The 144,179-nt window shown below is 38.5% G+C and overlaps 2 protein-coding genes and 1 pseudogene across 10 annotated transcripts; 2 read left to right on the top strand and 1 right to left on the bottom strand.

Annotated features, from left to right (window-relative positions):
* Nucleotides 1-16,101: 16,101 nt before the first annotated feature.
* Nucleotides 16,102-16,760, top strand: LOC122726503 (annotated as a pseudogene).
* A 63,453-nt stretch (nucleotides 16,761-80,213) lies between these two features.
* Nucleotides 80,214-121,886, bottom strand: ERMARD (ER membrane associated RNA degradation). Of its 9 annotated transcripts, XM_044002688.1 has the most exons (20): nucleotides 121,480-121,886; nucleotides 118,448-118,616; nucleotides 116,567-116,709; nucleotides 115,575-115,676; nucleotides 115,111-115,200; nucleotides 112,621-112,718; nucleotides 111,692-111,828; nucleotides 109,680-109,794; nucleotides 107,622-107,724; nucleotides 104,855-104,884; nucleotides 100,921-100,989; nucleotides 96,557-96,730; nucleotides 94,839-94,922; nucleotides 93,877-93,956; nucleotides 91,824-91,952; nucleotides 90,605-90,823; nucleotides 85,508-85,621; nucleotides 83,546-83,577; nucleotides 82,317-82,361; nucleotides 81,728-81,870 (listed from the first exon to the last, which is right to left on the bottom strand). In XM_044002688.1, exons 1-20 carry the CDS (start codon nucleotides 121,507-121,509, stop codon nucleotides 81,863-81,865), a joined length of 1,971 nt encoding a protein of 656 aa, XP_043858623.1. In that variant the 5' UTR covers nucleotides 121,510-121,886; the 3' UTR covers nucleotides 81,728-81,862. The 9 variants fall into 9 exon arrangements, 8 of the variants coding, with proteins under 8 accessions (XP_043858619.1, XP_043858626.1, XP_043858618.1 ...); XM_044002689.1 differs by lacking the exon at nucleotides 82,317-82,361; XM_044002684.1 differs by lacking the exons at nucleotides 82,317-82,361; nucleotides 83,546-83,577 and having other exon boundaries at nucleotides 80,214-81,870; nucleotides 121,048-121,886.
* A 52-nt stretch (nucleotides 121,887-121,938) lies between these two features.
* DYNLT2 (dynein light chain Tctex-type 2) lies at nucleotides 121,939-143,572 on the top strand. Its single transcript, XM_043962566.1, has 4 exons — nucleotides 121,939-122,269; nucleotides 129,688-129,894; nucleotides 139,067-139,225; nucleotides 143,462-143,572. The coding sequence occupies exons 1-4, from the start codon at nucleotides 122,123-122,125 to the stop codon at nucleotides 143,570-143,572; spliced, it is 624 nt and encodes a 207-aa protein (XP_043818501.1). The 5' UTR covers nucleotides 121,939-122,122.
* The last annotated feature ends 607 nt before the right edge of the window (nucleotides 143,573-144,179 follow it).

Raw genomic sequence — 144,179 nt, 5'->3', positions numbered from 1 at the left:
GTTTCCTTATTTCTAAAAGAAGAGGACCAAATTAGATAATTTCTTAGATTGTATCCAGGTCTCACAGTCTATGACCATAGCATTTTCCTATTTATTTCTTTCTCTCTGTGCTTTATTCTTCTTTGTTGGTCATATTTCAGCCTATTTCTCTGTCTCTCTGTTTCTCCTCCTGCCCACCACCACCTTTCCACGAATGTGTTCATGGGAGTGTGTCTGCATACCTACTTACCTATGCCCACATGCACGTGTCTCTTATCATTCACTGACAACCTTCAAGTAATTTACTCATTTGGTTAGCTTCACAGATACCAAACTCATCCAAGCACTTCTCCCAGCTCTCCCAATGACCTTTACAGGAAAAAAAGTGGTCCATTAAGTGTGAGGTGTTAACTGCTTTCCTGACCACATATTCCAAGATGTTTCCTGCTCATATTTCAGGAGCAGCCTGCAATGCTGCAACCCCACCGGGGCCATTCTGTCAGCCCAGACATTTAATTAGCTAATTACAACCTGCTGACATGAATACACAGAATATGGTGTTCAGAGAGCAATTTTTTTCCAATTCATTTATTATTAGCCCCCAGTAAACATCTGATAGGCTCTTCCCTGAGGGGACATAGTGGTAATTGGTCCCTTGAACATCAAGTTCTTTGGCTAATCTGTCAGAGCTGAAACCAAGTGTCACCATCTGTCAGTATTTGCACCATACACCCCATCCTGCATTTTACATTTGGAGTCACAAAAGGGGAAGAGCAGGAGTTGGGGGAGAGGGGATGGGCAAGGGTCAAAATCTGGGGGAAATAGGATGAACTTAATCAGTACCCATCTCCCCAAGTTGGTGAGTTATCAGCACTCAGCCGAGGATGTGCTCCTCAGAAGCCAGTGGGGAAAGTTCATCTTTTACCTTCAGTGATAGTTTTTGGTTTTGTTTCCTCCTTCCACACTCCATCAAAGCTTCACATTCATTCAAGTGTGCCAATTGAAAAGTCATGATAACAGTGGTCAAGTGATTTGATCCCAGTCAAAACCCTTCTTCATCACAGTTTCAGGAAATGGAAACCACCTCATAAAGGGACTTGGCTTTGCCTAGCAGCCAAGGAGGTCCCCCTAGAATTCCCCTAGCAGCTACCAGTAAATGCCATCTCCCTAGAATGGAGAAAACCAACATCCATTGGTCTAAAGAGCCAGCAAGACAGTCCAGAGGACTCCTAAAAAAGGTAAAAGTTTTTTTGAATTTTAAAATATACACATGCACATATATATATATATACATACATACATATATATATATATATATATATACATACATATATCTCCCCCAGTGGAGAGAAAGAATTAATGATGAACTAATCTAAAGAGAAAAAACAATCAATACATAATACAGTGATTACATTTTACAATAAATTCAGATGTATCCTCTTAGGTAGAGTGAAGCAGATACTCCTAATTTGTTTCTTTTCCAGTTGTACACTTGGGGAGGAGTATTCAGTAAATGACACCAGTAATTTATCCATTATTCGGTAATGACTTCTTAGTGAGTAATAATCTACCAAAGAGAATGCTGGTGACATAAAGGAGTTAATGCTCCTCCCCCCCCCCAAAAAAAAAGACTTACTAGTAGACAGCATGGTATAGTGACAAGCTGCTCAAATTAGATTCAGAAGAGACTAGGGTCCCAGTTCAGTCTGTCACTTACCAGCTGTTTGAAGCAGGACAAAGCAGTTTCTAAATCTGTTTCTCCATCTGCAAAATGGAGACAATGATCTTTGCACTACTAACTTGATAGGGTGGTTGTGAAGAAGATAGATTGTAAAGTTTTCCAATTACCCACACCTGTGATTTCATCTAACTCACCTGGAATGAATGAATGAATGAATGAATGAATGAATGAATGAATGAATGAATGAATAAAAACACACAGAGGAGAGTGGTGGCCAGGGTTAGTGAGTGAGAACTAGAATCATAGGATCGTCTAGTGGCACACCCCATCCAGGAACAATGGCAGAGTTGATTTTTATCAGACTTCAAGATTACAAAACTGGAAGTAGAGGGTTGGGGGAAGGGAAAAGGGTATACTTTGAAGCAAGGGGGTTAGCAAGGAGAAGGTAACCAGAAAGTAGGGAATGAAGTGAAGCTTGATGGCTGGGGCTTTCCTGAAATAGTGTTGTGAGAGAGGCAGTCACCACTTGGGGGAGGGGGGAGGAACCTGAGTCACACTACTAGTAGATGGCCTAAGTGAGAGTAAGGAATAGCTTTAGAATGTTGTCTAAGCACATTGAGAGGTTAGGCAACTTCTTCACAGTCAACTGTAGAATACATCTTTTCCTAGTGGATAGTGTTGGGCTTCTAATAACAATAATCCTGGGCTCAAATCTCATCTCTATTACCTTCTAACTGTGTGACCCTAGGCTACCTTGATTTCCATCTGTAATATGGGGACAACAGTAACTCCTAACCCATAGGTTTGTTGTGAAGGCTAAATGAAATATGTAAAATGCTTTGCTCATCCTAAAGGAGTGAGGTGTTGATATTGTTTATGCAAGACTCAAACACAGATTTTTCTGACTTTAAGGCTGTGCTTTTATTCTCTACATCACAATGCCTCTCTTGTTGTGGGGTATTATAGTTAGGAAGTCATTCACAATCCCTAAATATATGTAGGTGCATGTAGAATTGAACAGAAAGAAGGAATTATAATGTTTCAGGTAGAGAAATCACAATTTGGGTTTCATTTCTGGTTCATTTTGTGAAATTGATCTCCCATGTGCCTCAGTTTTGCCATCTGTAATATAGGAATAACAGCCTAGCAAAAGTCTCTGTATGTATATTAAATATACTTAAGAGGGGTAGCTAGGTGGAGCAGTAGATAAAGCACTGCCCCTGCATTCAGGAGGACCTAAGTTCAAATCTGGTCTCAGACACTTGACATGTACTAGCTGTATGACCCAGGGCAAGTCACTTAACCCTCATTGCCCCAGAAATATATATATATATACACATACATATTTAACATACAGATGTTTCCTTTTTGGCTCAATATTAAAAGATATATTAAAAAATATTGCAGGCAATGATTTTACAATACCCCCCAATAATTTCCACAATTCTATAGAACACTATGAGGCATATCTAATTAGGCTCCACCAAAAATTCTCTCCCTTTTCCACCCCCACGCAACCAAAGAGTCTTCACTCACATAATTTCAAGATAACCACTTGGGTGCATATTTTCAAGGACAGCCCTGCTTGAATTTCACACCTATTCTATTTTTTTCAGGTAGGTAATGATAAACATTTATTATTGTGATGGTTATGAAATTAGTAAAAATCATATCTGAAACTTACATTGTATTTTAAAGTTACTTAAAGTGCTTTAAAAATTATCTCATTTGATCTTCATAACATCCCTATGAGATTAGTGTATGTATATATGTGTGTATGTCTGTGTATATAGATATATATGTCTGTGTGTGTGTGTGTGTGTGTGTATATATATATATATATATAAATAATCCCCATTTTACAGATGAGACTCAGAAAAGTTTGATGATTTGCCCAAGGTTATGGAGGTGGCAAATGACCAGAAATTGAAGGCAACTTTCCACTATAAAGCACTGCATCTTATTCATTCTAAGGATCAAGAACTATGAAAAGGGAAGTGAGACAAGTTAAGAAGATAACTTACTCCCATACTTTAGCACAATTTCATGTCAATAAATCATAGAAAAATAGAGAACTCCTGGGCAGCTAGGTGGTGCAGTGGATAGAGCACCGGCCTTGGATTCGGGAGGACCTGAGTTCAAATCTGGCCTCAGACACTTAACACTTACTAGCTGTGTGACCCTGGGCAAGTCACTTAACCCCAATTGCCTCACTAAAAAATAAAAAAAATTTAAAAAAAATAGAGAACTCCTTTTAAATTTTTTTTTATTATTTTTCTGCAAATGGACCCATTAGGGGAAGACAAGGAGTTTAAATATAATCATCTTCACTGTGATAATGGCTCTGAAAATAGAATTTTATTTTATTTTATTTTATTTTTAGTGAGGCAGTTGGGGTTAAGTTACTTGCCCAGGGTCACACAGCTAGTAAGTGTTATGTGTCTGAGGCCGGATTTGAACTCAGGTACTCCTGACTCCAAGGCCGGTGCTCTATCCACTGAGCCACCTAGCTGCCCTGAAAATAGAATATTTTTAATTCATAAAATCCTTAAGTGGCAAAGACAGAGATGCACCATGGTTCAATGGATAGAATGCTGAAGATTTAGAGCCTAGGGACCTGACTCTGAAATCTGCCTCTGTTATTTAATACCTGCATCACCTTGGGCAAGTCATTTACTTCTCTGGGCCTCAGTTTCCTTAGAGCACTGAGTTCAAATCTGGCCTCAGACACTTACTAGCTGTGTGACCTTGGGCAAGTCACTTAACCCTGTTTACCTCAGTTCCTCGTATGTAAAATGAGCTGGAGAAGAAAATGGCAAACCACTCCAGTATCTTTGCCAAGAAAACCCCAAATGGAGTCACAGAGAGTTAGACAGACACAACTGAAAATGATTCAACAACAACAAAATGAATTAGATTATAAGATCCCTTATATTTGTAAATCTTATCATTTAATTAGAAATAAGGAGTGAGGAAACAAGATTGGAATGAAGGGCTACTAAAATAAGATCGTGGGAAAGTCATTGAAGCTCTCTTGCTCTCAATATCTTCATCTTTAAAATGAGCAAGCTCCAGATCCAAAAGTCAATGAGTCTGTGATCCTATCAATCAATCAACAAGCATTTATTAATCAGCTACTCTGTGCTAGGCAGTGGGATAGACACTGGGGCATAGGAAGACAAAAGTGAAAAAGTCCCTAAATTCAAAGACCTTACATTCTATTGGGAGAAATCACACACATGTATGTATGTATGTATATATGTATATATATATATGTGTGTATGTAAAAGTATTTATATACATGTGTGTATATAAATATATTTATATGTGTATATAAATTTATATTTGTTTGTGTTTATAAATATACATATGTGTATGTATGTATATGGTTATTGAGCAATATACTAGAAACAGCTCCCACTGGCTTGAGAAAGCCAATTGTTAAATTTTCAATGTGAGCATTTATACCTCAGAAATTGGCAAAGATTACAAATCAGGGCTTGTTTTATTGTTTTGTTAATTTTCTAGATTCAAAAAAGTGATGGAAAAATTGTAATAATGCAAATTAAACTTAAAAGTGTTACATACGTACATTTCTGGATAGCTGTTATACATTTACTAGCATAGCCCATAAATATGCATAAATAAACCATTAATATTAAATAAATATATGTTTATGATATATACTGATGCAGGACTGATGTGAGAAATATTGTGGAGGTAGAAAATAGGATTATGTATACATATATTTTGTGTGATTATACATATCTGTGTATAGATACATATAAAAATATCCATATATCATACCCGGGTTTGAATCCCGTCTCTTTTTCTTATTGCCAGTGTGAAACTGGGCAAACCACATAAGTTCTGTGGGCCTCTGTTGCATCATCCATAAAACCACTTCATGAGGTGGTTGTACTGGATGACTGCTGACATTTCTTCTACCTCCAAATCAATGATCCTTGAATCTTTGGTTTGGGAAATGAAGCACTGAACTAGGGGTTTCCAGATCCAAGTTCTTGCCCAAGGTTTACTCCTTTACATGCAGTTTTACAAAGGCATTTTCAGCCTTTCTGAACCCCAAATTTCTCATTGCCCTGCTGGATGTACATGACTACTGTGAGGCTCAAATAAGATAATGTATAGGAAAGTATTTTGAAAACTAAAAAGTACTATACAAATGTAAGGTCCTTTTATTGTTAGACAACTAAGTGGCAGGCATAGTAGATAGAGCTCAGGAGCTTGACTCAGGAAGAGCTGAGTTCAAATCTAGCCTCAGACACTTAATAAATGTGTGACCCTAGGCAAGTCATTTAACCTCAGTTTGCTCATCTGTATGAGGGGAATAGGGCAGTTAGGTGGCACAATGGATAGAGGGCTAGGCCTGGAATCCAGAAGACTCATCTTGCTGAGTTCAAATCTGGCCTCAGACACTTCCTAACTGTATGACCCTGGACAAGTCACTTAACCTTGTTTGTCTCAGTTTCCTCATCTGTAAAATGTGCTGGAGAAGGAAGTGGCAAACGACTCCAGTATCTATGCCAAGAAAACCCCAAATGGGGTCACATAGATTTGGACACAACTGAAACATGACTGAACAACAACTGAAAATAATAGGGATGACAATAGCACCTATCTGTCTCCTAGAGTTGTGGTCAGGCTAAAACAAGCCTCACATAAGGTTTTGCAAGTACTTTATCAGTGCTAGTTATTATTATTACTGAGTGTCTCATTACAAGTAATGAAGTCAAAAGGATTTGGCAATGAGGATTAAATGACTTGCCTAGGGTCACACAGCTAGTAAGTGTCAAGTGTCTGAGGCCGGATTTGAACTCAGGTCCTCCTGAATCTAGGGCCTGTGCTTTATCCACTGTACTACCTAGCTGCCTCTGTCAAAAGGATTTTTTAATGTCAAACCAGCCTAAAAGGCCTATAGTCAAAATGACAGTAGATACATGATATCAATAAATGTTTTGGCATGATAAAAAGAGCTAACACCAAATATCACTTACTATCTGCCAGGTACTTTACAATTATTATCTCATTTTAATACTTATAATAACCCCAAGGAGATAGGTGCTCCTATTATCCCCATTATACAAATGAGGAAACCGAGGCAAACAGAAGTTAAGTGACTTGCCCAGAGTGATAGCTAGTAAGTATCTGAGGCCAGATTTAAACCAGGTCTCTTCTGATTTCAGGGTTAGGGTTCTATCCCCAGCACTACATAGCTGCCCCATAAATTAGGAAATACTTGAATCAATCTAGGGATAAAAGCAGGATTTGATTAAACAGTGCTAGGTAACAATTAAGGATTAGTGGAAAAGAATTACCAAGGCCAATGTGGGGGGGGGGTGTTTTTATCTTTTTCTAAAATGTTCTCATCTTTTGAATATAGTGCTCTTTAGTGATGCTGTGCTTAATTCTTTCAATAAAGATTTTTCCATTTGATGAGGTATTAGGGTTTGTTTGTTTTTTTCCTTGGGGCAAAGGGGGTTAAGTGACTTGCCCAGGGTCACACAGCTAGTAAGTCTCAAGTGTCTGAGGCCAGATTTGAACTCAGGTACTCCTGAATCCAGGGCCGGTGCTTTATCCACTGGCCACCTAGCCACCCCCTTTTTTTTGTTATTTGTTTTGGTTTGGGTTTTTTTTTAATAGAAGTCATTCCTTTTCATATACATAAACACAGATATGTATGTAAGCTAGACATATCAATGTTTGAATCCTGACTTTGCCTCTATACGATTATTAGCAAATTATTTAACTTCTCTAGGCCTCAGTATCTTTAAATAGGTTAATATTATTAAAATTATCATTAAAATTAGGTTAATATTATCTACAGTAGGTATTTCACAGGGATGACGTGAGGCCCAAATAAAATAACATATTGTGATAAAAGCAATGTCTCAGGGCCTTACCACTCAGCTGGGTTAGCTTTTCCTAGGGGGCTGCCCCACACGGGCAAGGCTATTTTTTCCCTTAAAAGATATTGAAATAATCTAGAAACTTAATTGGTCCCGGGGGACTAAGCCTCAAAGCATTAGTCGTTTCTTGTGTCCTACATACAAAGTCAGTACACTTCTCCCTCAGGCTTCTGACCAGTGTAAGAGCAAGGCTAAGACAAAGGCAGAGAAACTGTTTCCAAATGAATCAATACTGTCCCTCCACTAAGTATTTGGCTGTTCTTCAGTTGTGTTCAACTCTTCGTGACCCCACTTGGGGTTTTCTTGGTGAAGATACTAGAGTGATTTGCCATTTCCTTCTCAAGCTCATTTTACAGATGAGGAAACTGAGGCAAGCAGAGCTAATTGACTTGCCCAGGATTACACAGCTAGGAAGTATCTGAGGCCAGATTTAAACTCAGGCCTTCCTGATTCTAGAACTGGTGCTCTATCCACGGTGTAAGCTTCCTTTTGCTAACTGTTAGATGAGCTCCAATTTTCTCATTTCTTTCTGATTCTCAACCTGAAAGCACCAAATTAGCCTGTCAGGTCCAGCCCACAACAGTATATAAAGCTTTTTACAAAGTGTAAAAGGCTATATAAATACCAGTTATAGGTCTTATTATTTTAAAGCTTTATGTTCATATGGTGAGGCTCTAAGGCACCATTGCTTACCTTATGTCAGCTTACAATAATAACTTCAGGAAAAGTATCTAAGAGGAAATAACCACTCCCTTGAATGATGAACTTGCAAATGAAAAAAAAAAGGCAATGAAAAACCTCACACTATCATAACATCGGCAAAGCTTTTTTTTTTTTGCCGCTCTAACCCTCCTTTTCTTGTTGTTTTTTTTCCCACCTCACTGATGACTCTCCCTTTGTCCAATTTCCCCACTTATTGACCATCCTCCCCAATTCAATACTGCTTAGAGGAAAAGGTTTGAAATTTATTCACACAAAAGCATAAATCACAGAATCCAAATTATACAATCTCCGAGATGAAAGGGAGTTCATCTATTCCAATGAACCAGACCAAAAATTCCCCCTATAAAGTCATTCTCCTCCCCCCAAACCCTACTAAATAATTATCAAGCTTTTGCTCAAAGATGCCCAATGAGGGAGACCCTACTACCTCCAAAGGCAGCTTAGTCCACCTTGGAATTCCTCTCATTGTTAACATTTTTTTTACATAGCCTAAATCTGTCTCTACAATTTCCATCCATAGATCCCAGTTTTTCTCTCTGGGACAAAGTATATCAAGTCTTCTTCCTCTTTGACACAACAGCACTTCAAATACTTAATGACAGTTATCATGTTCCCTTTGAGTCTTTTCTTCCCTCTACTAAAATTCCAGTCCTTCCAACCAATCATCACATGGCATGGTCTTTAGGCCCCTCACCATTCTGTTCCCTCTTCCCTGGATGCCCTCCAGCTCCTCAAAATCCTTCCTAAAATGTGGCATTCAGAACTGAACTAATGATGACTGATAAGGCTTAATGTGTTGCCTATATCAAGTGTATTTATTTTTTAACAGGGAGCAAAGTGTTAAGCCAAAGAAATGAAGCACTAATTGTGTTATATCAAGCTTCAGACAGTAAGTGGAAGAGTTATTTTTGGAGTCACTGAGTCTTTTCCAGGACCCCAGAAGTCTCATCAAATAGATAGATGTGGTATCCCAGCTTTTAAAAAATTAAGACAGGCTTGTCTGCATGTATATCTATATCGCTAAGCTCATCTATTTGTATCCAAGATTTGCTTTCCTGGACTCTGTAATTCTGGCTTCCCTTGCCTTCATTCATTTATAATATGTCAACTGTAATTTTCAAACATAAGTGATCTTTTTTTTTAATAGTGTCCCAGCTTTTCTTTTCCACTGGGTTGCTGGGGGGGGGTTCTCCCCACACCCATCCTTCAAACACATTGAAACCCAAGACAAGGGTGGTGAGAATAGATTTTTGAAAAAGTCATGAATTAGTTATTTTCCACCTTGGCTGACTGTATCACTTGTCAGGACTTCAATAGGAGAGTAACCCCAGCTCCCTCCAAGAGTACTCACTAATGGTTCATTGCTCCATTGTCCCCTTTGATCAGGCACAGGTGGATGACAAGCCGCCTGCTTGTGTGTTGAAAACAGGTGAACGTTATTGTCAGAGTGATTATATCTAATTACATCCTGGTTAATTATCAAACACATGAATTATAATGGGGCAGCTCTTCAGAAGAGGTGGGTACGTCCTCCAGATGTCACGCACTGTGACTAGCCTCAGTGCTATCTCCGGGGACCATTCTCCCTGCACACCTACTGGGGAAAGTTATCTCAGAGGCACACTCAGTGTACAGGGTGAAGTCAGGGATTCTTTTCTTCTCCTTTCTTTCCCTTCCACAGCTGTCAGGGGAAGAGATCAGCCGATGGTCAGGTTACACCAGCTCTCTGTAATTTACACTGGAAACACATGTTCTACTCTCCTCCATCCTCTCCTGCTCCTCCTGTCTGTTTCTTGTTTCTATTAGGGGTATTTCCCCCTTTCTCTCCCTTTCCTTCTCTCTCTTCCTTTTGCCCTCTTTAGCCATTGTCCCTTGCCGTCTGTTGACAGATGCTGTTGAAATCCCCAGAGACTCTCTTCAGTGGCAATTCACCTTCACTTTTCAAATAACAAACAAGGAGAGTTCATTCAGCAAGGGGGAGAGGGGGATACTTAGTGAACTGACCATGTGGCATGCAGCCTTCTCTGAGAGGTCACCTGTTTTAATCCAGCCCAGATCAGGAAAGAAAGAATTCCCCTTGTCTAAATCTTGGTGGATTTTTGAACCATCTTGAGAGCACGTGGTCCACTTTTCACTCAACAACTTGTTTTACTTGGGTTGACCTTGTGGACTTTGTGCTGTTAACCAAAGAGAAAGATGGTCTAGTTCCTAGTATGCTGAAGAGACTATTGTCCCCAGTAAATTTTAGTTTTGGCTCCCCATGCCCCATTATTTGCATTGTGGTATCAGAGAAATGAATGAATGAAAATACCTGCCCTGTTTGGTATTGAAAGTGTTAACACTGGGCTACTTGAAAATATATCAACAGAGGTATTACGGCACCCCTCCCCAAAATTCCAACTCTCTCCCCTGATTCCCCTAGAATCAGCCAACTAACCATGGTATGTCCTTCCCTTATTTTTCTTCTCACATGCAAAGCAATGAAAATGCATTAAAAGCTAGACAGTAGGTTAGCAATTTCATTTATTATACTTTTTTTTTCTAAAGACACTAACTCCTCAAAATCAAAAGCCAAATCACAAAGTTTAGTAGAGACTTCCCCTTTCCCATTGGGGACATACAGAAAAGAAGTGGTAGAAGTGGAAGGAAGAATGGGAGATCTTAACAACACAAACTTTCTATGATTCTTCAATCTCTCTGTCTCTTACTCTCCCCCTTCTCTCTCTCTCTCTTTCTCCTTCCTCTCTCTCTCTCTTTCTCTGACCTCTTCTTTCTCTTTTCCTTTCTATTCATCCTTCCTCACACACTCCTATCTCTCTTTATCTTTTGCCCATGTTGAGAAAAACAGCACACAGCTTGGGCTGCCTGACTGGATCACGCTCCAGCACGGTGACATGGCCAATCCTGGGAGGGAAGCCAACATGTGTTAATCTTGTGCACTAACAGCTAGGCTTGTCTAGGAACACCAGGAGTCTGCATAAACTGATTCCACAGAATTAATTCCCCCAAATCAAAAATGGCAATGGCAAGAAACAAACAAGGCAGATTACCAGTCCTAATCACACTTTCTCCTTGTATGGTAATTAGGATAATTAACAAGCTAACAAGCTTCTAGTAAAAATAGTTTCAGAAATTCTATATATAATTAATATTTACATCTAGAGCAACTTGTCAATTAAACTACATTTAAACCAAAAATCCTATCAAAACCTTGTACCCCAAAGAGGACAAGTCTATAAATAGTGTGCCTTCAAAACGTAGATTCCAAAGGATCCTTCTACTCGAGGCTGCATGTCCCTACTGGTCACACCATAGACATCAAAAGAAGTAGTCAGCACAGAAATAGAATGAACTAGGGAAGAGAAATTCTCACCCAAATGGAATTTAGTCAATCATTATGGTGTGAAAAATGAATTCATTTATAGGAGGAGTACCAGTCACCTTTGTGAAAGAGCTTGAAGTAGGAAGGAATTCCTCAGCTGCTAGAAGAATTGTAAAATTACTCCTGAGTATCACAAACTGATATTATATCGATCAGTTGCATAATAAAATAATGATAGCTTCATCAGTTCAGTGTCCTAGCTTCAAACAAGGAAACATCTAACCATTCAAGGCAAATAGGTATCTATTATTTCTTTAAATAACTACAGGAGCTGAAGATTCTACAAACTTCATTAACAGTACATTTTACTCTTCATGCTCCAAATGGAATTCATTATATTTCTCCCCAAAAACTATCCCTTCACCAAATGTCCTTTTCTATGTTGAGGAAATCACCATGCATCTTGTCACCCAGATTCAAACCCGGAGTCATCCTTGATTCTTTTCTCTCCATTGCCCTCCATATCCAATCAGTGGTAGTTGATAGCCATTACACCTCCACAGCCCAAAAATCACATGTCTCCTTTTCATTCATACAAAACTGATCCTAATTCAGCCCCTCATTCCTTCTTGCCTGTATTATTCTGATACACACTTATTTGGTCTCCCTGCTTCCTTTCTCATCCATGTATACAGAACTACTGATTTAATATTCTTAAAATTCAGGTATGGTCATTTCACTCCCCTACTGAAAAATATTCAGTGATCTCTCCCCCTTGTTTCTAGGACAAAATGCATATACCTAAGTCTTCATTTAAAACCCTCTACAATTTGGATCCCAAATTTGAAGTCCCAGACAAATGTCATTATTCTTCTTTATCCATTCTACATTCTAGTCTAATTTGCCTAACTTGCCTGCTTCATATACCCCAGACATGACATGCCATCTTCTGTCTTCATATCTGAGATACACTACCTCATCTCTCTCATTGACTCCCTAAGCTTCTTTCCTACTTCAGTTCAGGTGCCAAGACATACATGAACCCTTTCCTGATTGCCCCAATTATGAAAGCTTTCCTGAAATCACTTTGAACTTACTTATCTATGTACATGTTGCGTCTCCCCAGTAGAATATAAGCTCCTTCAGGCAGGGACTGCTACATTTTTGCCTCTGTATAGTGCCTTGACCCCAGTAAATACTTAATATTTCTTTAATTGTTGCTCTTAATTTATAAAGGCATCACCAATGTATCATGACTTGGTCAAGGTCTTGTATACCACTTATTATTAATGAAAGCAAAAGACCATCATTCCCTCAGGAACTGTGTTTTCCTTTCTTTGCCACTAAACTCAAAGCCATTCTTAAATCTAGGAGAGAACCACAACCCTTTAGGTACCTTGCACATGACAGAAATACCAAACAAACAAACAAACAAAAAAAGGCTAGCTCATAAGACAATCAATCAGAAGTGGATTCTGACTTTCTCGAAATCTAACATGTCAGATAACAGACATAATTTCTTTAAAAATTCATTGTTAGCATAGGAATCTTCCACAAAGAATTGAGCTTTAGAAATCCCATTCTACTATTGATTATATTTTATATTTTTCAAAACATCTTTCAGACTTAACTACTCTAATCAAGACAGTGATTCAAGACAATTACAAAGGACCCAGTATGAAAAACGCTATTCACTTTCAGAGAGAGAGAACTGGTGAACTCTGAGTGCAAATTGAAGCATACTTGTTTTTACTTTATTTTTTGTTGTATTATGTGTTTTCTTTTGAAACATGACTAATATGGAAATATGTTTTTCATGACTTCACATGTATAATCAATACCATATTGCTTGCCTTCTCAAAGAATGGGAGAGAGGAGAGAGGGAGAAAATTTGGAACTCAAAGTTTTAAAAATTGAATGTTGAGGGCATTTAGGTGGTGCAGTGGATAAAGCACTGGCCCTGGATTCGGGAGGACCTGAGTTCAAATCCAGACTCAGACACTTGACACTTAGTAGTTGTGTGACCCTGGGCAAGTCACTTGACCCTCATTGCCCACAAAAAAAAAAAGAAAAGAAAAGAAAGAAAAAACGAATGTTAAAATTTTTCTTACATGTACTTGAGATATATTTAACAAAATAAATAAAAATACATTTAAAAAATAAAAACATCTTTCATTCATTATATAAGCAATAAGCTTAAAGAACCGTATACATATTAACCCTAAACACACACAGGAGAGGTAACATGTTTTTCTCTACTTAAGACCCCAAGGGGAAAAGCAAACTGAATTGAAGGACATGACTCAAAACATGCAGTTCATCACTGATTGATAAGGTTGACTTGGCTGATATTAGATATCCCTCTATAGTCAGGTTTAGGCACCATGAAAATAAACTGTGACTAAGCATTAAACATAGTGCTTATAATTTGGACCCCCACTTGTCAGGGAAGGTGAAAACCTGGCAAGTGGGGGGTCTGAATTGTAAGCACTTATGTTTAATGCTTAGTCACCATTTTTTTCATGGTGCCTAAACCTGACCATAGAGGGGTATCTAATATTGTCCAAGTCAGGGGAAGATTCTGAAAGAAAATTAGAAATTGTGCCAGATTTGGAATCAAAAGATCTAGGACTTCATTTTTGCCCCGATAGTTACTACCTTTGTGACTCTGAGAAAGTCACAACCTCTGTGGTCCTCAGTTCCCTCATCATGTGGGCCAAATCCAGCCCATTACCTGCTTTTGTGGGGTCCATGATCTAAGAATGGTTAGTACCTGTGTCACTAGGTCATACATACAAAAATAGAGGGACAGATTTGGCCCACGAGTCAGTTTGCCAATCCCTGGACTGATGATCTGGAAAGGTTCCTTCTAGCTCTAAGTTTTATGGGCCTGTGATTGAATGGAGGTTGCTTAATTGTCAATTTCTCCTAGTACTCTTTCATCTCTAGCCTCTTCCAGAATTCCATTTTAAAATTTCAACTCATGACAAGGCCCCTAAGGACATGTAGTGAACTCTAGCAATGTATATTCAGTGGGAAAACCACTGAACTTGTTTAGGGGACACCCTTGTCTATCATTTACAAGTCTTAAACTTGAACAGTGACTACATGTTAAAGATTACAGGCCCCAGAGTTCATTGGAGCATAATTAATGGAGCCAACCAAGATGAAGCATTCAGTTCCCATCTGGGTCAATTAACTCTGCTCATTGTTACATAGTGTACCCCTGTATGCTGACCAGCCCCCTTGTAAATGTATCTTGTTGACTACAAATGAAGATAGGAGAAAGAATGTAGACAGATCAATAGAAATTCATCAACACTTAGAAAAATAATACCAAACTCATGGCCTGCTAATCACTAATGTCATCTTCATTTTTGAAAGACAGCATATTTTATTATTATATCTGAATAAAGACAAGGGGTGGGGGAGAAAAATTGCCATCAAAGAGCAACCCTGTTACAATGGGAAAGTGTCAGATTGTTCAGATTATCTGTAGGGATCAGCAACCTGAAGCTGGTCATGGTATCTAGGACAGGTGGGAGGCCACAGTGGTGAGGCCTCAGGGGAGCACAGGAACTGCTTACAACAGCTTTGTGAGAATTAGCTTGCTCCTGAGCTAAAGGTTGGGGACCTTGGTTCTACATAGTAGACAACACTGTCAACCAGCCACCAATGCTAGGTTATTATTTCCAGACATAACAGGAGCTGTGTGTACTGTTGAGTGAGGATGGCAGCAGCTGTTGGCCCCTTTGACCTCTTGCATTTCTAGGATCCCCTCTTTTAATTGATTTCTTGTGATATTGCTGCTTTTTCCCTTCGCCCAGCACCTCTAACTATACAGAGACTGTCATCTTATTTTAATGAAAATATTCTCACTTTGTGCTTTTTTTTCCCCAACCATCAGAAATTTTTAATTTTGTCTTTAAGTGTTCCTTGCCACTATTCCCTCAAGGCCACCGTACCTTTAGCTTTTAGGAACAAAATGAATTTTCCTGAGTGAGAAAGTACTCAGAAGGCCCTGTCCCTCTTATTAAGCATAGTGGTTGGTTTGAAACCTAGAAATAATTCTTCAAAGGAGATATTCAAAGTCTTAAGTGCTTAGAAAGTAATTCTGCCATTTCTTTTAGAATCTTGTGCTATAGCTCACCTAGGTCAGGTAGGTGACTCTAACAGCTTCAGGGGCAGTAAGTGCTTTCTTATAATCTTGGCATTGCTATTAGACTATTATCTCTATGAGCCATTTGTATTCTACTTTTTCCAGATCAAAAATCATTCTTCTTGGCAACGGAAATACTCAAATATTCAAGTGGATATATGATTCTGGGCATTGTTATTCTCATATGCCATGGTCTCTGGCCCTTTCATATACTAATTGTTTGCCTCCAGATTTGCTCCAGGTTGTCAACATCCTTTCTAAAATATTATGCCCGAGCTGCTCTCTGCCCAGAGCTGTACACTGCCAGGGTCAGTGAAGTACCAAAATGGCTGAACAAAAGCTTGCTATGAAAGCTATTGATTGGGTAGCATTTGGTGAGGTCATACCCACAAACCAGAAAGCCATTGCTAATGCCTTGAAATCCCATAATGAATATCTTAATACCTGATTGGTTACCCTGGCTAAGAAGCCACAAGTGATCAACTGGGCTTACTACAAGGAACACGTGGCCAAACCTGGCCTTGTGGATGAGTTTGAGAAGTTCAATGAGCTGAAGATTCCTGTGCCAGAAGATAAATTCACTTTCCCTAGTAGACGCCAACGAACAGGAAGATGCAAAAATTGGTGCTGATGTCGTGAAAGCTTCAAATGCCAGGATTACAGATCTTCAGAAAGAGATGGAGGGGCAGCTAGGTGGCTCAGTGGATAGAGCACCAGCCCTGTAGTCAGGAGTACCTGAGTTCAAATCCAGCCTCAGACACTTAACACTTACTAGCTGTGTGACCCTGGGCAAGTCACTTAACCCCAATTGCCTCACTTAAAAAAAAGAGAGAGATGGAAAAAATCAAGAATATATTTCAAATTCCATTTGAACAGATGACCATTGAGGATTTGAACAAAGTCTTCCCTCAAACCACATTGGACAAGAAATGTCCTTATTGGCCCTACCAGCCAACTGAGAACCTCTAAAATTGGGCCTCAGAGGAAGCTGTGGCCCTCCTATGACATGCTCCTGAAATCTTCAACAAAGCAATTGTACAGTCAAATATATATACATAATTCCAATAAAGAACTGGAAATCAAGTGAATGCCCATTAGTTGGGGAATGGCTGAAAAAGTTGTTGTATATGAATGTAATGGAATACTTTTGTGCTGTAAGAAATGATGAGCAGGCAGAATTCTGAAAAACCTGGAAAGACTTAAGTGGACTGATGCTGAGTGAAATGAGCAGAACCAGGAGAACATTGTACACAGTAACAGCAACATTGTGTGATGATCAGCTGTGATAGACTTGGCTCTTCTCAGCAGTGCAATGATTCTAGACAATTCCAAAGAACTCATGATGGAAAATGTTCTCCACATCCAGAAAAAAGAACTGTAGATTTTGAATGCAGATTGAACTATATTGTTTCTACTTTTGTTTTTTGGGTTTTTGAGATTTTTCCCTTTTGTTCTGATTCTTCTTTCACAATGTCACTAATGCAGAAATATGTTTAATGTGATTATACATATATAACTATCAGATTGTTTCCTGTCTTGGGGAGGGACAGGAAGAAAGGATAAAAATTTGGAACTAAAAATCTTATAAAAACAAATGTTGAAAACTATCTTTATGTGTAACTGGAAAATAATAAAATACTTTTATGATTTAAAAAATAAAATATAATATAATGCCAAAAATTGAATACGATACTCCAGATACCATCTGACCAAAACAACTTTGGTAGGAGACTATTACTCCTTTGCTTTGGGAATTTCAGTTCTATTAACGTAGGCAAAAGTTCATTAGTATTTTGGGTTGCTATGTTATACTGTTCAATCCACTAAAACTAGAAGATATTTTTTTCACACAAAATACCCCCTCTAGGCACACACACATACACAAATACACACACACACAATTGATTTTTTGAACCCAACTGTAGAAGTTCACATTTATCCCTATTAAATTTCATTTTATAAAGTTCAGTCCACCATACCAGATCTTTTGGATCCTGCCTCAGTCATTCCCACATTTTAGCTATCCCTTCCAATTGTGTATCACTGAAAGATTTTAAATTGTGACTTTTATGGCTTCAGCCAAGCTTCAAAAATGTTAAAGAGCAAAGACTCAAGGACTGCTTCCTGGGATATTACAGTAGAGACTTCCCAGTCAGGTTCACATTAATTAATTAATCAACAATCTTTGGGTCCAACTATTCCATGGATCCAAATCCACCTAATTGTTCTAATATCCCACCTCAAGTCTTTTAATGTTGCCCACAATGATATCATGAGAAACTCTGCTAAATGACTTGCTGAAATCCATCCATATTAAGTCTATGGTTTTCCTGTAGTCTAGTAACCCTGTCAAAAAAGGAAATGAGGTTAGTCTAGCATGACCTGCCCTAATGAAGCCCTGCTAGTTCTCAGTAAGGGAATACTACATATCTATCTGAATGATCATAAATATTTCTTTTAATAACATGGGGCAGCTAGGTAGTACAGCGGATAGAGCACCAGTCCTGGATTCAGGAGGACCTGAGTTCAAATCCAGCCTCAGACACTGATCAATTACTAGCTGTGTGATCCTGGGCAAGTCACTTAACCCCAATTGCCTCGCACACACACAAAAAAACATGCTCCACAATTTGGAGCTATGCCCAAAGGGCTACAGAACTGTGCATACCCTTTTATCCAGCAATACGACTGCTAGGTTTACATCCCAAAGACAGCTCCAAAAAGAGAAAAAGACCCATTTATACAAAAATATTTATAGCAGCTCTTTTTGTGGTGGCTAAGAATCAGAAAGCAAAGGAATACCCATCAATTTGGGAATGGCTAAACAAGCTGTGGTATATGATGGTGACAGAATATTATTGTGCTATAAAAAATGACAAGCAGAATGATTTCAGAAAGGTCTGGGAAGACTTGTATGAACTGATGTATAGTGAAGAGAGCAGAACCAAGAGAACATTGTGCATAGAGACAGAAATATTGTTTGATGAAGAACTGTGAAAGACAACTATTCTCAATTAAAGAAATAATAACAATAACAATAGTCAACAAAAAAGATAATAACCATGCTTCGGAATCTTACCAAACTTTCTGGTCTATAGTTTGAAGACTCCACTATCTCTATTTTTAATGGATTCAACATTTACTCTTCTTCAATCTTTTGGCACCTTTCTTATTCTTGAATATTTTTTCAAAGCTAACCACCAAGAGCTCAGCCATCATATGCACAAATCCTTACTCTGTACTTTGGTATACAATTTATCAGGGTCAGGTGACTTGAGTTCAAAGAAAAGAGAGATTTTCTTACCATTTCCTCACTTAGGTTTAGTTTCAACTGTTTTTTGAATAGTTTTGTTCCATCTATCATTGTTATTCGTAAGAGAAAACAGAAGCAAAATTAAAAGTGAATAGTTCTGCTGTTTCTCAGTTGTACATCAAATTCTATCAGCAATCCTTTTCATGTTCTTCATCTCTCCCCATGATGGCTTTTTTTTGTTGTTACCCTTAATATTTATCACTAGACTCAGCTCATTCTGAACTTCAGCACTCCTAACAGGATTATGCCATTCTTTTGAATTAATCTTCAGTTACCTGTCTTTCTTCCATAGTCTAAGCATGGCTTGAAATATAAATTGGTTGAGGCAGCTAGGTGGTGCAGTGAATAGAGCACCAGCCCTGGATTCAGGAGGACCCGAATTCAAATCTGGCCTCAGACACTGGACACTTACTAGCTGTGTGACCCTAGGCAAGTCATTTAACCCCAATTGCCTCACCAAAAAAAACCAAAAAACAAAAAAACCAGAAATATAAGTTGGTCAACGAGTTCCCCATGCATCAGCATAGTTGTTTTTAGATAGCTTCCCCTTTTATTTAAATATATTTATTTAATATATGTAAGTTAAATTAACTATTAAATTAAAATTTTTAAAAATTGAAATTGAAATTTTTAAAAGGGGCAGCTAGGTGGCACAGTGGATAGAGCACCAGCCCTGGAGTCAGGAGGACCTGAGTTCAAATCTGGCTTCAGATACTTCACACTTACTAGCTGTGTGACCCTGGACAAGTCACTTAACCCCAATTGCCTCACCCCCAAAAAAAATTAAAATTAAAATTATTTTTATATATCACCTACATTTCCCCATGTATCCCTTCTACCATCCCCTCCAGAAGAATCACTCTTTAGAACAAAAAATAAACAGTTCAGCAAAACTAATAAACATCCCAAAAGCAGTCTGACATTATATGCAGTACTTTACACCCTTAGTCTCCTTTGCAAAAAAAAAAAAAAAAAAATCAGGAATAGGTACTTTCCTGTCTCTCCCCTCCAAAGGTGGCCTTGGGTTCTTGGTGAGTTTTATACAGAATATAGACTAAGCTTAGACTTAAGACTATTTGTTTTGCATTTCTACTTTCCTGTCTCTCTAATCAACATCACCTTGTAATTTCCAAACAATAAAAGTTCTAACTAGAGATCAGAGGCTTCTTCCATTTACTAGTCTGGTAGATAAATAAGGGAAAGGTTAAAAGGGGAGGTTAATGCTCTAGTATCCAATTTTAAATCTCATAGTTTGGCGACCACGAAGGGACCTTAAGGATATCCGGCTGCTGGGTCTGTTTGCCTCAAGTCTCTCCTCTCTCAAATCCATCCTCCATTCAGCCACTACAGTGATTTTCCTGAAGTGTAGGTCTGATCACATTACTCCCTACTCAAATTCTACTGGCTCCCTATTGCCTCCAAGATCAAATATAAAATCATCTGGCATTCAAAGCCCTTTGTAACTAACCTCTCCACCCCTACCTTTCCAGTCTTCTTATATCCTGTCACAGACTTTCAGAACCAGTGACACTGGCCTCCTTGAAACTGTTATGAAAAGCAAACACTCATCTTTACACTCCAGATCTTTTCTCTGGCTATTCTCCATGCCTGAAATGTCCTCCCTCCTTATCTCTACCTACTGGTTTATCTGCCTTCCTTTAAGTACAGACTAAAATCTCAGTTTCTCTAAAAAGCCTTGCCCAAATCTTCTTAATTTTAGCAGCTTTCCTCTCTTAATTATTTATCCTGTCTATCATTTGTTCATACGTATTTGTTTTCTTGTCATTAGATTGTGAGTTCCTTGAGGGCAGAGCCTGTCATTTGCCTCTTTTTTGTATCCCCAAAATTTAGCACAGTGCCTGACAAATAGTGAGTGTTTAATAGACATTTATTGAGTAATTGATCTCCTTTCATCATAAGCTTAACAATGGAATCTCCTACTCAAAGTGTATGGTCATTTTTGTCACTTTTATTACATAATTTTAAAATGCTTTCTAGAATGTTTGGACTAATTCACAACTACCAAAAGGGCATTAGCATGCTCATCTTTCCACAACTCATCCACCTTTTGTCATCTTTTTCCAATTGTATAGGTGTTATGTTAAACCTCAGGATTGCTTTGATTTACATTTCTCTTATTAATAGTGATTTAGAATGATCTTTCATATGATTGTTAATAGTTTGCAATTCTTCTTTTGTGAACTTTTTGTTTATATCCTTCAATCATTATTTTACTGGGAAATGACTTATGGTCCAAAAATTTTCTTTTAGTAATCTACATATCTTTGGAAATCACACTCTTGTCAGAATTATTTCATATAAAGATTTTTCCCAAGCAACTACTTCCCTTCTTCTATTTGCTGTATTAACATTTTTTCTGCCAAGGTTTTTTAATCTTATGTAATTGAACCATGATAACAGAGGACTCATAATGAAATATATTACTTACCTCCTGAAAAAGAGGTGATGGACTTAGAATGCAAATTCAAAATTTTTTTACATGCCTAATGCAGGAAATTGTTTTGTTTAACTACAATGTTTATAATGAGACATTTGTTTCTTTCTTCTGTCCTTTCAACTCTTTAAGCATTCCTCTATATAGTATTTCATTACCATACTTTCTGACTAGCATTCTCCTATGTGTTGTCTCTTCCATTCAAATGTTAGCTCCTTGCTGTCCTCCAAAAATCAAAGGCTATGAATAGGCAATTTTGAGAGGAAGAAATTCAAAGTATCAATAATTATATAAAATGCTCTAAATCAATAATAATTAGAGAAATGAAAATTAAAACAGCTTTGAGGTTTTTACCTTGTGCCAATCAGATTGGCAAAGTTGACCAAAAAAGAAAATGCTAAATGCTGGAGGGGATATGGGAAAACAGGTTTTGTCAGTAGAGATATAAATTGGTCCAATTATTCTGTAAAGTAATTTGGAGCTATGCCCAAAATACCATTAAACTGTACATAGCCTCTTCTCAGCAATACAATGATCCAAAACAATTCCAAAAGACTCATGATGGAAAATGCTCTCCATACCTGGAAAACCTGAATGCAGATTGAACCATACTATTTTCACTTTTTTGGTATTTTTTTTCTTTCTTGAAGTTTTTCCCTTTTGTTCTTACTCTTCTTTCACTACATGACTAATGTGGAAGTATGTTTAACATGATCATATATATATATAACCATTTATCAGATTGGTTGCTATCTTGTGGAGGAGGGAGGGAAAAGAGGGTGGCAGAAAAATTTAGAATACAAAATCTTATAAAAACAAATGTTGAAAACTATCTTTACATGTAACTGGAAAAAATAAAAGAGTATTAAGATTGGAAAAAAAAGTACATAGCCTTTGACTCAGAGAAAAAGGACCTGTATGAGTGAAAACAATTATAACTTCTTTTTTATAGTAGCAAAACTTGGAAATTCAATGAGTGTCTATCAATTAGGGAATGACTAAACACATTATGGTATATGGTATATTAATATTATATAATACCATTATAATGTAAAATATTATGGGGATAGCTTCAAAGAAAACTGGGAAGACTTGTGTAAACTGGAGTAAAGTAAGAAGAACCGGGAGAATAAATTATACAATAATAACAATATTGTGAAGACAAACAACTTTGAAAACCTTTGGAACTCTGATCAGCTCAATAACCAACCACAATTTCAGAGGACTTGTGATGATGAAACATACTACTCACCTCTTGATAGAGAGGTGATAAGTTTATGGTGAAGACTCAGACATATTTTTCTAGATATGGCCAATGCAGGGATTTGTTTTGATTGACGATACATGTTTGTAATAAAGGATTTCTTTTCTTTCTCAATGAGGGCATGAGGAAGGAGAGAAAGCAGATTTTTATTTATTAAAAATTTTTAATTTAAAAAATAATGGAAATTTCTTGAAGATCAGGACTGTCTAACTTTTATAGCTATATCCCCAACACTTAGCACAATGCTTAGTGAATATATTTAATAAATGTTTGTTCATTTATTATTTATCTACTCATTCATTCTCTGAACCCTTCAGAAGCTGTTCTTCAAAAGTCCAGGGTGCATATGATATTATCCTTTCCCCTATCTGATAGGGGTCTGCAAACTGGACAAAATCTAGCTACCACCACTTTTTGTATGACCTATAAGCAAAGAATGGATTTTACATTTTACAAATAAAGTTTATTACATTTTAAAATATAAAAACCATTCTTAGCTCATGAGTGCACAAAAATAAGCTTCAGACTGGATTTGGCCCTCAGGCCATAGTTTGCTAACCCATACTCTATCATAAACTAAGATGATATGTATATATATACATATATATTTCCTCCCAATGTTTCCATCATTCCTCATTCAGAAACAGGTTCAATTCAATTCGATTTCACTGACATTTATTAAGTGTCACAATATGAAGGGACCTGACCTGGGTACTGAGAACACAAAATAGAAAGAGAAAAACAATACAAAATAATGTCCAACCTTCATTCTACTGGAAGCAAGATACAGTGTCTCTAGAAGAATAAGTTTGAGGTAGTTTGAGGAATAAATGAACACCAACAATTTAGGGTGATCATGAAAAGTTTCATAGAAGAGGTGATGACACCTGAACAAAATCTTGATGGAAGACAAAGATGCTAAGAAGTGGGGGTGTGGACGGCTTTCTCAGATTGACTAACAAAGAGATAAGAGGCATAGAATAATACATTGAAGAGATGGAAGATGAAGTAAAGGGTTTTATTTATTCTAAGGATGAAGACAAATTATTTTTGGAGATAATGGAGAAAGATTTGTTAGAAATGAAAGGGAATGATTGAGGGGGCAGCTCTCAGAAGTGATGGGAATGGAGGGCACACAGAGCAAAAGTAGGACGGTTGGTCTAGAAAAAAGAAAAGGGACACCTTTTCATTAGAGATTGGAGCAAAGAAGAAAAAATATGGGAGGTTGGTCAGGGCTCTTGAGGTGTGGAATAAGAGAGAAAGTGGTTCTCACAGGGGGTAACTTTGACTTTCTTTGCAAAATAAGAGGCAAGGCTAAGAGGGTAGAATGTGGTATTGGGGACTTAAGGAGAAAGGAGAAATTAAGGCTGCAATAGGACCTGTCAATATGAAAAGAATAAAAGCATCACTGTTGCAACCGTGAGGCTGAGATTGAGATCAAACAAATTGAATTTGTAGTAGACATACTTGCTACAATGTCCTGACTTTCTTTAATTGCAGTGTAACTGGAGCAGAGAAAGCTGATAGTGGGAGTGACCCAGAGTTGAAAAGCAATAGGGTAAGGGGGTGAGAGATTGAAGGATATAGAATAATGCATAGTTAAACTAGAAATTTTTAAGTTCAAGACTATGAAGGGAGATAAGTGATAGATAAAGAAAGATGTAAAGTGAGTAAAGTTCATTGAATTTCCCAAAAAGGAATTACTGGTAGTCTTTGAAAGAGTAAGTTCTATAGAGTGCTTGGTCCTGAAATCAAATTGCATTGGGTTAAATAACAAATGGGTAGAAGCAATGAGATAGAACCCCACATTTGAAAAATTCATCACAGAGAGGGAAAAACTGGTCATCAGAAGAAATGGCAAATTTAAGTAAGTTAATTTTGTTTTCAAATAAGCAGAGATCAAAGCATTTTCAAAGGTGGGACAGAAGAGAGGGATTAAAGATGGATCACTTTGAGAAACTATATGGTGTAATTTATTAATTCAAACCACATAACTGGCACTTCACCTAACATCTACAATCACAGAGAAAAGGACTGATTCACCCTGGTAGCATTAAAATAACAATTGATTGCATGTACATAGTTCTCAACTAATAGAGAGCAACTTCTATAGAAGCATCTTGGAATACAAGGGACCAGAAAGAGATCTGTTTATATATATATGATATACATGTATATACATACATGTGTGTGTATATAATAAGTGCTATAGTTCTCTTAAAGCCTACTCCCTTTTCATTTTTTCATGAAGGATACCCTGTGTACATAGTCTATTTTTATCCAGGTTTTATAGAAATGAGAAAGTAGGCATATGGGTCAGTACTTGTTAATGTCTTCTCAGTTGCCTTCTGGAGAGGGGGGAGGAATGGAGAGGGAAGCACCATCTGTGATCTTTTCCATTTTGTGGGAAAATGTAACAAACAGTTCATTTATGAATTCATGAGGTAAAGATGCAGCTCACACTCAGGGAATTTAACCTAAATATGATTTTTAAATAAAAAAAGAGAATACTTCAAAAAAGAATACAGATATACTTCTAGAAATTTAACCACTCATGGATCCTGGCTTATCCTCTTCCTGAGATATATTTGCTGAATGCATCCAACCAGGAGCTGGGCAGCTCCACTGAAATGGCAAATAGTCATTGTATACTTCCTAGGAGACACATTGTTGTATAAAGGACAGAGACAAAAACCTGTGATTTTATTGGTACAAGGGACTCCCAGGTGAGGAAACTTCTTCCACCAATGCAGATTGACACCTTCCCTGCAACTTATAGTCTCAGAGAGTTATCTAGGGCACCAAGAGACTAACTGCTGGCTTACCCAGGGTCACACAGCCACCACTGTCAGAGATAGGACTTGTGTTTTTCTTGTTTCAAGGTCAGCTTTCTATACGTAATATTATAATGCCTCTTTCTTATATTCAAGTAAAAAAGCTACTTGGGTATAAATCTCAGGAAAAAGTACCTCATCCTCAGGGATCTCTTTGGGATTTAATGGATATATCTCACAGAATAATTGGTAACTCTTAACTATTTCTATTGAGATGCCCACTCATTTCACACCCATTCTGGTAGGAAGGACAATTTCTAACCAGTCTTCATCAAGAATTTTCCCTTCTTTGGGATTTTTAAAAGCCAATCTTGGGGCAGCTCAGTGGTACAGTGGATAGAGCACCGGCCCTGGAGTCAGGAGAACCTGAGTTCAAATCCGGCCTTAAACACTTAACACTTACTAGCTGTGTGACCCTGGGCGAGTCACTTAACCCCAATTACCTCACTAAAAAAAAAAAAGCCAATCTGTGTGGACCATTATAACACCAACATCTTTACAATCTCTACTAAGAAGTATAGAAACTAAATAAATAAACATTTATTGTTTATTTATTATTAATTAATTAATAATATTATTATTTATTGTTTGTTGATTTTTTAAACATATTTAACCTGCTGGGACAAAACATAACATATAGTATAGATAAATATATACATACATCAAAATATCTACATACATATATATGTGTGTATATGTATTTCAAGATTATAAAGGCAGATACCACTAAAAAGATAACTATGCAGCAGACCACTTGAAAGTTAACATCAGACAAGATATAAAACAGGGAGATGTACTTACCTAATGTATTCACTATTCTCATGTAGTGCATCCTACAGAGATTTCAAATTGAAGGATTCCCTGGAAATGGAGAGGTTTTCCAAATGCATCTGTTTACAAGTGACAAAATGCTGATTGCATGGTACTTTAGCAAATCACTTCAGTAAAATTCAAAATTATTTCAGAGATAGTTGTAACCACTCACTCATAAAAAGTAAAGTGGATGAAAAATTCGTATCATCCTAATGATTATGTAAACTAAACAAATAAGATATTGTCTTAAAGAAGATAGGGACAAAAACCTGTGATTTAATTGATATAGGAATATATTCCATGATCCAATAAATATGTTGAATATCTTTAATTCCAGATATCTTGAATGGATTCTGTAGATGGACAATAAACTGGGCCCAGAGTTAAGAGGATCATAGATTCAGAGATCACCTAGTCCAACCCATCATTTTATAGATGAGGAAACTGAGGATCAAAGAGGTTAAGTAAATAGCCCAATAGAAGAGTTGGGTTTTGAACTGAAGTCCTCTGATGCTATATCTAGGCTCTTATCCAGTGTAATACAATGAGATCAGGCTAGATCACATTCAGAAAACTGTAATATACTGTTGGAAGAGCTGTGAATTGTCTCAGCCATTCTGGAAAGGAGTTTGAAACTATGCCCATAAAGTCACTGAACTATGTATACCCTTTGGCCCAATAATACCACTAGTAGGCTTATATCCCAAAGAGATCAGAGTTAGAGGAAAATGACCCATAGATACATATAAAAATGTTCATGGAAGCTCCTTTTTTGTAGTGTCAAAGAACCAGAAACTAAGGGAATGTTCATCAGTTGGGGAATAGCCAAACAAAACAGACTGTGGATATAATATTGGGCTGCAAGAAATGATGAAGAATACTTTTGGAGAAACCTAGGAAGACTTGTATAAACTAAGAAAAGTAAAGTGAGAAGAACTAAGAAAATGATTTATCCAATAACAACATCATTATTTTTTTTAAAGCCAAACCCTGCATTTATTGTTTGATGAAGAACTGTGAATGACTTGACTATTCACAACAATAAAATGATCCAAGACAATCCCAAAGGACTATTGATGAAACATGCTATCTACCAATGTAAAGAATTAATTATTATTTGAGGTTTTTATGCCTATGCACGCACTGGCCTGGGGCTCCGCAAACCGCACAGTGCTCCACCCACTGGTTGTAGACGTTGCCAGGGCTCTGGCACCTCACATCATCACCACTAACAACGCCTACATGGGCCTGGCAAAATTATAATGATTGGAAGCCTAGTGAGGGCAGTCATGTGACTGTCAGAGCAGACATCCCATTGGCTGGGACTGTGTGGGGTGTTTCTAGGTTTGGGGGAGGAGAATTGGGCATTCTAGGTGCAAGCTGGAAAGTGACAGGTGTTCTGCTGCGTATTTTCAGCTGATTCCTGGGCGGTGGTATTTTTTCAGGTATTATAATTTCCCTTTCCCCATTTCACTTCCTTTCCCTTGATCCTACTGATCCTGTTTGTGTTGTTGTTGTTGTTGTTGTTTTAAGTTCGTTCTCGTTAAAATAAATCTTGTTCTGTTTTGAGGGAGGCTGCTGGTCTCCTTCCTTGCCCCAATAATGCAGCGAGCCACTTAGCTAGCCCTCCCCAATTAAAAATTGGTCCCCACACCTCCAAATAAAGAACTGATATTGATGGAACAGACTGAAGCATGCTATTTTATATTTACTTTCATTTTTTCTTTTAATCAAGTTTTCTTGTACAAAATGACAAATATGGTAATGTTTTACATAATCATACATGTATAACCCATATCTGATTGCCACCTCTGGGAGGGAGGAGGGAAGGGAGGGAAAGAGGGATAAAAATTGGAACCCCAAACTATAAATTAAAATATTTGTTATGAAAAAATTAAAATAAATAAAATTAAATGAAAAACCTACATTTTTATCTTTTAAAGATATAAGAACTCTGATGATAACCCATTAATGATGAATCATGCTACCAATCTCCTGATAGAAAAGTGATGGACTCAAGATGCAAAATGAAACACACATTTTGGACATAGTCTGTGTGGGGATTTGTTTTGCTTGACTTTTTATATTTTTCATCTTTTTTCATTGGGGGTGGGGAGTGAATAAAGGGAGAGGGAGAGAAAAATGCTTGTTAACTGAACAAATATTTAAATTTTTAAAGAGAAAACTGTAGTACTTTTGATGATCCTAAAATGCTCACCACTGCAAATGAGGATCTTTTTAACACAATGTGCCTAATGAGAATCACGGAATGACATGCTCTCAGAGGAGGCAAAATTATAGATATACAAAAGGGCCATATAAAAATGCCTGTCAGATATAGCATGTGAAAGCTTAACACTAACAATGGCTTCTTTGTACAAAGTGTCATTAAAAAATATGATAAAGGACAAATATGACTAGAAAAGTTATTGACTCAGTCATATCTTGAGAATGTGACAACCAATGGGTAGCCAATGTGCTACATTGGGCAGAACCGCTACAGAGGGTATCTGGAAGGACATGGATAAACATCATGAGTTCATTTATGAGAGCTGGAAGAGAACTTAAAACCCATCTATCGGTTCTACAGATGAGAATACTGAGGCCCAGAGAGCTGAGGTGATTTAGTCAAGGTCACATGATTATAAAGTAGCTGAGGCTGGATTTGAACCCAAGTCCTTTGATTCCAAATCCATTCCTCTTTCCACACTGCCACAGATAACATGGGATGGCTGCAATCTATACTTACAGCAGAATATGAGATTACAGGTACTCCTAAGTATCTAAATAGTAAATATTGGACTGTTTCCTTCTTCTCTGTCTACCATTGCTACTAGTGCCCCCCCTGTAATTACCTTGTATTTATTTTGCATTTATTCTATATTTAATTTCATGTATATATGTTGCATGTTACTTCCCCCATAGCATGTATGCTCCTTGAGGGCAGGAAATTTGCATCCCCAGACCTAGCATACTGTTCAGAACATAACAGATGCTTAAGGATGGTTTCTTTTGTTTTGTTTTGTTTTGTTTTTGTTTTGTTTTGTTTTGCAAGGCAATGAGGGTTAAATGACTTGCCCAGGGTCACACAGCTAGTAAGTGTCAAGTGTCTGAGACTGTATTTGAACTCAGGTATTCCTGAATTCAAGGCCGGTGCTTTATCCACTGTGCCACCTAGCTGCCCCTAAGGATGGTTTTTGATTGATTGGAAGAAAAGCTTTGACCTGAGAGAACTGACAAAATACCCAGTCCCAGGTTAGGCAGAACTAACAATTAGACATAACTTAAATATAGCCACGCCAGTCCTTACAAGAACTAATGGGGGGCAGTCATTATGGTTTATGAAATCCTTAACAAATAGATAATATTCCTTTAGAATAATGGAGTATGCCCATCCCAGACTTCAGAACCACATAGGAGAATTGTAGGAGCTTAGATGGCATCATAATTGGTGGTTTGTGACAATGACTCTCATGAAACTGGAATAAGGGAGGAGGACTCGCTCCTGGCCATGTATTCAGAATCATGGCAAAAACAGGAGAATTACTGTAAGAGGAAGTCCCAGGTCTGATACTGCACTAGCAAAGCTGTAACAGGCTGCAGAGAGAACCGTCTCCCGCCAGACAAAAACTCTTGAGGAATTTCCCTGGGGGCCAAAGACTGTGCCAAGTGAGAGCACTGAATCAAAGTTGTTGGGTTGTTTTTTGTTTTTTTTTTGTCACATAGAAAGAGAATGAGTAGTACCTAGGGCCACCTGCAGGGAACATCAGGGAACTGCCGGAAGGATCCCATTGCTTTAACTATCAGAGAAACCAGGAGAAAGCAAGTATAGTGAATAAAATACTAGATTTATCATAAGACCTGGATCTGAATTCTCCCTCCTATGATTTTTACTATCTCAGTGATTGTGTACAAATTACTCGACCCCTCTGAGTCTCAGCTCCTCATCTACAAAATGGTGGATAATACTAGCACGTACCCTAGGGGTAACGGTGATGATCCAATGAGATAATGTTTGTAAAATGTGTCTTAAAACCTGAAGGGTTATTTAATGTGAACTATTTATCAGCATCAGAGAGCTTTAGGAGGACAACCGTAATCAGCAAAGGCACCTGCTGGGAATCCCAGGGAATTTGCAGAGGGAGTCACACCAACAAAGAGTGCCAAAAGCAGGCAACACCCCAAACCATCTGCTGGGAACTACTGGAATTACAGCAGGCAATGAATCCTTTTATGGTAGATTAAGAATTTACACAGATTTCTGTGAAAGGGTTGCTAATTGGAGCATTTCTGTTTTGTTTTCCAAGGGTTCTGTTTTGTTTCCCTTGTTCTCCCAATAAAACTTCCTGCTATAATATTATGACCAATGAGTTTGCAAGTGGAGAACTGATCTCAAAAAGCTGGAGAATACCATACACACATACATACATACATATATATGTATATGTATATATGTATGTATATATATATATTTCAAGATTGGCTATATTTTTATCTAAAATCAATTTATTTTACATACCTCTACAACCTATCTTTTCCACTATCCCCCAAGTGAAAAACAACACCCCCACCAAAGTAAAACAAATCTTCATCACAAACAAGTATAATCTATCAAAATAAATCCCCATATTGTCCATACCCAAAAATGTATGTCTCTCTCTGCATTTTAAGTTCATCATTTCTCTGGCATGAGAGCCAAAGCTATACTCATACCCATCTGCAGGTTTCCAATAAACAGTAGAGCCTGTGAATAGAGAGCCATTAATACATGTACATATATATATTATTTTAATATGAATATAGGTAGTATGTACATACTATATATAGTAATTAGAGAGGAGACAGTCTGGTGTAATGTGGCAAACAGGTCATAGAACCTAACACTTAAATCTTCTTTCTCATTTCTCTGAGCTGGCTCACTCATGCCAAATTGCACTTATACTGGCAGAAGGAGTTCAGTTGCACTGAAAACAGACAGTTGTACTGTTTGTTCTCTGGGACCTAGGAGTAAATGTAGTATAGGAAAGCAATATGTGTACTACTCACAGCTATAGCTCCTGAGCTATGACCAGTGTCCTTCCAATTTAAACAAATCAGCCAATGTGACACCATCAACTTTTTATAGTGAAACACTCATTAGACAAAATGAAAAGCTAGAAATAATCATGAGTCCACCAATAAACCTGGATCATACTCTCCCACTAATGCACATAGTGTCCTTGGGAGAAAATGGCATAAACTTACAGCAACTTATCAGGGAGGCACATAAGCAAAGAAACCCAAGTTCTGGGGTCAGTGCATAGCTATAGACTGCATACCTTGATGTCCTTGGTGTCCTTAAAGAATATTCTGGGGGGGCAACTAGGTGGTGCAGTGGAAAAAGCGCTGGCCCTGGATTCAGGAGGACCTGAGTTCAAATCCAGCCTCAGACACTTGACACTTACTAGTTGTGTGACCTTGGGCAAGTCACAACCCTCATTGCCCTGCAAAAAAAAAAAATTATATTCTGCACCCAAAGTCACCTGATCAGTAGGTCTTTTAGGCTATATGCTTTACTAGAAGTGTTCCTTAGCTGAACATTAAGACAGTTTTACACTCTTTTAGCAAAAGCAGTTCCCCTAAGCCTGGTATCTTCAGAGGTATTTGGGTCTCCTTTCTTTGCTTAGAGAAAGCTAGCTAGCACAGTAAAAAGATTGTCAGTCTTGAAGTCAGGTAGACCTGAGTTTGAATTTACTTGCTTCAGACACTTATTAGATGTGTGACCCCAGGTAAGCCATTTAACTACTCTCAGCCTCTGTCCTGCATCTTTAAAATGAGAATAATAGACTCTACTTCACAGGGGTTTTGTGCAGATCCAGTGAGATAATGTATGTGAGGTGCTTTGCAAACTTTAATATTAGAACTACATAAATTTTAATTATTACTAATTATTTCTTGGACCATGAAGGGGTTTCCTCTCTCAAGCCCTAAGGAGTAATAAAGGGTAGGCAGACAAGCCTCTCATTTCCCCAAACAGCTCACAAAGGATTCTTCTTCCTCCAATCAGCTCCCAGTAGCAAAGTTTTTCATCCAGTCACCTCATCTCTCAGCAGCATATTCAAAGCCTGTCTTTCTCCATTCAGCTCAGTGGGGTGACAACAAAAGCTTTAAGTTCTTCTCTCAGCTCTTAGTTCAGCTGTTTTTATATGAGCCATCTTCTCAGCTGGACTTAGCTGCATTGCTCTGTTACTTTGGTCACTGGCTCTCCTTTCCTGGGTTCTTTATTCTCTCCATCTACTGTTCTATACTGTTTGGGCAGCTGGGTGGTGAAGTGTATAGAGTGTCAGGGCTGGAGTCAGTAAGACTTGAGTTCAGATCCAGATTCAGACATTTACTGGCTGTGGGAAAGTTAGTTAACTATTCCTGGACAAGTAACAACCCTGTTCATCTCAGTTTCCTCATCTGTAAAATGAGCTGGAGAAGGAAACGGCAAACCACTCCAGTATCTTTGCCAAGAAAACCCCAAAAAGGGGAGTCACAAAGAGTTGGACATGACTGAAAATGACTAAACAATTGTTTTTGCTCTTCTTTCTTGATCTCTGATTCACTCATACCTCAAAATAGTGGTTCTTTGTATGAAGTAACTCTCCACTCTCAGGATAAGAAACCAAAAATCACATTTCTGACAGACATTATTAATAAGAAAAAAATCAAAAAAATTCTCATTACACTGTACACAGTATCAACAACATTGTGTGATGATCAACTGTGATAGACTTAGCTACTCTCAGCAAAACAATGATCCAAGACAATGGCAAAAGACTCATGATGGAAAATGCTCTACACATCCAGAAAAAGAACTATGGAGTCTGAATGTAGACCAAAGCACACTATTTTCACTTTTGTTATTGGTGGGTGGTTTGTTTTTTTTTTTGGTCATTGTTGTTTATTCTTTCTTGTGGGTTTTTTCCCTTTTGTTCTGATTCTTCTCTTACAACATAACTAATGTGGAAATATATTTAAGATGATTATAATATATAAACTATATCATATTGGCTCCTGGAGGGAAGGGAGGGTGGGAGAAAAGTTTGGAACTCAAAAAATATATATCTTTACATGCAATTGGAAAGAAATTTTTAAAATAAAATTTTAAAAATCCAAAAGACAAAAAAAAAAAGTTTCTCATTGTCAGGGTTTCTTAACTATCGACCTCAAAGTCCTCATATCAACTCCAGTGGCCCCCTACTGCATCCAATATCAAATACAAAATCCTTTGTTTGGCTTTTAAAACACACCATAACCTGGTCTCTTCCTACTTTTCCAGTCTTTTTAGAATTTGCACCCCTGAAATCTAGTGACTCTGGTCTTTTTGTTGTTCTTTGCCCAAGATACTCCATCTCCCAATTGAGGCATTTTCATTGCCTATCTCCCATTTGTGGGATGTTCTCCCTTTTGCTCTCTGTCTCCTGGATTCCTTCAGTCTCAACTAAAGTCTCATCTTCCATAAGAAGCCTTTCCTACTCCTCCTTAACCTTAGTGCCTTCCCACTGATATTATCTCCAATTATCTCCCTGTATATATCCTGTTTATACATAGTCGTTTCTATCTTGTCTCTTCCACTAGAAAGTGAGCTCCTTAAAATCAGTGTCTATGTTTTGCCTTTCTTTGTATCCCTAGCACTTATCACAGTAGTACGCATAGAGTAGGCAGGTAAGTACTTTTTCTTTGAAGGTTGCTTTATCAGAGGTTCTCTGTGCTCTGCCCCTTTGCAACAATAAATAAATTAAATTGTCCAAATCCAAAATATATCCCCTCACACCTAGTAGAAATAAGCGGGGTCAGCTAGGTGGCGCAGTGGATAGGGCACCGGCCCTGGAGTCAGGAGTACCTGAGTTCAGATCCGGCCTCAGACACTTAACACTTACCAGCTGTGTGACCCTGGGCAAGTCACTTAACCCCAATTGCCTCACTAAAAAAAAAAAAAAAGAGAGAGAAATAAGTGAAGCAGAACTGACCTCCTCCAGGGCATTCATACTCCACATAGGGGCAGCTAGGTGGCACAGTGGATAGAGCACTGGCCCTGAAGTTGTTAGGACCCGAGTTCAAATCTCACTTCAGACATTTACTATCTGTGTGATCCCGGGCAAGGCACTTAACCCCAATTGCCTTAAACAACTGGGGCCATCTCCAGTTGCCCTAATATATATCTTGCCACTGAACACAAATGGTTCTGGAGAAGAGAATGAGGTTGGTGACCTTGCACAGCCCTCCCTCATTTAAATCCAATTCAGTACAAGTCATGACATCACTCCAATGTCATGGTCCTCTGAGACTGGAAGGATGAACAACAACAACTCCACAGAACTGAAACTCCCCCTCACACCAATTATAGTTAGGTAGGATTGGGGATAGCTGGTCTTAGAGACAGGAAAACCTGAGTGTGAATCCTGCCTCAGGCACTTACTGGCTATGTGACCCTGGACAAATCACTTAAGCTCTGCCTACCTCAGTTTCTCCATCTGTAAAAGAAAGATATTAATAATACCTACCTCCCTGGGTTATTTTGAGGATCAAATATGCAAAATGCTTTGCAAATCTTACATCACTATGCAAATGTTAGCTATTACCATTATGTTTTGAATAATGATACGCAGGAAACACACCCTCTTAACTTTCTTGCCTATTCAAATGAAAGAATTAGACTAGAAGACTTCTAAGATCCCTTTCAATTCTAGAGCAATGATCATATGATCCTACATTTCCAGGGTTATTGGACATTACCTCTGTTCATGCTCTTTCCATTCTGTCCAAACTAGTCTACTTGCTGTTTCCATCTCCTGCTTTGTACCTTTGAGCAAGTTTTTCCTTTAATGCCTACAATGCACTCTCTCCTTATATCTACCTCTTGCAATCCTTAACACTCTTCAAGGCTCAGCTTGTATGCCATCTCTTAGGAGAAGCATTTCCCAATTTCCCTAACTGTAGCACTCTTTCTAACCTCAAGGTATCATGCATATACATAGCAAGATATTAATGTATAAAAATATAATCATCTACTTGCCTGTAGACTATAAGGTGAAGGGAAAGGAATAAGCATTTATTAAGTACCAGGCACCACATTATAAGTATCATTTCATTTGATCCTCACAACAGCCCTGTGAGGTAGGCATTTTTATTAATCAGACAAAGGTTAATCAACTTGCCAAGGGTCATGTCACTAATAAGTGTCTGGGACTAGATTTGAATTCCATTCTTTCTGATTGCAGCCCCAGTACTCCATCAACTGTGCCATCTAGTTGACTATAAATTACTCAAGGAAAGACACTGTTTTTCATTTTATTGATGCATCCCTTACATGGTGTTTTGCTTATAGCAGGTGCTTAATAAATGTGGTTGGATTATATTGGTGATAAAATCCCCCCAAGGGTCTTCCCAGACACTAGGGATATAAAATGTCTAAAAATGGACCTTGTTGATTCTACTGTTTTAAAAAAGCATATAGAAACTGGTCTTGCAACAGGATTATAAATAAAAGCCAGAGTGAAATAAGTCCTTTCTTATTGAGTATATTTTTAAAGTGGGTTCTGAACAAGAATACAGGATTATACTGGGAAGTAATGAAAAGAGAACTGGATCAGCAGTCAAAGGATTTGTGTTCAAGTTCTGGCTCTATAATAAATATTTCCATAGTACTTTACTCATTTGATCTTCACAACAGCCTTGTGACATTGGTATTATCTCCACTTTACAAGTGAGAAAACTGAGACAGAGAAAGGTTAAATGACTTACCCAAGGTGACACTAGGATTTGAACTCAGGTCTCCCTGATTGGGGCAGCTACCTAAGATCAGTGGATAAATAGAGTACCAGACCTAGAATCAGGAAGACTCATCTTCCTGAGTTCAAATCTGACCTCAGACCTAACTTTATTAGTCCTGGACAAGTCACTCACCCTGTTTGCCTCAGTGTCCTTATCAGTAAAATGAGCTGGAGAAGGAAATGGCAAATCAGTCCAATATCTTTGTCAAGAAAATCCCAAATGGGGTCCCAAAGAGTCAGATGAGATTGAAACAACTGAACGACTTCCTGACTCCAGCTCCCATGCTCTATCCACAGCACCACCTACATGCCTCTAAAAGGGAGACCTCTTTGAGACTCATTTTCTCACCATAATACAATCTAGACTTCACTATCATGCCCCCCAAAACTATTCATCCTGGAAGATCACTTCAGCCCTGAAATTCATACCTTAGAAGTACTCTCAGTCCCTGAAGCCCTTCCCCTCTGATTGGCTAACTCCACATAGAACCTCAATTTAAGGTGTACTCCTCCATCATACCCTCCCTCCTCAATGGTTACCCTTCCCATTTTCTCCTTCCTTTTATGTGTTGTCTTCCCCCATTAGAATGGAAACTCCTTGAGAGCAAAAACTGACTGTCTTCTGGCTTATATTTATACTTCCAGTGCTTAGAATATTGTTAACCTTTAAAAAATTCTTGTTGGGGGCAGCTAGGTGGTGCAGTGGATAGAGCACTGGCCCTGGATTCAGGAGTACCTGGGTTCAAATCCGGCCTCAGACACTTAACATTTACCAGCTGTGTGACCCTGGGCAAGTCACTTAACCTCAATTGCCTCACTAAAAAAAAAAAAATGCTTGTTGACTAATGGACTGATTCAAGTTACTTTATTAAAATAGAAAAAAAATACTTGTCCCACCTATTATACAACACTATTGTGAGGCTATATCTCAGGGCCTATATAGAGTGCCCCATCTCTGCCTGGGATGCATTTCTACCTCCTAAAATGCCTAGCTTCCTTTAAGTCTCAGTTCGAATGCTTTTCCTGATCTTCCCAGCTAGGCACCTCCACTTATCCCCAAAATGGCCTTTTATTTCCTTTGTATATATCTTAAATATGCCTGCCTGTATATATATATTGCTTACATAGTTTGCTTTGCCCTCCCACCCCCCAGAATAAAATACATTGCTTCCCCCATAGAATAAAGTCTCCTTTGAAAGCAGGGATTATTTCTTTTTTTTTTTTTTTTTTTTTGGTATTTCCATTGCCTAGCATATCATCTGGCACATGTTGTTGCCGAGTCATTTCAATCATGTCAGACACTTCATGACCCCTTTAAGGGGGGGTTTTCTTGGCAAAGAAACTGGAGTGGTTTGCCATTTCCTTCTCCTGATCATTTTACAGGAATTTGGGGAGGAAATTGGGGCAAAGAGAGTTAAGTGACTTGCCCAGAATTACATAGCTATTAAAGTGTCTGAGGCCAGATTTGATCTCAGAAAGATGAGTCTTCCTGATTCCAAGTCCAGTGGTCTATCCACTGTGCCACCTGGCATATAGTAAGTATTGAATAAATATAGATTGATTGAATGACATGTGAAATGATTTCATTCTAAGTAGGTGGATGAACTAAATGACTTCCCAGAGTTACTGCATAGCATCATAGATATGGTAATGGAAGGGACCTTAAGATCATCTAGTACAACCTTTTAATTTTCCAGATGGGGAAACTGAGGCCCAAAGCATGGAAGTCACTTGCCCAAGGTTACAAAGATAGTAAGTGGTAGAGAAATGGAATTAAAATGTTGGTCCTTTAACTCCTCTATCATTTGGTGGTATCACACATCCTCTACTAATAAATGTCTATGTTAAGCTACCATTGTTCCTAAGTTGAAATGTTATATGCATAGATCATTAGTACTTGAACATAAGAGTCTTCCCCAGAGTTGTTGTTTTTTTTAATCTATTAGAGGTTTCAGAGTTTCTCCGTATCCCATTTTAAAGACTTTACTATGAGTCGGTTGCAGAAGCCTGAATGGAACCAATTCTCTCCAAAGCCCGTCAAAGGATCAGTGTCCAGAAGCAAAAAGTTAATACCTTTTCCCATTACCACCTGGGGATAGAACCCCCAGCTCGAGCCCTTCTGCACGCTTGGGGACAGCCTGAGATAATGCCAATTCTCTAGAGTCTCCAAACCCTAACTACAAGCCTCTTGTTATTAAGACTAAGACACTAATCCAAGCTTCATCTCCGGTCCTTTGAGGCCATTTTTTAAGGTAATTCAGTGCTACTCTTTTGGGCCCTTATGCACACAAAACCTTAGGAAGGGGTGACCTTTGCTTCCCATTGGAGGCACTAACTAATGCTTCAACAGGTGAAGCCTTTAAAGTTGGTCCTTTTTATTCCATCACTGACAATGCTGATTGATAACACAGAGCTAATCTCTTGCTTTTGTTCCCAGGGGGCAAAGGTTTGAGCTGCCCCCCTTTGAATCTGGGTCTTTTAACTAGCCAGTGAGTAAATCATAGCAAAACCTATAGCATGAGGATTAATTCTACTCAGGAAATGCTCTCCTGCATCCCCCTAATGATCAAGACCTCTTCTTGATTAAATACCACCTCATCCATACCTAGGAAACTGGGGAGAAGCTTCTACAGAACCCCCTGCTTGCTGCACCATGAAAGGAGAGCTCAAGACCTTAAGAGCTTAAATCTCTGAGCAGATCACAAACATTGGCTTTAAATAGGAGTAATACTCAGAGGGGAAGATGTCCTACATTGTTTGAGTTTCTAAAAAGCTCCAATGAACTGAGAGCCTTCTTAACTCTACCAGATACCTATTGCTTTAATGCAGATCTTATCTAGAGGATTTAATCAACAATCAACCAATCAACAAGCATTTATTAAGTACCTACTATGTGCCAGGCTATTTGCTGGGGACACAAGTAAAAAAAAAAAAAGAAATAATTCCTACTCATAAGGAGCTTAGATTCTACGGGGAGCAACAAAAAGAACATATAAAAACACATGTAGCATAAATATGAAATATACAGTGGGAATTAAACACAAGGTACTTTTGAAGGGAAGGCACCAGCAGCTGGGACTCAAGGGATGAGTAAAGGTTCCATTCAGAAGAATAAAAATGCAATAACTGTAGGCACAGCCAAGCCTAGGCAAAATTGGGGAGCAGGGAAGTTTGTCTTTGACATTTTCCTATCTTCATTTATAGCATCCCCTTTCCTCTAGGGCACACTGGTACAACATACTCAATGTCCTCATTCGATCCCATATCTGCTAGGGCTTCCACAGCAGACTCAGTAAGTCAGATCTATCCTTCTGTTCTGCCCCCTCAAAACTGACCTAAACTGTGTCCTAATCCCTCAGAATCTCTGCCCACATAAAGAGTCTTATTGGACTAGGTGGACTCGTCAAGCTAACAAGCATTTACAAGGTGATCACCAGATGTCAGGCACTCGATTAAGTGCTGAAAATACAAAGATAAACATAAAGAAAGACAGTCCTTGGAAACTTTCCTTAAAATGGAGGGTTCTTGTAGTAACTAACCAATCAGAAAAAAAGAAAAAAAAGGCTGCACCTGAAGAAAGTGCTTCAAGGGTTAGAAAGCCAGGGGTAGAGTGAACTTCTAGGTAAGGAGGCAGAGGCAAAGGAAACTTCCAGGGTGAGAAGGCTGCTATGGCATAGTGAAGAAAGTTCAGCAAATCAGAAGTAGCATGAAGATGAATATAAACTACAGATTTTCCCCAAAACTAGCCTAAGCTGGGGGTATCCTATAATCAGAGTCATCTTTAAGTGTATACCTATATTTTTTCCACTTTCAAAGATATGCAATTTTAATGGTGCAGCCTATGTACAGATAATGTATTTTTTTAAATAATAAATATTTTTATTTATAGTTTTGAGTTCTAATTTTTATCCCTCATTCCCTGCCTTCCCTTCCCCCCTCCCTGAGGCAGTAAGCAATCAGATATGTGTTATGCATGTGCAATTATGTAAAACACTACCACATAAGTCATTTTGTACAAGAAAACTATAATAAAAGAAAAAAATGAAAGAAAGTGAAAAGTAGCATGCTTCAGTCTGTGTTCAATCAATATCAGTTCTTTGGAAGTGGATAGTATGCTTCATTAGTCCTTTCTGATTGTCTTGGATCATTGTATTGCTGAGAATAATTAAGTCATTCACAGTTCTTCATCCAATAATATTGTTATTTCAGTGCACAATGTTCTTTTGGTTCTGTTCATTTCACTATACATTGGTTTATACAATTCTTTCCAGGCCTTTCTGAAATCATCCTACTTGTCATTTCTTACAGCACAATAATATTCTATCACCATCATATAACCACAGCTTGTTTAGCCATTCTCCAATTGATAGGAATTCCTTTGATTTCCAATTAACCAACACAAAAAGAGCTGCTATAAATATTTTTGTACAAATAGGTCTTTTTCTCTTTTTGGAGAGAGACAATGTATTTATTCACAACAGTTCTTAATTGATATGTTAATGTCCAACCATACTGTAAGTTTATTCCTTTCAGGAGCATTTGCATCCAAACAGGGTGCTGCTAAAGCTACAATGTCAGGGCCATATGCAGGCACATTGTATTAACTGAGCTCCATAAATAGTTATAGAGCACATAAAAATATTTGTAGCTGAATGCAGAGAGGAAGGAGGAGAGTTTCCAGCTGGGGCTTTGTGTATTTCCCAATGCCCTAGCGTTGGCATTATGGTTACAGCCCTATATACTGGGTTAAGCCAAAAGGAATGAATCTCTATGACAAGACCAGAATGGAGTGTAGTGCAAGGAATTTGGGGGATGAAATTGCAGGATGGAAAGTCATGGAGGACCATAAATTTAGAACTGGAAAAGACCTTAGAGGTCATCCAGCCAAGAGGTATCAAACATGTGGCCCATACTGGGCATTCTCTCAAGCCACCTTAACCAGATTTAACCAGATTAAAATGTAAACAGAAAATGAATGAATAGCTAAATAAATAAATGAATAGGGAGAAAAATTAATGAGTGAGTTAATGATGAATGCATAATAAATATGCATGAATAAATAATAAATAAACACGAATGAAGCATAAATAATGTTATTTTGTGGTTTTCTAAGTCAAAACGAAGCCATCAGGGATCTCTTTGGCCCCATATCTATTGAAATTTATCACCATTGCTTTAGTCCAATCCCCTTATTTTATAGATGAAGAACTGAGAGGCTGCCAAGAGGATGATAGAGATAGTAAGTGACAGAGATAGGATTCAGCCATCACAGAATCATAAACTCATAATAGGTCTAGGGCTCAAAGGAGTCATCAAATCCAACCCCTTCATTTTACAGATGAGGAAATGAAGCAGCTTGCCCACAACCACAAAACTATGTGCCTAACATTCTGCTAAATGGAATAAGGAAAAGGAAAATGAACAAAGAATAGATGCTACAGTCACTGCTCCCACAAGTGGTTTACAGTCTAGTTTGGGGGGGAAAGACTAGGATATATGAAGTAATTAATGAACAAGACTGCATATAATATAGTATTACTTGTTTGGTATAGAAAATAACTGCAATGGAAGTCAGAGAAGAAAGATATGGGTAGATGCCATCAGGGTTTCATTGGAAGAGATAGACCTTAATCTTAGCTTTGAAAAATGGATAGAATTTAGACTGTCAGAGAGGAAAACCAAAGACATTCCAGGCAAGGGGGACAGCAGAAGCCAACGTATGGAAGCAGTAATATTGAAGTTCTTTGTGGAAGAGTCACAATAAAATAGGCCAGACTAGAGCAAAGAGTTAATACTGGGCAACAGAGGAGGATATGGTTTAATTGGCACAGTGGAAACAAGGTTTAGGGAGTTTCAAATGTTGGGAAGAGATTGAATTTGTTCCTATGTGCAATACAAAATCACTATAGGTTTTTGAGTAGGAAATCAATGCAAAGAAACCATCGTTCTTAGTCATCATCAGCGGCCACACAAGTCTGTAGATTTAGACCTGGCAAGGACCTTAGAGATCATCTTTGTCCAATGCCCTAATTAACTGAGCCCAGAAAGATTGACTTGCTCAAGGTCACATAGGCAGGTAAGTAACAGAGTGGAGATTTGAAATTGGTTCCTCTGACTCCAAATCCAACATTCTTTTCGCATGGCATGCTACACATAGGATATGTTAGTTAATATTGATGAGGATTATCTTAAAGATGAACAAAAATATAGTGTTGTTCTAACATTAAAAGTGCTATGGAACATGGGGCGGCTAGGTGGCGCAGTGGATAAAGCACCGGCCCTGAATTCAGGAGTACCTGAGTTCAAATCCGGCCTCAGACACTTGACACTTACTAGTGTGACCCTGGGCAAGTCACTTAACCCCCATTGCCCCACAAAAAAAAAAAGTGCTATGGAACAATATTGGAATCCTAGAGCTTTTACTTCAGTCAAGCCATCACCATGTCATCAAACACCTGTTTCAGGCAGGGCACCAAAAGAAGAGCCCTGAAGAAACCTTCCCATAGAGGGGCAGCTGGGTGGCACAGTGGATAAAGCACTGGCCTTGGATTCAGGAGAACCTGAGTTCAAATCCAGCCACAGATACTTGACACTTAACTAGCTGTGTGACCCTGGGCAAGTCACTTAACCTTCATTGCCCTGCAAAAAAAAAAAGAAAGAAAGAAAGAAAGAAAGAAAGAAAAAGATACCTTCCCACTGTTGGTCAAGAGAACAACGAAAATACACACAAACAAAACTAACAGAGGAACTATCATTGTAGATATTTGAATAAGTACAAATAAAACTAGGAAGGTGAGATCTTAGCACAGTCAGGGAGCTGGGACTATTGAGCTATTGGAGCAAAAATGTAGAAGCTGCTCCCAACAGTCCTACGAAGGATACCAATTTCTCTTCTACTTTAAGGATATCTGTGAATGGTATGTGAAAGTGGGGAGATGTGAAAAAACCCTCAAATTCTCAAGTAATATGAGCTATACAAATTATAACAACCCTGATAGATCACTTCACATCCATTAAAATAGCAAAGCTATTAATAGATTTTTTTTTAAAACCTCATTGTTGAAGGTTCTATGGAAGGATAGGCATGCAAATTCCTTGCTGTTAGAGCTGCGAGTTGATTCAACCATTCTGGAAAAACAATTTGGGATTACATAAGGAAATTTGTTAAAATTTTTCATTCTTTTTGACCCAGAGATACCACTGTGGTACTATACTCCAAGAAAGTTATTAATAGCAAGAGGGGAAACTTCATCTATTAGAAAAATGCTTAGAGCTGCATTATTTGTGATTGAAAAAGCTAAAAAAAATGTGTGCAACAATTGGGGAATGGCTGAACAAATTGTGATAAATGAATGAATGCATTGGAATACTACTGTGCCATAAGGACTGACAGATGGGCAGAATTTTTTTAAACATAGGAAGACTTACATGAAGTAAGGCAGAGCGAGGAAAGGGGGTGGGGGGAACAACATACAAAATGACTGAAACCGTGTAAAGAAAGTCAATATGGAGAGGCAACGTGATTCTGGTCAAATATAATGGTCAATACAAAAGTTAAAAGACATAGCCCTCTTTTCTTTTAATAATGCATTATTATGGGAAGATAGAAATAAGGAGCATTATTTGGCAATTTGTTGAAAAATGTCTGTTATATCACACCTTTATACTATTGTTGTAGAGTTGAGTATATTAATAGGAAAACGGGTGAGATATCTTCCTTACAAAACATCCAGATTTGGCTATTGTGAGTACCTGGATGACTTTCTTTATGTGTTTCTGTTGGTATTTTCCTGTGTTGAGTATTCTGTAGGAAAAGGCCTATTGCATTGGTGCCTTGCTATAAGCTGCCTGAGGTCTTAAATAGAGCCCTAACCTAGGTGGTTACTTTGTGTCACCGGGTCAGTGACAACTTGGTAATAATTTCAACATCCTTCCTTATTTTCTCAGGTTTATTTGTATCAAAGGTGGCAAGATTTGTCACTCAGTAGTCATAGGACCATACTAGAAAATGAAACATGGAGATAAAAAAGGTGAAATGTGAAGGCAGTAGGAAAAAGTGAAAAGAGCTCTCACATTGGATTCCAAATTTCAAGGTCTGAGTCCCAGGTCTATTGTCCACTGGCCATGTATCCATGGGAATATTCTGTAATCCTTCTATAAAACAAAAATGATGACACCTGCCCCCCCCTTGGAAGCACAGTTGTTGTGAGCACCCTAAGTAATTTACTCTCACTTCTTCAACATTTATTATCTTTGTGAAAATGTAAAGTGCTGTACAAATGTAAGGCCTCATTAGTAGCAGAAATTATTAGAGTCTTCAAGATGTCTTCAGCTAGAGAAGCTAAGCCTTAAAGAGGATTTTTAAAGGGTCCCATAGGGGGCAGCTAGGTGGCTTAGGGGATAAAGCACCGCCCTGGATTCAGGAGGACCTGAGTTCAAATCCGGCCTCAGACACTTGACACTTACTAGATGTGTGACCTTGGGCAAATCACTTAACCCTCATTGCTCTGCAAAAAAAAAAAAAGAAAAGAAAGAAAGAAAGAAAAGAAAAGAATAAAAGGGTCCCATAAAATTGGCTTTTTCTCTACACCTCAATAACGATACTTCATCTCCCATCTGTGCCTTTGCACTGGCAGCCTCCCATCCCTGAAATTCACTCTCTCCTTACCTCCACTTCACGAAGTCTCTCTTTTCCTTTAAGTAACTTAGATTGAACATAAATTTTTGTCATGATCAAATAAAGAATTTGTTTTGCCCGACTACATATTTGTCACAAGGATTTTGTGCAGGTTTTTCTTTCTTTTTTTTAGTTGAGGGAAGAGAGCTGGGGGGGGGAGAGAAAATAGATTTTTTTTTCATTGAAAACAATTAAAAATTTTAAATGCAGCTCAAATGCCTCATCCTTTGTATGAAATATTTCCTGATCCGCAACTTCTACTTCCCCCACTCCCAGACAAAATTGCTTTTAACTACTTTATATACACAGATGTGTAGGCATTAACTTTATGTTTATGCTAAACATCTTATATGTACTTGCTGTCTCCCCCATTAGAATATAAACTTGTAAGTCAGAATTTTGTCATTCTTTATCCTTGTATCTTGAGTACCTAGCTTAGTAAGTGTTTATGGATTGACTGACTAATCAACTGACATGCTGTGATGGAAATAAGTGAAGAGGGCATTCTGGGAAGAAGAAATCCCAAATGTCATGATTCAGAAGCAGGAAGAGAATGACACACACAAAAGAGACTTCAGGTAGATATGCATGAGGCAAGTTAAACAAGGAATGACCCAGGAGGACTTAAGGATTCATCAAAGGATAGGGGTCTCTCCAGGTGCTTGGTGAAGGTATCTCTGGAAACAAAGAGGATTTGCAAAAGTTTGCCTGGAGACCTGGAATTTGGAATTGTGCTGCTGACTCTTAAAATCCAAAGGAGAGCCATTTTTATAACTGACTAAGGCATACCTAATCAGACAAGTGATATGATCTGACATGGAACTGAGGGGAAAAAAAGGTAAAGGTAAGGTCCAACAGTTTACCTTGTGGAGTTGCCCCACATCTCTCAAGCTAACCAGGGTGCTAAAAGATGAGGAAACTCAATCATGAGAAAAACTGGCTGATCAGTCCATGGGTGGTGGAATTTCAAATTGGTTCACTCGTTACGGGGAAAAAATTGGAATTATAAATAAAGGTTGATAACTTGTTCATACCATTTGACCCAGAGATCCCACTTACTAGGTAGGTAATAAAGTGTTGGACCCAGGCTCAAAAAGACCTGAGTTCAAATCCAACATTAGATACCAGCTGTATGACCCTGGGCAAGTCATTTAAACTCTGCCAGCCTCATTTCCTCATGTGTAAAACAGAGAGAGTAATAACACCAACATCCCAGGGTTGTTGTGAGTATAAAATGAGATAATATTTGTAAAGCGTTTCTCAAACCTTAAATCACTATATAAATGCTATTATTATTACTAGGACCATACATCAAAGAAATTATTGATGGCAAAAAAAAAAATCCACCTGCACAAATATGTCCATAGAAGAATTCTTTGTGATAGCAAAAGATCAAAAACAAAATATATGCTTGACAGATTATGATACATGAATGCAATGGAATATTACTGTGCTATATATGCTAACATTTTCTTTTCTGCAACTACAAAAGCTAGTTTGATTCTGGGTCAGCCATTCACCTACTTTGCCACTGGGGATTTGACTCTAGTCCACCTCCTGCCAGACAGGGATATGATGTCTAATGTTTGCCCTGTTTCTGGTTGGCTAAGCAGCCCCGCTTAAGAAATCTGGTATCTTAAATGGGGACAATGAGGCTGACCTACTTCAGAGGGACTTAATGAATCACTTGGTATCACTGATTAGAAAAGACAAAGGCTTTTGTGAGAAGGGGAAGTTTGGGGAATCTCCTTCCCCGAATATCCTTAAGACTACAGCAGACAACTATCTGAGGCAGTTTAAGAGTAAGATCTTTAGGTTATTTTTTTCATGCGTGTGAAATTAGTACACTATGGTAGACTCCCTTTATTGACTTTGCATTTCAACAATCTCCAAAATCAGTGATGCTGATTACCATAGAATCAGTTTGGATGGGACAATCACCTCTGCAGCCTAAGTAAATGGTGGAACCATGCCGTGACCCAGACTGCTCAAAATAAGGAGACAGATGAAGTGCAGAGAATTGCTTAAGTGAAAGAGGTAGGTTGGATGGCCAATAACTGGAAAACCCTTCAAGCCCGGTGTTTCTTGTAGTCAAAAGTTTTATGAGCAAATGAACGCATTCCATGTTCTTTGGCAGCTCTCTCTCATGGTCCTACCTTTCCAGAGTCCCTGTCATGTCTTGTCTCCTCAGTATTCTACTCCACTCCTCCTGACACATGCCTAGCACATTCCCTCATTTGCGGCATTTTGTCTGCAGTATTTTATCAGCTATACTCATTGTTGTCGTACGTGAAAAGCATTCTGTCTCTTCAAGATTCACAAGGCCTGCTTTTGTGCCCTATTTGTCTTACCTAGGCCTGAAATTTTAAAAATACAACAACTTGTAACCAGAAGATGCAGGCTCCCTGAAAAAGGCTGGGGCAGGAGGTAAGGGGCATTTGGAGTGGGGGGAGAGGACAGTTAAATTATAGAAAAACCTGATTCTTTATTGTCTACAACATAGAAACCACTTTCTCTGTTGAATTCTAGAGGTTCACTCTCTGTCTTTGGCCAGCTAAATCTGTAACATGATGCTCTCGGCAAAGTACGGTTAATCACATTAGATGAGGGACAGCTAGGTGGCGCAGTGGATAGAGCACCGGCCCTGGAGTCAGGAGGACCTGAGTTCAAATCTGGTCTCAGACACTTGACACTTCCTAGCTGTGTGACCCTGGGCAAATCACTTAACCCCAATTGCCTCACCCAAAAACCAAAAAAAAAAAAAAATAACTAAAAAATAACATTAGATGAGTGTCCCTGAAACCCTCATGCTGATGAGGAAATAAGCCCAGGGCCCCAGCTGGGTTTACTTCCCTCCTAGTCAAGGGCGGTTGGGGCTCTACAGCCAGAACAGGCTAAACCCTAGGAATGACAGGAAGCTGTTGTCAGTAATGAGCTAAAGAAGAAGAGCAAGGATTCTTGGAGGAGTCCTGTCTTTGGATGGAAAGATGGATTAACTAGATCTCCTAAAGCTGCTAACTACACTAACTCTAAGACATCATCTCAAATCAGACATCAATGGGAAAGTAACTGGAGGGGGGTAGAGAGGAGCCTGCTCATCAGATACAATCCCTGATTTTATTTAGCATCAGAGCAGAATTTATTTTGGCAGTTGTGGGTATCTGCTGAACAGTAGGTGAGATATGCAAGTCAGGACACAGACCAATGATGTGTAATGATTAAAAGATATTTGGTTGGAGACACCAGGTGAGGGATGTGATTGAGGAGCATCGTGACTCTAAAGCACACAGAGGCACACAGTTCCTGGCGGCTAATACAGAAGGGTGCTGTGTACACAGCAGGCTAAGGAGAGAAACATTAACTAAATTGCAAGATTCAGATAATCTGTCTTATTGTTGCTTCAGGAGTCATTTATCTTTTAAAGAGGCACACCTGTTCCCCTTGTAAAACTTTATGTGAGCTATTAGGGAGCAAGTTATCATTGCTTATTCAAACATTCCATGGAAGAAATAGGAAGGCTTGTGCTTGGGGAGGGAGTGGAGGAGGAGGGGTGTGAGGGGGTCGAGGAGGGAGTTAGAATGGAGGTAGGGCAGGAGAAGGAGACAAGGTCACATTTCTCTAAATGGAAATAGAATGAGACCCATGCCATTCAACTTTGGATGAATCAAAGATCTTTGCTCAATTGAATCCCCATTTCTGGAAGGATTATAGATATTATTGAGATGATCTCCATAAGTAACCTAGGTATCAGGAGACAATTCCTGTGCTGTCCATCTCTTCCTCTCTACCCTTGTGCTTCTTCCATAGTGTAGCAGTGGGGAAGGGATTTCTCTCTCCTCCTCCCTTTACCATGGGACACCTTCAGTGATGGTGTCTCACAGTGGAACAACTCACCCAGTAGTAGACACTATACCCAGGAAAGAGTAGGCCCAAATTGTTGTCAGAGCAACCTGCCTGGTAGACACTATGCCCAGAAGGGAGTTCCATATGGACTCAACAAGAAGAAAAAAGACATTGGGGCCCTGCAGGGCTGAAGATCTGGGTTGCCTTAGCCACATGTCTTCTCTGTGCAGGTGCCCTGTACTAGTATACTCAATTCCCATTACCGTTGTATATATTTGTGGGAGAGTGTGCCCAAGGTTTATGGAAGGAATGTTTTGTTACTTCAGTTCATTGCTAATTCATTTCAGTAAATGCCTTTGCTTTGGGAAAAAAAAATATATATAATATATATATATATATATAAAATATGTTGAGGCAGTCAGGTGCACAGTGGATAAAGCACTGAGTCTGGAGTCAGAAAGATCCAAGTTCAAATCCAGCCTCAGATACTTACTACCTATGTGACCCTAAACAAGTCACTTAACCTCTGTTTGCCTCAGTTTCCTGGAGATGATAGATAATAGCACCTACCTCAAGGGGTTGTTGTGAAGATTGGATGATATAATATTTATAAAATACAGTGCCTAACACATAGTAGGTACTACATAAATGTTCGTTCTTTTCCCTCTCCCTTTAAAAAGAAACTATCTTCTTCACCCATGAAGAAAGTTCATCATTTCTTGGGGAAATGTTCTCCATTCCAGAGAATGAAAAGAGATGTGGCATAAATAATGGAATAAACAACTGTTGGGAGTAAAGAGAACTGAGTTCTAGTTCCAACTTTTCTACTAACTTACCATACTCAAGGAAAGTTTCCTTGGCTACAAAATTAACATATCATAGGACATCAGACCTATTGGTGGAAGGAACATCTAAAGCTATCTAATTTGTCACTTTATCAATAAGAAAACTGTCAGAATTGGGAGTTGAACCAGGTCCTGTGACTCAGAGGCATTTATACCCAGTATGACCTTGGACAAGTTATCTCACTTCCCTGAGGCCCAATGTCTTAGATCCCCGCCATCTCTAAATCATACTTCTCTGGTCCTAAGTAATAGGACATAGACTGCCCATCACCCATTTCTACTGGAATTTTGTCCTATGATTTTTTCAGTAGGCTTCATTTCAATTAAGCACTAGTTTCCCTTCCTAATGCTTTGCTTAATGTTCCTAGGATTAGGATACATGTGATAAATTCTATGAAGTGCTATACCTTTTCTGAGAAGATAGGTGATAAATAAATATTCCAGTGCTATTCTCAGACCAGTGTGCTGTTAAACAAAAGCAGTTTGACAGTGGGTAGAGAGTTCCCTTGGAGACAGGAAGACTTGGATTCAAGTCCCATCTTTGAAATGTGCTGGCTGTGATAGAATGGAAGCTCCTTGTGATCAGAAACTGTGTCACATCTAGCTTTGTATCCACAGAGCCTCATACATTGCCTAGCACTAGCTGCTTAATAAATGCTTTTTGATTGATTGATTGATTGATTGTGACCCTGGACACGTCACCCAACATCTCAATTCCCCACATAAGTCTATCGGGTGCCAATCTGCATTGGTAGAGTTTCCTCACCAGAAATTGCCAATGGACTCACAGAAGCTTTCCAAATGTAGAATGATAGAATGATAGAACGATAGATAGTTCACTTGAAAGTGAACTTCAAAGCAAGGAGAGGAGGGGAAAGATACCTACACTGTGACATGCCGACATTCTGAAGAGGCAGAAGAGGAATGAAGTATGGGCAGCCTGGGTCTTGTGAGGAACTCACCAATGGGAGATAGGGACCTCAGGGGCAGAGGAATGTTCCAGGGTATGAAGGTTAGAAGCTCTCTTCCTTTTGAATCCTGTGAATGATATTTATCATGACACTGGCCAGCATTTTTGTCTAGCACATTTCTTTTTTAATGTTTCTCTTGACATAATCGGGGGAAGCTAGGTGGCACAGTGGATAAAGCACCAGCTCTGGATTCAGGAAGACCTGAGTTCAAATCCAGATTCAAACACTTGACACTTACTAGCTGTGTGACCCTGGGCAAGTCACTTAACCCTCATTGCCCCACCAAAAAAACAAAACAAACAAACAAAAAAACACCCAACCAGACATAAATAATCAAAGGAGAGATAAAATTATCTCTGTGGTTAAGTCTATCAAGAAACCAAAGAACTTCAGAGCTCAAATGGATTTCAGGAACTAAATATTCAACCTAGATCTACTGGGCTATATCCTTCAAAACTCAGAAAACAATCATATTAAATGAGTTGATGAATCACAATGCACTGCAGTCATCTTTACCTCAGTCAGTAGTCTGCTTTCAAACAGGTCGTTCCTCTTAGTACTTTTATTAGAGGGTCAGTTTTCTATGAAATCCTCAGAACAGTCTGTGGCTCTCTTCAAGCATTTTTATCTGAGGGGTTGGCTGTGTTTCTTCTCAAGCTGATTTTATCAGTGTGCCACACACAAATGTCCTTTTTCTGCCTCATTCATCTGCCAAAAAATTCACATAAAAAATTGGCAGCACCTTTCATCTGGAATTGAGGATGCTTCCCCTAGAGAAGAGAAAACTGGGCATTCATGATAGCTGTCTGAAAATGCTTGGAGAACTATCATGGGGAAGACATTCTATGAGCTAGCTTCAGAGAAGCATGTTTCAACTCAATGTAAAGAAGAATTTCTTAATCATTGGAACTGTCCGTTTGGGATGGTACTGTCTTTTCCCCAAAAAGAATTGACCCTTGTGAACAGAAATAGAGGAGCCTCAGAACCACATTGACAGTGCCTGAGATTGTCAGTGGTACTGATGTGTTCGAGCTTAGAGAGCTGAGAAGCCATATGAGTTTAAAATAGTTACTTTCCACTGCTGCTGTAACTACATCTAGAGGGCACTTTTCTGATAAATATTACCATACAGCCACTATAACAAAAACAGTGGGGGAGCAGCTAGGTGGCACAGTGGATAAAGCACCGGCCCTGAATTCAGGAGTACCTGAGTTCAAATCCGGCCTCAGACACTTGACACTTACTAGCTGTGTGACCCTGGGCAAGTCACTTAACCCCCATTGCCCTGCAAAAAAACCCCAAAAAACAAAAAACAGTGAAAAAGAGATCAAATGACATGAAATATGTAAAGAATTTTGCAAATTCTAAAGGGCTTTTTCAAATACTATTATTTGTATTACTGTGAAATGTCATTATTTTGAAAAGTGTAGCTCTTGCTTGTTATTCCACTAACTGTTATCTCATATTTCTTAGTCTCTTCAGAGACATTACTCTTGAATATTGACATGGCAAATAAGCTGTCCATAAAACTAGATGCAGGGGAGAAAACTAGTCCCAATCCATGAGGTGGCCAGTCCCTTTCACACATGGCCTGCTTTTTACAGCATTGTATGTATTCGCGTGTCCATGAGTGAGTGATCCCTCCTTTGAAGACCAATTTGTGTCTTTAGGCTATGGGTGAGAGGAACCAGAAATGCCTTTTGCATGGGCCAAAAGGTGAGATCTCCAATACTGATTGGCTACCTATATTAGCCAATGCTTAGGCTTATGCATGAATCTTACTTCTCTGAGACCTCATCCTTATCTACAGTCAAAACAAGCAATCACAAACAAACAAACAAAAAGCCTTCCACACACTTTCTTAGATAAAAGTCTAGTTAACCTAGTCAGAACCAGTTCTCATTGTCAGCCTCGCTGGCCTGACCAACTCAGGGCAGTTCCTCTGTTCCTTCTTCCTAGACACTATCAGGGACCTTACTCAGCATTCCCTGTTCTCCTGGAAACTTCCATGAGTCAGCTCTAAATGGAGTGCACTAGAGGGAGATAAACACATTTACACAACAGAGCAGACAGGAGGAAGAATCACAAACATTTCGGGAGGGGATCCCTGGTTCTGCCATTCACAGTCCTGTCTGTGCAAGCATCCCAGCTGTGAACTCATTCAAAGTTCCTCCTTGGTAATAACTTCTCTGGGTAAGACTGAGAAAAGCAGTCACCCAGATCTCCAATGCCAGAAGGGGCTTCAGAGTTGGCACCACTTACAGGTACCATTCCAACAGGAGGGAGTGAAAGACTACCAGTTGAGAACATGCCACAGATGATCTGATTTTGGATTGGAGACCACATTCCTGAACATTCAGAGTATCTCAAGTCGTCTACCTTGCCAGCCAGTTCCATTGTCTATTATTTCATGGTATGTGTGGCTTCCACCAAGTTCACATTACTTCCTGCCAAACATCTCGATCAAGGAGCCCAGGGCATTTCCTTGTTATAGGCCCCAGTAAATTCATGCTTATTGAGTCCAACAGTCGAACGGAATTCCTCACCAACGAGTGAGCTCCCTGCCACTAGAAGTGTTCAAGCAGGAGCTGAGTGGCCATCTGTCTGTCAGGGATATCATAGCGCAGATGCCTATATTGTGAAAGAAGTTAAAGTAATGATTTCTAAAAGGTCTTCCCACTCTTAAGATTTGTCCACTCTTATCTTTCATCCCCATTTTACAAATAGAACTTGAATCAGAGCAATTGAGAGAGCTGCCCTGGAACGTAGTTAAGAGGACAGTGAATTAACACTTTAGGTTCTATCCAGCCTTTTGAATGGATATTTCTATGGTGCTATGAATAAAAGCTATGTCTTCCCAGATCCTGTGACCTTTATTTTTCTTTTTATATATTTTATTTTAATTTATGGAATAAAACAAGCATAAGCATTTCTATAACAGTATAATAAAAAAGATGATTGCACATGAAACTGCAAATATATTATGTGCAAGTTGCTTTTCTTTTTAAATATATAGGAAAGTTATCATGTAAGTTTCTTTTTTCTTTTCATCCTTTTTTTCTTTCCTGCCCCACCCCAAGCCATGGAAATGACCACTATTAGACATATATATGTATATATATCTACCAACTACTATATGTATATATACCTACAAACTACTATTAGACATATATGTATATGTCTACATATATGCACACACATGTGTGTGTAAAATTATTCTGTACATCCTTCTATTTATCAGTTTTTTCTCTTGATGTAGATAGCAGCTTCCTTCATAGGTCCTTTATAGTGAATTTGGATATTTACAATAAAACTGACACCATGAAAAGAACCTGTTACCTTTACATATTGGACATATGTCCTGAGTCTATTTTATATCCAAAATATTTCAAGATTCCCATGAGAAAGGGGCAGCTAGGTGGTGTAATGGATAAAGCACTGGCCCTGGATTCAGGAGGACCTGAGTTCAAATATGACCTCAAGCACTTGATACTTACTAGCTGTGTGACCCTGGGCAAGTCACTTAACCCTCATTGCCCCACCAAGAAAAACAAAACAAAACGACAACAACAAAAAAAGATTCCCATGAGAAAGTGCTATAAGAGATATAATGGTTAATTCAGGGAGGTTTTTATCTAGAAGGTATTTATGTTTGTTCACAGTTCTGGATTTCATTCTGACAGGGTGAATAAAGTAGAAGGAATCTGAAGTTTCTATATTATTATTTCCTTATTGGGCAGCAAATTGAGTCTTTATTCCTTTTATTATTTTTAATTTATCATTATTTTTGCATTCTTTTATACTAAGCAGATCAGCCTGTGTACACATGAACTGCCTTAAGACACATAGAAGAAGGGGGCAGTTAGGTGGTGCAGTGGATAAAGCACTGGCCCTGGATTCAGGAGGACCTGCATTCAAATCCTACCTCAGATACTTGACACTTACTAGCTGTATGACCCTGGGCAAGTCACTAAACCCTCATTGCCCCCCCCCATGAAAAAAAAGACACATAGAAGGAGAAATGAGTGGTGTGGGTGGGAGAGGGGGAGGGGAGTTGGGATGGGTCTATGGAGAAACCTAGAGCCAGAGAAAGCGAAGACTAGAAAACAGGTTTAATTGGACAGGGTTTCTCTTTCTAATAATGGAGGTTTTGGTTTTTGTTGGTGATATATATATATATATATGTGTGTGTGTGTGTGTGTGTGTGTGTGTGTGTGTATGTATGTATGTATATATATGTATATGTGTGTATATGTGTATATATATATGTATATATGTATATATATGGTTTTTGTTGGTGGTGTACATATATATATATATATAAATGGTAGGTGTCAAAACTTTAAATCCCATGCCACAATTCCAGATGTCAAGAAACCATTGATTAATTTGAACACAAATTAACTCCAAACTGGAAGATAATTGTGTACCGGCTTAAGGAGTGTTGGATGTGGAATACAGGTGCTCGGCTTCATCTGCATCCTGCAGCCACCATGTCACACAATTTCCAGGGGTTATAACCAGAGGGGAGGAGAAATCTCTGCCCAGTCTTTTTTTTGACAGGAGACAAAAAAGGGCACAATTTAATAGCTATCAATTTGATCCTGCTCCTGTTCCTCACCACCCCCGCCCCCAACCCCAGTCATTCCCAGGAGATGTATTTATGATGAGCTTCATTGGGGACATGGGGGTAGGAGCCAAATAAATATTCTAGATGGTAGCATTTGTGCACCCATTAAAGACATCTCCATGAAACATGTAATATCATAAACTGGAGATTAGATGTAACACTACAGATTTACGATTCTGGACACATTGATTGCCCTCCCGATTCCTCCACTGGGGCCCCGTGAGAGAGATATTTTTTCTTTCCCAAGGAAGCCTTAAGATTACTTCCTTTTCATGTTAAATATCTGCTCGATGCCTTGGAGGTTATCCACACATTTTTTTTCTTGTATTTGGTCCCCTATCATTAACAAAATCATAATGTGATGCAGTAGAGTTGATAGGAGGGTTGACAAATCTCTTTGAGAAATAATATTGCTTTAATAAGTGAAATGAATTTGTTTTACCATCCTCCTAATGTCCTTCCATCACTACCTTTTCCCCCTTCCCTCACCTTTCTGTGTCTTCTTGTCAACCCATATATAAAAAGAGAGACAGAATCAGACACAGAAGCAGAGACGGGGAGAGGGGAAGGCATCCAGTGGCTTCCGCATAGAAAAATGTTTGGTCAGAGTCCATGTTGGCAGAAGTACATCATGTCAATGGCATTAATCATTTTTACAAAATTGTTTCTCTGGAAGTTGAACTTTTCCTTCATCATCATCATCATAACAACAATAATATCTGGCATTTATATAGTACTTTGAGTTTTACAAAAATGTTTTATACATATGATATCATCTGATCTTCATGATAACATTGTAAGGCAGGTGCTTTTATTCTCCCTATGTTACAGATGTCAAAACTGAGGTGGAGAGTAGTTAAATGACTTGTCCAGAGTTACATGGTTATTGGTGTGTTAGCAAAGATCTGAACACGGGTCTTCCCGATTCCAAGCCCATTCATTGCATTACCCATTAGACCACATTGCCTCCTTTTTCATTACCAATGAATAAGCATTTATTAATAATTTTCTAGGTGCTACACATTGTGTTAAGTTCTGGGGACACAAAGAAAAGGTTTTTTTGTTGTTTGTTTTTGGTGAAGCAATTGGGGTTGTGACTTGCCCAGGGTCACACAGCTAGTAAGTGTCAAGTGATTGAGATTGGACTTGAACTCAGGCCCTACTGACTCCAGGGCTGGTGCTCTATCCACTGTGCCACCTAGGTGCCCCAAAAGTCTTTTTTTTTAAATAGAGTGCCACCTAGGTGCCCCAAAAGTCTTTTTTTTTTAAATAGAGAGGTAGTATGGTATTGTGTAAGTAGTGCTGGACCTGGAATCAGGAAGGACTGGGGTTCAAATGCTATGTCTGACTTTGCGAAGTAACTTAACTTATCTAAGCCTCAATTTCCTTACCTATCAAATGGGAGTAATAATAGCTACTTTACAGGATTGTAATGAGGCTTAAATAAAATCATTTATTTAAAATGTTCCATAAACCTTAAGGTGCTTTATAAATTTAAGGTATTAGTAACCATCTGTTCTAAACCATTCTCCCTTGTTTTTGTTGAATTGCTTTTCAGTTGTGTCTGATTCTTTAAGACTCCATCTGGGGTTTTCTTGTCAGAGATAGTGGAGTTGTTTTCCATTTCCTTCTCCAGCTCATTTTAAAGATAAGGAAACTGAGGCAAACAATCTTGTTTCACGAATGGTATTTATTAATGCTATCTTGGGTGCCATTCAAAGCAAGTTAAGTAGAAATAATCTTCCCAGTTGCTGCTTAAAGCCTAAAACAGACATAAACATCAAAAGATCCTAGATTTAGAGCTGGGAGAGCTGAAAAGCCATCTCTAGTCCAGCCTCCTCATTTTACAAATAAGGAAACTGAGGCATCGGGAGGGTATGTAACTTGCCTAACATCCCTCAGATAATATATGGCAAAGGAAAGATTTAAATTTCTGTCCTCAACTCCAAAGACACTGCATTTTCCAATGACCATATTGCTTCTCTTCAGACTAAGACAGATGGGTACTAATACCCCAAAGTTAGAGCACTTCGGTGGAGAAATAGATGGAGTTTCCTAGAATAACTTCCATGGTCTCACGAACAAAGGTCCAAGCAAACTATATCTTCTCTTTTCCCTTATTCCAGCATCTTACTGAGGTGGTTCCAAATAACCCTTGTCTTATCAAGTACTTTTTATTTCCTGATTTCAAATGGATTTATATAAATTGGTTGGTCATTCATTCCAGTGGTTGGAGTGAGGAAACCTGGGTTCTGCCATCTACACATTTTGAGATCTTGGACAAGTCACAGTTACTGAATTGGGTCCCAGTTAACCACTCTGTAAGAAAGAGATAATAGTATCTGTGATAATGAGGATCAAATGTGAGAATGCATGCAAAATGAAATTAAAATAAAAGCATTTGCCTGGCCTTTCACCTATTTTTTCTTCTTGGATTATAGAACAGAGGAAGAAAAGATCTATGTGTATGAATGTATATGTATGTGTGTATGTGTATACATATAAAAATTAATATATATAAGATATTTGTGTGTGTATATATATATACATATATATACATAGTAGCTGCAAGTGTGGAATCTTTCTTACTAAATGTGGTTTTGGTTTGGGGGTTTGTTTCTTTTTGTTTTTGTAGGGCAATGAGGGTTAAGTGACTTGCCCAAGGTCACACAGCTAGTGTCAAGTGTCTGAGGCTGGATTTGAACTCATGTCCTCCTGAATCCAGGTGCTTTATCCACTGTGCCACCTAGCAGGCCCCCCTAAATGTTTTCTTGATGATTATGATGGTGATAATTACAATGTAACATAACCACTAAAATGATTAGCCTGTATATGTAAATCCCTCTGAAATCAAGGAATAAAAATTACTAGAGGTGAGCTCCCAGGGATTTGGGGAGGATTTATATACCTGCCCTGATAGTCATAACTTAAGTAATAATTGTGAGCACATGAAACCCTAAGGTCCATTACAATGAAATCAATGCTATAAACATTATTTGTGCTCCTAAAATGTGCAAGATGCTACTTCAGGTTCTGATGATACAAAAATGAAGAACATAGGTTTTGATCAGAAGGGACTTATCATCTAATAGGGAAAATACAACTTGTATAAAAATAAGGGTGATACAAGGTTGAATGTGAGAGAGGTGAAGAAGAAATTCAGACAACATGTTCTATGAAGGTGGGAGGGATTACTTTCCAATGCGGGGAATTCAGAAGGACTTCATGAAGGTGGTACCTGAGATGTGTCTTGAAGAAAGAGAATTATTTCAGTAAGGAAAGATGAGAAGATAATATGGTCTAGACATGGGGACTTGATTATACAAATGAATAGAGGAATATGAAAAATTTAAAGAAATATAAAGCTTTTATGAACTGATTCAAAGGAGACAACAATATGCACAATAATCATAATAATATCAATAAAATGAACAATAAAATGAAGCCAAACACTGTGTAATTATAATGAACAATCTTAGTCCTAGGGACAAAAAAAAAAGAGGACATTTACTTCTTTCCGTTTTTTAGAAAGGGGGAAAAATATGGCTGTGGAATGTTGCTTATGCTGTCAGGTGCAGTCACTAGGTCAGTTGGTTTAGTTGAACTGTTTCTTTGTTACAAAATAAGGCTGGGGGGCGGGGCGGGCAGCTAGGTGGCACAGTGGATAAAGCACCGGCCTTGGATTCAGGAGGACCTGAGTTTAAATCCAGCCTCAATCACTTGACACTTACTAGCTGTGTGACTCTGGGCAAGTCATTTAACCCTCATTGCCCTGCAAAAAAAGAAAGAAAGAAAGGAAAAAGAACAAAATAAGGCTCATCAAAGGGAGAGAAGAGAAAATAATATCTGCAAATGACTGTCCTATAAAAATAAAAGATAACACCGCTTTTTATTAAATATTAATGGGAGGGACAGCTAGGTGGCACAGTGGATAGAACACTGGCCCTGGATTCAGGAGGACCTGAGTCAAATCCAGCCTCAGACACTTAACACTTACTAGCTGTGTGACCCTGGGCAAATCACTTAACCCCAAGTGGCCCGCAAAAAAAAAAAAAAAAAAATATATATATATATATATATATATATATATACATATACATATATATATATACACACACACACACACACACACACACACATGTGTGTGTGTGTGTGTGTGTGTGTATTAATGGGAGAGTACAACATGGAAAAAGAGAATAATAGTCTACCTGCCCAAGTCTATCAAGTCAAAGTTAGTTTGAATATAGAGTATGTGTAGGGAAGAAGTGTGAAATGAAATTTGGAAGATAGCTTAGTTGAGCATCTATCCTAATCAAGCAATAAACATTTTTTGGGTGGGTGAGGCAATTGGGATTAAGTGATTTGCCCAGGGTCACACAGCTAGTATGTGTCAAGTGTCTGAGGCCGAATTTGAACTCAGGTCCTCCTGAATCCAGAGCCAGTGCTCTATCCACTGCGCCACCTAGCTGCCCCTAAACATTTTTTTAATCACATATAATTTAAGCTTATTGAAATCTGGGAAAATTTCCATGTTCTCTTTGTATTCCCATGTGTAAGCCACTGGGGATACAGAGAAACATAGAAATAGTCCCAACTTTCAAGAAGCATATATTCTGTCAGGGAAGAGTATATGTGTGTATATATATATATATACACATATACATATTTGTGTATATAAATATATACATGTATGTATCTGTATATGTATTTGAAGCTAGGTAGTGCAGTGAATAGAATGCTAGACCTGCCTGAAAACAAGAAAACTCATCTTTGTGAGTTCAAATGTGGCTTCAGACACTTACTAGCTGTGTGACCCTGGGAAAGACACTTAACACTGTTTACTGTTACTGTTTAGCCTCAGTTTACTCATCTGTTAAATGAGTCAGAGAAGGAAATGGCAGATCATTCCAGTATCTCTTCTGAGAAAACTCCAAATGGGGTCATGAAGAGTCAGACACAACTGAAACAACTTAACAACAACAACAGACAGACAGACAGAGAGAAAGAACTATCTATATTTATCTATCTGCATACATATGGAATAAAGGTGACAGTGAGGCATTGTTGGGGGCAGGAAAAGGATTTGGTAGTTCAAAGGTATGGAGACTAGAGATTAAATGTCACATATGAGGAATAGCAAGAAGGCCAGTTTGGCTGGATCAAAAAATCTTGGGAGGGGAGGAATGTATTATGAGGCTGGAAAGGTAGGTTGGGGCTGGGTTGTGAACAGCCACTGTGCAATGTTGGATTTGTTGTGTTACTTCTCTGAACCTCACTTTCCCATTTATGAAGTGGAAGAGTATAGGGGAGAGAATATAGCAACTGCCCAGGAATTTCCCATAAAGTCTGTCTGCATTAGAGCCAAAACAGCAGATTACAAAGTGTAATTTTCAGTTATTCTGAAATTTGTTTTGTCTACATGATGCGAAACAATTGGCTTGATTCATTATTTTCGGAGCTAACCATTTGTTTTGGTATTGTGTAGACACAACCAAAGAAATATAATCTCTGAAGTACTTGGACTTTCTGTGAAGAAAAGATATCATTTAAAGATCATATTATTAACTGACAACTAAAACAGAATTAGGAAAATAAGAATAATGTATATGACTACAAAGTACACTACCAGATAGCACTGCTTCCTCTTTCCATTATACCTGTTTGACTTTTATAATTACCCTACCTACTAATGCCTTCTGCTGTCTGCTCTTCTGATCTGCACAACCAAAATACCACAAGTGAGTAACTAAGTAACTTGGAATACCATATGTGGCCAGAACCCAAGTATGTTGAAATTAGCCCCTCCATATAAAGACTACATAAAACAATAACTCAATTGTTCCATATAATGGAATGATTTTCGGGGGGGGGGGGGCAGGGGAGGGGAGGGTGGAAATTGGATATTTTCTTAAGATAAGTCTCTATTAGTATGAATAACAAATACTGTGGAGTGGTTTGTATTATTTGAGTTTGCACTACTTGAAGTTACGATTCTATGCTAAATAATGGTAATTGGTTCCAGCCCAATCAAAATATGCAGTTCAGATTTTAATAATGTAGCCACCTCAGTCTGTGGGCTTCATTATTTGTACTAACCTATCCTTAGCTATACCAATTCTAGGTGGTATTTAGACTGTGCCCATATATCTTGTTTTGTTCATAGGCTCATAAACATCTGGGAACGAAACCCAAGTAGTATGGTCAAGCACTAAGAGCACTGGCTTTGGAATCCATTGACCTGAGTTCAAATCTTGCCTCTAACATATAGGGTTCAAAATCTGCTTCTCAGACTTATTTGTGTGGTATAGGGTTTGTCACATAATCTCCCTGTGCTTCAGTTTCCTCCACTGTAAAAGAAGGGGATGAGGCTAAATGGTCAATATTAAGTACTTGGGATACAGAGTCAGAATCAAAGCCTACCTTTTATTGAGGGAAACAACAAATAGGTATAGGTGTACATACACATACATGTATAGGCAACATATAAGTATACCTGTGTGCTATACATATGATATGTGTGTTATACATGCATGCATACAGTAGTATGCTACAGTGGAAAGAGCTTTGACTTTGAAGTCAAAGGACCTAGATTCAAATTCTGCCTCTGATACCTATTACCTCTGTGATTTTAGCTAAGTCTCTGAACTTCAGTTTTCTCATCTATAAAATAAGAGGTTTGAACTAAATGGTCTCTGTGATCCCTCCCAACTTTAAATTAATGCCCTAGTACTGCCCGAAGCTGCTCAGTGATGCAGTGTCTAGAGCACTGGACCTAGAATCAGGAAGACCTGAGTTCAAATTCAGCCTTAAATACTTATTAGCTTTGTGACCCTGGGCAAGTCTGTTTGCCTCAGTTTCTTCAACTGTAAAACGTGGATAATAATAGCACCTACCTCCCACGGTAGTTCTGAGGATCAAATCAGATAACAATTCTAAAAAGCACCTAGCACAGTACCTGGGAAATAGTAGGCATCATTTAAATGCTTGTTCCCTTCCCCCTCAATGTAATTTTTTTTTTTTGCCGGACAATGAAGGTTAAGTGACTTGCCCAGGGTCATACAGCTAGTAAGTGTCAAGTGTCTGAGACCACATTTGAACTCAAGTCCTCATGAATCCAGGGCCGGTGCTTTATCTACTGTGCCACCTAGCTGCCCCTGATATAACATTTTAAAAATATATGATTCTATGGAGAAAATACTACTAACACAATTTTTATACAGTGTTTTTAAAGTTTACAAAATGCTTCCTTCACAACACTGCTAAAATATGCAAATATATTTCCCCCCACTTTACAGACTAGTTTAAGTGACTTGGCTAATTCATAACAAAAACAATTCATCAAGAAATTCTTCTTGCAGTGTCCTCGAAGTCCTCGTAGGTTCCTTGGACCAAGTTGTCAGTGTACTGACTCTGATTTCAGATCATTTCACAGTCGCTGCTTTGGTGTGTGTAGACGGCAGTGAGGATTTTCCTAGGTCCAAACTAAGCATTGTCCTATACTTTGTGGATGCTCAATTGCCATTCATTGAGGAGGAAGAAGAGGAAGAAAAGGATAAAACAGTGGAAGCATCTAACTACCATGATGAAATGTACTATAAAACCCATGGAAAGGGAGATGAGCAGGAAGAAAATGGCCTACTAATGTGATATTGAATATTTCAGGTAACCATTTGGAGCCAGACTGAATTATAAAGGAGGTAAAATGACTGCCATTTGTTTTCCTGCCTAAACTCTCGCTCTTACATATTATACCTCACCCAGCTTGTCTCAGTCCCTGAAAATTCTACAGTGATTTTTACACCTTCTTGTTGTTTTACTTTCCTTGATGTTGAATCATAACAGCTGCATATCTTGTATAAACGATGTTTGCACAATAAATAGGCTTCCTAGTGATTTGGAGACACATTAACAATTAACCAAGTCCTGAATTTCAATGAGGAGAGATGATGGGTAGGATCAAAGAAGAAAAAGAGTCAACATACAGCTTTTCTCTGGCATATAAATATTTGAAGATTAATCTTCATTCTAAAAAAAAAGGAAAATAAACTAAGGTTGTCTGGGTTCCCCCAGACTTTGAGGTAGTAAAGCTATGAGAGGTATTCACATAGAAAAGAAAGGATGAGTTCAGAGAAGAATGACCTATGCAATGATTATTGTTGTTGTTTGTTGTTGTTGTTATTCATCCTTGCAAGTGAATTGGATTTAAGTGAGGCAGAGCTGCACAAAGTGGTCAGCCTCTCTGTCTCCTCTAGAATTATCAAAGTCCAGTGGCAAGACAAAAGTCAAAATGACTTGGTGATGGCCCAGGCTGCAGTGGGTGACCTTGGCCTTTAATACATGATAAAACAAGGTCTTAACTAGAGCCATGTCAAGGCCATGATCAATTAAGAAACTACCATGAAGGGGGACAACTAGGTGGCTCAGTGGATAAAGCACTGGTCCTGGATTCAGGAGGACCTGAGTTCAAATCCAGCCTCAGACACTTGACACTTACTAGCTGTGTGACCCTGGGCAAGTCACTTAACCCTCATTGCCCCACCAAAAAAAAAAAAAAGAAAGAAAAAAAGAAAAGAAAAAAAAGAAGCTACAATGAAAGAAAAAGCACAGACGTGCCACTTATTTTCTGTCCATTACTACTGCCACCTCCATCACTTTCACCAGTTTTCTGGCAACTACCAACACTAATGTAGGCTGGGGTTTCCTAGGTGGTCTTCCTACCTCCAGACTCACTTTTCTCCAGTTCATCTCACATATTAACATTAATCTTTCCCAAACCCAAATGTTTATAGCAACACTTCCCTCCCTTCGAAAAATTGTTCAGTGGCTTCCCCTTACCTAGAGAATAAAGTCTAAATGATGTGACCTGATACTCAAGGCTATCTGTAATATAAAGGCCACCTACAATATGGCCTCCTCCCTCCTACACAAACCTCCTCCAAACACAGTGACCTCTTGCTCACTCTGTTCGGGTGACATCTTACAAATTTCTACCTTTTGCTCAGACTATCCTGCCCACCTAAAGTGCCTTCCCCCACCTTACTTCCAACTCCCCAGTCAAGTCTGAAGCTTTTCCTGGCCACCCCAGAACATGGAGGTCTCTCCCTCTTCTCCATATAGTTGGCACTTACTACCTGAACTGTTCCTTTATTGCTTTTCACTCATTGCCTTCTGCCATTAATTATCTGGCATCTCATATAAGACACAGAACAGTGTAGTAGATAGAATGCCAAACTGGGAATCAGGAAGAGCTGGATGCTAATTCTGCTTCAGATACTTACTAACTCTGGAACCTTGGGCAGGTCAGTTAACCTCTTGAGCCTCAAGATAGGGAAGTCTTGGGGCAGCTAGATGGCGCAGTGGATAGAGCACCGGCCCTGGAGTCAGGAGTACCTGAGTTCAAATCCGGCCTCAGACACTTAACACTTACTAGCTGTGTGACCCTGGGCAAGTCATTTAACCCCAATTGCCTCACTAAAAAAAAAAAAAAAAAAGATGGGGAAGTCTTAGTTCTAATGGAAAGATTGCTAGCTCTGGAGTCAAAAAACTTTGTTTCAACTCTGACTCTTGCTGTCTGACTGTAGGCAAATCACTTAACCTCCCTGAGCCTCAATTTGGAAACAGGCCTGATCTGTCTGAAAAATTTAGACCAGTCTCTGGGGTCCTTTCAAAGTTCTAAGCCTATGATCCTGTGCCCTGTCTTACTGGGCTCTAGTAAAGGATTAAAGATTACAATGGGTAAAATGCCTTGCAGACCTTCAGGTGTCATAACAATGTGAGTTGTTACGTGAAATGCATCTTGTATCTTCAACTGGATTGTAAATTCCTTGAGGACAGAGATATTATTCTACAATGTTGCTTTTCATGACCCAAAAGTTTCTAGTTTATGCATAGTAGGAACTCAATGTTTCCTGATTGACTGGGAACTGAGGGGAATGGAGAAAGTTTTAATTCTCAAATGCTCCAGTATCTTGCCAGACCAGATATGCTATTTAAGTAGACAAAAAGTAAGTCCACAGAGACAGATATAATGGGTAGCCAAGCAACAAGAAGTATAGCTGTTTCTAATGACTGACAGCCCTAAATCAGATCACAATGGCAATGGAAGGCCCCCTTGTTCATGTGACAGACAGACTCTTTTACTAGTTGACCATTTAAATGAGCAAAAACTTGGCACTAATACTTCATCACAGAGAAAGGAAGCATTTCCTGGTCACTCTCCTAAATTAACTAGACCATGCAGCAGAAACAAATGGATGAATGACAAATATTTATTAGGAACTTACTATATAACAAGCACTGTGCTGAGAACTTGGGATACAAATATATAAGCAAATCAGTCCTTGCCCTTACAGAGCTTACATTTTTATCTTTTGACTCAGAGGGCCCCTTTAAGACAATTACTCAATGTATAAAATAAGTATCAGGTATGGGACAGCTATTTATTTCCTCTACCACAAATGAAATGCTTAAAACACAAAGACACATTAATATACATTAACAAATACTTAAAATGTGAAACAATAATGCATCTTGAAAGGTAGAGACAACTTTGAGGAAGTGATTAACAGATATTTCACCTTAAGCAGTCTGAGAGACTGAGCACATGATCTGCTGACCATTCAGGCTATGGCTTGGGTTTTCTTAATTCTTTACAATAAAATATCCTCTATGTTTCTGACAGTGGTCATCTTCACCCACAGCTCCCTGCACTGACTTAGGAACCCAGGGACTCTCAAACTCAGAAGAAACTGCCCAGACTGGACATGTCTATCTTTCACGATCATCGCTTAGTCGTCTGGATGCAGAGCAAGAAACACAGCACAGGAGAGGCATCCAGGGACTTGGGGCCAGGTGTCAGGATCACCAAGGTAAGCACACATTCTCACTGTGCTGTATTTGAGTTGCATCCACCATTTCTGTGAGAGAGAGAAAAAATTATCTTCTTCTCTTGTTGGTAGGCCAAGGGCAAGGCTGTCTAAGTTCCAAGAGGCATGATAAAAAGAGGAAGGAGCTTTTCTCTTCCATCTTTTCTATAACTCAGTGAGTGAGCAGTCTTTCTCAGCACAGTTGTCAATCCTTTTCAACACAAACTCCCAATTATGGGGACCAAGGGACTAAGAAGGAGCCACTGGTTATGACTGTTTTTTTTTAACAAGGGCCAGAGCACTTTCCTAATTTTGTGGGAGGTGTCCCAGCTCCAGCAGATTAGGGAATTTCCCTTACCATTCTCTCTACAAAGTCTAAAACAGGGAGGCAACACATATAGGGGAGCGGTGGCAAAAGAGGAATGTTTTGGTTTAGGAAGGCACAGATTTGGTAAACGGAGGCTTAAAAGACTTGGTTGGCATAACCTTTCCAATAATAATGATAGAATTAATCTGATTGTTATTTACAAAGCAAGAGAGAGGAGAAGGGGAAGGAAGGATCACATTGAGCAACAGGGTTGATGAAAATGGTCAGGGTGGAGAAACGCATTTGGGTTCACAAATTCACCAATCAGAATTAGCAGAGTTGTAGAAAAGGGGTTCGAAGATGAATGGTGGGGGCAGCTAGGTGGTGCAGTGGATAGAGCACCAACCCTGGAGTCAGGAGTACCTGAGTTCAAATCCGGCCTCAGACACTTAACACACACTTACTAGCTGTGTGACCCTGGGCAAGTCACTTAACCCCAATTGCCTCACTAAAAAAAACCAAAAACCAAAAAACACACAAAGATGAATGGCTTAAATGCCTAAGAGGATGCTATTTGGAGGCCCAATGATCCAAAGGGTATAATAACAGGACATATGGAAAGAAGATAGCCAGGATGAACAGCCAGATAAAGTGAGACATGTGACATGTCCATGTGAGGACATAGTAATACTAAAATGCTTTCAGAATGGTACTTCCAAATATTGGTGAATTGAAGGGCCACCATTATTTGGCATTAATGTTTGGTGTCCAGATTATGGACAGTTTCCTCTACTTGTGTCTTCTGTCATGTCTTGAATATTCTTCCCCGAGCAGTTGACCTTGGATTTGTAATTTCATAGAATTTAATGATCTATAGCTTCAGTAAGCCACCTAATCTAGCACCCTTCATATTGTAGAGGAGGCAAGTAAAACCCAGAGAGATTAGATTAAGTGACTTGTCCAAGGTCACATAGAGAGTAAGTGACAGAAGTGAAATTTGAACACCTGTCTTCTATCTCTAAAGCCACCAGACTTTCCAGGGAACTGTCTATCTCCCATGCTTCCCATATCATCAGTGTGAGTACTTCCTCTATCCACAGAGATTACAACTGCTCTAAGATCTAGTAGAAGGTTGGTGAGAGTTGCTATGGCACACAAATTTCATCACCCTGCAACCAACCTGCTGCTGAGCCTCTCATTCATAGTGTCGTAAGGAATAAATAAATGCCTTGTTAGTAGGCATCTTGTTAGTAGATCATACTTGTTACTTTCTAGTAGGAAATGACTGGGGTGGAGGAAGGGAAATTGGTATGTAAAATTAGTAAAATTAGTTTTTAGTACAACTAAGGATATGTGAGGGGAAAATCCCATGAAATTATAAACTAACCTTCTGGAATCTACTTTTTCACTTAAAATACATTAAATTTCTTAGGTTTTTCCATGTCTTAGTTTCTTCATCCACAAAATAGAGATAATAATATACTGTTCCTGTGGGAGAGTTTTAAGAGTCAACCAATTAATGATCACAAACACTTTAAAAGTAGTTTTATGTGTAATGGTGGCATTTAATAATTTAAAATAGGTATATCTGCTTGATTTTTTAAAAAAATATGCTTTCCATTTGGATTTGTTTTTTGTGTGATTATATTAGGGGGATATATTAAAAATATTCTTTTTTGAAAGTAACTAAAGCATATTGTAAATGAGATCCAAGTATTAATCAAATCTACCACTCTGAAAAGATCAATATTTGAGAATGGATAGCCTAGAGTCACAGCCCAAGGTGATTCTGTAAATCAAGATTACCTGAGAGCAGAGGTCAGCAAACAGACTGGGATCCAAATTTGGCCCACTGTCTGTTTTTATCTATCCAGCCGGTTAAGCGTGGTTTTCACATTTTTAAATAAAGTTTTATTGTATTTGACGATATAAAAACCATTCTTAGCTCACGGGGCCATACAAAAAGAGGCAGCAGTGGGAGCAGTACTTTGCTGAGCCCTACCCTAGAGCCTTGTCCAGAAACCAGAGGTACTTGGTCATATAGCTTAGTTTCACTAATAGTATAATCAAACCTGATCTGGCTTTACTGAAACTTCTTTGGGGGGGGAGGGGGGTGGCTCTACAAACCACACAATTACCACACCTTTTTACTTGTGTTGAGAATTTCCTTTGTCATCCCTTGAAAAAGATATGAATGAGTCTTTATATGTCCATGTTGCTGGCACTGCCTTACTGCACCATGGCACCTGCAAGTAGCATGGGCAGATTTATGGTAATGCTGAGGTGTGAGTCTAGTCTCTTCTTAGCAATAAAGATGAGTTGTGATGAGATAATTTCCATAGCAAATATATGCCCTGCACATTCCCCATTTGCAGCAAATCAATCACAGTTCTTTAAACAAAGGATTTTTATGCAACGCATTCTCTGTGATACTGAGATTAATTTTGCTGAAGATAGAGATCTGATTAATGACCATCTTATAGCCTCCTTTCTCTTTCTTATAATGGTCATTAACCCATGCTATTCTCTTTAAAGACAAGAATTTCTATTCCCACTACCTGGCCCCAGATTGAAATTATAATGATGTATTTGCACTTTTCTTCCCCAAAGCTGAGAAATCAAGTGCAAATTCAAGCTAAGAAATCTATGGTCTCTATTTAGCCTCTGACAGTATATCTACAGATAATTTTCATACATTTCTGCCCAATAATTGATTTTGCATCATTCTAGCCGAGCCTTGGTTTGATTCACTGGTGGCCAGGGGAAAGAGGAAAGAGCACGTCTTATCTGAAGTCATGATTAGACTACAGTTCATTCCCATACAGTAGATTTTTATGCTAATCAGAATTAAAGAGAGACTTTCATTCATTTCTTCGCAGTCTCTCATGCATGATGAATAGCTAAAGAACCCAGGAGTCAGCACATCTCTAGTTCATAGTGTTAACAAACACTGCCACCAAGTGGTGCCTGCGAGGATGTGCGAAGACTGACAAAGTACTCAGAAAAGAACACTAAAGAAAATCAAAGCTCTTTCACCAGTAGTAAAAATAGTTGCTGACATTTGCATAAATCATAACAGTTTGCTAAGTGCTTTACACACATCTCATTTGATTCTTACAGCAACCCCAAGAAGTATGTAGTTCAAGCATTATTATCTGTGCTATATTGACTAGGAAACTGAGGGATACTGTTCCTCTCACTGGAGGAAAAGTTAGCACTAAAACCAGGGTGGGTAGACATTCTAATATGTAGTAGCATCATGAGATTCCTGGGAAGGCAGAAATGAGTCACAGGTGGCGACTCATCGTACTAAAGTCATTTTTAAAAACTCAATTCTTTGTCTGAATTCCCTGACATGTCAACAATAATCAATAAACATTTTAAGTGCCAAGTGCTGGGGATACAGGAAGGAAGGAAGGAAGGAAGGAAGGAAGGAAGGAAGGAAGGAAGGAAGGAAGGAAGGAAGGAAGGAAGGAAGGAAGGAAGGAAGGAAGGAAGGAAGGAAGGAAGGAAGGAAGGAAGGAAGGAAGGAAGGAAGGAAGGAAGGAAGGAAGGAAGGAAGGAAGACAGTCCCTGCCTTCAAGGATATTACAATCTTATGTAAGAAGACAACTCTCGGGGCAGCTAGGTGGCACAGTGGATAGAGCACAGGCCCTGGAGTCAGGTGAACCTGAGTTCAAATCCGACCTCAGTCACTTGACACTTACTAGCTGTGTGATCCTGGGCAAGTCACTTAACCCCAATGCCTCACACACAAAAATAAAGAAAGAAGGCAACTCTCAAAGGGAAGCTGAAAAGTGGGAGAGGGGCAGGTTCCCAAAATGGAAGGAATGGTGAAAAAAGTCAGAGAAGACCCCAAGTAGCACAGCCAGGCTGAAAATGAGATTTCTGTCCTAAGCTTCCTCCTTAAATGGAGGTCATGGAGTTCATTTCATGACTTGGCTCTCTAATTAGTGGGGCAGAGGGTAGGGATGAGGTGTGAGTACCAAGGTTGATTTAATTTTACAGGATGATGAGACTTTCCCAAGATGAGCTTTAGGCATTCCTAATAAAGGACATGTTACACAGGAGTGAGCAGTGTCATTTATTTGTTGCTGTTGAGTCATTTTTCAGTTGTGTCTGACTCTTTGTGACCCCATTTGGGGTTTTCTTGGCAAAGATACTAGAGTAGTTTACCATTTCTGCCATTTCATTCTCCAGCTCATTTTACAGATGAAGAAACTGAGTTAAGTGTCTAAGTCTAGAATTGAATTCAGGAAGATGAATCTTCCTGATGCCAGGCCTGGCATTATCCACTGCACCACCTAGCTGCCCCAAAGCACTACACTATTGTAATATATCAGAATGCTGAATTTCCTAGGGATGTAGTATCTATCTTGGGGTCTACATCAAGGTGGAGTCCAGTGCCAGGTGTAGCTGGTGAGAAATAACAAGTTGGCTGGTCTTAATGTTGTCTTTAAATGGAGGCTGTGGGGAGATTTCATTGCTTAGCTCTCTGATAAGAAGGGCAGCAGATACTTAGGGTATTGGTGATGTGTGAGTACCTAGATTGATGCAGTCTCTCAGAATGATGAGTTTCCTGGTGATAAGACATTCTGGAAGCATGATTATGGTGGAGGTCAGTCCCAGAATTTCAGCTGGGTGGAAATGAAGAGTTTGCTGGCCTGGGAGCCCTCTTTCAATGAAGGCTTTAGGAGTTCTTTTCTTTGCCCTCCAACACTCCAATCAGAGTGGCAGAGGGAACTTAGATTACTGATGAGGTGTGATTCCTGATGAAGAGGGTTCCTAGAGGCATGATCATAGTGGAGCCTAGTTCAAGGAATAGAGCTGGCAGGAAATGAAAAACTGGCTGGCCAGGAAACTCAATTTAAATGGAGGCTGTATTGATGTACTCATGATGAGCATAAGCAAAAGGGCTACCATGAAGATTATTCCAGGATATGTTGCTGAGCATGAAGAGAGAACTGTTACTATAAAAGGCTGATTATAAAAAGTCAAGATCTTTATCACAATACTATGGGCTTGATGCTGAAATGTATGTGCATATATTAATATATAACAATATTTAATTCTTGTGTAATATATGGCATAACACACTATAATAAATGCTATTACGCAAGAGCAATATTTATTTCCCTGGTGTAATATGTCAGGATAAGTTTCCTGGTGATGAGGCACTCTGGAGGCATGATCATGGTGGATACCAGTCCAAGAGGTAGAGCTGGTAGAAAATAAAGCGTTAGCTAGCCCAGGAGCCCTCTTTAAACAGAAGCTTTGGGAAGAGTTCTTTACCATGTTAGAAAGCAGTAATCATTAAAATCATGCAGTATTGGGGCAGCTAGGTGGCGCAGTGGATAGAGCACTGGCCCTGGAGTCAGGAGTACCTGAGTTCAAATCCGGCCTCAGACACTTAACACTTACTAGCTGTGTGGCCCTGGGCAAGTCACTTAACCCCAATTGCCCCACTAAAGAAAAACAAAAAACAAACAAAAAAAATGCAGTGTTGATTAAACAATAGAGACAGATTAATGGAACAGATTAGACAAAGGAGAATAGGAAACAATGCCACCAAATCAGTATGCAATAAAAATAAATTACACAGGAAAAACTTATTTGATAAAAACTGCCGTGAAAACTGGAAAGCAGTCTGGTAGAAATTAAGCTTAGATCAACACTTTATGCATTCTGCAATATATTATAAATGGATACTATTTTTTAAAAAATAGAAGCAAATCACAGTATCTCACAGCTATGGGTAGGAGATGTATTAAAGAGACAGTTGATTACCAAAGATAAAACCGATAAATTTATTACATGAAACTGAAAAGCTTCTGCACAAAATTAATGCACCTAGGATAAGAGGAGAAGTTGAATGGGAAAGAAATCTTTGTATCAAATTTCCTTGATAAGGGATTGGTATCCACAATGTATAAATAATAAATATATGTATATATGCATACACACAACTAATAATCATTCCCCCTATAAGTGGTCAAAGGATTTGAACAGTCTCAAAAAAAGAATTGCAAAGTATTCATAACCACATGAAAAATGCATGTCATGATAAAAATGACAATGGTCAATGTTGGAGGGGTTAGAGAATAATAGTCTTACAATGTTGGAGAAGCTGCAAAATGGCACGACTATTTTGGAAAGCAATTAATTAGGTAGATAAAATTACTAAAATGGCTAAACTCTATGAACCAGAAATCACTGGGCTGATATTCCAAGGAAGTCATCAATAAGAAGTCCCCACAAATACCAAAATATTTAAAGCAATATGTTTCATCATAGCAAAGAATTAGAAACAAAGTATATTCTTATCAATCAAGGAATGGCTAAATAAATTGTGGTATATAGTTATAATAGAATGCTGCATGAAATTATGTGTGACAGATTACAGAGAAGCATGGGAAGACCTACATAAACTGACGCATAGTGAAGCAGATCCAAGAAAACAATGTATACAATGTAAATGTATAGCAATATGAATGGAAAGAACAATATATGCAAAAATCAAAAGCGAATATAAAAAATTATAAAGATCAAGTATGATTCAAATGAGTCATGACACATATGAGAAAACACCCTCAACCCACCCTTTTATACATAGAGGTGGGAGGTCACCAGGTATTACACATTGCAATTTTCAGACTTTAGCAAAGTATTGATCAGTTGTATTGAATTTCCTCTTTCTTTTTAACTGTCTTAAAGAATACTATTTGTTGTGTAAAGAATTAATTGTGATTTAGAAGCCCCAATGCACGCCCCCGCCAAGGCTCAGGCACTGTGCCTCAGTGCTGGCACAGTGCTCCACCCACCTCGTGGGAAGTCTGGTAAGGGCAGTCAGGTGACCTTCAGCATGTGGAAGCTGGGAGGCTGGCCATTCCACAACTATCTGTTAATTCTGTCAATCAGGGCTGCCAGCCAATTAGGTGTGTGTGTGGCTGCCCTGTTTCCTGTGAGGGAATCGGTTGCTGGTAAGGAGAAGGGAGGAGATTCAACATTCTGGTGTGTGAGCTGGAGAGAGACGGGACACAGCTGTGTGCTCTGCTGAGCCCCGGGTGGTGGTGTGATAGCAGGTTGTACAGTTTTCCTTCCCCCATTCCCTTTTTCCTTTGTCCCTAGTTCTATTAATTTTATTTTTGTTTTGAATTTGTTTTCCTGTTAATAAACCCTGTTCTGTTTTTGAAAGAGGCTGTTAATCTCCTTCCTTGCCCCAATATTGCCTCAAGCCACCTAATTAACACTCCCCATTTAAAATTTGGCCCCTACAGTAGTATGGAACAGCTCTCTGGGAGGGACTAAGAGGATACTGAGATGATGTAAAAAACAGAAGACATCAATAAAAATTTATTTTAGAAATGAAGTTGGGGAGCAGCTAGGTGGTGCAGTGGATAGGATAGAGCACCAGCCCTGGATTCAGGAGGACTTGAGTTCAAATCTGACCTCAGACACTTGACACTAGCTGTGTGACCCTGGGCAAGTCACTTAACCCCAATTGCCTCACACACACACACACACACACACACACACACACACACACAAAAAAATTTTTTAATGAAGTTGGAAATAGATTTGTCTCGAACACAGAAGAGCAAGGAAGCCAGTGTCACTCAGTGTAGAATCTGTTTAGGGGAGTCAGGTATGAGAAGACTAGAAAGGTAAGAGGAGCTGGGTTATTAAGTTTTAAAAGCCAAACAGATTTTATATTTGATAGTGGAAGTAACAGAGAACCACTGAAATTGGTTGAAAAGTGTAGTTACTGGGTAAGGGAATGACATGATCCAACCTGCACTTTGACAGCTGAGTGACTCATCTAAAGTAGGAAGAGACTTGAGGCAGGGAGACCAGCCATTAGGCTGTGAGGTGATGAGCATCTACACCAAAGTAATGGCATGTCAGATGAGTGAGAAAAGGGAGCATATAGGAGAAATGCAATGAAAGTAGAATCAATAGGATTTGGCAATAGATTAGATATGAAGGGAGGAACTGAAAGTGAGGTGTTAAGGATGAAGCAGGTTATAGATAAGTCTGGATGACAGGAAGGACTATGGAATCCTCAACAGTAATAGTGAAGTTAGCAAGTGAGGTTGGCATTAAGGAGAAAGATAATGACTTCAGTATTAGGCATGTTGATGTCTGAGAGATATCTGGCTCAATTGTGCAAAAAACAGTTGAAAATACATGATGAGAGGTTAGGAGAGAAGGCAGGGCTGGATAAATAGATCTGAGAATCATCTGCATGAAGAAGATAATTTTGAATCTATGGGAGCTGATGAAATCCCCAAGCAAAATAATGTTAAGGAAGAAGAGGGTCAGAAATAGAGCCTACGGGTACAACATACTCCCTCTTTCTGTTTTTAGGTATTAAAATGTGTAAAGGTCATATATAACTAACTCATGCCCATATTATGGCCCTCTTAGTAATGTATTTACACACTGTTTTTTGATATCTTTAAATTTTTTTTTTTTTAGTGAGGCAATTGGGGTTAAGTGACTTGCCCAGGGTCACACAGCTAGTAAGTGTTAAGAGGCTGGATTTTAACTCAGGTACTCCTGAATCCAGTGCCGGTGCTTTATCCACTGTGCCACCTAGCCGCCCCTATCTTTAAAAATTTTAATCAAATATTTTATATTCAATTGCTTATAACTTTTTTCTATAGAAGTTGAAGAATTATTCATTTAAATGTTTCTTCATGTTTTAAAAGCCTGATTACATGATAATGAAATGTCTTGAACTATAATTTAAGAATTAAATTGTTTCTTTACTAAGTCATGATAATTCTGTCAACCTGCTTCAGAACTGGTTTTTAGCACTTGATTTGAAAACTTCCCATAGGTGCTACGAGTCTAATTAATGTCAAAGCAATGCTTCCATTTTGTGGAAATTGTATTTTGACAGGTCATTTTGGAAATATGCAGAGATAAATAGTATGCTAGCTAAAAATAAAAAAACACCCAGCTTTCTCTATAGGTAAGACCAATCTCCTATCTGATTCCCTAAGTGCCTTTTTTGGATTTGACTATTTTCAGGTTTACAATACTTGGACAGATATTCAAATAATATATTTCACCATATATTTTCTCCCATGTACGGAGTTGCAACAATTTAATAAGAATGTAGTCCTATCTTTGCGTGGGTGCCCTGTGGTACTGCATTCTGCCCCAAGCCCATAATTACTTGGCAAAACAGTAAAAATAAGGGGGCAGCTAGGTGGTGCAGTGGATAGAATACCGGCCCTGAAGTTAGGAGTACCTGAGTTCAAATCCGGCCTCAGACACTTAACAATTACTAGCTGTGTGACCCTGGGCAAGTCACTTAACCCCAATTGCCTCACTAAAAAAAAAAAAAAGTAAAATAATCAAATAATCCTGAATAAGATTCCATGAAATGTAAAAGCATTCTCAAGGTGCACATCAGAAATATGGTAACTTGGCTATAGCAAGGGCTCTACAAATTGTGGGGACCAATTTTTAATTGGAGAGTGTTAGCTACGTGGCTTGCTGCAATATTGGGGCAAGGAAGGAGACCGGCAGCCTCCCTCAGAACAGAACAGGATTTATTTTAACAAGAACGAACTTAAAAAAACCCCACACAAACAGGGTCAATAGGATCAAGGGAAAGGAAATAAAATGGGGAAAGGGAAATTATGCAACCTGAAAAATACCACTGCCCAGGAATCAGCTGAGAATACATAGCAGAGCTCCTGTTGCCTTCCAGCTTCCAGCTAGAATGGTGAATTCTCCTCCCCATTCCCAGAAAACCCCACACAGCCCCCAGCCAATTGGCTGGACGTTCTGACAGTCACATGACTGCCCTCACTAGGCTTCCAATCATTATAATTTTGCCAGGCCCATGTAGGCCTCAGCGAGTGGTGATGATGTGAGATGCCAGCACCATGGCAACGGCTACAACCAGTGGGTGGAGCACCTTGCGGTTTTCGGAGCCCCAGGCCAGTGCACGCCAAGACATAAAAGCCTCAAATAACAATTCTTTACAAAATGGACTTCAAACCTGACTTCAACACCACCAATCTTTCACTAAATGTGCTGGTGAAAAGTGCAAAACAAGAGGTTTTTTCCCCTCTCCATTTTTGTCCAAGATAAATATGTGACAATAAAATATTTTTAAAAAGCAAATTATAGGAACATGGAAGGAGATACATTTCTTAGCTATGGATAGGAAAGTTTTGTTTGTTTTTTCACATAACAAGGGATTGGTGAAAAGGATCATGGGATAAAATGGGTAATGGTAAATGCATAAAATTGAAAGATTTTTGCACCAACAAAATTAGTTAAAATTGGAAAAGAAATAATTAACTAGAAAAAAATCTTTTCAACATGCTTCTTTGCTAAAGGTCTGATATCTAATGTATATAGGGAATTGATTCAAATATATATGAAAAACACATCTCCCAACAAAGCAAATGAAGGCAATTCTCAAAAGAAATGTGAGGTGTCAATAATCACATGAAAAAAAAATGTCCTAAATCATTGCCTGGGGAGGCGGGGGGGGGGGGGGGGGGGGGGGGGGGATTAAAACAACGCTAAAGTTCCATTCCACATCCTTCAGACTGGCAAAGTTGACAGAAAAGATAAATAAATTGGTGGAGGGAACAGATTGTTCGAAGTCAGATTTACCACTTGTGGTGAAGCTTTGAATTGTTCTAGTCATGGGGGCAGCTAGGTGGCACAGTGGATAGAGCACTCGCCCTGGATTCAGGAGGACCTGAGTTCAAATCCGGCCTGAGACACTTGACACTTACTAGCTGTGTGACCCTGGGCAAGTCACTTAACCCTCACTGCCCTGCAAAAAAACAACAACAATAAGAACAAACAAACAGGACATGTATCTGGAAAATAATTAATTGTTCTAGTCATTCTGGAAAGCAATTTGAATCTATGTCCCAAACATCATCAAACTATGCATACTCAGTGATACCACTTAGGCATTTACTACAGAGATTAAAGAGGGAATAAGCCTATTATTCTCTCTCTCTCTCTCTCTCTCTCTCTCACACACACACACACACACACACACACACACACATGTCTATCTCAGACATGATATATAAATATATATATATATATATATACACTGTTAATATGAATATATGGATCACCTCGGTTTGATGGAGGTACCTTATTATCCATTTATGAAACCCTGGACTAATAGGATTAATAGGAGCAAAATGTCCTTCAACTGAACTCCAAACTGAACCCAGATAGCTAGCTGATAAAAGACCGTATCTAGTGACTTCTTTTCCCTCAGGATAGTAAATCCCTATCTTATGAAAACATCTGGGTGTCCTCATCCTTGTCAAACCCTTTTTTGGAATCCTGTAACCTTATCATAATGCTTCTGTTTCCTCCATACTTGTTGTAACTGAAATTGTTAAACTGCTTTTTGCTTCTGGGTTGATTTCTGTATCATGGTATTGAAACTGACAATGCCTGACAATGCCCTGTAATCAGTGGACAAAAATACCAAATATACCCTCAGAAATGGGGAGTCCTCTGAGCTTCTCTCTTAGGAGGGGAGTCTCCACATGATCATGTGTTATATATTTCTTCTTGGGACAAAATATTAAATTGTTATTATGTTTTTCCTATTCATTCTCTTATCTGTTTTCTGTGAGGTACCTACTTCTGGTAAGAGGCAGAAATAGCCTTCTCTGATCTGGTAGAACAAATTGTAGAAGATATTATTGATGTCTCTGACCTGTTTATTATCTTGTAGGAGGATGGGTACAAAAACTATATTTAATATTCAACAATACAAACTTGTATATCTCACATATATACATATATATATACATATGTGTATGTATGTAGAATGTTCCAAATATGTAAGTATGTATATGGGTTGTTCCAAAAATCTTGGTGGAGTTTAAAGCCATTAAAGTTTTGCTTCAGCAAAGAACTCCAAACCAAAGGTATATCCATTAATTAGGGAATGGCTGAACAAAATATGGCATATAAACGTTAAGGAATAGTACTGCAACAAAAGAAATGACATAAGGGAGATTTAGAAAATCCTGGGAATAGCAAAGAGAAATTAAAAAACAAGGGAACAATTTAAGATGCAACACTAGGGGCAGCTAGGTGGCGCAGTGGATAGAGCACCGACCCTGGAGTCAGGAGTGCCTGAGTTCAAATCTGGCTTCAGACACTTGGCACTTACTAGCTGTGTGACCCTGGGCAAGTCACTTAACCCCAATTGCCTCACTAAAAACAAACAAAACAAAACAAAACAAAAAGATGCAACACTAAAAGAAAATAATTCTCAAAGATGTGAGGACCTCTATATATTAACCAAAAAGGACCCCAACAAACCAACGATGGTTGACACTTCTCATCTCTGGGAAGAGGCAATTACTTTAAGGTGCAGAACAAGACATACATTTTCAGAAGTAGAAAATGTGACAGTTTGTTTTACTTGACTATGTTCATTTGTCACAAAGAAAGGCTTTTTTCCCTCCCAAGACAGGAAGAAAAAAGACTGGTGGTGGGGTGGGAATGGATAATGACAGTGTGTATCTGTATGTGTATATGTGTGTGTATTAATAAAACATTTTTTAAATACACAGAAAACAGAATGAAGCACAGAGGGATACATAAACAAGCAAAAAGGTTTTGCAAGTATGAAATTTAATATTATGGACTTTCAAAAAAACAAAAACAAAACCAAGCTGTACATAAGAGTTTCACAGTTTTGTATAAAATCTTCTGTATTTCTATGTGAAAATTATTTTTTCTGTTACCTGTCAAGTTCATAATAATAAAAAGAAAACATTTTATAAGGTAAGAGATTTCATTACCAGAAGAATAATCCCATTACATTAAACACAAGTGAGCTTTGAAGCCTGTTCAGGGAAAAAAAAAGGCGGGGGGGGGGGGGAGTGGAGGGGTTCCTAGGTAGCTTGGTAGAACTATATAACAAATACAGCACTTTGTGCTTTAAAAAAAAAAAAAGATATATTCTACTCTGTTCAAGCTTTCTTAGAGTTAGCAGAATTCCTTTCAAATGAAAACATTACTTAATAAATGAGCAACAAAGACAAAGGAGATGCTAAGTCTTAACAGTGATCTGTAAAATAAAACTGTATGAAGCCTTAAAAGCATTGGTGCACGGAAATTCAAATGGAGCAATTAAGGCTACAAAAAGGCAAACTATTTATAATGAAAGCTAACCAAAAAACCCTACATAATAACCATCGTCACATAATTCACTATTACAGAAAACACAGTCAAACACTGCAGAAACTTGTAACTGAAAGGCACTTCATTTTATTGCAGGTAACATTTGCAGCAGTGCACCCAAATATGAGGTCAATCAAGCTTCTTTCCTCTGGCTACGCACTGATCGCTGTAAGGGTCTAGGACGATCAAAACCACGATTAAAAAATGCAAAATTAAACCAAAAGATTTAGTTGATTTTTCTCAGCACAAAAAAGATGGTCTATATAGGGCCACATGGAATTATTGATCTAAACTCACAGAGCAATTTCGTATATTGTGTTCATACTAATTCTCTAACTGGAGGTGCTGAGGCTCAGATGAAACTAATTACTAAAACCACAATACACACAGATTCCATTTTTCCACAAGATGATTTAATGTGACCACAAAATATGACCATAAAGCTGAAAGGCACCCTCAGAGGTCATCTAGTTCAGGAGTCCAACACACAAGTGCAGCCTGAACCAGATTTTAAAATGTAACGGGTGGGGCAGCTAGGTGGAGCAATGGATAAAGCACCAGCCCTGGATTCAGGAGGACCTGAGTTCAAATTTGGCCTCAGACACTTGACACTTACTAGCTGTGTGACCCTGGGCAAGTTACTTAACCCTCACTGCCCCGCAAAACAAAACAAAAATGTAACTGGGAACCATTTAACACAATAAGTAAAAATACAATAGAACACAGAACATGTGTTTCTAAGTTGGTATGTGGCTCGTGAGGATCCTTGTGTATGGTTTAGTGCCCTATCCTATTTCTATTTGAGTTTAAAACCGTCGATCTAGTCCAATCCCCTTCCTTGAATAGATAAGGATACAGAGGCATGAAGAGGTTCAATTTTCAAAGTCACACTAATAAATATTAGTATTAGAAGCCAGTATTTTTCCCACTGTCCCAACTGGGTCATTTGCTTTTATAAACTGAGGTTTTTTGCCTCCTATTAAAAGTGATTAAAAGATTTCATGATTTGACTTAAAATACAATAGACAGGTTCAGATGGCAATATTTAGCAAAAACAGTGACATTTCTAAATTCTCACCACCTATTCTGCTAGTTGCCCTTCCCCAATCCAAATGCTAAGCAGCATTAGTTTTCTATATACTTTTGCAACTGCTGGTAAGGTAACTGAGAAGCATGGAGACTTTGTGTTTTTGTTGTGGACGTAATCCAAAAAAGCCCTAAGTTTGCTTTGGCTCTGGAATGATCTTTTGGGAAAATAAGAGGCAACTCATTAGTTGAGACGTTTTTTTCTAGTCAACTTCAATCAGACATCATTCACCCTGTCATTCACATACCCCATATGGGATTCCATACTGAACTTTTATATGTGTTTTCCACAAAAAGTCCTGTGAGACTGAATTTCAAGTCCTGTAGGAAGAAAAGTAACTAGGACTAGTAAAGTTTACTAGTTGGTTTTTCTTAGGGGAAGCTGGGTAACTTGGATTCCTGTCCTAGCTCAGTCTTGGCTTCCCACTTTCAAATATGAAATGAGTATTAAATGAATGAGATTTGTTTCCCCACAAAACTCAAAGTGTAAGAGGATCAATAAATTAATGTTTATATAGTACTCTGAGCCTCTCAGATGAAAAAGAACATAGAAATTCAGATTTAGGGGCAATTATCTGTCTTGACATTATCAACATGTAGCTATGTAAATGACTTGAGGAAAGGTACTGTTAGAACAAAATGTGAGGTCTCATATCTTCTTGCCACTCCTGCAATCAAAAAAATGACTGAAGGGTTTACAAGACTTAGGCAATATTAGTAACATGAAATTTTAAGAAGATTGGGAGGGGCAGCTAGGTGGTGTACCGGCCCTAGATTCAGGAGGACCTGAGTTCAAATTTGGCCTCAGACACTTGGCACTTACTAGCTGTGTGACCCTGGGAAAGTCACTTAACCCTCATTGCCCCACCAAAAAAATAAATAAATAAAAATTAGGAAACTACACATTAGGCTTCCAAAATATTTCAACCTAAGAGGAAACTACTAAAGAGAAAACTATCACACTATTAGCCTTTCACTCATTAGAATTTTCATAAAATAACTTTATTTGGGGATTCCTTGGCTAAGTGTATTAACATTTGCTTTTTCTCACTAAAAGACCATATTTTTACTAAAACTTGATGTGTGATATTGATGGATTCATCCCATTTGTTTTTTTCTTGGTTGGAATAAGTCACCAAGTTCTCAGTGTACTGCAAGATTGACTTCAAGAACCTATTGGGGAAAAAACAAAAAAAAGAGGTAAAAGATTGGCAAAAAGTGTCTTTTTTTCTAATATTGGTTCATCTATAAATTACCCTGATTACTTAAATTGCTTTCTCTTTTTTCCCAGATTCTTCCCAAGCTATCTTCTTTCTCTATCAAACACAAGAATAGACTAAACAGAATATTTATCATTCTCTTGATACACCATATACAAATGGGCTTTTAAAAATGAGGATTCTAAGGTTTGGGCAATAGGAAACATGAGAAAAATGCATTATGGTAGAATGATTCTAAGAGATGTATACTCCAATTTCTCCTTTGGGACTGAAACTCTTTACCCTATACCAACCCATAAAGTGGAAAGCACAAAATCATTAGGCTAAATATTAGTTCTTTTGAAAAGATATTTGTTTTTACAATCAGCTTTAGACATATCAGTAGTTATTAATGCTGACCTTCTCTGAGGAATAAACATGAAGAAATTAATCCAAGTGTACAGCCTAGAAGAAAGGGAAATTTTCCTGACGATAAATATATTAGAGATTGAAATAATAATCCAAAAAGCTTGAGCTTCTGCCAGGACTATTTTACACACTTGTGTGCATCCAGATCCCAGTAACCAAATATTAGAACCACAGAACCTTAAAGGTCACCTAGTAAAACCAGTCAACTCCACCCAGATATTTTCTGTATAACATTCCTGACAGACTGTATCAAGCCTCTGCCTGAACAATTCCAGCGATGGAAATCATTTCACATAATGGTCTATTCCGTTTCTGGACAGCTCTGACTGAGAAAATCCAAGCCCAAGTTCCGCCCTCTAGAGCCACAGAGATCTCTCTTCTTTACCTTCAAGTATTTGAAGATAGTTATAATGCCCCCACAAGTCTTTTTTTTCCCCAAACTATTCTTAATATATTAGGGTTTTCGGTCCCATTCCTGGTCCCCGTTCCCCTCACTGCCCTGGTTATACTTCTCTGGACATAGTCCAGTTCATCAAAGTCTATCTTAAAATGTGGCGCCCAGAAGAGAACACAAATCCTCCCTAACTCTGATGCAGGGCACAGCATCAAGCACACAGCCTGCAGGCCCCATGCAGCCCATAACACTCCCAAGTGCAGCCTGAACCTGATTAAGATGCAACTGGGAGGGATGGAATGTCTGACTATGGATAGAGCACCGGCCCTGGAGTCAGGAGTACCTGAGTTCAAATCCGGCCTCAGACACTTAACACTTACTAGCTGTGTGACCCTGGGCAAGTCACTTAACCCCAATTGCCTCAATAAAAAAAATTAAAAAAATTAAAAAAAGATGCAACTGGGAGGGGCAGCTAGGTGTCGCAGTGGATAAAGCACTGGCCTTGGATTCAGGAGTACCTGAATTCAAATCCAGCCTCAGACATTTGACACATACTAGTTGTGTGACCCTGGGCAAGTCACTTAACCCTCATTGCCCCACAAAACCAAAACCAAAACAAAACAAAACAAAAAAAGATGCAACTGGGAAATAGTAAACAAAATCAATAAAATGACACTAAACTATAGATCACATGACACTGTAAAGCTAAGTCGATATCTGGCCTGAAGGAATCCGTATGAGTATAGTGGCCTCTGTACCAGACCACTAGACCACCTCCATTGTTACTTGCTGGGGTTTTTGCTACTTTGTCATTCTGCTGACTTACCTTGAGTCTGCAGTCCACTAGGATCACAGGACCTAGATTTAGAGCAAGAAGAGACCTCAGGTGTCATCTAGACCAACCTTCTCATTTTGCAGATGATGAAACTGAAGCTCAGAGAAGAGACAAATGAAATGACTTGCCCAGTTCAAACCAACATCCAATGATTCTCAATCCACTGTTCTTTCTATTGTACCATGCTACTCGTAGATCTGACTTCTGAGTGACCAGAGCAAATGTAAAGGGTTTCTAAGGAGACAGCTATCACTACCAGCAATAGCCTGATAGCCTCAGGATATGCTCAAAGATCTACTATGATCTTTGTAGTTCCATGTCCCTACATGTCCTTTGAGCTTTCAGGTCTTATACCTGAAGAATTCAGTTCAACCAAAAAGATTTTGTTCTAAGTCATTCAGATGTAGTAAGAATTTATCATATAAGAAAATATGAATCTTCTTTAGAAACTATTGAAACTAAGTTAGCTATATATGAATGTATAAATTAATTGAGGACACAATTGCTAAGCACTTAACTGTTTGCAATGCACTACATGAGCTAAGTACTGGGGAGACAAAAAGAAAATCAAGACAGTATTTGCTCTCAAGGAGGTCACATTCTAATTGGAGGAGGCAACTGATAGGGTGCTGGGCTGGACTTTCATCTTGCCACTAGACTCCAATGACTCTGGAAGAGAGTGAGGCTGATGATGGTGGTTCTGCCTCATTTAAATCCAATTCATGCACAAGTCAAAACATCACCCTCTTGATGTCACTGATTCTATTTAAGAATGAAGAATGAACAACAACAAACACCACAAAGGATAAGGTTCCACTAAAGGGCTCATGGAAAGACCTAGCAGTTTTCATGGTGCATGGTGCAGGGGACATATCCTGCCTGGCAGGCTAGATGGTAAGTAGTTTAGTTTGACTGGAATAAAAGGGGGAGATAAAGCTAATGTATAAACATATGTGCTTAAGTGTCATTTTTTTTTGCAGGGCAATGAGGGTTAAGTGACTTGTCCAGGGCCACACAGCTAGTAAGTGTTAAGTGTCTGAGGCCAGATTTGAATTCAGGTCCTTCTGAATCCAGGGATGGTGCTTTATCCACTGCACCACCTAGCTGCCCCCTCTTTAGTGTCATTTTGACCAATAAAACAGTATCTGTTTCTGGAAGATGGCAGCAGGAGCCAGGATGGAATCAGGGTCAGTGGTGTGGTTACTATTATTCCAAGGGCTCTTTAAAAAATGAGTAATGGGATGTTTCCTTGGAGTCTGAGCAGAAGTGCTGATTGACTCTGCTGGCTTGTCTGCCTGTCAGTGGCTGATGTGGGGAGTGGCTGTGATGGTGGGACCACATTACCACATGGAGTGTTCCCCTTGATGATGGCAGTATGGCCCCCCGTGACACTACTATTATCAGCACATTTAGAGACGAGGTCCTTTCTCTCTCCCTGGAGCATCTTAACTCTTTCTGCTTGGCTGGCTGGCAGAATCTATCTCTCATATGTCTAGAGCTGGCAGGATGGACTAAGTGGTTTTTGGTGGGATTCTAGAAATACTCATTTTATCTGTGCCAGTAATAGTAATCCTGCATTCTCTAGTAAAAGAGAAATCCTAAAAAGATTCACTGTATTTCTCTATCTATACCCATCTCAGGGTACGGTATGGTACACTGGAAAAATCACATGTTCTGAAGACTAAAGAACTGGATCCAAACCCTACCTTGGGCAAGTCACTTATCTACTTAGTCCTCAATTTCTTCATCTGTAAATAGGGAGGTTGCATTGGATGGCTTCTGTGGTTCCTTCCAGCAAAAGATATACAATCCTATGTAAATGTCTAGAGGAAAACACTTAAGAAATACAACAGAATGTACTAGTAAAAAAAAAGGTTGTGTCAGAGAGAATGGACAAGTAAAAACAATAGAGAGTGAGCCCATTTAGTTCATTTAACAATATTACATACTTACTTTAAATACTGCCGGTATTCACAAGCATTTTTTTCATTGACAATATGAATGTTGACTAATTCCAGTGTGATCAGCAATAATATTAGCTGGAGTACAGGAGACAAAAGCTTAATACTAAAAATGAAATAGAGTTTAATTAACTAAAATATTTCCTTCATGTCAAAAATCACTTTCCTATTGAAAAAATCTTTGTTTAACCCCTGCTATTCTCTCTTTTGTTGTTATTGTTGTTTCTGTTTTCTTTGCAGGGCAACAAGGGTTAGGTGACTTGCCCAAGGTCACAAAGCTAGTGTCAAGTGTCTGAGGCCGAATTTGAACTCGGGTCCTCCTGAATCCAGGGCTGGTGCTTTATCCACTTAGCCACCTAGCTGCCCCCTTGCTATTCTGTCTTAACTACAATCACACTTCCCTCTTTTCTTTCACCATTACACCTGGTAAACAAGGGGCCTCCACCTACAGCCTCAATTTCCTCAACACACATTCATAGAATCCAATTCAACAAATGCGTATTGAATATGCCTGCTATATGGATGGCATCAAACTAGGTGCTAGGGATACAAAGATAGAATGGAAACTGTGTCTGTTTTTTTAGGCACTTACATTTCATTGGTGTGAGAAAATAAGTATTAATAATTAATTTCTTGGGAGGACCCAGAGATCAGTTTCAGTCCTCTTCCCCCTCCACTCCAGTAAATCCAGTACTTGAGGAACTTCAGAATATCTGGTCTGGGATAAACCCAAGGGAACAAAAGAAATGGAGATTGACTCTTTCGTCTAGCTCAGTGAACTGATAGGCTCAAACCACACCTAGATATTGGACTTTGCCTTTGCCCTTCGGGCGAGGATCTCTGTCACGGGTAGAGTTCATTTTAATTCAGACCACCCTCAAAGTCATGTCAACCAAAGGAACTGAATGATGCTAACTAATTATCTTTGATCAATGTATAATGACCCGCCTTTATCTAAAGAGGACAAAACACCTGAGTTCAAATCCAGCCTCAGATACTTGATACTTACTAGCTGTGTGACCCTGGGCAAGTCACTTTACCCTCACTGCCCCACAAAAATGATGATGATGATGATGATGATAAATGCTTACTACCAAAACTGGTGTAATAGCCATTAATATATAAATAGCAGGGCAGCTAAGTGGTGCACTAGATAAAGCACCAGCTCTGGATTCAGGAGGACCTGAGTTCAAATTCAGATTCAGATACTTGATACCTACTAGCTGTGTGACCCTGGACAAGTCACTTAACACTCATTACCCCTTCCCCCCCCCAAATATTATATGTAATGTTATAGATATAATATATTATATGTAATATTTATTATATATATATTTATAAAGTACAATAGTAGCAATAATTTTTTTAAAAATTTTGGGGGGCAGCTGGGTGGTACAGTGGATAAAGCACCAGCCCTGGGTTCAGGAGGACCCGAGTTCAAATTTGGCCTCAGATACTTGATACTTACTAGCTGTGTGACCTTGGGCAAGTCATTGCCCTGCAAAACACACACACACACACACACACACACACAGAAGGACACGTACATAAAGAAATAGATGCAGAATGAGACATATATTCTTGGGCACAATCAATGGAGAAATCTATTTTGTTTTGACTATTGATATTTGTTACTAGAAATTTTTTTCTTTGATTTTTTTCAGTGAAGGTAGAAAGGGTGGAGGGAGAGGAATGAAATGCTTGTTAATTGAAAAAGATTTTTAAAAATGAAAGTTACATTAAAAAGAAATAAATGTAAGGAAATCTTAATAGGGAGAGGGTGTTTAAAACTGGGCGAAATCAAGTAAGCCTTCATTGGGGAGGTGGTATCTGAGCTGACCATGAAAGAAGATAGATTCTAAGAGAAGACAATGAGGATGGAATGTACTTCAGATTCCATGTGACCTGAATAAATACATGGAAGCAGAAGATGGCATGAGTAATTCAAGGGAAAATTTGAAGCTCACTTTAGGTACATATTACTCACATACTGAGTACATGAAAGAGAGTGGTGGGCAATTAGAACTCAGTGCTTTAGAGCTTAAAGGAGACTAGCTGAGAAGGGGCAGAGCCATACAGTAGAAGGCCACATACTCCAACTACTGAAGGTTTTTGAGCAAGGAAGTACCCTGGACCTTCTTAGGAAAGCTGTTTTGGCAGATGATCAAAAAATGGAGTGGAGAAGGGAAACCTGGAAACAGAACAATGAAAATAACTGAGATGAGAGGCGGGTGGTGATGGCCACCTGAGAGGAAGGGGAAGGACAGAGAGGAAAGGTTATACACCTACTATGTATAAAGTACCATGTCTGGGGCTAAGAATACAAGAAAAAATGAAAAAGCAGCTTGGTTGGTTGTTGTCCTTTGTTCTTGAAGAAGACCAAAATGACATCACTATATTAGGGTCAAGATGGAATGTCTGACTATGGTTGATCAAACCAATATGACCTTAGGAGGCTCCACCATAGGTCAGGCACAAATAGCCCACATGGACATTTGAAGTGGAGATGTCACTAAATGTGTGCATTTCACGTTTCTTTTGGACTACTGTAATTCTGCTTTGCTCACAGAGCATAGCACTTTCTTTGATGCTGACATGCCAAGCTGGATGGTCCTGTGCTAGTGTCTCCCATGTCTCACAAGTGATTCCAAAGTTCTTCAGAGAGATCTTGAGAGTGTCCTTGTATCACTTCTTTTGACCTCCATGTAAGTGCTTGCCTTATGAGTTCTCCATAAAATGCCTTTTAGGCATTCAAACAATGTGGCCAGCCCATCAGAGCTATGTTCTCTGCAGTAGAGTTTGAATGCTTGAGAAAAGACCTCAGTGTCTGGTATCTTATCTTGGCAGGTGAGCTTCAGAATCTTCCTAACAGAATTTAAATGGAAATGATTCTGTTTCCTGGCAGGGCGCTGATATACTATTCAGGTTTCATAGGCATACAACAACAAGGTCAGTACAATGGCTGTGTGGACCTTCAGTATGGTAGGCAGCCTAATATCTCTTCTCTCCCACACTTTCCTATGGAGTCTTCCAAACACCGAGCTAGCTCTGGCAATGTGTCTATCTACTCATCATCTACACATACATCCCTAGAAAAGATACTACCAAGGTAAGTGAACTTATCCACAGCATTCAAAATTTCTCCATTTGCTGTTACAGATGATTCCACATTTAGATGGTACAATGCTGGATAGTGGAGAACCTGTTTTCTTGGTGTTAATTGTTAGGCCAAAATTAGCACAAATAGCGGAGGTCCATACTTAGTTATATCTTAGCCTCAGAGACTGCACTGAATGCAAAATCATCTGTGAACAAAAAGTCACACACCAGCTAGCTCTCCCTCCATTTTAGTCTTGGCTTGTAGTCCTTTCAAGTTAAATAATTTACCATCAGTGTGGTAGCTGACCTTGATGCTATTTTTGTCCTTGTTGAAGGCATCCCACATCATGTTAACAAGAATGGGAGCAATCAGGCAAACCTGCTTCACTCCTCTAGTGACGGGGAAAGCACAAGAGCATTGTTCATTATCCAGAACCTATGCAAGCACACCATCATGAAACTAGCATACAATACTTATGAACTTATCTGGGCAACCACATCGTGCCATGATCTTATAACTTACATATAAATACACACACACAAAGATCAAAGGGGCAAAAGAGTGCCAACCACACTGCTGACCATCCTCCCACAGGTGCATTCCAGACTCTCCTCTCAGTCTAACCTTTCCTTCTCCATCACCTTTGTCACTCTGTCATCCAGATCCAGCCCCATCACATAAGTGTTCCTGCAGGCTCTGTCTGGGGACCCTCCTCTTCTTACTCTATTCTCTTTCAGCAGCCTCCAAGGGGATCTCATTATCACATTCCCAGATCTCTTTCCTGAGTTTCAGGAACATATCAATAATGGCCTATTGGAAATTTCAAACTGGATATCCTAGAAACATCTGAAGCTGAAATATCTAAAATGGAAACCATTTTATTTCCCAAATCCTCCTCTCTTCCAAACCCCCTTATACCTGCTGAAGGTACCACTATTTTTTCCAGTCTTCCAGGTTCATAACCTTGGCATTACACATGACTCTTGACTCTCCCTTACCCCATACATTAATAAATTGCCAGATTTTGCTGTTTCTACCTCTCCCTCTCCCTCTTCCTCTTTCTCTCTCTCTCCTTACATAGCCATTACCTTAGGACATGTCTCCCTTGGATCATTGTGACAGCTCTGTAACTGGCCTCCCTACCTCAAGTCTTTCCTCCCTTCAGTCTATCCTCCAAAGAGCTATCAAAGGGATCTTTCTTAAGCCCAGATCTGACCATGTCCCTCCCCCACGACAAACTCCTGTGGTTTCCTCTCATCTCTAGAATCAAATATAAACTCCTGTGTTTAGTTTTCAAAGCCCTTCCCAGCTCTCTGTAACCCCGGCTTTCCCTCTGCTGCTCTCACATGATACCCCATCTACCATCTGTGTCTTTGCCCTCTTTCCTGACTTGCTCAAGTATCCCTTTCTTCCTTCAGGGATGTGGCTAAAGCACCACTCTCTACATGAAGCCTTGGCTTTGGGGGAGTTGTTAACGTGTAACAATTTCCCTTTATTAGTCGTTGTCATAAATCAGGTAAGTCACCACCTTTGGTTACTTTGTAAAGGTAAACTGCTGAGATGGCCACACTACTCTGCTGCTCGATTTGGGCCAGAAAGGCCATTTCATCAATGGAAGAAACTCCTGGTGAGGAAACTCCCCCCATCAAATACAAATCAGCAAGTTCTAGTTTTAGAGAATATTCTGAAGCTCAGAGATTCAAAGGTGACACAGATAGTGTGCATTAGAAAGACCTGAAGCTGGGTCTTCCTGACTTCAGGCTGGAGATCTAGCCACCATGCCAGGCTGCTTCCAGCTGCTGCTAGTAGACAGTAAACCCATTTCAGTAGATGGATTTCACATTACTACATACAAAAAAACCAGATTTCTTCAAAGTAAAAAACTTAAATTTCAGCTTTCTCTGAATAAAGTAATTAATACTATACCTAAAGTTATTATGTTATAATTGTGCTCCCATCAAAAATTTTAAAAATAAATTTTTTATAAACCTGTTTAACATGCGTAGAAAGTTCTGTCTCTGGCGAGACCGAAGTGTCTTTTGTATCCACTGTTTAAATCGTATTTCTGTAGTGGCAATAATCTGCTCAGACACTAGATGGCAATGTGCACTTATTTTCTGAAGAATAACAAGGACTTCAAGGACAGACCTTGGACAATATAAAGTTCTGATGCGTTTGCTGCAAAGCTCATGAAGCAAAAGGGACCACCTAGAAATCAGGAAATAAAACTTTAATCATCACATGCTTTAAAATTAACTTATAAGGGATTCACTTTCCCAAAACATGAATAACTTTTGTTAACAAAAAAATACAAACAGCAAATTTACTAAAACTTTATCAAGATCCACCTAGCAGTCTTCTTGCTTCATTGAATTCATAACAACAAATACCTACCCAGATATTTATAAAACTAGAAAATATATATCCCTCAGCTACAAAAAAATTATGTATAAAATTTAAAACACCACTAACACAAAAAGTAATGCCTCAATAATACTTAAGAAAGGGGGCGGCTAGGTGGCGCAGTAGATAAAGCCCTGGATTCAGGAGTTCCTGAGTTCAAATCCGGCCTCAGACACTTGACGCTTACTGGCTGTGTGACCCTGGGCAAGTCACTTAATCCCCACTGCCCCACAAAAAAACCAAAAAAACACACAAAAAACCCCAAATAATACTTAAGAAAATGGGGAGGATGCCCATCAATTGGAAAGTGGCTGAACAAGTTGTGCTATGTAATTGTGATGGACTACTACTGTGCTTTAAGAAATGATGAGCAGAAAAACCTGGGAAGACTTACATGAACTGATGCAAAGTGAATTGAGCATAACCAGAACATTGTACACAGAAACACCAATGTGGTACGATAATAAACTGTGATCAACTTATCTATTCTGATCAATACAAGACAATTCTGAAGGACTTAGGATGAAAAATGCTATCCACCTCCAGAGAAAGAACTGATGGAATATGAATGCAGTTTGAAGCATTATTTTTTCACTTTGTTTTTCTTGTTTTTGTTTTGCAACATGGCCAACGTGGATACATGTTTTGCATGATTTCTCATATATAACATATTATATTTCTTGCCTTCGTGATAGGTGGAAAAGAGAAAATTCAGAACTCAAAAAAATTCTTTTTAACATGCTTTAAAATAAATAAATGATAAATTGAAGGTTTTTATGATGATACTAAAGATGCTTTGACTTACTTTTCTGTGGGAGGATTATCCAGTAAATTACTCAAATTACAGTCACTGGGGGGCATGTAATGTTGGAGCTCAGAGGAAATTTTTATGATCAAATTATAGCAATCACTGGTTTCAGAATTGCCTTCTAATCTGAAAAATATAAATTTCAGATTTATAACTACAATTTTAGAAGTTTATATTTGATTAAATGAATATGCAACTGGCTTGTATAAACAGTCTACTTTTTATGACTTTGTTACATAACATTTCTTGTGTGAGAAAATAATGGGTTTTGAGGGAGCCCAGAGAGACACCCCCCCACCCCACCCCCACCCCAGGTAGCCTTGCCTGACTCTGACCTCAGCACTTACTGCTCATTTTAATATGGACCACCTTCAAGTCCAGTAAACCAATAGATTTGAATGATGCTAGCCAATTAGCATTGAGCAGTGTGGAAGGGCCGCCTCTCCTCCAGACCTCAGGGAGCTTATGCTCTCCCAACTCCCTCTCTTGGCCTGGGATGCTAGAGAAGGCAGACACACTGTGCCTGCTCTCTCTCTTTCCTATTTAGGTATGTTGAGCTTCTGAACCCTAATTCTGAGCAATGTGTTCTCTCTCTTTACTAACATTTAATATGCTTTAATAAATGCTTAACACCGGGGCAGTTAGGTGGCCCAGTGGATAAAGCACTGGCCCTAGATTCAGGAGGACCTGAGTTCAAGTCCAGCCTCAGACCCTTGACACTAGCTGTATGACCCTGGGCAAGTCACTTAACCCCCATTGCCCCAGAAAAAAAAAATACAAACAAACAAATAAATAAATGCTTAACACCAGAGACTGGTGCTATAGCCTCTAATTTATAAGTAGCAATATATTAGAAACCCCAGCTAAGTTCCCTAAAACCTAGAACAGAGACAGGTACCCCCATATATTTTCAAACGACACACCTGTATAACATCAGCACCAATTCCTTTGAGCAATGAGCAGATACTAATCAGTAAATAATTTTTTCAGTGATATTAACAATGTCCTTTTTAAGTTTAGTTTTGATTCAATTTCAGTTAGTTGCTTTTTCAATTAAGTCTTAGCAAAGGGCCTATTTGTATTATATACATATAAAAACATACATGTATGTGTGTGTATACACACACAGAGACAAGGCAACCCTACTGTTATTAGTTTCCTATCCTCTAACTTGGGGGCAGCAATGTTTCCTTAATGAAATTAATATTTTACCTGAAAAAATATCTATAAAATGCTTAAATAGGGAAAAATTTTTTGTGAAGGACTGTATGCAATTTTTTTATCATTTAGTCTTTAAATGATGAAGGGGAACTGGCCCTGAAGAAAATAAAAATGAGAAAAACTGCAAGACCAGACCAAGTATAAACAGAGGAGGTCTATAAAACTAAAGATCACTCAAAGGACAATGGAGAAGGGCGCATCGGGCAAAAGCAAGGTGCAACAAATTCTAAGTATGGAATTACAAAAGAGAAGTAATATAAAGTATTCATCAAAGAAATGCATGAGCAAAAAACCAAAATGGGCCTGAGTACCATTTTAGTCAGAGTAAGAGATAATGGAAAGTCATTCTACTCTACTGGTACCCTCCCTCCCTAAAACAAGAGACAAAGAGCATCCTGCAGCAGAGTGGATGGCTCCCCAGTGCCAAATTCATAACAAGACATCAACAGGGGGCAGCTAGGTGGCACAGTGGTTAAAGCACTGGCCCTGGATTCAGGAGGACCTGAGTTCAAAATCTGGCCTCAAACACTTGACACTTACTAGCTGTGTGACCCTGGGCAAGTCACTTAACCCTCACTGACCTGCAAAAAAAAAAAAAAGACATCAACAGGAATTGTACAAGATGAGCAGGCAAGGGTGGCCTGCATCATTGGAGGAAATACCCACATTGATGAGATGACAGATCCATGTGAGAATCTGAGTACTGGTCTTTTAAAAGCCTTCTCTGAACAAGAATTAATTTTAACACTAAGGATCAAAGGCCTAGCAAGATCCCATCTGACTCCATGACTACAACACTTGTCCTACCTTTCTTTCAATTGAAGCATACCTAGTTGTTTCCTGAATTTGTTCCACTGGCACTAATGGAAGCTGAGGCCATATTCGGATGCTTTTCTCACAATAAAGAATCTAGGAAACCAAAATAAAATTAATTTTAAGGAATTTAAAGATATTTTCTGATATATACATATTTCAAAATATCAAATTTTGAATGTAATGCATGTGAAATTCATGCTCCACTTTTGATATTTTAGCCAAAAATTAGCATAAGTAATTTAGCATTTTACTTCTTGATATGCATAAATTACAGGAGAGGGGAGAGGGAAGAAAAGAGAGGAGAGGAGAGGAGAGGAGAGGAGAGGAGAGGAGAGGAGAGGAGAGGAGAGGAGAGGAGAGGAGAGGAGAGGAAGAATTGAAAGGAGAGGGAGAAAAAAAGAAGAGAGGAGAGGAGAGGAAGAATTGAAAGGAGAGGGAGAAAAAAAAAGAGGAGAGGGAGAGAAAATAACTGAGATTGCAACGTACAAATGAAGACAGGAGGAGATAAGGATCAAGGGTAACTAAGTGTCAGAGTACAGAAAGAAGAAAGTTGGGGATCACACCAAGATGTTTTAAAACAAAGAGAAAGAGAGAAGACAAAGTTCACTTTAAATGGCTTCTCTCTGCCCTTCTGAATTATTTGAAATCTGTTCTTTTAAAATCTAAGATGTATATCACATTATTCCCAACTTTCCTTTTCTTCTCCATTACACATCCTACAGGAGGCAATGTCTCCCTCTTCCCCTCACAAAGTTCCATCATTTCTACTGCATTTTGCGAGGATCTGACCGAGACAAGTTCCTCGTGTTCACCCCTCCACATTTCAAAGAACTAAACAACCATTAAGATGAGCTGAGACATAATCTGCTTTGCTTTTACAGAGAAGAACTCTAGAGTAGACTGACTGAGCACTACTATACCATGACTTGGTTCCAGGCTTATAAATAAACACCTCTAGGTAATATGCCTTCCTACCTTTTTTTTAAGCTGAGAAACTGGATGGAACTGGGAACAATAGCAATTTGCACAGCTGATTAAAGTTCTGATTGATGCATTCTCCTGGTTTTTAAAAAACACAGAGCAAATTAAGCTTAATCACTGTAACTTTTGTTTTAGCTCAAGGCTTTCTAACACTAAACATTTAAAGACACTGGTTTCCCTGAGACCTTACCTCAAAGGGAAGAAAGGGAAACAGACAACTATAATGAAACACATTCTTCATTAACATTCCATGAAGCTTGAAATATAAGGCCAGATTATAGCCAATAACAGTTTTAACTTAATTCATTAAAAACAAGACATTCTCACAAAATTTAAAAGTATGACAGTTTTAATAATAACTGTCTTGGTATGTCCCACCCCCCAGACAAATTCAGTAGACATATAGAGAATCTTGTATGATATTTACTAGCTTCACATACACACACACACACACACACACACACACACACACACACTTTATGTGTGTATAGTTTTGAAAAAGTTGTTTTAGTTCACAGAATGATAAAACCATATACTATTAGTGCTAGAAGAGGTCTTAATGATCCTCTGGTCCAGGAGGTCCCAATCTTTCTCAGTTCCTGTACCCCTTGGCTTTCAATAACCTTCCTATATCCTATACCCTTCTTATGTTAGGCAGCACAATGGACAGAACACTGGGCTTAAGACTCAGGAAAATCTGACTTCAAATGTGGCCTCAGACACTTAGTAGCTGTGTGATCCTGAGCAAGTCACTTAAATTCAGTTTGCCTCAGTTTTCTCAAATGTGAAATGGGGATAATAACAGCATCTACATCATAGGGTTGTTTTAAGGATCAAATGAGATCATGTTTGTAAAACAGCACCAAAAACCCCCCCAAAAACAAAAAAACACAACAAAAAAAGAAAAAAAAAGAAAAAAACACTTAGCAAGCTGCCTGGCACACAAATATTTATTCCCTTTCCCATCCCTTCCCCCTTATACAATACAAAAGGAAACAAAGTATCAAGTTTGCTATTCATATGTAATAAGAAAGGAAATAACAAAATTAATTTCAACAGGATAATAGTTCCCACATATTCCCAATACCCCTTGATAAGTTTCCCATACCCCAGTGTTGGAAACTCCTATTCTAGTCCAAACCTCTCATGCTACAGAGGAAGAATTCAAGAGTCAGAGAGGTTAAGAGACTTGCCCATGGTCACATGCATCAGTTGTTGTCAGTCCAGCAGAAGAGAACCAGGTTAGAGTTCTTTCTACCATTCCATCTACGTTCCTACTAGCCCCAGCTCTTAATTCTCAGTAGCTTTTAGAAACACACAAAAGTGTTTATAAGTAGTCTAAATTACCTCAAACTAAATTAATAGAAAATTTGTAGACTGATCTGTCGAGAATTTTTAAAAAGAAGTCAACAACTCTTCGTATAAAATGACTAATATGGTAATGTTTTACAAAATTGCACATGTATAACCTATATCTGATTAGGTAGAGGGTAAGAATGAGCAAAGGATAGAATTTGGAACTCAAAACTTTAAATTAGTTAATTAATTAAAAAGAAGTCAACAAATAGGCTATATCCTTAATTTTCCCTATTAATAGAGAAGTAGGTGATTCAAAATAGAATAGAGAACTGACTATATTTTCAAAGTAATCTTGTTTCATGTATACCTGGTAGAAAATATAATTAACATTAATTTTCCATAAGTAATATTACCTTAGAAAATGATAACACATCTCCTCCAACAAATCTGAGTAAGAGTACAATGGAAAAGGCAAGTAGCTGATTTGTGATCTCCTTCGGAAAGTCATTTAAGTTGATCTCCCCATGGCTTAAGCGATCTCTTACACGGGGGCCTTCTTGATGGTTCAAGAAATCCCAAAGAAACTCCTGTCAGCAAACAAGTGAAGATAAAACACGTAATCTTATTACTGTGAATTGCATGAAGCCAACTATAGAACAAATAACAAACTTCCACTGGGTAATATTCTTCAGAGGGATCCTTATAACATGACTAATATACTGTTTTACATATTTTCATACTGTAAAAGTCCTCCTTTGGTACAGGATCACAGGATGCAGAGGCAGAAAGAGCTATAGAAGCCATCTAGTCCAGCCCCCTCTTCTCACTGATAAGGAGATGGAGGCCCAGGAAAATTAAATGATTTGCCCAAGGTCATTCAGGTAACAAATGACAGGACCAGAATCAAACCCAGGTCTTCTATTTCCACATCTAGGGCTCTGAGCACTACTACATATAGAATCCTACCTCCCTGTAAACCTTCTGCCAACACCCATCTCTTACAGTATATTTTGGGGACAAAACAAAACAAGCCAGAAAAGAGTCAATGGGATTCTGCACATTTCACTAATATGCATAACATTTTGTATAGCAATATATTACTAATATAATCTTACTATCTCAGTCTTAATCTAGGTAACATTTTTTTGGTTTAAGGATTAGTTAAGATTCCTAAGGAATCCAGGGGAAGATCTGAATGAGTTAGAGAGATGAGAGCTACTAACAGCTAGTAGTAGTGATTTTTTATAACATTTTTCTCTGCTACCCAATCTCTCTCTAGTTAAGTCAACCAAAAGTTTACTGATCTCTCTTCATATACATGTAGCCTTCAAAACTGTCCATAAGTACCTGTCATTTCCTTGGCCTTTTGTCTTTCATTCTAAGGCCTCAAAAGGTTGAAAGTTATTTTCTCCTCCTTGACAATGGAGAAATGGAATGGAAACTTCACATACACACAAACATCCATATATATCCCCTTCCCCTAAATGTCCACCCTCTAGTCTCCCTCCCAGGTAGTGGCAGCTGCTCTCCCCAAGGTTTTGAGAAGAAAAGGGTTTGAAAGCTACTTATCAGTTCAAACTATCTCTGCAGCCTCTAAACTCAGTCATAGCCTGTCATTGCCAAAAGAGACCCTAGAGAAAACTATTGGTCTAGCACTTTATTTTAGAAATTAAAAATCCCAGTGAGAGAAACTGATTTTTCAAAGCTCACATATCTAATAACATAGTGAAGAACTAGTCTCTTGATGTCTTGTCCAATATATTTTCAACATAAAATTCTGAAGTATCCTCCTAATCTACATGCCATTTAAATAGAAAAGGGGGGCAGGCTTTGGTCCCTGATAATTTTCACTAAACTGAGTTGTGACTCACTATTACATTTTTTCTTATTAAATTATTGCTGGGAGACTATAAATCCTGAACAGAAAAGCTAGATAGCAGAAACCATAAATAATTATAGTAATAGCAGAAATCATTCTGCTATTACTAAGTACTTTACATATATTACTTGAATAATTGATTTATATATCATTTGCTCAGTCATTGTATATTCACCTAGAATTCACACTAAGTAAATTCTGCTCAAGACAAAAAAACAGCGTTATTTAGCTGATAAGGGAGATCTAAACTCTTCTATTATCTGCCATTATTACAGTGTTAAGGGCTAAAATTCTAGCTAGTCTGTCTAAAATATCTAATGAGTGGTCGCCAATAAATTATAAGCTTTAGCAAGAGTTAGGCTTTTAAGCATTTATTAAGGAAAACAAGAATTTGGTAAAGAGAGAGAGAAAGGCCTAGCTTCCTATCTATTAAAGGGAGAGCACATTTCTAGCTCTGCTCTCCACCAGAGTCCAAAAGAAAGAGAGCGAGACTGAGCGCCAGTCTCTTCCTTCCTCCTCCCACTAGTCCGCGTCACTTCCTGATGCCAAAGAAAAGACTCCTGGTCTTGCCCTCAAAGACCTTCGCTTCATGGGCAGAACTCTTCTACAGTAAGTATCCAGCAGGTGGCGTTATTCCAATCGTTACAACAGCTCTTGTAGTGGCATCAACACTGCTGCCAACTATTCTATAAAGTGGAGCTGGAAACTAAATTCTAATAGTTGAAATTGCAGCATAAACATCCACTGGAAAGTGACTCATCTCAGGTGTATGACAATGGTGTTCATGAAACTGAAGGTGCAGTGAGTCTCCATTATTTTACAATAACTCCCCCACATTAAACCTCATTCCTCTCCAGGTGAACTCTGGACCTTCTCTACCAGATCCCAGTCTTCAACAGGAAACCAACCTAGCAATGGGTATCTCTGAAATGATCATCAGGTCAGTCTTCAGATGATAGACAAAAAAAACCATTACCTAAGTTTTATTCAGAGCCTTGCTATCTTAGAAAAGCTGCCAAAGTTTGTACTCCTAGGTACAGTCATCAAAAACCCACAAAGAGGCATTAGATGAAGACTTTAGTAGAGGGCAATAGACTGCTTTACTTAATGAAATAGGCCTTTCATAAGAAAAAATTCACATAGGCATGTCTGAATACTCAAAAAGATAATGTACATTTAATTTTGACTACAGTGAAATACAAGAGTATAGGAGGCAGGGGCAGCTAAGTGGCGCAGTGGATAGAGCACCAGCCCTGGATTCAGGAGGACCTGAGTTCAAATCCAGCCTCAGACACTTAACACTTACTAGCTGTGTGACTCTGGGCAAGTCACTTAACCCCAGTTGCCTCAAAAAAAAAAAAAAGAAAAGAGTATAGGGGGCAGCGAGGTGCACAGTGGATAAAGCACCGGCCCTGGATTCAGGAGGACCTGAGTTCAAATCCAGCCTCAGACACTTGCCACTAGCTGTGTGATCCTGGGCAAATCACTTAACCCTCATTGCTCCAGAAAAAACAACAATGACAACAACAATAACAACAACAACAAAAACAAACAAGAGTATGAAGCAGTCTTTGTTTTATTTATTAATATTGATTTGGGAGATTTACATTGCATTTTTCCTGCAAGAGTTATAAAAGAAAGTTAGAGTATGTTTTTGTTTCAAGGAATTCATATTGCACTAAAAGACCTCTACATAGGAATATATCTTATATTTGGCATATACATATACATATATATATATATATATATATGTATGTATGTATGTTTGGTTTAGTTTAATTACCCAAGATGCCCTATTAGAATAATTTTAATAAATACACTTTTAATTTGCTCCTTGGTCCTCAGATTTTACAGCATATAAGAAGAGCTAAGGTAGTAATGGCATTCCTCTATGGCATTACTGCCTATTGGAAGCATGAAGTCATTTATTCCTTAGACGAGCAGCAGACAGGTGACATATAAGGCAGCCCATCTAGTTTTCCCTCCCTGCTAACTCCTTCAAGAGCCTTGGGCTAGGACAGTGCTAATACTCTGGCACTCTATCCTAAATCTAAGACAATGCAGTCTTAGTAGGGCAGCCCAGATGTGTGATTGTGTCGCCTTCCCAGAAAACAGGACAGAGTGGGGAGAGCTGTCAGACAGAAGGACAGGGCCCTCACTCTCTACATATATAAAAGAGGTCTCTCTGCCCATTCCTTTCTGGAGCTGGAGGATAAAGCTCTCTGCTTTCCAGGGTCAGGGTGGACAGAAGTCATGGTGGGGGCCATCATGACAGACACTCCCCTGGCTCAAGGACCTCTGAGGACAACTGAGAAACATTTACAATGCATTCATCAGTCTCTTCCTCTTTTTCTCCCTTTCTTCTGTTCCTTCTTTCCTTTACCTCTTTTTCTCCTCTTACTTTTCTTCTCCATTTTCTATTTCTTTTTTCTTTACTTTCTCTCTTTTCACCATTTCTTCCCCACCTCACCTCTATGTGTTCTCCCCACTCTTCTTTTTCAACCTTTAACTTATAACTTTCTTCTAACTTATACCTTTTTCTTCTTTTTCAGACTATTTTTTCATCTTCAATTTCACCTTCTTTCCCAAACAATTTTCTCTACTTCTCTTAACATACCTCATTTAGTCCACTAGAACAACACCCTTTCCCACCAAAACAAACAAATAAATAAACAAATTTAAAAACCCTAGGACATCTTCCTATTAATATAAAGCATTGTAAAAATTCAGACATCTAGAAATCTGAACCAAAATGCAGTCAGACAACATTGCTTTGAACATATATTCTAGAAGAAAATCTCCTGGCCCTGGTCAAAGTTAACTACTTTTATTTTGTTGTGACTAAATCATTTCCATACATAAAGAATGTTTAAATTTGGAAGATATTTAATACTTTACCATAGCAGGTTCTCCAAGGAAAAGAGGAAGATGATTGATTTCATCATCACTCAGTTGTTTTGCTAATATCTAAAGAAGCAAAGAAATAAATTGTAAATAAAATAAATAGAAGCCTCATAATAATTATTTCTTAACAGTGGTATTACTGAGACAATGTAATACTTTTGGGAAAGTACTTAAAATATAAACAGTGAGAGAACTACTAAAATTCACATGCAGATTTTACTTTTATAGACCTATTTAATTGCAATAAAAAGTGTTTGAGTATAGACTAAAAGAAGCAATATTTATGAAGTGCTTTAAGATTTATGAAGAACCATATCTATCTAAAACAAAGGGCAAGCATTTTCAGTAATGAAGATCAGGAGTGAAGCAAAGATGTCCATTATTACCATAATTATTCAAAATTGTACTAAAAATGTTAGCTATAGCAATAAAATAAGGAAAATGAATGAATAAACATAGGCAGTAAGAAAACTATCACTTTTTGCAGATAATATGACACTTTATCTAAAGAACCCTAGGAAACCAACCAAAAAACTAACAGAACCAACTAGCTCCAGTATCACTGATGGCCTATAGCTTTTACAACTTCAGCAAATTTGCAGGATGTAAATTAAACCCATGCAAATCATTAGCATTTCTGTATATTACCATCAAAATATAAAGAAATTCCATTTAAATTAACAACAGACAGTATAGAATACTTGGAAGTCTACCTGCCAAGTGAGATGCAGGAACCACATGAACATAATTACAAAATACTTCTCACACAAATAAAAACAGATCTGAATAATCAGAGAAGTATTTATTGTTCATGGTTGGCCAAACCAATAAAAATGACAACACCACCTAAATGAATTTACTTATTCAGTGCCATACCAATCAAATTACCAAGGAATTACTTTATAGAGCTAGAAAAGAAATAATAAAATTCATCTGGAGGAACAAAAGATCATGAATACTAAGTGGATCAATGAAAAAAAAAGTGGAAAAAAAGGAAGACTAGCAGGACCAGATCTCAAACTACACCACACAATTCTAACATCGAAACAATTTGGTACTGGGTCAAAAATTGAGAAGTTGCTCAATGGAAAAGATAAAGTACACAACATACAGAAGCAAGTAAATATAGTAACCTAATGTTTGATGCACTCAAAGATCTCAGCTATTGGGATACAAACTCACTCTGAAAAAACTATTAGGAAAACTAATGCAATCTGGCAGAAATTAAGCATACATCTATATCATGTAACAGGATAAACTCAAAATGGATGAATGATTTAGGCATAAAGGGTGATATCATAAGCAAATTAGTAGAGCAGAGAAGAAATTACCTTTCAGATCTATGGCTAGGGGAAGAGTTTATGACCAAATAAGATAGAGAAGTTCATGGGAGATAAAAAGGATAATTTTGATGGTATAAAAATCAAAATGCTTTACACAATACTATCAATGCAGCTAAAATTAGAAGAAAAGCTGAGAACTTGTGGGGGGCAGATCTTTATAGAAAATTTCTCTGATGAAGGTCACATCAAATTTATAAGAATAAGAGCCATTCCCCAAATGACAAAAGAGTAAAAGATTCTGAACTGGCAGTTTTCAGAGGAAGAAATTGAAGCTAACAATAATCATATGGGAAAAAATGCTCTAAAAAACTAGTAATTGTTAGAGGAATGCAAATTAAAACAACTCTGCCGTAACACCTCATTCATCAGATTGGATAAGATGGCAAAAAAGGAAAATGACAAATGCTGGAGGGGATGTGGGAAAACAAGTAATGTATTCTTTATGGAGCTGTGAACTAGTCAACCATCCTGGTGACTGATTTGAAACTATACCCAAAAGGCTATTAAACTGTGCATACCCTTTAACCAAGAAATATCACTACTAGAATTATACCCCAAAGAAATCAAAGAAGAAAAGGAGCTATATGTACAAAAACATGTGTGGTAGCTCTTTCTGTGGTGTCAAAGAACTGAAAACTGGGGATGCTCATCAATTTGGGAATGGCTGAACAAGTTATAGTCTATGAATATTATGGTACTATAAGAAATGCAGAAGGTAGCATTTTGGAAAAACTTGGGAAGACCACTATAAACTGATGAAAAGTAAAACGAGCATAACCAGGAGAATAATTTACACAGTAACAGCAATATTGTAATGACCACCAATATTGTAATCACCAACTTGGAAACGTAGTAATAAGTGTAATACAATGACCCACCACAATTCCAAAAGACTTATGATAAACATTATATCCATCTCCAGATAAAGAACTAATTGATTCAGAGTACAGATTGAAGCATTTTTTTCTTTCTTTTTCATTTTTTTCGGGGGGGGGGGTGGAATAGTGAGAAATTTGTTTTGCATCACTACACATGTTTGTAATAGGTTTTGTTTTTCTTGCCTTCTCATCAGGCAGATGAGGGAGGTGGGGAGAAAAAAAAATTTGGAATTGAAAAAAAAGAATAAAAGGGTCTGTGCTTTAAAAAAGAAAAAAAAGGTTTACAAAGAGCTTTACATACATATAGCATGTTTGTAACATAACTTATTTCATTAACATAACTGGTATTCGTAACAACAGTGAGATAGGTGTTATTGTTTATCCTTATGTTCAGTTAAGGAAACCACAGCTTGGAGAATTTAAGGGACTTGTTCATGGTTACAAAGAAAAGAGATCTCAGAGATAGGATTTTAACCTAGGTCTTCCTGACTCTAAGTTCTGAACTCCATTCACTTCATCATGCTGCCTTCAAGATAGTTTATAATGATGGACAACAATGTTTATGTCCCTTACAATTGGTGTTCAATTCATGTCTTTAAGAACTAAGTTGGGGGCAGCTAGGTGGTGCAGTGGATAAAGCACCATCCCTGGATTCAGGAGGACCTGAGTTCAAATCCATCCTCAGACACTTGACACTTACTAGCTGTGTGACTCTGGGCAAGTCACTTAACCCTCACTAACTCGCCAAAAAAAAAAAAAAAGAACTAAGTTACTGACATGTTGCCAAATAACCAAATATGCTATTTAGTTCATTAGGTTAAAATTTTATTTGGGGGGCAGCTTAGGTGGCAGTGGATAAAGCATCAGCCCTGGATTCCGGAGTACCTGAGTTCAAATCCAGCCTCAGATACTTGACACTTACTAGCTGTGTGACCCTGGGCAAGTCACTTAACCCTCACTGCCCCACAAAAATAAACAAATTTTTTTTTTTGGCAGATACTTTGACAACCTCTATCCATTGCAGCCAACAACAAAAAAGAGTCAGATTCCTGTTGTACTTGTAGCCCTGAAAACACTTGAAGGCAGCAATCAAAGCCTTTCCCCAAATCTCTTTTCCATACTAAATCCCTCACTTATTTCAATAGATCCTCCAATAGCATTATCTTGAGACCATTCACCATTCTGGTTGCATTCCTGTGGATTCTATAGCTTATTCATGTCCTTCCTAAAAGCATGGTGATTACTAATGAACATGATATCTTAGTTATGGTCTGACCAGAGTTGAGCACAACAGGATCATGGCCTCCTTGGTCCTGGATACTTTGCTTTTGGGGGCAGCTAGGTGGAGAAATGGACAGGGCACCAGGTCTGGAATCGGCAAGACCTGAGTTCAAAATCTGGCCATGGCCACTTACTAGTTGTGTGACCCTGGGCAAGTCACTTAAACTCCATTGCCTCAAAAAAAAAATTTAAAAAGGCATTTTGCTTTTATTAACATAAATCAAGATATTAACTTACTTTGATCCCAGATAACACTGTTAACTTAAATTGAGCTTGCAGTTCACTACAAACCCCAAATCTTTTTTCAGATGAAGTTTTTAAGCCATACCTCCCCCCTCCAACCCTGTACTTCTAAAGTCAATTTTAAACACAAGTAAAAAATTCCATTTAAAGCAATTTCTTAAGCATGATTACTTAACTACTTACTTCATCAAAGGTGGTGTAAAAAGCTGTAGACTTCAGAAGAGAAAAGAAAAAATTAAAGCAAAAATATACAACTGTAATAACATTATTCAAACAGGAAAAAAAAATTAGTACATGACAAGAAATCCTAAGCCATCTTTGGCTAAAGAGACTTCCTATGGTTGGGATGGCAATGAATAACTGACTGAATAACAGCATATTATAGAAGACCTGTGGCATCATATACCAGTAATTAAGCCATGTTTAAATAGTGCACTTATGAGGGACTTTAGTTGTGGTGTTTCTAAAACTCTGAATGCAGTAAGATAATATAAGCTCCCCCAGCACATGACATTTATCATCTATTTTCATATCTGTATGAAGGATCCATGACATGAACAGTGTGTGGGGGGGGGAATGCCAGGTATAGGAAGTCCTTCTGCTAGAAGAGAGTTACCTGAATCCCCCTGGGTCCAGGGGTGATGCTTTGTCCACTGTGTCATTTAGCTAGGTGATTACATCTTTAGGGTTAAATTCAGGGGTGAAGGGAATTCACTAGGGGAGGGAGAAGGGCAGAGGTGAAATCCTACATGAAAGAAACAGAAAAAGGTTTATGGAGTGGAAGAAGAGATGGGAAAGGATCAAGGCAGTAAATTAATTTTACACTCATCAGAAAAGGCTCAAAAACCTTAAATTCATCAGAGCTGCCTCTAGGAGGGACTAACAGACACACCCAACTAGGTGGAGTAATCTATTTAATCTGGGCAGTAAATGAGCCTAACACTCATCAGAATTGGCTCAAAGACCTCAATCTCATTAGAATTGGCTCAAGAAGGGATTAACATGGGGCAGCTAGTTGGTACAGTGGATAGAGCACTGGCCCTGGAGTCAGGAGTACCTGAGTTCAAATCCGGCCTCAGACACTTAACACTTACTAGCTGTGTGACCCTGGGCAAGTCACTTAACCCCAACTGCCTCACTAAAAAAAAAAAAAAGGGATTAACATACACACTCAATTGGGTGGAGTAATCTCTCTAACCCTGCAGGAAAATAGGAGGGGAAGGGGATAAAAAGAGAGGGGCAAAAGAAGGAAGGGCAGAGTGGGGGAGGGGACAGACAGAAGCAAATCCCTTTTGAAGAGTAATAGGATGAAAGAAGATGGATAATAGAATAAATATCATGGGGAAAAGAATAGGATGGAAGAGAAACAGTTAATAATAGTAATCATGAAAAAGAGAAATGGGGGGAAAAATTGTACAAAAATATTTATAGCAACTCTCGGTGGAGGCTAAAAATTGAGAATCGAGGGAATATCCATCAATTGAGGAATGATGGAAAAACCTGTGCTATATGATTGTAGTGGAATGGTCTTGTGCTACAGGAAATGACAAACAGGATGATCCCCGAAAAACCTGGAAAGACTAATGAACATCAATTTATAGTGAAGTGAGCAGAGCTGGGAGGACATTGTACATAGTGCATAGTGCAGTATTGTTCAATGAGCAATTGTGAATGACTTAACTACTCTCAGCAGTGCAATGATGCAAGACAATCCCAAGGAACTAATGAGGAAGCTTACTATGCACCCCTATAGAAAGAACTGATAAAAAGAACACTTGTGGATTGTACATATACAACCTGGTTGCAATCTTGTGGAGGAAAAGGAGGGAGGGAGGGAGAAAAATTTGGAACTCTAAATCTTATGAAAATGAATGTTGAAAAGTACCCTTACATGTAACTGGAAAATAAAATAAATGTTTGTTGTTGAAAAAAAAGAAAGAAAGAAAGAGAGGAAAATATGTTTAGTCCACACTCTGAGCCCATCACTTTTCTATCTGGACGTGGATATCATGTTTCATTATGAGTTTATGATCTCTTTCTCAGAATAAAATTTTTAAATACATAAAATAAAATGCATAGGATGACAAAGAAACCAAAAAAAAAAAAAGGTTTGCCCAGACTCACATACTTAATAGATGCCAGAGGCAGGATTAAAACTGTCTTCTTGAATCCAAGCCCACAAGCTTAATCACTATAACATGTTGCCTCTCTTATAACTTCATATATCGTTAGTTTAAAAGAGTATATCTGGTGACACCATAGGAAAAAATTATCAAAAAGCCATAATAAAGGGGGGCAGCTAGGTGGTACAGTGGATAGAGCACCGGCCCTGGAGTCAGGAGTACCTGAGTTCAAATCCGGCCTCAGACACTTAACACTTACTAGCTGTGTGACCCTGGGCAAGTCACTTAACCCCAACTGCCTCACTTTAAAAAAAAAAGCCATAATAAAGGTAATAAACATTACACCTGCAAATCACTACAAGAACAATAAATAACAAATAAGATAATCAGAAAAATATAACAATTTTACAAGTCATAAAATTATTTTAGTAGTAACAGTTTATAATCATATAGTGCTTTGTGCCAACAAAATATCTTACACATACAGCCTCCTTTGATCTTTGCCACGACTGTTAAATAGGTGAGATCGGGGAGTGTCATTTTTGTTTCTGTATCCCCAATACCTAGCAGAGTGACTAAAAGATAGTAGGTGCTTAATAAATGTTTCTCAACTGATTTATTGCTTACTCATTTTACAGGTTAAAAAAAAAACAGGCTTAGAAAAATTAAGTAACTTATGCAAGTAGCTCATCCTATACTCTGAAATCAAATAGGTAAAAAATAAATAAATAAACTCAAGATATTTTCTATCACTGACCTCTAGATAAGTAGCTAGCTTTAGGCTAGCTTGCAAATACAATAACAAAACAAACAAATCATGTATATACCTCTGCTGTTAAAAATCTTTTTGGACATTTATTAAGTGTGGTAAAGAGTTTTCGGAGTCCAGTTTCCAGCTGTGTCAGTAACAGTATTATACAGTCAGCATATCTGTGAGAAAGATCCAAAGTTCTTCATAAAAATGTATACAATCAAACTTTACAACATCCAAAATAGAAGACTAGGTACCGCTAACCTGATGTTATAAATAAAACAAAATTAAATTACTTCCTTAAACTAAAAATGAATCTGGAGCAAATCAAAAATAGAAATTAAACTCTCATTGTGAGAGAGATTATTATTTATCTCATATTAATAATCAATTATTGAAATACACTGAACTGAAAGACATTGTTAATGGATGAGATCGTTCAAATCCTGACATAGGTTTTTCACACTGAGTGGGAGACCCTACCCAACTAGAAAACCTTACAAATAATTTAATCTAAGGTGAATTCCAGCCTATTGTGTTCCATTTTTCCAGTTCTGAGTAGAGGTAGACCCCCTTTTGTTTATACTGTCCTAGACAAGGGTAGTCTGAATAAGAGAAAAGTCTCTTTGTCCAAGACTGAGTGATGTCACCGCCCCCAGCTCCTCATTAGAATAAGCCCACCTCTCATTATAATATTCATTCTTCTCACTAATTCTTAGGCAATTGGGGTCGACTGCCACCCTCAAGAACACCCACTCTTCCAAGGGCATATAAGCACTGAATGTGTTCCATGAGGGGTCTTTAGCATTGAAAATGCCACTGACCTCTTTTACTAATTACCTGCTAGTATGATTAATAAAATGACTAATTACCCAGAAACTATGTCTCTTAGACTTTTTATACATCGCAGATGTATTCTTTTTTTAAAACAATGCCTCAGTGTAACACAGGATTCAATAAGGCATCTTTAGTGATACCCAAAGGGAGGACTATGTCATCATGGCAGTCCTATTTGATTTCTCTTTCTTCAATACTAAGTCATTCACAAATACTAGAGCTAAAGTGAGTCTCAAAAGGACTTATATGTACAAATATTTACGGCAGCTCTTTTTTGTGGTGGCAAAGAACTGGAAATTGAGGGAATGCCCGTGAATTGGAGAATGGCTGAACAAGTTATGCTAGAGAAATATAATGGAATACTATTGCACTATTAGAAATGATGAAGGGTATAGTTTTATAAAACCCTAGGAAGACTTAATATGAACTGATACAAAGTGAAGCAAGCAGAATCAGAAAAACACTGTTCATACTATCATCTTAATGATGATCAACTGTGAAAGACTTAACTTGAATCAATACAAAGCTCTATGACGATTCCAAAGAACTCATGATGAAAAAAGCCAGAGAAAGGCTGATCAAGTGGATACAGAATGAAGTATTTTTTAAAATTTTCTTTATTCTTCTTGAGGTTTTTTTGCAACAGAACATGGAAATATGTTTTGCAAGACTTAATATATATAATGGGTATCATATTGCTTGCTTTCTCAATGGGTGGGGAGAGAGCTAGAAGGAGGAAAAGAATTTGGAACTCAAAAATTTTAAAATAAATATTTTTTAAGTGAATCTCAAGGACATGAAAAACCAATGTAATACAAACTTTAAACATCATCATTCATACTAAACCTCCTAACTCCTTTTTGTTGCTTTCTTATATTTGCATATTTCCCCTGGTTACAATCAGCAAAGGTCTATCTGATCTACATGTTTTTTGAGTTTCCCAAGCACCAACCAGAATGATTTGTTCAAGAAATGATATTATATTAATTCTATTAAAAATGGAAACAACGTAGAAGGAAATGAACCCATTTAAATAACTAGTATAATAAAAGTGGAACAAAATATTTGAATAGTAGATGTTACTGGATTAGCTACCAAGAGTTTTATTTCTGATCTATTCTAATATAGTTGCTAGCTTATTCAGCCATCTAAACCCAGCTCTTTCACTTACTTACATTCAAATTTATATCCAACTATCTTATACTAAAATCTTTATTACAATCCATGGAAGGTCAAAAATTCTTTTGACCACCCCCAACTCCAAATCACAAGTTTGATAATCTAATTCTTCACTTACCTGTGTGATCTGAATTTCATTACTATAGCTTCCCAAAATGGGATCATGATTTTCAACACAAAAGTAGATTTCTTTATTAGTTCTTCAACTACTGACAGTACTTCATCGTTAATATCTGCATATAGAAATGTCTGCATCAGCCAGTTTTTAAAAATCAATAATACTAACTAACACCAAAGAGATTTAAACAATTCCACAATATACTATAGAACTGTAAGGGGCTAAAATTCTAGCTATGATATCTAAAATCTAATGAATGGTCATCCCAAATTAGAAGTTTTAGCAAGAGTTTAGACTTTTAAGAATTTATTAAGGTGCAATCAGAAATCGGTGAGGAGAGAGAGAGAGGTAATAATAGAACTATCTCTAAGAGACCCCAGCATCCAACCCACCATACCGAGGTCAGGACCTTCCGGGGCTTCCCCCAGAAACCTCTTGTGAAACAGGAAATAGGGCTGTCCACACACACACACACACACACACACACACACACACACACACACACACACACACCTCCAAGATAATTGGTTGGTAGCACTGATTGACACAACTCCTGAGCCTGTCTCTGTCCATGGTTCCCTCGGCAGGGAGACCCCTTCCACACTACTCTGCTACTGCTACTATTGCTGATGGTTGTCCCCTGGCTCTGAGCTCACCACAAGGCTAGAGAGAACAGAGAGATCCTGGGCCCAATAGAAAGAAAGTCCCTTTTGTTGGCCCTTTTTCTTATTTCAGTTTCCTTTGAGTCTTTGGTAGTTAAGGGTTTACTGACTGAAAGGGCAGCATATTCCAAACTCCATTTTTAGTAAGTACTTCTTAGAGGCAGCTAGGTGGAGCAGTGGATAGAGCACCGGCCCTGGAGTCAGGAGGACCTGAGTTCAAATCTGACCTCAGACACTTAACACTTACTAGCTGTGTGACCCTGGGCAAGTCATTTAACCCCAATTGCGTCCCCCCCCCAAAAAAAAAGGTAAGTACTTCTTGATTAATTAAAATACTTAGGATATAGAATACATAATAAGATATTACTAAAAGGACTAAACCCTGATAATACAGACATGGTCTAGCACCATTGCCCCACTCCATCCCTCTACAGATGTTCTATTTCTTTTTAGGTAGTGGTGGTGGCAATGGTAGTAATAGCTAGCATTTACATAGCACATACGATGTGCCAGGCACTGGGCTGAGCATCTTGCAGAATATTATCTCCTTTGATCTTCACAACAACCCTGTGAGGTAGGTGATATTATTATTCCATTTTATTTTTAAATTGTTGTTGGTTTTGGTTTTTTTTGGTGGGGCAATGAGGGTTGAGTGGCTTGCCCAGGGTCACACAGCTAGTAAGTGTCAAGTGTCTGAGGCCGGATTTGAACTTAGGTCCTCCTGAATCCAGGGCTGGTGCTTTATTCACTGTGCCACTTAGCTGCCCCTATTCCATTTTATAATTGAGGAAAATGAGATAAACAGAAGTTAAGTAAGTTGCCCAGGATCACACTGCTAGTGAGACAAGATTTTAACTCAAGTCTTCCTGACTCCAGACAGCGCTCTATCTACTATGCTGCCTAGCTGCCAATACTCCGAAGTGATAACCTCCTCATCTCCAGTTGCCCCTCCCTCCCCCAATATCATAGAAAAAGACTCTTATTTAGTCTTATACCTATACTTTCTGGCTGGTGTTAAATATTGGCCCTTTGGGTCTTTAAAATATAATTTTCCTTTACTTAGGAAAATCAAAAGGCAATTTCTCACAGGGCTGGTGCCAAAAGGGTATCCCGAACTCCTACAAATCGACCAGGATCTTTTCTGACTACAAACCCTTGTAACACAGAGGCTACAAACATAAGAATATAAAAGTCGAAGAATACATTTTATATCAAATCACTGCATCCTGTAGTTCATTTCCAACAATAGAAAACTTCACATCACAACCCTACTTTTTAAATTTATCGCCTAGTGACATATGTGTTTTACAAAGGGAATTCAAGTGAGAAAATGTGAAATATAGTACTTGCCAGGAAAAATGATCAATTCCTTTAAGTGTATAAAAGTTAGAAAAGGCCGATGTACAAATGTGAAATTGGTTTGCTGAAGATAATTTTTTAATAGTTGTCCCAATCCTGCCGTCAACAACACCAGCATAGAGCAATATCTAGGGGAAAGTAGCATGGAGATATATTAGGGAAAATATATGAATATATACTTATACAACTTATGGAGCTAAAAAAAAATAAACATTTATAGAAAGCCAAAATGTGCCATGCACCTCCAAATTATGAGATACTCTGCCTTGGGTGTAAACAATGGGCTGGGAATGAAAAATTAGCAGTGACACAACAAAAACTAGTAAGCTGTCATCTCTACTCAATGACAATAAACTGCATATGGGCAGGGACTGTTTGATTGCAATTCTCAGGACTTGGAACAGAAATCTTCACAAGCCTAATAAATATTTATTGTTAAACAAATGAATTACTGACTGAGAACCTCTTAGAATCTTCCTCTTATCCAAGGTCCTGTGCATTCTTTTACTGACTTCCTATTTCCTTTATTCCTTCCAGGCTAAGCCCAGGTCCAGCAATGAAAACCATCTAGTTACATATGACATTAAGGCTTTCTCTTATTTTCAAAATCTTATCCCCAAACACCCAGGCATGAGTTCTTTGGTTTTCAGACTGTCACATTTATTCTCATGTATAACATCTAGCATCTTGACTAGTATTAAACATTCTAGTATGAACACTCCCCTCATTTAACAGGATATACTTTTTGAAAGAAATATTTTAATTAAGGCTTTCAAAGTGGATCTAGTTCTATAATTTGGGAACCCCCTAAGTTCACATGTACCTTGCTCCTCAAAATGTTTCTTTTTTGTTGTGTGAATATGAATGGAACAAGAGTCATACCTCAGCCTAAAGGGAAAGATATTTTATTAACAACTTACTTTGGAGGAATTTCCTGAGGAGATGCAAATCCATGCCACAAAATATTACGCAGATTGAGTCCACAGGGAGAACCAATAAATACTCTGAGGATATTCATCTAATTAGGATAATGAGAACAAATTATTGAGTCAATCAATGTAACTTTGAATTTATGTTTACTTTCTGTTATTCATAAATTTTTAACTTAACCATTTTAGTTGATTTAGGATGAGGTAAATTTGTTTAGTGCTAATGATAACTCATACTAGAACTTCAAAAGATATCATGCTGCACAATATACAGAAATTTGGTTAATTCGTGCTAATTTGTTAGAATGGAAAGTGCCCTGGGCTAAAAGTCAGGAACCCTGGTTTCTATTCCAGAGGCCCACCCTGATTTGCTGTATGAAATTAAGGAAGTCACTTAAGCCTAAATTTCTATGCTTTCATTTCTCTTTCAATCAAATGAAAATAATAATACCTTCCCATTAGCCTACCTAACAGGACTGTTAATGATCCACCCAAGAGATCACATATACCTTGATTTTAACAAGGCATTTATTGTTAGTGGCAATAATAATGTAATCAACTTATATTTTATAGCTTTCAAAATACTTTCACATTTAATCTGCACAAAATCCCTATGAAGAAGGCAGGTGTGAGAAAATAATATGTTTTGTGGTACCCAGAGACACCCCCCTGCCCCAGGGAATAATATTAAGATTGATTGGATTGACTTTGCTGATTAACTCATTTAAAGTTAACTTAATTAAAACCACACCTGGCTGAAAGCCTGGCCCTCAGAGGGTGTGTTCTCTGAACTCTGACCTCAGCATGTTCTGCTCATGGACCACCCTCAAGTCCAATAAACCAATAGATTTGAATGATGCTAGCCAATTACCTTTGAGCAGTGTGGAAGGGCTGCCTCTCCTCTGGACCTGGAGGTAGTTTACACAGACATGCTCTCTGACATGCTCGTAGTGGAGGACTCGGAGAAAGAAGGAAACCAGCCTAAGCTCTATCTCTCCTCTAGGCTAGATAAGCCTTCTTAACTTTCTGAGCCATGTGTTCTCTCTTTACTAATATCTGATATGCTTTAATAAATGCTTAATGCCCAAAACTGGTGCTAAAGCTTCAAATTTATAAGTAGCAATATATTAGAAACCCCAGCTAATTTTCCCTAAACTTGGGACAGAAATAAGGCGACCACATGTAATTTTAAACGCTACACAGGGTAGGTATTGTTATTCCAAATTAACAGAGAAATCATTTGTGAGAGAGTTGTGACTTTCCAAAGACCACACCTAGAAATAATTGGTATACCTAGGATTAGAAATGGAAATTCCTGACTCTTGACTTCTATGCCCAATTTTCTTCCCAATACACCACTCTGATTCATTTAACAGACAGGATTAACTACAGGCTACACTTAGAGAATTTAACAAAAAAAAATCATGTCTTCCAAATATGATGAAGTGAATTCATAATTAGTTTACAAACTATATCCAAAAAACATTGAATAGCTGATATCAATCCTAAGTAGACACTGTTGTAGTATGCTACAATGCTCTATACCTAGTTTCTTGCCATTCAAAATTTTACCAATAACTTTGATAAATTCAAATTTTAATATCACATAAGGTGAAGAAAAATAGCTAATACATTGGATGACAGAAGGAAATTCAAAAAGATTTCTAAATATTAAAATAAGGAGAACAGTAACAAGAAATTGGATAAAAATAAATGTAAGGTTCTTTAAGAAAGACACTGACAAACTTGTATACAGAACAGGGAAGGTAGGATGACACAGGGTCTTGAAACCATGTTAATTATGGAATAATGGAAAGAATGGAGGTGATTTGGGGAATCATGACTATTGCCCTCAAATATCTGAAGGCAATTTGAATTTGAGGCAATTTGAGTATCATACAGAAAAAGGATTAGAATTATGCTATATGATTTTAAAGGCTAGAACTAGAATGAATGGTTGTAAATTAAAGAGAAGTAGATTTTAGTTCAACCCAGGTAAGGACTTTATTAAAAATTAAGAGCTGTCAGGGGGCAGCTAGGTGGTGCAGTGGATAAAGCACTAGCCCTGGATTCAGGAGGACCTGAGTTCAAATCCGGCCTGAGATACTTGACACTAGCTGTGTGACCCTTGGCAAGTCACTTAACCCCCACTGGCCCGCAAAAAGAAAAAAGACAAAAGCAAAAATAAATTAGAGCTGTCACCCCACAGAATTGACTGCCTTATGAAGAAGTAAGTTTCTCATCACTAGAAATGTTGAAGCAGAAGTTTGGCAACCTCCTGTCAGGATACTGGAAAAATGATTTCTGTACCAGGTAGTAGGTTGGACTAGATGTCCTCTATGATCTTTTTTAATTTCTAGAATCTATGTGTATTATATAAGTTTTTACTTTTTCTGAAACACCACCAACTTAAAATCAGTGAAAGGATGAAAAATCCTACTGCTTTATTTCTCTTTGCAAACTACAGATGAAGAAACTTACCACAGATTGTCCAAACACTTCAGCAAGCTCCTTAGATACAAGTAAGTCTCTTAAAAGAAATGGACATTCCTTTCCAATTAATAAAAACACCTATAATTCAAATAAAAGATGTTTTTGATAGAAAAACATTTTCAGCTAATCAAACCTAAAAAGAAAACAAGTCACAAAACAATGTGTACAAAAGATAAGAGGGAAAAAATCATTACACAACATGTTAGTCTAACAGGAAGTAATAATTATCTGAATCAAATAATGATTCACATATGTCTCTTAGACAACTCTGTCTTTAAGATGGTTACTTATAGAGAAACAATTACATTGAACAATCTGATAAAAATTATTCTAGTTCCTGAACTACCATGTAGACAAATAAAACACCAACTTGGCAGTGCAAATGGGTGTGTTTTTTTCCAATTCTGTTCAAGCAGTTTTTAAACTACACATTAATAATTCTAAGCACTTACATCTCCCAAAGCTCGTTCCAGACATGATGTTAGTTTCATTAAGCTAAGATGAATAGCTGCAGGTTGCATACTCTTCAAAGCAACAAATATTTCAGGAAATAGCTATTATAAGACAACAAATAATAGATGTTAATTTTTTTAAAAAGTATTTTTCAAAACAACTACAAATACTATCCCTTTAAATTCAACCTCACAAAAGTTTCAGTGGCAACTTTCCATGATTTTTTTTTTCCCCTTGCGAGGCAATGGGGGTTAAGGGACTTGCCCAGGGTCACACAGCTAGTAAGTGTCAAGTGTCTGAGGCTGGATTTGAACTCAGGTACTCCTGAATCCAGGGCCAGCACTTTAACCACTGCGCCATCTAGCTGCCCCTAACTTTCCATGATTTTTAAGCAAATAGGCATCTCAAGTAACAATGGGTGAAAGAAAAGGAAATAAACATTTGTATAGTACTTTAAGGTTTCAAAATTTTTAAAATTTAACAAAAATAATATCATTTTTTTATCCTTACAGCAATCATGAGAAGTAGGTGCAATTATTATCTTCATTTTACAAATAAGGAAACTGAGGCAAACAGAGGTTAAGTGACTTGCCCAAGTCTTATTCAGCCAAGGAGAATGATTTTCAAATTAGCTAGTAAGAGTTTGAAGCCATATTTGCACTCAGGTCTTTCTGATTCCAGGCCCAACACTACTGACTGTACCACCAGTTGCTTCTACCAAGTATTATGGAAAAATCAAGAGTTAGAGTCTAAGTGATAAGGAATTCTTTTGAATTTTGTTTCTTTATACTTAGTAAACACTAAAAATTAATTGCAAAAGTAATGAGTGGTACAAATGGGAATGAAATGACTATATATTTAGCTCTTAAAACAGATATACATACATATATGTACATATAGGCAGCTTACTTTAACATAAACCATGATCTTTTTAAAATTAAAGATGATTTTTTAAAACTATGTAATTTCTACATATTGTACAAAGCCATACCTCTGGAAAATTTGTCCACTGGAACCAAATGGCATATTGCACTTCAAACTGTGCCTTAGTCAGGGAATATATATGAGTGTGAACAGCTTCACATACAGGCCCCAAGAGGCTCACACTCTTTAAGTAATCCACATCTTTTCCTTCTAGGATAAAGAAATATTTTGTTTTGTTTTTTACCATAAAAGATACATGTTATATATGATTTTTCCAAATTATCAACAAAAAAGGTTAAGAGTAGAATAGAATAGTTGGAAGGGATCTTAAGGATCATCTAATCCTCCATTTTTATTTTCAGAAAAGGAACCTGTGGCCCAGAGAATTAAAGAGCTTGCCCAAAGTCAGACATTCAGTAAACAGCAGAGCCTGGTTTAGGATAAAGGTCACCTGATTCCTTTACCCAGTCTCTATACACTGCACCACACTGCTACCTCTATTTTGCTTCCATCTGTTCAGTCAAGGAGAATGACCTTCAAATTAGCAAGGGCAGACCCAAAATAGTTAAGGGGGAGTTGAAATGTACAGTAATACCGAAAACAACACCTAACTGCTCTAAATAAGTTCAAGTCTGTTGACCAAAATGAATTCTATCTCAGTGTACTGAAACAATTTAAGGTATGATTACAACCATTATTTCTCTTTGAATACTCAGAACTTAACACAGTGCCTGGTACATAGCAAGCACAAGAATTTTGCCTCATATTTTATAGAAAAAATTGGGGCCATTTACCATAAGTTCCTTATCTATCAGTCAGGTGCCTTCTGCCATGCCCTCCTCCTTCACCGTGTCACATGATGAAGTGGCCTTAATCCTTACCAAGGCTAATCTCTCTACCTCTTCAAATGATCCCACTCCATCCTAGCTCCTCCAACAGACTGTCCCCTCTGTCATCCTCACTCTTTCACTTATTTTTAATCTCTCCCTGTCTATGGGCACCTTCTCTACTGCCTACAAACACAGCCATGGCTCCTCTATCCTGAAAAACCCTCACTTGACCCTTCCATCACTGCTAACTGGGTACCTGTATCTCTTCTGCCTTTTGTAGCTAACTAAACTCCTTGAAAGGCCATCTACAACAGGTACCTCCACTTTCTTCTTAAGCATTTAAGATCAGGCTTCCAACCTTAGCATTCTACAGAAACTGCTCTTTCTGAAGTTAGTAAAGATCTCTTAGTTGTCAAATCCAATGGCCTATTCTCAGTCTTCATTCTTCTTGACTTCTCTGTAGCCTTTGACACCGTTGATCACTCTATCCTCCTTGATTCATTCCAGGTCTTAGAACCATTCTCTTCTGGTTCTCCTCCCACCTTACCCGACCCCCCTCCTTCTCTGTCTCCTTTGCTGGATCCTCTTCTAGACCAAGACCTTTAATTGTAGGTGTCCCTCAGGGTTCTTTCCTGGGCCCTTTTCTCTTCTCCGTCTCTACTACTTTTTTTGGTGATCTCAGCAGCTCCCATGGATTTAACTACCATCTCTATGCTAATGATTCTCAACTCTACTTATCTTGCCCCAATCTCTCTGCTGATCTCCAATCTCACATCTCCAACTGCCTTTCAGGCATCTCAAACTGGATATCCAGTAAATATCTTAAACTCAGTATGTCCAAAACAACTCATGGGGCAGCTAGGTGGCGCTGTGGATAAAGCACCGGCCCAGGGTTCAGGAGCACCTGAGTTCAAATCCGGCCTCAGACACTTGACACTTGCTAGCTGTGTGACCCTGGGCAAGTCACTTAACCCGCACTGTCCCACCAAAAAAACCAAACAAACAAACCCAGAACTCATTATCCACCCCTCCAAACCCTATCTCCCTCCTACTTTCCCTATTATCATAGAAGGCAACATCATTCTCCCAATGGAAGCAGAGACACAATACATACAAACCTGAATCTGTATAGCACATACATTCAGCAAGTGTTTTCCAACATACTTCACCATGTTGAGATACGATACTGTGGATGTCATGGCTTTCTTTTACTTCAAACCCAAGTCTACAAATCATGTCATATACTGGGGGAGATAGGCATGTAGTGATGGAGTCAGTTATTAACATCTGGAATATAGGACATAATGGAAACTTGTTATCAGGAAGACAAAAATAAATAAAGTAATACAGTAAGTAAATTATGTTGGCTTTAAAAAGACAAAAAGGAAAATGTACTAAATGATTAAAATGTTTAGATAAAATAGAATTAAAATATTAATTTCTAAAGCTATTTTACCTAAGATCTCAAAGTATTTTTATGGACCATAACAGAGTATTTCTCTCAATGCAGCTTCAAAAATATTTCTTTTAAGTAAAGCACAGTGACTTGTATAAGTAGGTGCTTAAAAATGTTGAACCGAATTCAGTATTCCTGAACTTCCATTTCCATGAGGACCAAGAATATCACTTACTTCACAGGGTTTTTGTGACAGTCAAATGAGAATAACATATGTAAAGAGCTTTTCAAACTTTAATAAGCATCTTGTTTTCAAGGGTAGGGAAAATAAAATACAAGGAATTAACATGGAGAAATGAAGCAAAATGATGAGATTCAACAACCTATTAACCAGCAAACCAAAATATAGTTCCATTCTTGTCTACGTTAAATCTTCAACCTTCATGATATATTCATGGCATACCAAGTCATGTCCTATACCTGCTTACAAGTCTTATTATAAGCATTAGACATGGGACTCTATTTTTATGTATGTACTCACTAGATGATTTCAAGTGAGACTGAAGAACTTAAAGCAATAATAATAATAATAATAGTAATAATTCACTTTTATAGTTCTTTATAAAACACTTTCCTAATAACAACACTGTGAGGTGGGGAAATATTACATACAATTTTAACAAAAACAAAACTAAAGATAACTAAACTAAAACAAAAGCTCAGATATCAAGTAATAAAAGTGGTCCAACTGAGAATGAAATGATTCTTTATGTAATTAGTTCTTAAGACAAATATAAAGATGTATGAATATATTTTTATATATATACATATATATACCTTTATATAATTGGCAAGTTACTTTAACATAAACCACCATCTTTTTTAAAATTAAAAAGGATTTTTAAAAAGTAAGTAAGTAGGCACACAGCCAGTCAATATCATTTCTCATTTCTTCATTCATTCAAGTGTGAGTGTCAGGACACAAAAGACAGTCTTCTGGCTTGAAACCCTAAGTAACTTTCCATTGTACCAAATGGGATTCTTTTCTCTGTATGAAATATACAAAGTTTTCCTGCTTCCATTCCCAGACAGTAACTTGCTTCTTCCTTCCAGATAAAAATCAATCTTTACTAAAATAAATAATTAATATTTCTAGAAAACAAGATGTGCCTCATCCCAGAGTTATTTGTACTTTAAGAGGTCTCCTGGAAGAGAAATCTTCAAGACCCACAGAATTAAAATTATAAGACTGAAATAGCAGGCGATAGAGTTGACATTCAAGGGCAAAGAAGCATCCATTCAACTCACCAAATATTTATTAAGCACCTAAGGCATTGTGCCAGTCCTCAGGATACAGACAAAAAAGGGAACAGTTCCTGATCCTTGCCTACTAGGGCAGACTCTGGGAACGTTGGCTTTGTAGATACTTTAATGAGGAGTGAACTTCAGACACAGCCGTTGGACTTGGGAAGGGTAGGATTTACTCTAAGATCTGTCCCAAGCCTTTCCTAGCTGTACACTTCCAAAGTAGGGGCTGAGGCAGGGAACAAATTGAGGAAGGTTTCCCTAACCCTCCACCTCCAACCCTTGGTATTTGCAGAGTTAAGTTAAGAAGCATTTATTACAAAGAAAGGAGAAAAAAGTCCTTGCCCTCAAGGAGGTCACAGTGTTATAGAGGAAACAATATGCAAACAAATGTGTACAAACAAGATATATGCAGCATAAATTGTTGATGTATATCAGGACTTCTTAAACTTTCCACTCTTTTCTCCCAAGAAATTTTTATACCACCCGAGTATATAGGTATATAAAATAGGTATACATAACCTTTTACTGTTGCCAAATTTTTTGTGACCTCCACATTCAGTCGTGCAACCTTATATGGGATCACAACCCACAGTTTAAGAAGCTCTGATGTACACCACCTTCCTCACAACCCCTAAACACACAACATATGCACACTTGTGAAAATCTGCTGCCCCCTGTAAGTGCATGTGTGTGTGTATATATATATATACACACACACACACTAGTATATACATACATGTATATATGTATATAGATTTGTGTGTGTTAATCTTACAATGGGCAGTAAATTTTTTAATATACATACTTATATTCAATATATATGTATTCTAAAATTTGCTGCCCCCTGTAAGGTCAACAAACACACAATTGATATATATTATGTAATACATGTTTATATATATATGTATAACCACACATACTGGTTAGATATGTGTACATACAGACATGCATGATATATACATATAACATACATATATACACACATATATATATGATTTATTTTAAACCTCTCACCTCCATTAGCATGGAAAATCTTGAGGCCCAGAATGGTGCTTTTGCTTTTAGCACAAAGTCTGGCACATGGTAAGCCCTTAATAAATAAATGCTCTTTTAGACTCCCAAGCAGGCCAACGCAAATCTTTTGGAAGGAAGAAACTCCAACATGCACAAGCTACTGTAGCCCCTAGTTCAATCCCAAACAAAACCAATACTGATTCGGGCTCTTCAAAGCAGCCCAGTCCTCCCGCGGACAACGTCTAAAGAGAAGGGGGTGAAGATGGTCAAACTGCCGCTTTCACTGAACTCGCGATGTCCTGATGCCTCCAGCCTCTGGCCCAAGGATTCTTAACTTGGGATCCACAGACCCTCCACAGGGTGCGTGGGGGATTTCGGGGGATCCGTGAACAAGGACGGGAAAGAAGCGATTACGTCTTTATTTTCACTGACCTCTAACTGTAAGCTAGCCCTTCCTTCCATCCTGCACTTTAAAACAACACCATTATTCTGAGCAGGGTTTCACAGGCTTCACCAGACTGCCACAGGGGGCCGTGACCCCAAAAAGAGGGGGAGCCCATGCGGTGTATGCAAACTGGCCCACGCAAACACATGCTCCCGGCTTAGCAGGTGGAGCTGCGGGAGCCGCGATCCTGGGAGTCGCCAAATCTGTACGGCCGGGGTTTCGAGATGGTTTCTCAGTCCCCGGCTGACCATACCACAGGACAGAAGAGCCCAATCGCCGGCTCCATCACAACACGGTACCCCGGGCCCTAAAACAAGGACCTCTCGCGAGACCAACTAATATCACAGCTGATATCCTTCCTCTCCTGTTTTCCTCTACCTCCAGCACTTCCTGTTTCCGGCACGAATCTACGCTGGTGGCATGACGCAATTTCCGCACTGTAGCCCTCCGGCTCCTCGTGCCTAGGGAGCATGTGACGAGTCCCTGCGCGTGCCCGGGGCCGTTAGGAGGCGGTTTACCGGTGTACCTCAAAGGGAAGGTGCCGGGGCCGGATGGATAGGAAGAGACATTGGCTGTAGAAAAGATCCGCCTGACTCCGGCATAAGAGAAAGGAGGAGGAGGAGAAGCACCATGGATAAAAGAAGCGTCCCTCCCGCCAGTACCGTTGGCCCTGCCGGCCGAGGCGGGAAGGCCCCGGCGATGCCGACGCAGGCGTCCGGGGCCCCCGGGGCCCAAGCGAAGAGAGAGCGGAGGCCCAGCATGTTTGAGAAGGAGTCAGTGAGTGTGGTGGCAGCGACACCCTCAGCCCCAACCGATAATGAGGGTCTCCCCCCATTGAAAGCGCCCCACGTCCCTATCCGCCCCCCACCTTCAGAAAACGAACAACAGCAACACAGACACAATACGGGCTCTTTCCTGAAGAGCTGGGGCTGGCCCGGGGCCCGAGGCTTTGGGCTAAGCCCGAGGCTTTTCAAGTTTGTGCTCTCCAGACTTCCAGGGCATTGGACCAGATAATCTAACCCATATGTGAGGTGGATCCCATGGAAAGCTTTCTTAGGGTCTTAGCCCCTTGCTCCAGGAATGGAAATTCCTGGTGTGTTGGGGTTTTTTTGGGGGGTGGGGGGCGGGGGGACGGACGGGAACACCTAGCTCGAAGTGAGAAGAGCTGAATTTGAATCCTTGCTCTAGTGTGTCATTGACGTGAGTGACTCCCAAGTCCTGAAGTGAGCCTTAGGTAACCTCAGCAGTGATACTGTGCAGGCTTAGGGGAGTAATCTGACCCCCTCTGTGCCTCAGTAGCCTCAACTGAAAGGAGAGAATCGAATTAGAGGATTTGTAGAGGTCCTTCCAGCTCTGTCCGTTTATCCCACCTGAGTGAGAGGGAAATGAGATTATGTAAAATGTTTTACTAACTCTAAAGTGCTGCGTCCATATTTCTCTTTATCCTGACTGATAGCTTTAATTATTAGACAGTTATTTCCCTTATAATCTGGGGAGGTTTGCATTGCAACCTTGAAGCCAAGTAAAGCAAAGCAAATCCATCTTCGAAGGGATAACCCTGCTTAAAGGAAACTAATTCTATTTAATAAAGTGCTTTTTTTCTCCAGTCTTTAAACATCTCCCAGTTACTCGTGTGATACATTTTTCAGTTCTCACCATTCTGACCAACCTCTTCCAAACGCACAGTAGTTTGTTAGGGCTCTTTTTCAAATGTGGTATGGGGAACTAAATACAGTAGTCTTGCTGTGGTCTCAACAGTAGATATATCTTCTCCCATACAGGGTGAACTGAGATGTAGATTTGATAGGAAATGTAAATATCATTTAGTTCCTTCCCGCATTTGCAGATGAGAAAACTGAGTCCTAGAAAGATTAAGAATTTCCCAAGGGCACACATAATAAGTAATAGAACCAGGATTCAAACCCAGGACCTTCACTTCAAATCCAGGGCTCACCATAGTACTTTAGCTGTTATGGCTACCATGTTACACCATTCATTCATCAAGCATTAAATGTCTACTGTAGGTAGACAGTAGGAGTATAAAGAAAATACATCCTACCTTCAAGTAGCTTACATTCTTCTGGGGGCAAAACATAGAAGTGGAGGTAAGGAAGGAAAGAGTTCCCAGCATGAGGGATAACCTGTACAGAGGGGCCTGTAGATGGAATGTCATGTACAGCAAACAGCAAGTAGGCCTGGTTGGCTGAAATGTCAAGTATGTGAAAGGAAGTAATGTGAAATTGGTCATCAAAGGTAGATTTGAGCCACAGTGTGGAGGAATTTAAATGTCATTTGGAGGCACTGAACCTTTTTGATCAGAGGAGTGATAAGAGCAGACCTGCTGTAATTTGTCTGCTGTATGGAAGATGAATTAGAAAAATAAGAAAAGAGAAAGACTAGAAGCAGGGAGATCTAATAAGAGGCTATCATAATAGTTTGGTGAGAGGCAAATGCTCTCTGTTTTTTATTTTGTTTTTTGCAGGGCAATGAGGTTTAAGTGACTTGCCCAGGGTCACACAGCTAGTAAGTGTCAAATGTCTGAAGCCGAATTAGAACTCCGGTCCTCCTCAATCCAGGGCTGGTGGTTTATCCACTGTGCCACCTAGCTGCCCCCTGCAAATGCTCTCTTAATGGAATTTAGATATTTCTTTCCCTGGAGGGGAAGACAAGAAAACACAAAGGCCAGTTCTTAAGTTTTAAATCCCCTCCTTCCTAAAAGGGAAAGAAACCAGAGAAAGATAATACCTGTAAAAATTTAAAAGAATTAAGCAGGGAAGAAAAACTAGCATGATCATGAGTGCGAGCCTATTGCCCAATAGGACACCATGCAATAAATTACAAGGATTTATATACAGTTTAAACAAAGGCAGGTAAGGAGTTTGGAAGAACCATGGACTTAGGCCCACTCCCAAAGGGAGTCTGAGTATGTATGAAGAATTCCAGGGGTGGAGGATGTGGCCTTTGATACACAAATCAGAAGACATTCTTGGTGATTGGCAGTTCAGTTCAAGGTTTCAAAACAAAAAAGAATTATAGCTGAAGATAAGAAAGGTGTTGGGGCAGCTAGGTAGCAAAGTGGATAAAGCACAGGCCCTGGATTCAAGTGGACCTGAATTCAAATTCGGCCTCAGACACTTGACACTTACTAGCTGTGTGACCCTGGGCAAGTCACTTAACCCCAATTGCCCCACCAAAAACAAACAAAAAGAAAAAGAAAAAAGGTGTTAAGAGCCTATACCAGGATGGTGCCTATGTAAGTGAACAGAAGGGGACTTACACTAGAGATGTAAACGTAAAAATGGAAACAGTGCTGAATTTCATGCAAGCAAATGTAGATTCTAATCCTCTCTGGGATATCCTAATCTATTAAATAGTGGCTTGAAGTACATTAATCTCTAAGGTTTCTTCACAGTTCTAAATCCATGGTTCTCTTATTCTAGCCACATTTTACTCAATCTGGACTTTCATTGGCCTCATTTCACTATTTCATTTATTCCACTCATCTCAGGGTGTAGAGGGAGTTTAGTTATGTTAATTTTTTTTTTTTAGTGAGGCAGTTGGGGTTAAGTGACTTGCCCAGGGTCATACAGCTAGTAAGTGTTAAGTGTCTGAGGCTGGATTTGAACTCAGGTAGTCCTGAATCCAGGGCCAGTGCTCTATCCACTGCGCCACCTAACTGCCCCAGTTATGTTGAATTTAAGATGTCTTTGGGACATCCAATTTGAAATGTCCAATAGATAACTGATGATATGAGGTTGGACCTTAGGGGAGAAACTGTAATTGGATATATAAATAAATCTATGAGTCATCAACACAGAGATGATAGTTAAACCCATTGGAGTTGATGAGGTTACAAAGAGAAAGAGTAAAGATTCTTAACCTTTTCTATGTCATGGATCCCATTGGCAGTTGGATGAAATTTATGGTCCCTTATGGTTACCGTGGGTAACATTCACAATTAGAGAGCTCAATATGGATGATAAGCCAGCAAAGTAGATTGAAAGGGAATAGGTAGCAGTTGAACCAGAAGAGAGAGTAGTGTCTCAAAAACCAGAATATCTAGTGATGTGGAATGGATTTTGGGGTCAAATTGATCGTGAGTTGTTGCAAAAGAGAATTACAAGACTCGGTGACTCAGTTTCCCAAGTTTTATTGCAATACTGTGGGTGACCACAGGGAGAGAACCAGAAAAATGGAAAGGTATCTCGAATAGTGAAAGAAAATACAGTTATATTTATAGTATGGATCAATTGATTATCAGTCTCATTATAATAATCTCCACCTTAGGGAGGTACAGGGGAGGACTTATCCAAATTTGGAGTTCCTGGGGTCCTAAGCCAACCCAGGAGGTAGGTACCTTTTTCTGTAGAGGTGTGTTTTGGGGGTTTACTCGTCATAAGGTGAATCTGGGGACAAATTTGGCCTTTTCTGCGCATGTCTCTTTCTGATTCCCATGCTTAGTTTCAAAACATCTTCATTTATCATTTATTTCTAGTCTTAATTTCTATAGCCTATTATGACGATTTTATTTAAGGTCTTCATGGCCTCTTTCCCTCTGTTCCCGTTATGGGTACTGATTACTGTGGGTACAAGAACCTAGCATCCTGACTTGTAAGTTATCCATTAACTAGGGTCTGAATCCCTCTTAGAGCTCATATCTGAATTAGAGCTTGGTTCGTAGGTTTTTCTATTAACCCCTTTTTGCCTCCTACATCACCAGGAGGAAAGGGTGGTCAGCAGTGTAAGTTGCATCAGTTAAGTCAAGACGGATGAGGACTGAAAAACAACCCATCATATTTAATAATGAATAATTTTGGGGGGCAGCTAGGTGGCGCAGTGGATAAAGCACCGGCCCTGGATTCAGGAGTTCCTGAGTTCAAATCCGGCCTCAGACACTTGACACTTACTAGCTGTGTGACCCTGGGCAAGTCACTTAACCCCAATTGCCTCACTAAAAAAAAATAAAATTAAAAAAATAATAATTTATTGATAACTTTGGAGAATGGTTTGCTTTTTTCTGGGTAATTTAATTATTTTATTAATAAGGCCAGCAAATTACTAATAAAAGAATGATTATTTGGCCATTTCTCTTAGGCCAAAGATAATTATAGTGGTGGACTTAGTTTATATACCCTTCAGATCAGTAGGTGGTCTATCAAACAGCAATCAAATGTAATTGGTTAATTTGATTGGAGGGTGACTATATTAAAATGAAGGGCAGAGTATCTCTTGAAAAGGGAAAGTATCTCTAGACCACACAACCATAGTTTTAGGCTATCAATTTGAAAAATGGATACTCTTTTCAATGGGAGGCTGAGAATGACCCCTGACTAGAGAAATTACCTCTACTCAGACTACCCCAATCCTTTGGCTATCTAGACAAAAGAATTTCACTCCACCCAAGCATAGATTAAATTCTTTGTGAGGTTGATACCTTTGTTGAGGTCTGACTATTATTAGTAATGTTTTGAACTTTTAAAGGACTTTAGAAGAATGGGAGAGTTCTGAATCTCCCTGCAAATTTTTGGTTATTAATAATCATTTTTCACATTCCCCCATTAGATTCTTGAGAGGTGTGGCCTCCTCAATGAATGAATGGTTTGATTTTAATTCTGAGATTAAAAACCCAGATGGCAAAAGGTTAAGGGGTGAAGGAATAAGAGGAGAGGAAGTGGAAACAGTGAATACAGACAACTTTTTCAGGAAATGTGACTGAAGAGAGGAAAGATATGGCTCACCAAAAGAGTGTAGAGAAAAGATAGGCTCAGGACAAAATATAGGGATAGAAATTACGGAGTGTCATGTGGATAATGATTCTGCAGAGGTTACTAAGGAACAGTCAGGTAGGGGAAGAGCTAGAAGAGAAGAGAGTTAGAAAAATCCGAAGGAGAAAGTATCCAGGAGAAGAGGGTGGTAAACAATGTCATCTGCTACAGAGAAGTCCAGGAGGATGAGACCTAAGAAAAGACCATAGGGCTTGTCTGCTAAGAGACAGCTTTTGAGAGAGCAGTTTCATTTGAAAGTTGAGGTCAGTAGCCAGTTTATAAGGAATTGAGAAGTGGGTAAGAGGAGACAGAGTGGCAACAATAAAAGTAGATAGTTTGTTGGGTTTTTTTTTCCCTAGGAGTTTTAACTTTGAAAGAGGAGAAATACAGGATGAAATCTTGAGGGGATAAGGAGCCAAGTGATGGATTTCAAGAATAGAAGACAGGTGAGAATGTTTGTAAATAGCAAGGAATTATCCAATAAATAGGGAGAGAGTGCAGATTACAGAGAGGGGATAAAATCTGTGGATACAAAGGCCTTTGCTAGAAGGTCCACCTTTTCATAAAACACTGTAGTAAAGCAGGAAGGAATGGGCATGAGGATGGTGTCACCAAATTTTGATGTGTTTAGTGGGAGAGATGAGAAAACCTGTAGCAATTTTTTTTTCCAATAAAGTATGAATTTTAAGATCCTCTGCTTCATGGGCTATAGGGAAGGGGTGATGTGGAATGTATAAGGATAGTCACTTTGGGGAGTGTAATGGATAATTGGTTATGGAGGCCTAAAGCAATTGTCTGGCTGCTGTGAGGGGTCCAGTTGGATTAGGTAACATAAATTTGGTTTGGAGCCAGTGGTATGTGACTTTCTCCAGAGATAGTGAGCAATCTGTGAATATAATAATAAGAGACAGATGGTGGGAATAATTCAAGAATGAAGTTTGGTGGTGCATAATCAATGATAGAGCAGTGGGGAGAACAATTCAAGATTGAAGTTTAATGATGAATAATCGGTGATGGAGCAAAGGGAAAGAACTCTTAAGGTTAGGGGATTAACTAAAAGGTGAGGTTTGGTTTGAAGGAAAAATAAAGGCCAGGGAAGGGATGATGGTTTGAAATATAGTCTCTCTTCTTCTCTCTTTCATAAGCCTTCTCTTCTTCAAGACTTAGCACAAGTGCCACTATATTCCCCATCTGAATGTGTTGTTTTTATTCTTGAATTTTTTATAGGGCAATTTGTCTGAAATTTTCCCATGTCCTCATCCCACCTGACCTTGGAATAATAATAACTGCCATTTATATAGCATGTAAAGATTTACAAAGCACTTTAAATATGTTAATCTCATTTGAACCTCAACATCTCTTTGAGATAAGTACCATAGGGTTTGCTATCCCCATTTTACAGATTAAGAAACTGAGGTTCATAACATTTTTTTTTTTGGTGAGGCAATTGGAGTTAAGTGACTTGCCCAGGGTCACACAGCTAGTAAGTGTTAAGTGTCTGAGGCCAGATTTGAACTCAGGTCCTCCTGACTCCAGGGCCTGTGCTCTATCTACTGTGCCACCTAGCAGCCCCCAGTTCAGAACATTTTCATGATATTTTCTTGTCTTTAGTAAGTTTTAGAGGCATAATTTGACCCCTTATCTGTCCTTCTTGGGATTAGGCTTGTATCAGAATGTGTCAGTCCTGAAAAAGATTTGAAAAGCTTTGTTTTGTTATTGATCCTGCTCTTGTATACAGGATAGTCTAAGCCACTTTCTCAGGTTTGGCGTTCTCTAATTCCAGTCTAAATTTGAGACATTGTAGTATATGTATGTATGAGCCCTTATGTATATGTACATGTGCGTGCATGTGTATGAAGATGTTTTTATATATACATGCATATATACATATACTCAAGTATTTGTTAATGAAAGAATAAAACAGTTCATTATTTTATAACCTAGTACAAAAATAAGCTCATAGGTGGGTGTTAGTTCACCCCTCTCTGCCCCCAAACTATCCATGAGGGCTATTTCCACTATAGGGGCAGCTAGGTGGTGCAGTAGATAGAGCACTGGTCCTGAATTTGGGAGGCCCTGAGTTCAAATCTCACCTCAGACACAGTAGCTGTGTGACCCTGGGCAAGGCACTTTAACCCCAGTTACCTTAAACATCTGGGGCTATCTCCAGTCGTCCTGGAGCCTGGAGCCACTGGACCCAGATGGCTCTGGAGGAAATAGTGAGGCTGGTGACCTTGCAGAGCCCTCCCTCATTTAAACCAATTCAGTGCAAATCATGACATCACCCTGATATCATGGTCCTTTTCAAGAATGAAGGACAAACAACAACTTTTACTGTTTAAAAAAAAAAGTTTTTAAAAGCAGAAACTCAAATACCTAACAAATACTGGGTTACTAAAATATATTTTTGGCTTTTTAATTTTATTTTAGTATGCACAAATCTTACGGGAAAGACTCAGAGAATCTATACATGATGTTCTATATGTTGAACCTCCGTTTGATGAATCGATTGCTGATATAGGTAAAGACCAATGGAAGACCATGGGAAAAGTAAAATATGCTAACACATATAGAATGGCACCATACAGGAAATTCCAAGCCCAGACAGTACAAAAGAAAGTTCAACAGATACTAACGGTTAGAGAAATATATTTTTTCTAAAATATTTGATAAGATAGATTTTTATAATCAGATGGGTTTTATGTACTTATCTCTAAGAAACTGAAAGTATATTATAGAATGTTATTGTCACTGCTATGACAAGTACAGTAGATTGTATTTTACTTTTTACAATTAACTCTGTTAACCATGAGTTGATTTCTTTCTCTGTGTTGCCAAGATAGGTCTAAATCTGGGACGGAGGCAAGAGTGATCAGGAAGCATGTTGAATTTATGAGTGAGAGCACATATGTGAATGCAACCCTTTGCTCTGATATTTTGATTGACTTATCCATTATTTCATCTCTGTGTACAATTCCTCCATTTATTATTATCTTATGTAATTTTTCTCCCATGTTTTCTCCTAAATCTAAGTTAGAAGATCTACCCAGCCTATTGGAGGCCTTCTTATTCTTTTTATAAAATAACCCATTATTTCACTATATCCTCACGATGGTGAGGAAGGCAGTTCACATATTTTTATTACTGTTTTCCAGGTGAAGAAAGTGAGACTATAGGGAGTCATGTGATTTGCCAAAGACAGTAGTGGTAGAGCTGGGACTTGAATTCAGACTTTTGTCTTAAATCAATGTCCTTTCTTACTCTATAATATGTCTCAAGGATACAGAATCACAGAATTGAAAGGAACCTCAGAAGTCTTGTAATCCAACTAGAACTTGAATAGAGATACCTATAAAACATCCCTAAAACATTCATCCAGCCTATACTTAAAGACCTCTGTAACCTCCACAGTACAGCTCCTTTTACTTTTGGACAGCTATGAAAAAGTTGTCTTTTCCTATTTTAATTAGTCGAAGTTGCCATCTGTGGTCAAGCGGAACTTTTATTCTCTATAGCATGCTTTTATATATTTGAAGACTCCTATAAATCCCTCCCCCCCACATCTTCCATCCTTCAACCTAGTAACGTTATGCAGAATAACATTTCCAGTTCTTTCCATTAATTAATTTCCATTAATCTTCATTTGGCATGGCTTGGAATCAGCTTACTAACATGGTCACCCTTCTGTGTATGCACTCCAGCTTTGACAGTGGCTTTCAAAAGTAGTGCCTAGGGGGCAGCTATGTGGCGCAGTGGATAAAGCACTGGCCTTGGATTCAGGAGTACCTGAGTTCAAATCCAGACTCAGACACTTGACACTTAACTAGCTGTGTGACCCTGGGCAAGTCACTTAACCCTCATTGCCCTGCAAAAATTAAAAAAAAGTAGTGCCTAGAACTGAATACAATATGACAGATAGGGTCTGACCAGGGCAGGATTATTACTTCCTTCTTTGGGATGTTACACTTCCATTGATGCAAGCTAAGATTACTTAGGGTTTTTTTGTGGGTTTTTTGCTGCCATGTTACTGTCTACTCATGTTATGTTTGTAGTCCACCAAAATCCCCTGGTCTTTTTTTCACATAAACTGTTTTTAACCCTGCTTTTCATATTCTGTACTTGCCTAATTGAATTTTTTAACCTAAGTGGAAAAGATTTATTTTCATTAAATTTCATAGAGATTCTTGGATGGTAGGGTATAGATTTTGGGGTAGCTCAGTTCTTTCATCCAATATATTAGCTATACCTTTTATCATCATGCCATCACAAAATTTGATAAACATGCCAACTATGCTTTCTTTCATCCAAGCCAAAGATAAAAATACTTAGAACCAAGGACAAGTTCCCTTGGGGCATTCCACTGGAAATTTCTCTCAAAAGTGACATTGATACATTATTGATTATTCTTAGGACCTGGTCATTCATCCACTTTTGGAACCTCTTAATTATATTATCATCTAGCCCAGTTCTCTCCATCTTAACCACAAGGATAGCATGAGAGAATTTGTCGAATTTCATGTATTCTATGTCTGTTGCATTTCCTTGATCAAGTCGGCCTTGACAATCTAGCAACCCTGTCAAAAAAGAGGTGAGGTTAGTCTGATGGGACCTACTTTTGATAAAACTATGCAGACTCTTAGCAATCACTGTTTCCCTTTCTAAATGTCCACAAACCTTGCCTTAAATAATATATTACAGAATTATAGCTCCTAACGACCTATGTGTCCCAATAATTGAATAGTGGTTGAACAAATCATGATTTATGAATCCACTGGAATAATATTATGCCATAAGAAATGAAAAATACAAATACAAACCCTATGAGTTTACTTTAAGACGAGGAAGCTGAAGTTTACTAAAATGACTTGCCTAGAATGACACAGCTATTAATGTTTGAGTGAGGATTGGAAGCCATGGTTTCTTTACTCCAAATCAAGTATTTTGTCACACCACACTGCCATCTGAACAGCACATAGTAAGCTATATAAATATTAGCTATTATTATCACATTTACCAGAAAAGGTTCTGTTGTATTCCCATTGCATATGATACTTGGTTTTGGTATTGTCAGTTGATAAGCATTTATCAAGCACCTACTATGTGCCAGGTACTGTACTAAGCACTAGCCATACAAAAAGAGGTACAGGACAATTCCTGCCCTCAAGAAACCCACAGGCTAATGGAGGAGACAACAAGCACACAAATATGTACGAGCACACTATCCACAGAATAAATAGGAAATAATTAAAAGAGGGAAGATGCTAAAATTAAGGGGGTGGGGGTGGGAAAGGCTTCCAATATAAAATGGAGTTTTTATTGGAACTTTAAGTCAAAGGGACCAGCAGTCAGAGTGGAAGAGGGAGAACATTGCAGGCATGGGGAACAGCCAGAGAGAATTTCCAAAACTGAGAGTATGTCTAGTTCATGGAACAGCCAGTGTCATTGGTTTAAAGGGTACATGTTAGGGAGTCAAATGGCAGAAGACTGAAAAGGTAAGGTAGGAGAAGGCTAGATTATGAAAGACTCTGAATGCCAAAGAGAACACTTTGCATTTGATTCTGGAGAAAATAGGGAGTCGCTGAAATTTGAATAGAGAGTGGCATGGTTGGACCTACTTAATACTTTGTAGAGTTTTTACCACAAATGAGCACTGGAAAGATCTACATGACTTTATATAAGGTGGAGTAAGAAAATTCAAAAAAATAGTCTACACAATTAATACAATAATGTAAACAGAAAGAACAATCACACAAAAAATAATCTAAAGTAAATGTTTAGAATTAAAACAAGGAACACTTAAAAGAAGAGCTTTGATCTCAGCAATACAGTGATCCAAGAAAATTCCAAAGAACTGTGGGATCTGAATGAAGATTGAATCATACTATTTTTACTGTGTGGTTTTTTGAGGCTTTTCCCTTCTGATTCTTCTTTCACAACATGACTAATATGGAAATATGTTTAATGTGATTGTACATATATAATATATCAGATTGCTTGCTGTCTTGGAGAGGGAGAGGGAAGGGAGGGAGAAAAATTTGAAACTCAATCTTATAAAAATGAATGTTGAAAAACTATCTTTACATGTAACTGGAAAAAAAAATAAAATACTATTAAGATAAAAAAGGGGGGGGAAGGGGGGCAGCTAGGTGGTACAGTGGATAAAGCACCAACCCTGGATTCAGGAGGACCCGAGTTCAAATCCGGCCTCAGACACTTGATACTTACTAGCTGTGTGACCCTGGGCAAGTCATTTAACCCTAATTGCCTCACCAAAAAAAAAAAAAAAACGAAGAGCTTTGAGAAGACATTCCCAACCCACTCCTTTGCAGAGGTGGAAGGTCACAAGTGTTGAAAATTGTACATATTTTAAGAATTTTTCAATGTACCAATCTCTTTTTGTCTTTAAAATATTTGTTTTATGACATGGCTCTCTAGGTGGGAAAGGAGGGATATTGGGGGGGTGAGGGAAAACAATCCTCTTCTCACTAATTCTCATGAACTCAGCAGCAATGTGACAAAGGCTCTTTTATTTCCCTCTTGTGAGAAGGAGGCACCCTAGTGTGCAGTTTGTGGGTGCAAAGAAAGGGGGCTCACAGGCCCTGTTTTTAACCCTAGTCCCTAATGCGAATGGACCCTCCCCTTTTTCATCATTGGTCCAATTACTCAAGGGTTACAATCTACACACAAAAACTAGCTAATCAGAATGCAATATTCCCATTCCTCTTCCTTATATGAACACAACTCAGGAGCAGACCTTATTGAGACCTGGGCTCTTTGAACCATGTAATTTTGTTAGCCTGAGGGGGAGGAGGGGATCTGAGTCCTTTGTCCTACAAACCGGTCAGGAGGAGTATATACAGGTTAGGACTGTTATATCCCCATTGAGAGGAGACGACCACCCATTTTCTCACAATCCCTCCTCTTTATTTTTGACTATTGGGCTCCTCTCATTCCATTTATTGAATATCTCCTCTGCCTCTTGGTCTAAATCTGTGAATATTAGCATTTGAGTGTTTGCCTTTACTTTCCCAGATGGAGTAACCTCTGTGAGAGAAGTCTCTATTAGCCTTTGTTTTAACCCTCCACGGAAGGGAAGGATACAGCATAAAACTCCTGCCACTATAATGAGAGTGGTGAGGATTAAGGCAATGAAACCTTTCCATTTCCCAAACCAGGATTCCATCCATCCTGTCCTGGATATAGTATTGACCAAAAAAAGGGAGAAGTTGTTTTTTTTTTCCAAAATGCACAGAAGAGAGCTGAAAGAATTTCCAAAGAAAACAAACTATACAACTTTGAAAATAAAATGTTTCTAATGGAGAATGTTTTTGCTTAACTATACACATTTGTAATGGGTTTGGGGTTTTGTTTGTTTTTCTTTCTCAATGAGTGGGAGAGAGGAAATGGGAAGACAAAAATTCAGAACTGAAAATAAAATGGAATTTTAAGAAATAACACCATGCAAAAATACCTTTTGATTAAGAACTCATGCTGGGGGCAGCTAGGTGGCGCAGTGGATAGAGCACTGGCCCTGGATCCAGGAGGACCTGAGTTCTAATCCGGCCTCAGACACTTGACACTAGTTGTGTGACCCTGGGCAAGTCACTTAATCCTCATTGCCTTGCAAAAAAAAAAACTCATGCTTATGACTAATTCAAGCATAGTAGGTTATAGCTTCTTTGGAATGAGCCCCATATAAAGATAAGCAAAATCAAGTTCATTGTGCAGAGCCTAAAAATAAAATAATGAAAATAGTAGATTGAATAGAGGTAGAACAGTGGATAGAGTACTGGTCTAGAGTCAGAATTATGAATATAATTCCAACTTCAGACATTTATTAGATATGTGACCCTGAGCAAGTAACTTAACCTCTCTGCCTCAGTTTGCTCCACTGTAAAATGGGGTTCATAATATCACCTACCTTACAGGGTGGTTGTAAAGAACTTAATATAGTACATAGCACATAGTAGTAGTAGGCCTCCACCAATCCCGGACGACCATGGATCAGTGCCTTGAAGAGCCACAGGCCACAGTGTGGCTGTGCAGTCCGATATGGGAGCCGCAGCTCCTGAGTGACTTATAACCGGTAACTGCCACATCCCGTGTTGTATCTACCCCATGAGGAGTAGCTGGAGTGTCCTCTCAAGGGCGCTGGCCTGGGCAGATCAATATTGAGCACATAGTAGATGTATATAGTAAATGCTTATTCTCTTCCCTCCATGTACTTTTTCAAGATAAAGGTAAGCTGTTTAAAATTATTTTTACATATACCCTTTAAGTTCTGCTTTTTATGTGGGAATAGCCCTTTAATGTTAAATTCAGAATTTAAAAACAATTTTTTTGTTCTTGATAAAGCCTTGCTAGCTCCTTTTTTTTTTTTTTTTTTTTTTTTTTTGCGGGGCAATGGAGGTTAAGTGACTTGCCCAGGGTCACACAACTAGTAAGTGTCAAGTGTCTGAGGCTGGACTTGAACTCAGGTACTCCAGAATCCAGGGCTGGTGCTTTATCCACTGTGCCACCTAGCTGCCCCAGCTAGATCTTTCTAATCACCATATCCTTTTCTTTTTTTCCCTCAGTAAATACCCCTTTATTTAAAGTTTTGAGTTCCTAATTCTATGGCTCCTTCTCTCCCTACCCCCACTCCCTGAGAAAGTAAGCAATCAGATATAGGTTTTATATGTGCAATTATGTAAAGCACTGCCATATTAGTCATTTTACATAAGAAAACTTGAATAAAAGAAAAAATGAAAGTGAAAAATAGCATGCTTCAGTCTGTATTCAATCAATATCAGTTCTTTCTTTGGAGGTGGAGAGTATGCTTCATCATTAGTCCTTTGGGATTGTCTTGGATCATTGTATTGCTGAGCATAGTTAACTCATTCACAATTCATCAAACAATATTGCTGTCACTGTGCACAGCATTATCTTGGTTCTGCTCACTTCACTATACATCAGTTCAAACAAATCTTTCCAGGCCTTTTCAGAAATCATCCTGCTTGTCATTTCTTATAGCATAATAATATTCCATCACCATCATATACCACAGCTGGTATATCCATTCCCCAATTGATGGGCATTCCTTTGATTTCCAAGTCTTAGCCATTACAAAAAGAGCTGCTATAAATATTTTTTTATAAATAGATGTTTTACTCTTTTTTGGGATGTCTTTGGGATATAAACCTAGCTGTGGCATTACTGGATCAAAGTGTATGCACTATTCTATAGTCCTTTGGGCATAGTTCCAAATTTCTCTCCAGAATGAATGTCCCAGTTTTCCCACATCCCCTTCAACATCCAATATTTTCTTTTTTTGTTATATTTGCCACTCTGATAGGCATCAGGTGATACCTCAGAATTGTTTTAATTTGCATTTCTCTGATGAATAGTGAACTAGAGCATTTTTTCATATTATAGATAGCTTTGATTTCTTTCTCTGAAAACTGCCTAAAACATGATTTTTTAAAAAATGAATAAATTGAATGAAAGTTTCTTGAAAATGGAGGTTGTTTCCTTCTATGTATTTGTATCACTAACATTTAGCACAGTGTTTGGTGTATAACAGGTGCTTGATAAATGATTGATTAATAGATTTAAATAGGTTATGTTGACATAGTTATAATATTGCAAAAAGCAATTCTCATTTTTATTCTAATTTACTGTTGATTTAAGCTTCTGTAATTAATTATCAACTAATATTAGTAAGCATTCATTTTTAGGGTTTTTTTAAGATAAAATTAATTTTGTTTTTTGGGATTATTGTTTGCTATGTTCAGTGGTTCTTGACCCTAATCTCTAAGCAAATATAAGTGGGGGGCTTCTGAGTAATCAAAATCTTTTGCCTCTTATTTCTTAATCCTTAAATTTGGTTCCCAGTGTGGTGAGTTTTACTCTGTGGTGTCAATCTTTGAAAGGCTAATTATTGCCGCTTCAGAATACTAAAATATCAGTGATCTTCAGAGTCCTCTTCTCTAATTCTGTCAGTTCAAACCTTCAGTCCAAGAATGATACCCTCAAAGTTATCAACCAGTACCCAGAGCTTTTAATTCTATTTAACCAGTTAGCATCAAATAGCTTTTACACAGGGGTATAAAGATGTAACAAAAACAATACTTCTGGGGCACACTCCCCTTTACCACCTTAGACTGTGAGGGGAAGTAGGCATAAGCTTAACTGCTGTTTCTACATACCATTGGTCCCACCAATTTCTTTTGGTGGGGGGTGAGGCAATTGGGGTTAAGTGACTTGCCAGAGGTCACACGGCTAGTTAAGTGTCAAGTGTCTGAGGCTGAGGCTGGATTTGAACTCAGATCCTCCTGGATCCAGGGCCAGTGCTCTATCCACTGCACCACCTAGCTGCCCCGTCCCACCAATTTCAAGTATAAATGTGGCATATTTGCTGGATGAGCCCCAGTCTCAGCTGTCACTGGGCTGTCCTGAACACTGCTACTTGCTTCTCAGGATATCATCGTTGCTAAACCAGGTACCTGCAAAATCCATCATGGACTAGACTTCTGGACATGACAAAACTCATGTTATCACTGTTCTCTCCAATTTTCTTCACCTAAAATGAGAAAAAGAGACACTGAGGCAAAGAACTGATATTCACAGATCACATGTCAATCATGGTGGGGAAAGCCCAGAACCTTTCTCCTTTTATTAGCATTGTTTCTCACCAAAATTGTGACTGACTGGAAGAAGTCAAATCAAGAAAATGATAAACTAAATTAGTACTCCTAGTTCTGACTGTGGAATTATAGACAATTAAGAGGCTCTTATTCACAATGTGGTTAGCAGACCAGAACCAGTTATAAAATGTCTTAGTTATTCATGCTCCCAAGAGTGTCCAAGGTACTACTATTACATGTCATAGCTCTCCAGAAGTGGGTTCTCCATTCTTTTCCACATAGGGGATTGCATCATAAGCTCTCTTGAGTGCTTGTAAGCACTTTGTTCATTGCCCAGTCTTCCTTTACATTCACTAAGTTTAATGCTATCTAAGGGCCAGTCTCATGCTACACCAACATATTTTTTATATTCCCGTCCAGTGAACATTTTTGCATTAAAATTATCAAATACCTAGATATTAGTTGACTTGATTTGGAAGATCTTGTCAGATTCTTTGCAGTTTCTCTATTCCTTCAAACTGTAATAATACTGGTACTTAGATGTAATTGTCTTCATCTTGGTCTTTTTTGCTTATCTTTATCATGAACAGTACCAGGCAAGGTGAAATGATAGCACTTCATTACACCAAACATGTCAGTATGGATGTCACTCATTTCCTCCATTGATATTTGCCATTGGACAAAGCTCTCTTGTTTGGAATATCAGCAGTTAAATTAATTTTTGTAGACAGTCTAAAAATAGTATAGTTTTTAACACTCATCCCATTTATGCAACCCTGCCACTGTTGATGCTGAAGTGGAAATAAATACATAAACAAGATTGAAGGACATTGGGTAGAAGGGGGTTGGGGTTTTTTCCTATATTGTGTGTCACCAAGGGCAAAGAATTCATCATTTAATGGCTAAACTTATGATGAGTGTGTCTATGCATAAGCTAGTTTTTAGACAATAAACAATGTCATATGTCATTTGAAACCTTTTCAAATTTGGTAGAATTTGCCTTAGTTCTTATAGTATAGCCTCCAATAGCCAGGGTCACCTCTAAGCCATCAGAGGAAGACTTTTAAAAGAAAGTAGATGGATATATTTCCATTTTTTGGCTTTAGTTAGCCAAATTCTGATTTTTATGCTGAAGAATTTTAGATTGAAATTAAGGATTTGTTTTTTTTTAATTCTTTTAATAGGACAAACTGAAGAACCTCAAGTATGATGAAGACACGTTTTCTTCCTTGTCACTTGAACTGGCAGATCGTATATTAGCAGCTGTCAAAGAATTTGGTTTTTCTCGATATAAATACATTATAAAAATAATACTCATTCAAAAAACTGGTCAGTCAATAAATGTAAGTATAGAAAAACTTGTCTACTAACACTTTTATACATCTTGTTCATCATTTCAGCTATGTATGACCACAATTAGGGTTTTCTTGGCAAAGACAATGGAGTGGTTTGCCATTTCCTTCTCCAGCTCATTTTACAAATAAGGAAACTGAGGCAAACAGGGTTAAGTGACTTGCCCAGGATCACATCCCTGGCTTCCTTTAAGTCCCAACTAAAATCCTATCTTTTATAGGAAGCTTTACACAACCCCCTCTTAATTCTTATACCTTCCCTATTAATTATTTTCTATTTATCCTTTACATAGCTTGTTAGCATATATGTTTGTTTGCATGTTGTCTCTCTCCCATTAGATTGTTAGATCCTTGAGGACAAGGAAAGGCTTTTTGTCTTCATTTATATATGCTATGCTTAGCCTGGCACATAGTAAGCACTTAATAAATGTTGATTGGTTGATTTACCAGGACTGTTGCAACAGGAACTAGCAGTAGAGCCCTGCGTCTGGAGTCAGAAAGATCTGAGTTCAAACACGGCCTCAGATACTTACTAGCTTTGTGACCAGGGGCAAGTCATTTAACTTCTGTTTGCCTTAATCCATTAGAGAAGGAAATGTAAACCATTCCAGTATCTTTGCCAGGAAAACCCCATGGACAGTATGGTCCATGGGGACATGAAAAGTCAAACACAACAAAAAGTACTGAACAACAAATAAACAAATTGTAATAGCCTGGGTTGCTCTCTGTGTCTCAATGAACTCCCCATTCCAATTCATTTTCCACTCAACTATTAAATTGGCTTTCTTAAAGTGCAGGTCTGAGCAGGTCAACCCACCACCACCTCCCCACCCCCCTCCCTGATTCTGTAAATGCAAGTGACTCCCTATCACTTCTTTCTCTTTTATTTGTTATTTATCCTAGTAGTAGTAGGCCTCCACCAGTCGCAAACGACCATGGATCAGCACCTTGAAGAGCCACAGGCCACAGTGTGGTTGTGCAGTCCAGATAGGGGAGCCGCAGCTCCTGAGTGACTTATAACCAGTCACTGCCGCATCTCGTGTTGTATCTACCCCATGAGGAGTAGCTGGAGTGTCCTCTCCTGGGCGCTGACCTGGTCGGATCAATATGGAAAACAAGCTGTTGCCCATGCAGCAGGTTTTCCCTCTCCGCAACATTGGTGGATCCAAAAGAGAGGCAGAGCCAATACAGTTTGGCACCAATGCCGCCGCAGGAGTTGCCAGAGGGATGTGATGTCCAGTATCTAACTGTCTAAGGGACTCTGACTCCTGATTTTTCCTCCCAAAGCCTTTCCCATATATGGGTGTAGCCTCAAGGCAGCAGAGGCCTTATTTATCCTAGACAAACACTAACATAGTGTCCAGGCTTAGAGTCAACCTTCTGAGTTTGAGAGGTCCAGTCTTGGGCCTCATCAGGAGGCTTAGTGGCATCATCATGATATGGTGGGAAATGGGGTATGGGTTGGATTAGGGTAGGAGTTGGGGTTCTTAGGAATTCCTCTTTAAAGAATTACACCCTCTTGCACTCAAAACTTAGTTAGAATAAGGTGATAGTTTATTTAGGAGCAAGAGAAGGGAAGGGTGGGGGGAGGGAAACCATGAAAGAAATGCTTGGACTTTTCATGGGGAGATTTGGCATAAAGCACATGGCTCAGAGGTACCAAATCTCCTCGAACAGGAGACTGGAAGGTACTTTTATAGAGGACTGATGGGGGTGGAACATCTGCCCGTGAAAAGTTCCTTTAGTGAGAGAGGACCATCCCCGACTGGTGGTAGCTGGGGGAATTGGGTGAGGGGTGGAAGACCATCCCCCACTGGTAGTGACTAGAGGAATTGGGTGAGGGGTGGCTAAGGATCCCTCTTCAGGACACAAAGGCCGCAGCCACACCCAAATTTATCTCCCCAGGGTAAGGGAGACCAGAAGGAAGGGTAGGAATCCGAGGCTAGCTCAGTCCGGTTTGGTTTAGTTTATCTCTCTAGGCGTTATCTGTCCTCTGGTTTAGTTTCTCAAGGAGAAGGTTCCTTGATGTGCCCCAGAGAACTTCTGGGGTGCTCTGCGCCCCATGACAATCAGTTGACTACAAAAGTGTCTGAGCCTGAAATTCAAAGGTTTGGGTTTGGAGTGTAGATACTCAGGAAGCATTGCCTACTCTGTGACAGACAGGGCTTGAAGTGCTGGGAATATAAATTCATGTAGAGAGAGAGAAAGTCCCTGCCCTTGATGTGGGATTGATCATGAGTCATCCCAAAAGAATTAGAAGACTCAGTGACTCAGTTACCCAAGTTTTATTGCAATATTGTCTGTGACCACTGAAAGGTATCTCTCTCGAATAGTGAAAGAAAAGACAGTTATATTTATAGTATAGATAAATTGATTATCAGTTTCATTATAATAATCTCCACCTTGGGGAGGTACAGGGGAGAGCTTATCCTAATTTGGAGTTCCTGGGGTCCTAAACTAACCCCCAAGGCAGGTACCTTTTTCTGTGGAGGTGTGTTTTGGGGGCTTACATGTAATAAGGTGAATCTGGTGACAAATTTGGCCTTTTCTACGCATGTCTCTTTCTGGTTCCCATAGCTAGTTTCAAAACATCTTCATTTTTCATTAGAATTTCGATAGCCTGTCATTTTATTTAAGGTCTTCATGGCTAGCTCCCTCTGTTCCCGTTATAGGTACGATCACTGTGGGTATGATAACCTAGCATCCTGACTTTGAATTAGAACTTGGGTCTTAGGTTTTTCTATTAACCCTTTTGTTTTTGCCTCCTACATCATCCTCAAGGAGCTCACATTCTAATGGAAACTGAAAAGGGGGGGTGGGGGAAGGGCCTAGGTGGATTGTACATAATACTTGGTTTTGGTTCTAATGAAGTTTGTAACATCCTTCAAGCAGATTGAATCAAGAGCTATAAATTAAGTTATTGAATCCTATTCTGTTAATGTGTTCTGCAGAATTGTTGGGTTGGGTTTTGTTTTGGTTTGGGTATTTTGTTTTGTTTTTTTAATGTTTAGCCATTCTTGTATCTGTAGGAATGATTTACCTTTTCTGTACCTGAGCCTTAGCAAAATCATTCCCTGATTCCTGAGGTAGAACACTTAAAAAGCCAATAAGCATGTGTTAACCTGAAAATTAAGGAAACAATCAATATAGGAGAAATAATGTCTTTAATCAGAACAGAGGAATTATAGCTTGTGGTATCACAAAGTGCAAAGCTCACAAGCTAGGAATACCCAAAGATGGGAACTGAAGACAGGGTTTTTATGGGGTAACAGAATGGAAGGGAAGCAAAAGATTGCTCCAGAGTCAGGTACAACTACTTAATGTAAATGAACCTTTAACAAAAGAAACAATAGAACTGCCCCTGAGTTAAGTATAGAAGCTACTAACTCTAAATAGAAACTACTTCATGTAGGTGGACTCTTTTTACACAATAACATAAAGTCCTGGGAGTAAGGTGGGGAAACATTGGGAGGGGATAAATTGCTTGGGGTGGGGGGGAATGTGGGGGAGGTCCATAAGTCCATTGAGAGTCTGGAAATGACAGTCAGCCCCAGGCAATTCATCTGCCTGGGTAGGGGGACTGGGTGGGGAATCAGAGTCAGTTCTCAGTAAATTTGTAGTTCTCCACCCACACATACACCCCCACCCCTGAAAATTACCTGGTATTTGTTTTGTTCTGTGTCTGTGTTCTCTACATAGAATATAAACTCCTTGAAGACAGGTACAGACTTTTATTTTTGTCTCTTTCCTCAGCACCTAACACAATGCCCAGCAGAGACAAGTTGCTGATGGCTACTTACTGAATTTATTGGAGGGCTGTTGGGGCTGGAAGCTCAGGGTTCTTCATTACCCCAAGTATTCAAGAAATCACAAATTTAACTGGCAATTTGTTAAAAAGCAAAGAGAACAAATATGAACCTCTGTAAATCACAGTAAATAGTAGTGAAATGATACTCCAAATTGAATAAAGGAATTGCATCCATTGATTATATTGGGGATATATATCTACATAGAAATATGTGGAGTATATAGAGAGTATACACATATATATGGAGTATATAAAAAGTATAGTTCTACTTTTACAAAAAAATACTAAAATTTACTTCAACATTTTATAAGATATATGGTTTAATCTGTGTATGTTCTCCCCCCAAAGCACCTCAATAAGTATTTATTGAATTGAAAATGTAAAATCTAAAATTGGTATTTGGTCTTTTGATTTCACAGATTTCTAGCAGATGGATCTGGGATGTTGCTTGGGACACCTGGCTAGAAGCTAAGCATGAAACTGAATCTTATATTGCATTGGCCCTGGTATATGCACTTTATTGTGAATAGCTTATCCTATCTATTATTTTAATCATATTTATTGATAAATAAATACACGAGTTATGTATGTGTGCTAGTGTTTATTCAGAAATCTTTTTAATTGCTCTTTAACTGATATTATTTTACAATTGAAATTTTTTTTCTTTTCTTTTTTTTTTTTTTTTAGTGAGGCAATTGGAGTTAAGTGACTTGCCCAGGGTCACACAGCTAGTAAGTGTTAAGTGTCTGAGGTCGGATTTGAACTCAGGTCCTCCTGAATCCAGGGCCGGTGCTCTATCCACTGCACCACCTAGCTGCCCCTACAATTGAAATTCTTTAATTTGATCCTTAAAGTAAAAACACTCTTTACCTGTTTCACCTGTTGAAATATAGTTGTCTTTGTTATTGTTCAGTTGTTTCAGTTGTGTCTGACTCTTTGTGATCCCACTTGGTGTTTTCTTGCCATTTCCTTTTCCAGTTCATTTTACAGATTAGGAAACTGTGGCAAACAGGGTTTAGTGACTTGCTCAGGGTCACACAACTAGTGTCTGAGGCTAGATTTTGAACTCGGGAAATTAGGCCTGGCACTCTATCCACTGTGCACCTACCTGCCTTATATAGTTATCTTGTGTGTCCC

This window comes from Dromiciops gliroides, chromosome 4 (genome assembly GCF_019393635.1).
Source record: "Dromiciops gliroides isolate mDroGli1 chromosome 4, mDroGli1.pri, whole genome shotgun sequence".
NCBI classification, from domain to species: Eukaryota; Metazoa; Chordata; class Mammalia; order Microbiotheria; family Microbiotheriidae; genus Dromiciops; species Dromiciops gliroides.
This window is presented reverse-complemented; position numbering and strand designations above follow the sequence as displayed.

Excerpts from the sequence above, each read along its gene's own strand:
- ERMARD (XM_044002683.1), bottom strand. The coding sequence starts at position 121,509 with ATGGAAGGAAGGGCTAGCTTACAGTTAGAG. Across the intron at positions 109,795-111,691 it reads GGAATTGATCATTTTTCCTG|ATATTAACGATGAAGTACTG; the intron begins GCAAGTACTATA and ends TTCTATATGCAG. Across the intron at positions 85,622-90,604 it reads TTTCTACGCATGTTAAACAG|TATTAAGCTTTTGTCTCCTG; the intron begins GTTTATAAAAAA and ends TTTCATTTTTAG.
- DYNLT2 (XM_043962566.1), top strand. The coding sequence starts at position 122,123 with ATGGATAAAAGAAGCGTCCCTCCCGCCAGTACCGTTGGCCCTGCCGGC. Across the intron at positions 122,270-129,687 it reads GCATGTTTGAGAAGGAGTCA|TATGCACAAATCTTACGGGA; the intron begins GTGAGTGTGGTG and ends ATTTTATTTTAG. Across the intron at positions 129,895-139,066 it reads AAGTTCAACAGATACTAACG|GACAAACTGAAGAACCTCAA; the intron begins GTTAGAGAAATA and ends TTCTTTTAATAG.